General features: G+C 37.4%; 4 protein-coding genes across 5 annotated transcripts; 3 read left to right on the plus strand and 1 right to left on the minus strand.

Annotated features, from left to right (window-relative positions):
• Window positions 1–30,177: 30,177 nt before the first annotated feature.
• Window positions 30,178–95,477, minus strand: raph1a (Ras association (RalGDS/AF-6) and pleckstrin homology domains 1a). Of its 2 annotated transcripts, XM_039683260.2 has the most exons (16): window positions 95,016–95,477; window positions 76,507–76,563; window positions 57,293–57,412; window positions 56,629–56,731; window positions 55,184–55,812; window positions 53,410–53,484; window positions 48,326–48,403; window positions 45,214–45,373; window positions 40,472–40,593; window positions 39,230–39,295; window positions 38,961–39,104; window positions 36,588–36,698; window positions 35,136–35,234; window positions 34,904–35,024; window positions 34,614–34,753; window positions 30,178–33,008 (listed from the first exon to the last, which is right to left on the minus strand). In XM_039683260.2, exons 3-16 carry the CDS (start codon window positions 57,410–57,412, stop codon window positions 30,906–30,908), a joined length of 4,071 nt encoding a protein of 1,356 aa, XP_039539194.2. In that variant the 5' UTR covers window positions 76,507–76,563; window positions 95,016–95,477; the 3' UTR covers window positions 30,178–30,905. The 2 variants fall into 2 exon arrangements, with proteins under 2 accessions (XP_039539194.2, XP_039539195.2); XM_039683261.2 differs by lacking the exon at window positions 53,410–53,484.
• A 6,186-nt stretch (window positions 95,478–101,663) lies between these two features.
• On the plus strand, window positions 101,664–104,163 carry LOC148978366 (uncharacterized). The gene is made up of 4 exons (XM_089133633.1): window positions 101,664–101,817; window positions 102,103–102,408; window positions 103,011–103,135; window positions 103,326–104,163. Exons 1-4 carry the CDS (start codon window positions 101,724–101,726, stop codon window positions 103,398–103,400), a joined length of 600 nt encoding a protein of 199 aa, XP_088989759.1. The 5' UTR covers window positions 101,664–101,723; the 3' UTR covers window positions 103,401–104,163.
• A 613-nt stretch (window positions 104,164–104,776) lies between these two features.
• cd28 (CD28 molecule) lies at window positions 104,777–107,189 on the plus strand. The gene is made up of 4 exons (XM_039683175.2): window positions 104,777–104,885; window positions 105,361–105,705; window positions 106,466–106,614; window positions 106,767–107,189. Exons 1-4 carry the CDS (start codon window positions 104,834–104,836, stop codon window positions 106,842–106,844), a joined length of 624 nt encoding a protein of 207 aa, XP_039539109.1. The 5' UTR covers window positions 104,777–104,833; the 3' UTR covers window positions 106,845–107,189.
• Window positions 107,190–110,069: 2,880 nt separating this feature from the next.
• LOC120487336 (uncharacterized) lies at window positions 110,070–118,905 on the plus strand. Its single transcript, XM_039683648.2, has 5 exons — window positions 110,070–110,179; window positions 114,470–114,790; window positions 114,914–115,098; window positions 118,115–118,162; window positions 118,271–118,905. Exons 1-5 carry the CDS (start codon window positions 110,125–110,127, stop codon window positions 118,385–118,387), a joined length of 726 nt encoding a protein of 241 aa, XP_039539582.2. The 5' UTR covers window positions 110,070–110,124; the 3' UTR covers window positions 118,388–118,905.
• The last annotated feature ends 2,991 nt before the right edge of the window (window positions 118,906–121,896 follow it).

Consider the following 121,896-nt stretch of genomic DNA (forward strand, 5'->3'; position numbering starts at 1 on the left):
TTTTTTGGGTCGAAATTTTAAAATTCAATATCTCAGCTCTGGAAGGGTCTAGAGCCTCCATTTTTGCACTCAGGTCAAAGTCTCACAGCCCTCTATCATAATCCAGAGTTTTGAGAAGATTGGAGAAACTTAATTTTTCGCCCAAAAATGAAAAAAACGAAAGGGGTAACACTGTCGTTTTTTTTTCGGGTCGAAATTTTGAGTTTCGATATCTCAGCTCTGGAAGGGTCTAGAGCCTCCATTTTTGCACTCAGGTCAAAGTCTCACAGCCCTCTATCATAATCCAGAGTTTTGAGAAGATTGGAGAAACTTAATTTTTTGCCCAAAAATGAAAAAAAAAAACGTAAGGGGTAACACTGTCGTTTTTTTTTCGGGCCGAAATTTTGAAATTCGATATCTCAGCTCTGGAAGGGTCTAGAGCCTCCAATTTTGCACTCAGGTCAAAGTCTCGTGGCCCTCTATCAGAATCCAGAGTTTTGAGATGATTGGAGAAACTTAATTTTTCGCCCGAAAACAAAAAAAACGTAAGGGGTAACACTGTCGTTTTTTTTTCGGGTCGAAATTTTAAAATTCAATATCTCAGCTCTGGAAGGGTCTAGAGCCTCCATTTTTGCACTCAGGTCAAAGTCTCACAGCCCTCTATCATAATCCAGAGTTTTGAGAAGATTGGAGAAACTTAATTTTTTGCCCAAAAATGAAAAAAAAAACGTAAGGGGTAACACTGTCGGTTTTTTTTCGGGTCAAAATTTTGAGTTTCGATATTTCAGCTCTGGAAGGGTCTAGAGCCTCCATTTTTGCACTCAGGTCAAAGTCTCGTGGCCCTCTATCAGAATCCAGAGTTTTGAGAAGATTGGAGAAACTTAATTTTTCGCCCAAAAATGAAAAAAAAGTAAGAGGTAACACTGTCGTTTTTTTTTTCGGGTCGAAATTTTGAGTTTCGATATCTCAGCTCTGGAAGGGTCTAGAGCCTCCATTTTTGAACTCAGGTCAAAGTCTCACAGCCCTCTATCATAATCCAGAGTTTTGAGAAGATTGGAGAAACTTAATTTTTCGCCCAAAAATGAAAAAAACGTAAGGGGTAACACTGTCGTTTTTTTTTCGGGTCGAAATTTTAAAATTCAATATCTCAGCTCTGGAAGGGTCTAGAGCCTCCATTTTTGCACTCAGGTCAAAGTCTCACAGCCCTCTATCATAATCCAGAGTTTTGAGAAGATTGGAGAAACTTAATTTTTCGCCCAAAAATGAAAAAAACGAAAGGGGTAACACTGTCGTTTTTTTTTTCGGGTCGAAATTTTGAGTTTCGATATCTCAGCTCTGGAATGGTCTAGAGCCTCCATTTTTGCACTCAGGTCAAAGTCTTACAGCCCTCTATCATAATCCAGAGTTTTGAGAAGATTGGAGAAACTTAATTTTTTGCCCAAAAATGAAAAAAAACGTAAGGGGTAACACTGTCGTTTTTTTTTCGGGTCAAAATTTTGAGTTTCGATATCTCAGCTCTGGAAGGGTCTAGAGCCTCCATTTTTGCACTCAGGTCAAAGTCTCGTGGCCCTCTATCAGAATCCAGAGTTTTGAGAAGATTGGAGAAACTTAATTTTTCGCCCGAAAACAAAAAAAACGTAAGGGGTAACACTGTCGTTTTTTTTTCGGGTCGAAATTTTAAAATTCAATATCTCAGCTCTGGAAGGGTCTAGAGCCTCCATTTTTGCACTCAGGTCAAAGTCTCACAGCCCTCTATCATAATCCAGAGTTTTGAGAAGATTGGAGAAACTTAATTTTTCGCCCAAAAATGAAAAAAACGTAAGGGGTAACACTGTCGTTTTTTTTTCGGGTCAAAATTTTGAGTTTCGATATCTCAGCTCTGGAAGGGTCTAGAGCCTCCATTTTTGCACTCAGGTCAAAGTCTCGTGGCCCTCTATCAGAATCCAGAGTTTTGAGAAGATTGGAGAAACTTAATTTTTTGCCCAAAAATGAAAAAAAACGTAAGGGGTAACACTGTCGTTTTTTTTTTCGGGTCGAATTTTAAAATTCGATATCTCAGCTCTGGAAGGGTCTAGAGCCTCCATTTTTGCACTCAGGTCAAAGTCTCACAGCCCTTTATCACAATCCAGAGTTTTGAGAAGATTGGAGAAACTTAATTTTTTGCCCAAAAATGAAAAAAAAAACGTAAGGGGTAACACTGTCGTTTTTTTTCAGGTCGAAATTTTAAAATTCAATATCTCAGCTCTGGAAGGGTCTAGAGCCTCCATTTTTGCACTCAGGTCAAAGTCTCACAGCCCTCTATCATAATCCAGAGTTTTGAGAAGATTGGAGAAACTTAATTTTTTGCCCAAAAATGAAAAAAACGTAAGGGGTAACACTGTCGGTTTTTTTTTCGGGTCAAAATTTTGAGTTTCGATATCTCAGCTCTGGAAGGGTCTAGAGCCTCCATTTTTGCACTCAGGTCAAAGTCTCGTGGCCCTCTATCAGAATCCAGAGTTTTGAGAAGATTGGAGAAACTTAATTTTTTGCCCAAAAATGAAAAAAAAAACGTAAGGGGTAACACTGTCGTTTTTTTTTCGGGTCGAAATTTTGAAATTCGATATCTCAGCTCTGGAAGGGTCTAGAGCCTCCATTTTTGCACTCAGGTCAAAGTCTCGTGGCCCTCTATCAGAATCCAGAGTTTTGAGAAGATTGGAGAAACTTAATTTTTCGCCCGAAAATGAAAAAAACGTAAGGGGTAACACTGTCGTTTTTTTTTTTTGGGTCGAAATTTTAAAATTCAATATCTCAGCTCTGGAAGGGTCTAGAGCCTCCATTTTTGCACTCAGGTCAAAGTCTCACAGCCCTCTATCATAATCCAGAGTTTTGAGAAGATTGGAGAAACTTAATTTTTCGCCCAAAAATGAAAAAAACGAAAGGGGTAACACTGTCGTTTTTTTTTCGGGTCGAAATTTTGAGTTTCGATATCTCAGCTCTGGAAGGGTCTAGAGCCTCCATTTTTGCACTCAGGTCAAAGTCTCGTGGCGCTCTATCAGAATCCAGAGTTTTGAGAAGATTGGAGAAACTTAATTTTTCGCCCGAAAATGAAAAAAACGTAAGGGGTAACATTGTCGTTTTTTTTTTTTGGGTCGAAATTTTAAAATTCAATATCTCAGCTCTGGAAGGGTCTAGAGCCTCCATTTTTGCACTCAGGTCAAAGTCTCACAGCCCTCTATCATAATCCAGAGTTTTGAGAAGATTGGAGAAACTTAATTTTTCGCCTAAAAATGAAAAAAACGAAAGGGGTAACACTGTCGTTTTTTTTTCGGGTCGAAATTTTGAGTTTCGATATCTCAGCTCTGGAAGGGTCTAGAGCCTCCATTTTTGCACTCAGGTCAAAGTCTCACAGCCCTCTATCATAATCCAGAGTTTTGAGAAGATTGGAGAAACTTAATTTTTTGCCCAAAAATGAAAAAAAAAACGTAAGGGGTAACACTGTCGTTTTTTTTTCGGGCCGAAATTTTGAAATTCGATATCTCAGCTCTGGAAGGGTCTAGAGCCTCCAATTTTGCACTCAGGTCAAAGTCTCGTGGCCCTCTATCAGAATCCAGAGTTTTGAGATGATTGGAGAAACTTAATTTTTCGCCCGAAAACAAAAAAAACGTAAGGGGTAACACTGTCGTTTTTTTTTCGGGTCGAAATTTTAAAATTCAATATCTCAGCTCTGGAAGGGTCTAGAGCCTCCATTTTTGCACTCAGGTCAAAGTCTCACAGCCCTCTATCATAATCCAGAGTTTTGAGAAGATTGGAGAAACTTAATTTTTTGCCCAAAAATGAAAAAAAAACGTAAGGGGTAACACTGTCGGTTTTTTTTCGGGTCAAAATTTTGAGTTTCGATATTTCAGCTCTGGAAGGGTCTAGAGCCTCCATTTTTGCACTCAGGTCAAAGTCTCGTGGCCCTCTATCAGAATCCAGAGTTTTGAGAAGATTGGAGAAACTTAATTTTTCGCCCAAAAATGAAAAAAAAGTAAGAGGTAACACTGTCGTTTTTTTTTCGGGTCGAAATTTTGAGTTTCGATATCTCAGCTCTGGAAGGGTCTAGAGCCTCCATTTTTGCACTCAGGTCAAAGTCTCACAGCCCTCTATCATAATCCAGAGTTTTGAGAAGATTGGAGAAACTTAATTTTTCGCCCAAAAATGAAAAAAACGTAAGGGGTAACACTGTCGTTTTTTTTTCGGGTCGAAATTTTAAAATTCAATATCTCAGCTCTGGAAGGGTCTAGAGCCTCCATTTTTGCACTCAGGTCAAAGTCTCACAGCCCTCTATCATAATCCAGAGTTTTGAGAAGATTGGAGAAACTTAATTTTTCGCCCAAAAATGAAAAAAACGAAAGGGGTAACACTGTCGTTTTTTTTTTCGGGTCGAAATTTTGAGTTTCGATATCTCAGCTCTGGAATGGTCTAGAGCCTCCATTTTTGCACTCAGGTCAAAGTCTTACAGCCCTCTATCATAATCCAGAGTTTTGAGAAGATTGGAGAAACTTAATTTTTTGCCCAAAAATGAAAAAAAACGTAAGGGGTAACACTGTCGTTTTTTTTTCGGGTCAAAATTTTGAGTTTCGATATCTCAGCTCTGGAAGGGTCTAGAGCCTCCATTTTTGCACTCAGGTCAAAGTCTCGTGGCCCTCTATCAGAATCCAGAGTTTTGAGAAGATTGGAGAAACTTAATTTTTCGCCCAAAAATGAAAAAAACGTAAGGGGTAACACTGTCGTTTTTTTTTCGGGTCAAAATTTTGAGTTTCGATATCTCAGCTCTGGAAGGGTCTAGAGCCTCCATTTTTGCACTCAGGTCAAAGTCTCACAGCCCTCTATCATAATCCAGAGTTTTGAGAAGATTGGAGAAACTTAATTTTTTGCCCAAAAATGAAAAAAACGTAAGGGGTAACACTGTCGTTTTTTTTTCGGGTCAAAATTTTGAGTTTCGATATCTCAGCTCTGGAAGGGTCTAGAGCCTCCATTTTTGCACTCAGGTCAAAGTCTCGTGGCCCTCTATCAGAATCCAGAGTTTTGAGAAGATTGGAGAAACTTAATTTTTTGCCCAAAAATGAAAAAAAAACGTAAGGGGTAACACTGTCGTTTTTTTTTTCGGGTCGAAATTTTGAAATTCGATATCTCAGCTCTGGAAGGGTCTAGAGCCTCCATTTTTGCACTCAGGTCAAAGTCTCGTGGCCCTCTATCAGAATCCAGAGTTTTGAGAAGATTGGAGAAACTTAATTTTTCGCCCGAAAACGAAAAAAACGTAAGGGGTAACACTGTCGTTTTTTTTTTTCGGGTCGAAATTTTAAAATTCAATATCTCAGCTCTGGAAGGGTCTAGAGCCTCCATTTTTGCACTCAGGTCAAAGTCTCACAGCCCTCTATCATAATCCAGAGTTTTGAGAAGATTGGAGAAACTTAATTTTTCGCCCAAAAATGAAAAAAACGTAAGGGGTAACACTGTCGTTTTTTTTTCGGGTCGAAATTTTGAGTTTCGATATCTCAGCTCTGGAAGGGTCTAGAGCCTCCATTTTTGCACTCAGGTCAAAGTCTCACAGCCCTCTATCATAATCCAGAGTTTTGAGAAGATTGGAGAAACTTAATTTTTCGCCCAAAAATGAAAAAAACGTAAGGGGTAACACTGTCGTTTTTTTTTCGGGTCGAAATTTTGAAATTCGATATCTCAGCTCTGGAAGGGTCTAGAGCCTCCATTTTTGCACTCAGGTCAAAGTCTCACAGCCCTCTATCATAATCCAGAGTTTTGAGAAGATTGGAGAAACTTAATTTTTTGCCCAAAAATGAAAAAAACGTAAGGGGTAACACTGTCGTTTTTTTTTCGGGTCAAAATTTTGAGTTTCGATATCTCAGCTCTGGAAGGGTCTAGAGCCTCCATTTTTGCACTCAGGTCAAAGTCTCACAGCCCTCTATCATAATCCAGAGTTTTGAGAAGATTGGAGAAACTTAATTTTTTGCCCAAAAATGAAAAAAAACGTAAGGGGTAACACTGTCGTTTTTTTTTCGGGTCGAAATTTTGAAATTCGATATCTCAGCTCTGGAAGGGTCTAGAGCCTCCATTTTTGCACTCAGGTCAAAGTCTCGTGGCCCTCCATCAGAATCCAGAGTTTTGAGAAGATTGGAGAAACTTAATTTTCCAATTCTCCAATCTTCTCAAAACTCTGGATTATGATAGAGGGCTGTGAGACTTTGACCTGAGTGCAAAAATGGAGGCTCTAGACCCTTCCAGAGCTGAGATATTGAATTTTTAAATTTCGACCCGAAAAAAAAAACGACAGTGTTACCCCTTACGTTTTTTCCGTTTTCGGGCGAAAAATTAAGTTTCTCCAATCTTCTCAAAACTCTGGATTCTGATAGAGGGCCACGAGACTTTGACCTGAGTGCAAAAATGGAGGCTCTAGACCCTTCCAGAGCTGAGATATCGAATTTCAAAATTTCGACCCGAAAAAAAAAACGACAGTGTTACCCCTTACGTTTTTTTTCATTTTTGGGCAAAAAATTAAGTTTCTCCAATCTTCTCAAAACTCTGGATTCTGATAGAGGGCCACGAGACTTTGACCTGAGTGCAAAAATGGAGGCTCTAGACCCTTCCAGAGCCGGAGATATCGAAACTCAAAATTTTGACCCGAAAAAAAAACGACAGTGTTACCCCTTACGTTTTTTTCATTTTTGGGCAAAAAATTAAGTTTCTCCAATCTTCTCAAAACTCTGGATTCTGATAGAGGGCTGTGAGACTTTGACCTGAGTGCAAAAATGGAGGCTCTAGACCCTTCCAGAGCTGAGATATCGAATTTCAAAATTTCGACCCGAAAAGAAAACGACATTGTTACTTACCCCTTACGTTTTTTTCATTTTTGGGCGAAAAATTAAGTTTCTCCAATCTTCTCAAAACTCTGGATTCTGATAGAGGGCCACGAGACTTTGACCTGAGTGCAAAAATGGAGGCTCTAGACCCTTCCAGAGCTGAGATATCGAAACTCAAAATTTTGACCCGAAAAAAAAAACGACAGTGTTACCCCTTATGTTTTTTTTCATTTTTGGGCAAAAAATTAAGTTTCTCCAATCTTCTCAAAACTCTGGATTATGATAGAGGGCTGTGAGACTTTGACCTGAGTGCAAAAATGGAGGCTCTAGACCCTTCCAGAGCTGAGATATCGAAACTCAAAATTTCGACCCGAAAAAAAAAACGACAGTGTTACCCCTTACGTTTTTTTTTTCATTTTTGGGCGAAAAATTCAGTTTCTCCAATCTTCTCAAAACTCTGGATTATGATAGAGGGCTGTGAGACTTTGACCTGAGTGCAAAAATGGAGGCTCTAGACCCTTCCAGAGCTGAGATATCGAATTGTAAAATTTCGACCCGAAAAAAAAAACGACAGTGTTACCCCTTACGTTTTTTTCGTTTTCGGGCGAAAAATTAAGTTTCTCCAATCTTCTCAAAACTCTGGATTCTGATAGAGGGCCACGAGACTTTGACCTGATTGCAAAAATGGAGGCTCTAGACCCTTCCAGACCTGAGATATCGAAACTCAAAATTTTGACCCGAAAAAAAAACGACAGTGTTACCCCTTACGTTTTTTTTTTCATTTTTGGGCAAAAAATTAAGTTTCTCCAATCTTCTCAAAACTCTGGATTATGATAGAGGGCTGTGAGACTTTGACCTGAGTGCAAAAATGGAGGCTCTAGACCCTTCCAGAGCTGAGATATCGAAACTCAAAATTTCGACCCGAAAAAAAAAACGACAGTGTTACCCCTTACGTTTTTTTCGTTTTCGGGCGAAAAATTAAGTTTCTCCAATCTTCTCAAAACTCTGGATTCTGATAGAGGGCCACGAGACTTTGACCTGAGTGCAAAAATGGAGGCTCTAGACCCTTCCAGAGCTGAGATATCGAATTTCAAAATTTCGACCCGAAAAAAAAAACGACAGTGTTACCCCTTACGTTTTTTTTCATTTTTGGGCAAAAAATTCAGTTTCTCCAATCTTCTCAAAACTCTGGATTATGATAGAGGGCTGTGAGACTTTGACCTGAGTGCAAAAATGGAGGCTCTAGACCCTTCCAGAGCTGAGATATCGAAACTCAAAATTTTGACCCGAAAAAAAAACGACAGTGTTACCCCTTACGTTTTTTTCATTTTTGGGCGAAAAATTAAGTTTCTCCAATCTTCTCAAAACTCTGGATTCTGATAGAGGGCCACAAGACTTTGACCTGAGTGCAAAAATGGAGGCTCTAGACCCTTCCAGAGCTGAGATTTCGAAACTCAAAATTTTGACCCGAAAAAAAAAACGACAGTGTTACCCCTTACGTTTTTTTTCATTTTTGGGCAAAAAATTAAGTTTCTCCAATCTTCTCAAAACTCTGGATTATGATAGAGGGCTGTGAGACTTTGACCTGAGTGCAAAAATGGAGGCTCTAGACCCTTCCAGAGCTGAGATATCGAAACTCAAAATTTCGACCCGAAAAAAAAAACGACATTGTTACCCCTTACGTTTTTTTCGTTTTCAGGTGAAAAATTAAGTTTCTCCAATCTTCTCAAAACTCTGGATTATGATAGAGGGCTGTGAGACTTTGACCTGAGTGCAAAAATGGAGGCTCTAGACCCTTCCAGAGCTGAGATATCGAAACTCAAAATTTTGACCCGAAAAAAAAACGACAGTGTTACCCCTTACGTTTTTTTCATTTTTGGGCGAAAAATTAAGTTTCTCCAATCTTCTCAAAACTCTGGATTCTGATAGAGGGCCACGAGACTTTGACCTGAGTGCAAAAATGGAGGCTCTAGACCCTTCCAGAGCTGAGATATCGAAACTCAAAATTTCGACCCGAAAAAAAAACGACAGTGTTACCTCTTACGTTTTTTTCATTTTTGGGCGAAAAATTAAGTTTCTCCAATCTTCTCAAAACTCTGGATTATGATAGAGGGCTGTGAGACTTTGACCTGAGTGCAAAAATGGAGGCTCTAGACCCTTCCAGAGCTGAGATATTGAATTTCAAATTTTCGACCCGAAAAAAAACGACAGTGTTACCCCTTACGTTTTTTTCATTTTTGGGCGAAAAATTCAGTTTCTCCAATCTTCTCAAAACTCTGGATTATGATAGAGGGCTGTGAGACTTTGACCTGAGTGCAAAAATGGAGGCTCTAGACCCTTCCAGAGCTGAGATATCGAATTGTAAAATTTCGACCCGAAAAAAAAAAACGACAGTGTTACCCCTTACGTTTTTTTCGTTTTCGGGCGAAAAATTAAGTTTCTCCAATCTTCTCAAAACTCTGGATTCTGATAGAGGGCCACGAGACTTTGACCTGAGTGCAAAAATGGAGGCTCTAGACCCTTCCAGACCTGAGATATCGAAACTCAAAATTTTGACCCGAAAAAAAAACGACAGTGTTACCCCTTACGTTTTTTTTTCATTTTTGGGCAAAAAATTAAGTTTCTCCAATCTTCTCAAAACTCTGGATTATGATAGAGGGCTGTGAGACTTTGACCTGAGTGCAAAAATGGAGGCTCTAGACCCTTCCAGAGCTGAGATATCGAAACTCAAAATTTCGACCCGAAAAAAAAACGACAGTGTTACCCCTTACGTTTTTTTTTTCATTTTTGGGCAAAAAATTAAGTTTCTCCAATCTTCTCAAAACTCTGGATTATGATAGAGGGCTGTGAGACTTTGACCTGAGTGCAAAAATGGAGGCTCTAGACCCTTCCAGAGCTGAGATATTGAATTTCAAATTTTCGACCCGAAAAAAAAACGACAGTGTTACCCCTTACGTTTTTTTCATTTTTGGGCGAAAAATTCAGTTTCTCCAATCTTCTCAAAACTCTGGATTATGATAGAGGGCTGTGAGACTTTGACCTGAGTGCAAAAATGGAGGCTCTAGACCCTTCCAGAGCTGAGATATCGAATTGTAAAATTTCGACCCGAAAAAAAAAAACGACAGTGTTACCCCTTACGTTTTTTTCGTTTTCGGGCGAAAAATTAAGTTTCTCCAATCTTCTCAAAACTCTGGATTCTGATAGAGGGCCACGAGACTTTGACCTGAGTGCAAAAATGGAGGCTCTAGACCCTTCCAGACCTGAGATATCGAAACTCAAAATTTTGACCCGAAAAAAAAACGACAGTATTACCCCTTACGTTTTTTTTTCATTTTTGGGCAAAAAATTAAGTTTCTCCAATCTTCTCAAAACTCTGGATTATGATAGAGGGCTGTGAGACTTTGACCTGAGTGCAAAAATGGAGGCTCTAGACCCTTCCAGAGCTGAGATATCGAAACTCAAAATTTCGACCCGAAAAAAAAACGACAGTGTTACCCCTTACGTTTTTTTCATTTTTGGGCGAAAAATTAAGTTTCTCCAATCTTCTCAAAACTCTGGATTATGATAGAGGGCTGTGAGACTTTGACCTGAGTGCAAAAATGGAGGCTCTAGACCCTTCCAGAGCTGAGATATTGAATTTTAAAATTTCGACCCGAAAAAAAAACGACAGTGTTACCCCTTACGTTTTTTTCGTTTTCGGGCGAAAAATTAAGTTTCTCCAATCTTCTCAAAACTCTGGATTCTGATAGAGGGCCACGAGACTTTGACCTGAGTGCAAAAATGGAGGCTCTAGACCCTTCCAGAGCTGAGATATCGAATTTCAAAATTTCGACCCGAAAAAAAAACGACAGTGTTACCCCTTACGTTTTTTTTCATTTTTGGGCAAAAAATTAAGTTTCTCCAATCTTCTCAAAACTCTGGATTATGATAGAGGGCTGTGAGACTTTGACCTGAGTGCAAAAATGGAGGCTCTAGACCCTTCCAGAGCTGAGATATCGAAACTCAAAATTTTGACCCGAAAAAAAAAACGACAGTGTTACCCCTTACGTTTTTTTCATTTTTGGGCGAAAAATTAAGTTTCTCCAATCTTCTCAAAACTCTGGATTCTGATAGAGGGCCACAAGACTTTGACCTGAGTGCAAAAATGGAGGCTCTAGACCCTTCCAGAGCTGAGATATCGAAACTCAAAATTTTGACCCGAAAAAAAAAACGACAGTGTTACCCCTTACGTTTTTTTTCATTTTTGGGCAAAAAATTAAGTTTCTCCAATCTTCTCAAAACTCTGGATTATGATAGAGGGCTGTGAGACTTTGACCTGAGTGCAAAAATGGAGGCTCTAGACCCTTCCAGAGCTGAGATATCGAAACTCAAAATTTCGACCCGAAAAAAAAAACGACAGTGTTACCCCTTACGTTTTTTTCGTTTTCAGGTGAAAAATTAAGTTTCTCCAATCTTCTCAAAACTCTGGATTATGATAGAGGGCTGTGAGACTTTGACCTGAGTGCAAAAATGGAGGCTCTAGACCCTTCCAGAGCTGAGATATCGAAACTCAAAATTTTGACCCGAAAAAAAAACGACAGTGTTACCCCTTACGTTTTTTTCATTTTTGGGCGAAAAATTAAGTTTCTCCAATCTTCTCAAAACTCTGGATTATGATAGAGGGCTGTGAGACTTTGACCTGAGTGCAAAAATGGAGGCTCTAGACCCTTCCAGAGCTGAGATATCGAATTGTAAAATTTCGACCCGAAAAAAAAAACGACAGTGTTACCCCTTACGTTTTTTTCGTTTTCGGGCGAAAAATTAAGTTTCTCCAATCTTCTCAAAACTCTGGATTCTGATAGAGGGCCACGAGACTTTGACCTGAGTGCAAAAATGGAGGCTCTAGACCCTTCCAGACCTGAGATATCGAAACTCAAAATTTTGACCCGAAAAAAAAACGACAGTGTTACCCCTTACGTTTTTTTTTTCATTTTTGGGCAAAAAATTAAGTTTCTCCAATCTTCTCAAAACTCTGGATTATGATAGAGGGCTGTGAGACTTTGAACTGAGTGCAAAAATGGAGGCTCTAGACCCTTCCAGAGCTGAGATATTGAATTTCAAATTTTCGACCCGAAAAAAAAACGACAGTGTTACCCCTTACGTTTTTTTCATTTTTGGGCGAAAAATTCAGTTTCTCCAATCTTCTCAAAACTCTGGATTATGATAGAGGGCTGTGAGACTTTGACCTGAGTGCAAAAATGGAGGCTCTAGACCCTTCCAGAGCTGAGATATCGAATTGTAAAATTTCGACCCGAAAAAAAAAAACGACAGTGTTACCCCTTACGTTTTTTTCGTTTTCGGGCGAAAAATTAAGTTTCTCCAATCTTCTCAAAACTCTGGATTCTGATAGAGGGCCACGAGACTTTGACCTGAGTGCAAAAATGGAGGCTCTAGACCCTTCCAGACCTGAGATATCGAAACTCAAAATTTTGACCCGAAAAAAAAAACGACAGTGTTACCCCTTACGTTTTTTTTTTCATTTTTGGGCAAAAAATTAAGTTTCTCCAATCTTCTCAAAACTCTGGATTATGATAGAGGGCTGTGAGACTTTGACCTGAGTGCAAAAATGGAGGCTCTAGACCCTTCCAGAGCTGAGATATCGAAACTCAAAATTTCGACCCGAAAAAAAAACGACAGTGTTACCCCTTACGTTTTTTTTTTCATTTTTGGGCAAAAAATTAAGTTTCTCCAATCTTCTCAAAACTCTGGATTATGATAGAGGGCTGTGAGACTTTGACCTGAGTGCAAAAATGGAGGCTCTAGACCCTTCCAGAGCTGAGATATTGAATTTCAAATTTTCGACCCGAAAAAAAAACGACAGTGTTACCCCTTACGTTTTTTTCATTTTTGGGCGAAAAATTCAGTTTCTCCAATCTTCTCAAAACTCTGGATTATGATAGAGGGCTGTGAGACTTTGACCTGAGTGCAAAAATGGAGGCTCTAGACCCTTCCAGAGCTGAGATATCGAATTGTAAAATTTCGACCCGAAAAAAAAAAACGACAGTGTTACCCCTTACGTTTTTTTCGTTTTCGGGCGAAAAATTAAGTTTCTCCAATCTTCTCAAAACTCTGGATTCTGATAGAGGGCCACGAGACTTTGACCTGAGTGCAAAAATGGAGGCTCTAGACCCTTCCAGACCTGAGATATCGAAACTCAAAATTTTGACCCGAAAAAAAAACGACAGTATTACCCCTTACGTTTTTTTTTCATTTTTGGGCAAAAAATTAAGTTTCTCCAATCTTCTCAAAACTCTGGATTATGATAGAGGGCTGTGAGACTTTGACCTGAGTGCAAAAATGGAGGCTCTAGACCCTTCCAGAGCTGAGATATCGAAACTCAAAATTTCGACCCGAAAAAAAAACGACAGTGTTACCCCTTACGTTTTTTTCATTTTTGGGCGAAAAATTAAGTTTCTCCAATCTTCTCAAAACTCTGGATTATGATAGAGGGCTGTGAGACTTTGACCTGAGTGCAAAAATGGAGGCTCTAGACCCTTCCAGAGCTGAGATATTGAATTTTAAAATTTCGACCCGAAAAAAAAACGACAGTGTTACCCCTTACGTTTTTTTCGTTTTCGGGCGAAAAATTAAGTTTCTCCAATCTTCTCAAAACTCTGGATTCTGATAGAGGGCCACGAGACTTTGACCTGAGTGCAAAAATGGAGGCTCTAGACCCTTCCAGAGCTGAGATATCGAATTTCAAAATTTCGACCCGAAAAAAAAACGACAGTGTTACCCCTTACGTTTTTTTTCATTTTTGGGCAAAAAATTAAGTTTCTCCAATCTTCTCAAAACTCTGGATTATGATAGAGGGCTGTGAGACTTTGACCTGAGTGCAAAAATGGAGGCTCTAGACCCTTCCAGAGCTGAGATATCGAAACTCAAAATTTTGACCCGAAAAAAAAAACGACAGTGTTACCCCTTACGTTTTTTTCATTTTTGGGCGAAAAATTAAGTTTCTCCAATCTTCTCAAAACTCTGGATTCTGATAGAGGGCCACAAGACTTTGACCTGAGTGCAAAAATGGAGGCTCTAGACCCTTCCAGAGCTGAGATTTCGAAACTCAAAATTTTGACCCGAAAAAAAAAACGACAGTGTTACCCCTTACGTTTTTTTTCATTTTTGGGCAAAAAATTAAGTTTCTCCAATCTTCTCAAAACTCTGGATTATGATAGAGGGCTGTGAGACTTTGACCTGAGTGCAAAAATGGAGGCTCTAGACCCTTCCAGAGCTGAGATATCGAAACTCAAAATTTCGACCCGAAAAAAAAAACGACAGTGTTACCCCTTACGTTTTTTTCGTTTTCAGGTGAAAAATTAAGTTTCTCCAATCTTCTCAAAACTCTGGATTATGATAGAGGGCTGTGAGACTTTGACCTGAGTGCAAAAATGGAGGCTCTAGACCCTTCCAGAGCTGAGATATCGAAACTCAAAATTTTGACCCGAAAAAAAAACGACAGTGTTACCCCTTACGTTTTTTTCATTTTTGGGCGAAAAATTAAGTTTCTCCAATCTTCTCAAAACTCTGGATTATGATAGAGGGCTGTGAGACTTTGACCTGAGTGCAAAAATGGAGGCTCTAGACCCTTCCAGAGCTGAGATATTGAATTTCAAATTTTCGACCCGAAAAAAAAACGACAGTGTTACCCCTTACATTTTTTTCATTATTGGGCGAAAAATTAAGTTTCTCCAATCTTCTCAAAACTCTGGATTATGATAGAGGGCTGTGAGACTTTGACCTGAGTGCAAAAATGGAGGATCTAGACCCTTCCAGAGCTGAGATATCGAATTGTAAAATTTCGACCCGAAAAAAAAAACGACAGTGTTACCCCTTACGTTTTTTTCGTTTTCGGGCGAAAAATTAAGTTTCTCCAATCTTCTCAAAACTCTGGATTCTGATAGAGGGCCACGAGACTTTGACCTGAGTGCAAAAATGGAGGCTCTAGACCCTTCCAGACCTGAGATATCGAAACTCAAAATTTTGACCCGAAAAAAAAACGACAGTGTTACCCCTTACGTTTTTTTTTCATTTTTGGGCAAAAAATTAAGTTTCTCCAATCTTCTCAAAACTCTGGATTATGATAGAGGGCTGTGAGACTTTGACCTGAGTGCAAAAATGGAGGCTCTAGACCCTTCCAGAGCTGAGATATCGAATTTCAAAATTTCGACCCGAAAAAAAAACGACAGTGTTACCCCTTACGTTTTTTTTTCGTTTTCGGGCAAAAAATTAAGTTTCTCCAATCTTCTCAAAACTCTGGATTATGATAGAGGGCTGTGAGACTTTGACCTGAGTGCAAAAATGGAGGCTCTAGACCCTTCCAGAGCTGAGATATCGAATTTAAAAATTTTGACCCGAAAAAAAAAACGACAGTGTTACCCCTTACGTTTTTTTCATTTTTGGGCGAAAAATTAAGTTTCTCCAATCTTCTCAAAACTCTGGATTATGATAGAGGGCTGTGAGACTTTGACCTGAGTGCAAAATTGGAGGCTCTAGACCCTTCCAGAGCTGAGATATCGAATTGTAAAATTTCGACCCGAAAAAAAAAACGACAGTGTTACCCCTTACGTTTTTTTCGTTTTCAGGTGAAAAATTAAGTTTCTCCAATCTTCTCAAAACTCTGGATTATGATAGAGGGCTGTGAGACTTTGACCTGAGTGCAAAAATGGAGGCTCTAGACCCTTCCAGAGCTGAGATATCGAAACTCAAAATTTTGACCCGAAAAAAAAACGACAGTGTTACCCTTTACGTTTTTTTCATTTTTGGGCGAAAAATTAAGTTTCTCCAATCTTCTCAAAACTCTGGATTCTGATAGAGGGCCACGAGACTTTGACCTGAGTGCAAAAATGGAGGCTCTAGACCCTTCCAGAGCTGAGATATCGAAACTCAAAATTTTGACCCGAAAAAAAAAACGACAGTGTTACCCCTTACGTTTTTTTTTTCATTTTTGGGCAAAAATTTAAGTTTCTCCAATCTTCTCAAAACTCTGGATTATGATAGAGGGCTGTGAGACTTTGACCTGAGTGCAAAAATGGAGGCTCTAGACCCTTCCAGAGCTGAGATATCGAAACTCAAAATTTCGACCCGAAAAAAAAACGACAGTGTTACCCCTTACGTTTTTTTCATTTTTGGGCGAAAAATTAAGTTTCTCCAATCTTCTCAAAACTCTGGATTATGATAGAGGGCGACAGTGTTACCCCTTTCGTTTTTTTTCATTTTTGGGCAAAAAATTAAGTTTCTCCAATCTTCTCAAAACTCTGGATTATGATAGAGGGCCACGAGACTTTGACCTGAGTGCAAAAATGGAGGCTCTAGACCCTTCCAGAGCTGAGATATCGAACCTCAAAATTTTGACCCGGAAAAAAAAAACGACAGTGTTACCCCTTTCGTTTTTTTTTTTGTTTGTTTTCGGGAGAAAAATTAAATTTCTCCAATCTTCTCAAAATTCTGGATTATGATAGAGGGCTGTGAGACTTTGACCTGAGTGCAAAAATGGAGGTTCTAGACCCTTCCAGAGCTGAGATATCAAAATTCAAAATTTTGACCCGAAAAAAAAAACAAAAACGACAGTCTTACCCCTTTCGTTTTTTTTTTTCGTTTTAGGGCGAAAAAGTAAGTTTCTCTAATCTTCTCAAAACTCTGGATTATGATAGAGGGCTGTGAGACTTTGACCTGAGTGCAAAAATGGAGGATCTAGACCCTTCCAGAGCTGAGATATCAAAATTCAAAATTTCAACCCGAAAAAAAAAAAAAAAAAAAAAAAAGGTGTTACCCCTTTCGTTTTTTTTTTTTTTTCATTTTCGGGTGATAAATTAAGTTTCTCCAATCTTCTCAAAACTCTGGATTATGAAAGAGGGCCATGGGACTTAGACCTGAGTGCAAAAATGGAGGCTCTAGACCCTTCCAGAGCTGAGATATTGAGATATTTATGAGATATTGAGCCATTATAAATATCTCAATATCTCAGCTCTGGAAGGGTCTATTGCACTCAGGTCTAAGTCCCATGACTCTCTATCAGAATCCAGAGTTTCAAGAAGATTGAGTTTCTCTGATCTTTTTGAAACTCTGGATTCTGATAGAGGGCCATGTAACTTAGACCTGAGTGCAATAGACCCTTCCAGAGCTGAGATATTGAGATATTTATAATGGCTCAATATCTCATAAATATCTCAATATCTCAGCTCTGGAAGGGTCTAGAGCCTCCATTTTTGCACTCAGGTCTAAGTCCCATGGCCCTCTATCAGAATCCAGAGTTTCAAGAAGATCAGAGAAACTCAAAATTTCGACGCGAAAAAAAAAAAAACGACAGTGGTACCCCTTTCGTTTTTTTTTTTTTTTTGGTGCGAAAAAATAAGTTTTTTCAATCTTCTTGAAACTCTGGATTCTGATAGAGGGCCATGTGACTTAGACCTGAGTGGAGAAATGGAGGCTCTAGACCCTTCCAGAGCTGAGATATTGAGATATTTATAATGGCTCAATATCTCAGTATCTCATAAATATCTCATATCTCAATATCTTTTGAAAAAGTGTGTTGACCATAAGCTTTCTGTTTCTGACTTCTTTCCTTACTGTTATTGACGAATGTGCTAAGGGGAGTTTACAGTGAAATGTCATCTCAGATGGAGTTGAGCTCAGTGTTTGGGATACACGCCCATGTTCTTTTTCAGACTTACATAACTTGGCAGTGAACAGGGGTCCAGATGGCTTGAAACGTACGTAAGAGTGCTGGAGGCTTGCACACTCAGACACCCACAGGCTGTTAGCTGCAGAGACAGAGAAAAAGAGCAGTTATTCTGCTGTGACACTACCACCACTATATCTTTAAAATGAATATCTCCTGTAGATTTACTCTGTTTTTTTATGATGATGTTACTGTAATGATACTGGAGCTATATATATATATATATATATATATATATATATATACACACACACACAAAACACAAAAAAGTGAATGTTTTTTTTTTTTTGTGTGTGTGAGAACTGAGCAAATCAAAGCTCAGTTCTGTGAAAAGTGTCCCTGCTGTGAGAACAAAGAAAATACAGTTTTCTGTGTGAGAAAATATAGTTTATAAAGGGGTATGCTGTTTCTATAGGCCCTGGTTTAATAAAAATACAGTTTATAAAGGGGTATGCTGTTTCGATTGGCCCTGGTTTAATAAAAATACAGTTTATGAAGGGGTATGCTGTTTCGATAGGCCCTTTAATATAAATACTGTTTATAAAGGGGTATGCTGTCTTGATAGGCCCTGGTTTAATAAAAATACAGTTTAGAAAGGGGTATGCTGTTTCTATAGGCCCTGGTTCAATAAAAATACAGTTTATAAATGGGTATGCTGTTTCTATAGGCCCTTGTTCAATAAAAATACAGTTTATAAAGGGGTATGCTGTTTCGATAGGCCTTGGTTTAATAAAAATACAGTTTATAAAGGGGTATGCTGTTTCTATAGGCCCTGTTTAAAAAATATATCTATATATCTATATATATATATATATATATATATAAAGGGGTATGCCGTTTCGATTGGCCCTGGTTTAATAAAATACAGTTTATAAAGGGGTATGCTGTTTCGATAGGCCCCGTTTAAAAATATATATATATAAAGGGGTATGCTGTTTCTATTGGCCCTGGTTTAATAAAAATACAGTTTATAAAGGGGTATGCTGTTTCGATAGGCCCCGTTTAAAAATATATATATATAAAGGGGTATGCTGTTTCTATTGGCCCTGGTTTAATAAAAATACAGTTTATAAAGGGGTATGCTGTTTCGATAGGCCCTGGATCAATAAAAATAAAGTTTATAAAGGGGTATGCTGTTTCTATAGGTTTAAAAAATTTCTACAGTTTATAAAATTTCAATAAAAATACAGTTTATAAAGGGGTATGCTCTTTCTATAGGCCCTGGTTTAATAAAAATACAGTTTATAAAGGGGTATGCTGTTTCTATAGGCCCTGGATCAATAAAAATACAGTTTATAAAAGGGGTATGCTGTTTCGATAGGCCCTGGTTTAATAAAAAATAGTTTATAAAGGGGTATGCTGTTTCGATAGGCCTTGGTTTAATAAAAATACAGTTTATAAAGGGGTATGCTGTTTCTATAGGCCCTGTTTAAAAAATATATCTATATATATATATATATATATATATATAAAGGGGTATGCCGTTTCGATTGGCCCTGGTTTAATAAAATACAGTTTATAAAGGGGTATGCTGTTTCGATAGGCCCCGTTTAAAAATATATATATATAAAGGGGTATGCTGTTTCTATTGGCCCTGGTTTAATAAAAATACAGTTTATAAAGGGGTATGCTGTTTCGATAGGCCCTGGATCAATAAAAATAAAGTTTATAAAGGGGTATGCTGTTTCTATAGGTTTAAAAAATTTCTACAGTTTATAAAATTTCAATAAAAATACAGTTTATAAAGGGGTATGCTCTTTCTATAGGCCCTGGTTCAATAAAAATACAGTTTATAAAGGGGTGTGCTGTTTCGATAGGCCCTGGTTTAATAAAAATACAGTTTATAAAGGGGTATGCTGTTTCTATAGGCCCTGGTTTAATAAAAAAATACAGTTTATAAAGGGGTATGCTGTTTCTATAGACCCTGGTTCAATAAAAATACAGTTTATAAAGGGGTATGCTGTTTCGATAGGCCCTGGTTAAATAAAAATACAGTTTATAAAGGGGTATGCTGTTTCTATAGGCCCTGGTTTAATAAAAATAGAGTTTATAAAGGGGTATGCTGTTTCTATAGGCCCTGGTTTAATAAAAATACAGTTTATAAAGGGGTATGCTGTTTCTATAGGCCCTGGATCAATAAAAATACAGTTTATAAAAGGGGTATGCTGTTTCGATAGGCCCTGGTTTAATAAAAAATAGTTTATAAAGGGGTATGCTGTTTCGATAGGCCTTGGTTTAATAAAAATACAGTTTATAAAGGGGTATGCTGTTTCTATAGGCCCTGTTTAAAAAATATATCTATATATATATATATATATATATATATATATATATATAAAGGGGTATGCCGTTTCGATTGGCCCTGGTTTAATAAAATACAGTTTATAAAGGGGTATGCTGTTTCGATAGGCCCCGTTTAAAAATATATATATATAAAGGGGTATGCTGTTTCTATTGGCCCTGGTTTAATAAAAATACAGTTTATAAAGGGGTATGCTGTTTCGATAGGCCCTGGATCAATAAAAATAAAGTTTATAAAGGGGTGTGCTGTTTCTATAGGTTTAAAAAATTTCTACAGTTTATAAAATTTCAATAAAAATACAGTTTATAAAGGGGTATGCTCTTTCTATAGGCCCTGGTTCAATAAAAATACAGTTTATAAAGGGGTGTGCTGTTTCGATAGGCCCTGGTTTAATAAAAATACAGTTTATAAAGGGGTATGCTGTTTCTATAGGCCCTGGTTTAATAAAAAAATACAGTTTATAAAGGGGTATGCTGTTTCTATAGACCCTGGTTCAATAAAAATACAGTTTATAAAGGGGTATGCTGTTTCGATAGGCCCTGGTTAAATAAAAATAGAGTTTATAAAGGGGTATGCTGTTTCTATAGGCCCTGGTTTAATAAAAATAGAGTTTATAAAGGGGTATGCTGTTTCTATAGGCCCTGGTTTAATAAAAATACAGTTTATAAAGGGGTATGCTGTTTCTATAGACCCTGGTTCAATAAAAATACAGTTTATAAAGGGGTATGCTGTTTCGATAGGCCCTGGTTAAATAAAAATAGAGTTTATAAAGGGGTATGCTGTTTCTATAGGCCCTGGTTTAATAAAAATAGAGTTTATAAAGGGGTATGCTGTTTCTATAGGCCCTGGTTTAATAAAAATACAGTTTATAAAGGGGTATGCTGTTTCTATAGGCCCTGGATCAATAAAAATACAGTTTATAAAAGGGGTATGCTGTTTCGATAGGCCCTGGTTTAATAAAAAATAGTTTATAAAGGGGTATTCTGTTTTGATAGGCCCTGGTTTAATAAAAATACAGTTTATAAAGGGGTATACTGTTTCGATAGGCCCTTTAATAAAAATACTGTTTATAAAGGGGTATGCTGTTTCGATAGGCCCTGGTTTAATAAAAATACAGTTTATAAAAGGGTATGCTGTTTCGATAGGCCCTGTTTAAAAAAAATATAAATATATATATAAAGGGGTATGCTGTTTCGATTGGCCCTGGTTTAATTAAAATACAGTTTATAAAGGGGTATGCTGTTTCGATAGGCCTTGGTTTAATAAAAATACAGTTTATAAAGGGGTATGCTGTTTCGATAGGCCTTGGTTTAATAAAAATACAGTTTATAAAGGGGTATGCTGTTTCGATAGGCCTTGGTTTAATAAAAATACAGTTTATAAAGGGGTATGCTGTTTCTATAGGCCCTGGTTTAATAAAAAAATACAGTTTATAAAGGGGTATGCTGTTTCTATAGACCCTGGTTCAATAAAAATACAGTTTATAAAGGGGTATGCTGTTTCGATAGGCCCTGGTTAAATAAAAATAGAGTTTATAAAGGGGTATGCTGTTTCTATAGGCCCTGGTTTAATAAAAATAGAGTTTATAAAGGGGTATGCTGTTTCTATAGGCCCTGGTTTAATAAAAATACAGTTTATAAAGGGGTATGCTGTTTCTATAGGCCCTGGATCAATAAAAATACAGTTTATAAAAGGGGTATGCTGTTTCGATAGGCCCTGGTTTAATAAAAAATAGTTTATAAAGGGGTATGCTGTTTCGATAGGCCTTGGTTTAATAAAAATACAGTTTATAAAGGGGTATGCTGTTTCTATAGGCCCTGTTTAAAAAATATATCTATATCTATATATATATATATATATATATATATATATATATATATATAAAGGGGTATGCCGTTTCGATTGGCCCTGGTTTAATAAAATACAGTTTATAAAGGGGTATGCTGTTTCGATAGGCCCCGTTTAAAAATATATATATATATAAAGGGGTATGCTGTTTCTATTGGCCCTGGTTTAATAAAAATACAGTTTATAAATGGGTATGCTGTTTCGATAGGCCCTGGATCAATAAAAATAAAGTTTATAAAGGGGTATGCTGTTTCTATAGGTTTAAAAAATTTCTACAGTTTATAAAATTTCAATAAAAATACAGTTTATAAAGGGGTATGCTCTTTCTATAGGCCCTGGTTCAATAAAAATACAGTTTATAAAGGGGTGTGCTGTTTCGATAGGCCCTGGTTTAATAAAAATACAGTTTATAAAGGGGTATGCTGTTTCTATAGGCCCTGGTTTAATAAAAAAATACAGTTTATAAAGGGGTATGCTGTTTCTATAGACCCTGGTTCAATAAAAATACAGTTTATAAAGGGGTATGCTGTTTCGATAGGCCCTGGTTAAATAAAAATAGAGTTTATAAAGGGGTATGCTGTTTCTATAGGCCCTGGTTTAATAAAAATAGAGTTTATAAAGGGGTATGCTGTTTCTATAGGCCCTGGTTTAATAAAAATACAGTTTATAAAGGGGTATGCTGTTTCTATAGACCCTGGTTCAATAAAAATACAGTTTATAAAGGGGTATGCTGTTTCGATAGGCCCTGGTTAAATAAAAATAGAGTTTATAAAGGGGTATGCTGTTTCTATAGGCCCTGGTTTAATAAAAATAGAGTTTATAAAGGGGTATGCTGTTTCTATAGGCCCTGGTTTAATAAAAATACAGTTTATAAAGGGGTATGCTGTTTCTATAGGCCCTGGATCAATAAAAATACAGTTTATAAAAGGGGTATGCTGTTTCGATAGGCCCTGGTTTAATAAAAAATAGTTTATAAAGGGGTATTCTGTTTTGATAGGCCCTGGTTTAATAAAAATACAGTTTATAAAGGGGTATACTGTTTCGATAGGCCCTTTAATAAAAATACTGTTTATAAAGGGGTATGCTGTTTCGATAGGCCCTGGTTTAATAAAAATACAGTTTATAAAAGGGTATGCTGTTTCGATAGGCCCTGTTTAAAAAAAATATAAATATATATATAAAGGGGTATGCTGTTTCGATTGGCCCTGGTTTAATTAAAATACAGTTTATAAAGGGGTATGCTGTTTCGATAGGCCTTGGTTTAATAAAAATACAGTTTATAAAGGGGTATGCTGTTTCGATAGGCCTTGGTTTAATAAAAATACAGTTTATAAAGGGGTATGCTGTTTCGATAGGCCTTGGTTTAATAAAAATACAGTTTATAAAGGGGTATGCTGTTTCGATAGGCCCTTTAATAAAAATACAGTTTATAAAGGGGTATGCTGTTTCGATAGGCCCTGTTTAAAAAATATATATATAAAGGGGTATGCTGTTTCGATTGGCCCTGGTTTAATAAAAATACAGTTTATAAAGGGGTATGCTGTTTCGATAGGCCTTGGTTTAATAAAAATACAGTTTATAAAGGGGTATGCTGTTTCGATAGGCCCTGGTTTAATAAAAACACAGTTTATAAAGAGGTATGCTGTTTCGATAGGCCCTGTTTAAAAAAAATATGCAACCATGACCAGGAACGGGTCAAAGGAGAAACATGCAACTTGATGACCAACCGGTCTAAACCAACGACCAACAGGTCGGAACTAACTTATGAGTTTCTATTGCACCTTGCTCTTGAGCACTACTCCAAACTGGGACCTTAGAGCTGGCTTGAGCTGGTACCTGAGAGCTGGCTGGGACCTGAGAGCTGACTTGAGCTGGGACCTGAAAGCTGGCTTGAGCTGGCACCTGAGAGCTGGTTGGGGCTGGGACCCGAGAGCTGGTTGGGGCTGGGACCCGAGAGCTGGCTGGGGCTGGGACCTGAGAGCTGACTTGAGCTGGAACCTGAGAGCTGGTTGGGGCTGGGACCCGAGAGCTGGCTGGGCCTGGGACCTGAGAGCTGACTTGAGCTGGGACCTGAGAGCTGGCCGGAGCTGGGACCTGAGAGCTGGCCGGAGCTGGGACCTGAGAGCTGGCCGGAGCTGGGACCTGAGAGCTGACTTGAGCTGGGACCTGAGAGCTGGCCGAAGCTGGGACCTGAGAGCTGGCCGGGGCTGGGACCTGAGAGCTGACTTGAGCTGGGACCTGAGAGCTGGCCGGAGCTGGGACCTGAGAGCTGGCCGGAGCTGGGACCTAAGAGCTGGTCGGAGCTGGGACCTGAGAGCTGACTTGAGCTGGGACCTGAGAGCTGGCCGAAGCTGGGACCTGAGAGCTGGCCGGGGCTGGGACCTGAGAGCTGACTTGAGCTGGGACCTGAGAGCTGGCCGGAGCTGGGACCTGAGAGCTGGCCGGAGCTGGGACCTGAGAGCTGACTTGAGCTGGGACCTGAGAGCTGGCCGGAGCTGAGACCTGAGAGCTGGCTGGGGCTGGGACCTGAGAGCTGACTTGAGCTGGGACCTGAGAGCTGGCCGGAGCTGGGACCCGAGAGCTGGCTGGGGCTGGGACCCGAGAGCTGGCCGGAGCTGGGACCTGAGAGCTGACTTGAGCTGGGACCTGAGAGCTGGCCGGGGCTGGGACCTGAGAGCTGGCCGGAGCTGGGACCTGAGAGCTGACTTGAGCTGGGACCTGAGAGCTGGCCGGAGCTGAGACCTGAGAGCTGGCTGGGGCTGGGACCTGAGAGCTGACTTGAGCTGGGACCTGAGAGCTGGCCGGAGCTGGGACCCGAGAGCTGGCTGGGGCTGGGACCCGAGAGCTGGCTGGGGCTGGTAAACGAGAGCTGGCTGGGGCTGGGACACGAGAGCTGGCTGGGGCTGGGACCCGAGAGCTGGCTTGAGCTGGAACTTGACAGCTGACTTGAGCTGGGACCTGAGAGCTGACTTGAGCTGGGACCTGAGAGCTGACTTGAGCTGGGACCTGAAAGCTGGTTGGGGCAGGGACCTGAGAGCTGGCTTGAGCTGGGACCCGGTAGCTGGTTGGGGCTTGGACCTGAAAGCTGGTTGGGGCTGGGACCCGAGAGTTGGCTTGAGCTGGGACCCGAGAGCTGGCACTACTTTTTTTTTTATAAGGTTTCAGGTGACTGATATTATATTTTGTTTTAAGACAGACACCCTGTGGTGTTTGTAAAGTCACTGTCTTTCCTGAAATCTCCTTAATTGTGTAGGTTCCAGTGTAGTCTGCTTCCATTCTCCCGCCTTTCCTGCTTCTCTTTCTCATGTTCAGTAAGAGTACTTCATCTCCCTCTTTAAACTCCACATTTCTGTACTTTTTCTGAACTCTTTTTGCAAATGCCTCGGCCATTTTTTTTTGTGACCGTGCAATATTCTCCTTGACCTTTTCTCTTGTTTATAAAGGGGTATGCTGTTTCGATAGGCCCTGGTTAAATAAAAATAGAGTTTATAAAGGGGTATGCTGTTTCTATAGGCCCTGGTTTAATAAAAATAGAGTTTATAAAGGGGTATGCTGTTTCTATAGGCCCTGGTTTAATAAAAATACAGTTTATAAAGGGGTATGCTGTTTCTATAGGCCCTGGATCAATAAAAATACAGTTTATAAAAGGGGTATGCTGTTTCGATAGGCCCTGGTTTAATAAAAAATAGTTTATAAAGGGGTATTCTGTTTTGATAGGCCCTGGTTTAATAAAAATACAGTTTATAAAGGGGTATACTGTTTCGATAGGCCCTTTAATAAAAATACTGTTTATAAAGGGGTATGCTGTTTCGATAGGCCCTGGTTTAATAAAAATACAGTTTATAAAAGGGTATGCTGTTTCGATAGGCCCTGTTTAAAAAAAATATAAATATATATATAAAGGGGTATGCTGTTTCGATTGGCCCTGGTTTAATTAAAATACAGTTTATAAAGGGGTATGCTGTTTCGATAGGCCTTGGTTTAATAAAAATACAGTTTATAAAGGGGTATGCTGTTTCGATAGGCCTTGGTTTAATAAAAATACAGTTTATAAAGGGGTATGCTGTTTCGATAGGCCTTGGTTTAATAAAAATACAGTTTATAAAGGGGTATGCTGTTTCGATAGGCCCTTTAATAAAAATACAGTTTATAAAGGGGTATGCTGTTTCGATAGGCCCTGTTTAAAAAATATATATATAAAGGGGTATGCTGTTTCGATTGGCCCTGGTTTAATAAAAATACAGTTTATAAAGGGGTATGCTGTTTCGATAGGCCTTGGTTTAATAAAAATACAGTTTATAAAGGGGTATGCTGTTTCGATAGGCCCTGGTTTAATAAAAACACAGTTTATAAAGAGGTATGCTGTTTCGATAGGCCCTGTTTAAAAAAAATATGCAACCATGACCAGGAACGGGTCAAAGGAGAAACATGCAACTTGATGACCAACCGGTCTAAACCAACGACCAACAGGTCGGAACTAACTTATGAGTTTCTATTGCACCTTGCTCTTGAGCACTACTCCAAACTGGGACCTTAGAGCTGGCTTGAGCTGGTACCTGAGAGCTGGCTGGGACCTGAGAGCTGACTTGAGCTGGGACCTGAAAGCTGGCTTGAGCTGGCACCTGAGAGCTGGTTGGGGCTGGGACCCGAGAGCTGGTTGGGGCTGGGACCCGAGAGCTGGCTGGGGCTGGGACCTGAGAGCTGACTTGAGCTGGAACCTGAGAGCTGGTTGGGGCTGGGACCCGAGAGCTGGCTGGGCCTGGGACCTGAGAGCTGACTTGAGCTGGGACCTGAGAGCTGGCCGGAGCTGGGACCTGAGAGCTGGCCGGAGCTGGGACCTGAGAGCTGGCCGGAGCTGGGACCTGAGAGCTGGCCGGAGCTGGGACCTGAGAGCTGACTTGAGCTGGGACCTGAGAGCTGGCCGAAGCTGGGACCTGAGAGCTGGCCGGGGCTGGGACCTGAGAGCTGACTTGAGCTGGGACCTGAGAGCTGGCCGGAGCTGGGACCTGAGAGCTGGCCGGAGCTGGGACCTAAGAGCTGGTCGGAGCTGGGACCTGAGAGCTGACTTGAGCTGGGACCTGAGAGCTGGCCGAAGCTGGGACCTGAGAGCTGGCCGGGGCTGGGACCTGAGAGCTGACTTGAGCTGGGACCTGAGAGCTGGCCGGAGCTGGGACCTGAGAGCTGGCCGGAGCTGGGACCTGAGAGCTGACTTGAGCTGGGACCTGAGAGCTGGCCGGAGCTGAGACCTGAGAGCTGGCTGGGGCTGGGACCTGAGAGCTGACTTGAGCTGGGACCTGAGAGCTGGCCGGAGCTGGGACCCGAGAGCTGGCTGGGGCTGGGACCCGAGAGCTGGCCGGAGCTGGGACCTGAGAGCTGACTTGAGCTGGGACCTGAGAGCTGGCCGGGGCTGGGACCTGAGAGCTGGCCGGAGCTGGGACCTGAGAGCTGGCTGGGGCTGGGACCTGAGAGCTGACTTGAGCTGGGACCTGAGAGCTGGCCGGAGCTGGGACCCGAGAGCTGGCTGGGGCTGGGACCCGAGAGCTGGCTGGGGCTGGTAAACGAGAGCTGGCTGGGGCTGGGACACGAGAGCTGGCTGGGGCTGGGACCCGAGAGCTGGCTTGAGCTGGAACTTGACAGCTGACTTGAGCTGGGACCTGAGAGCTGACTTGAGCTGGGACCTGAGAGCTGACTTGAGCTGGGACCTGAAAGCTGGTTGGGGCAGGGACCTGAGAGCTGGCTTGAGCTGGGACCCGGTAGCTGGTTGGGGCTTGGACCTGAAAGCTGGTTGGGGCTGGGACCCGAGAGTTGGCTTGAGCTGGGACCCGAGAGCTGGCACTACTTTTTTTTTTATAAGGTTTCAGGTGACTGATATTATATTTTGTTTTAAGACAGACACCCTGTGGTGTTTGTAAAGTCACTGTCTTTCCTGAAATCTCCTTAATTGTGTAGGTTCCAGTGTAGTCTGCTTCCATTCTCCCGCCTTTCCTGCTTCTCTTTCTCATGTTCAGTAAGAGTACTTCATCTCCCTCTTTAAACTCCACATTTCTGTACTTTTTCTGAACTCTTTTTGCAAATGCCTCGGCCATTTTTTTTTGTGACCGTGCAATATTCTCCTTGACCTTTTCTCTTGTGCTCTCCTGCATTCTCTGACTGTTCCTGAGAAATTCGGAAACACAAAAAGAAATACTCTAAGGGACCATTTACACCTGGCCACTTCATGCGTTTTCTGTGATCAGATAGCTATCCGATCGTGAAAAGATCAGGTGTAAATGCCCCCCGAAACGCATTTGAGATGGATTTGAATGCGATCGCTCAAACCACATTGGGAGGTGGCTGGATGCTGGATGCTGACATTGGATGCTGCGGCCGGTGGGCCGCCGGCTCAAAGTTGCAAGTGTGTTTTTTTTTTTTTTACCACTCACAGGCAACAGGAGGGTACAGGGCGAATGCCCAACATTCAACCCAAAAATAGTCATATAACCATTGCAATAACTCCGAAGCTATTCAGTTAAGGTAAAAAAAAAAAAAAGAAAAAAACTACATAGTGCTGCTTTAAGAGAAACACTATCGCTACCTTGCTGTCACCGGTAAATGCCGCTTCACTCGATTTGTGTTGTGGCCATTAGGGATTTAATAATAATAAATGTTACTTGAGTAGCAGCAATTCAGCGTTTTATTGATTTCTGAAGGATCATGTGACACTGAAGACTGGAGTAATGTGGAAAATTCAATTTTGCCATCACAAAATAAATTACAATTTAATTTAAATAGAAATAATTATTTTAAATTGTAATAATATTTTGCATGTCAGTAACGTTTTTACTAAATTTTAAGGATTTTTAACGTAATCAACAAACAGATTGCTTTAGTGAATGTTGAAGGTGTGTCATTTTACTTTCATTAAACAGGACAGATTTTGTTAAGATAGACCATTGACGAATTAGCCATCTGATGATCAGAAACCACTGAAGTTTCACATATTAACCTACCGCCCTCTAGTGGTTATATAATTAGTCAACAAAGCCATAGTGTGCTAACCATGGTGCTAACCCGTAAAATCGTCAGTTCACAGAAAAATCTGTCATATTCACTCACATGTCATTCCAAACCTATATGACTTTCATCCTTCTGCGGAACATAAAATATATTTTGAGGAATGTTACTAAATAAATAGTTTGGATTCTCATTGAATTCCATTGTATTTGTTGCCCATGCAATGGAAGTCAATGGGAACTATCCCTTTAACACACATTATTTTGCCATTTACTCGTAAAGTAAAAAAAAATGTAAAGAAGAATATGGTCACACATTTTTCCTTGCACACTCAACAGCTGTAGTGACTATCAAGCTCCAACGTTCATTTGGAACCGATTTGTAATTGGCTAATTATTTATTAATTTATTGTAGATAAATAATATCTGACAAGGCATATCAACTTTGTTAAAAATGTAGCCCTGTTTGAGTTTGTCATTTCTGACAAATGTAATATTTTATTGTATTTTGCGTGCCATGTATTTTATTCATAAATTTAAAGCGCGGATTTATGACTAAATCAATTTAAGTAGTTAGTTGCTGTCAAACAGGAACATTCCTTTAACTCACAAAAACTTGTGTAACACTCTTTTTGTGCATTCACAAAAATGTATATTTGTACATTTTAAAATCGTATGCATGTATTATAAAAAGTTTGACCATAGAGGACTATCATTGTAAAAAATAGGATTTACCATAATAAGCTTTTAATTGTAAGATAAAGAACCATCAAAAGAACAAGAAGTTGGACAACATTCTGTGTGATTTACACATTTATATTGTTCATTTTAAATGTAACAGACATTAACTTCCCCATTTTTTTTAACTAAAGGTTCCTGACTTTAAGAAACAGCATTAGCTCTGTACTCATACCTGTAAAGTGATCTGTTACAACTTCCTTCAGACTTTCAAAACCAAAGGGTTTTTTAGTAGATGCAAAACCAACAGGTACACATTTTTTCAAGTTTGCTAGATGGATGAGAATGAGAGTAGGCACACAGTGATTTTTTTTTTTTTTTGCATTGAAAGTCAAGCAAACTTGACATGCCACCTTTTATTGTAAATAAACATTAACGTAGGCTACGATCCTAAAACCCAACAAAGTGTGCAATCTTACGCAACCATACAAAAGGAAGCATGCATGCAAGATTGATGTCAGTACATTTTAACATTGCCGTGACATGAGAGAAAGATGTTTCAGATATGCGACACATTATTACAGCACTGTGTGTAGACAGAGGTCAAAATAAGGAGAACGACATCATTTCCTACTGTGTGTTTCACACATGCAGAGCTAACGCACATTGATAAAGTCAGGAACTGCAGCTGTATGTACAGATAGATAGCAATGTAACCAATATAAACAGACAGCACATCCGATTCCAGACACAGACCAGTTACTCAAGAGGTAACAGGCTCGTTTTCATCCTCGTCTAACATTTGGACGTCTTCATGAAAAGTAAGGGTCCACAGCGACACAACATAACATATTTATCAATAACAATGATAGTTGTTTTTTTTTTTTCTTTCTTTTGACATCTTAGTGGAAGGTTCAAAACCATTTAAATTAAACATGGAAAGATTGGTAGAATACTTCATTTAGAATGTATGCTACACCAATGCAATTCCCACATCGGGATTCGCACATCTAATGACAAGCAAGGGTGGAATTATGGTACCAGGCCCTCACTATTTTTTTCTGAGAGTGGATCAACCAAATCACTCAGACAAAATGCGCGCACGCACACACACAAGCATCGGTTCAACAACCCTGATTTTCTATTCACGTTTAACGTTTACAGTCAAGGGTTTCAAAACTAAATTTTAAAATAAGAATATATTTCAGGTATTAAATAATTTCATATAAAAAAGTACAAGTTCCCTCCCACCCCAGAGTTCCACATATATACTTTATCATACATATACATTATCCCCTTTCCTCACCGCAGTGTCCATGCAGTACCTATAATAACGTCAGTCTCTTTTTCTCAGAATTTTTGTATATCTGCTACACTTAATAGCAAAGCGACACAAACACGCAGAGAAGCTTATGTTATAGATGGTTTGGCTTTTTCATATTGTGGTTATAATCTGGGGTTTAAATGAGTATTATTTTAATGCAGACGTTTCAGACGTTGAAGATAAACAGAGTGAAAAAGGAGAGTAGCATATCCGTACTCAGCATATGTCCCAACTACCAATCGCTTGTCAGTTTAGTGTTTTGGTCCCGTTTGGGTGGAGCCGGCGGAGGACCCCGCCGTAATGTTGCATAGCCTGAGATGTTGGCGCTCATGTATCCGCCTTTTTTCTGCTGGCCCAGCAGCAGCTCTGGAGGAGGGGGCGGAAGGGCCATATCGTCCATGGTGGCTACTGGCTCCAGCTTGGCTGAGATTCGTGAGGAGGTGAGGGAGCCATGTCGAGTCATGGACTTCCTTTTGAGAGTTCTGTTGAGGTCTTCCAGGAAGTTGGGCTGGATGGACAAATTGGCCTTGGGTGAAGTTGGTGGGATCTGAGAGTTAAAAGAGGACAGAGGCATCTGTTGAGGAGGTGGAGAAAGGAGAAGTGGTTCGGGTGGGCCACTGCTGCGGCGGTGCATAGTCAGAGGCATTGCTTTCTTCAAGGAGCTCTGTTTCCATGAAGATGTGGAGGAGTTTTGGGGTTGAGGGTTCACCACGGCCACTTTGGGAGCCCCAGTGTGCAGTTCTGACGGCAGAGGTGGAGGAGGCAGGAGTTCCGAGTCTGGCGGCGGAGGGGGAAATTCACACTCCGCAGGAGGAGAGGGGAAGTCTAAGCTGGACTGGAGATATTGACCTTGCTTCCCCTGGAGAGCCAGAGGCAGATTAGCCAAGTTGATCTTGCCTGGTTTTTGTGGTGCCCGTGCTATTGCAGAAGAGTCCTTGGAAGGTGATCCTGTCGTAGAGGATGGAGTTGAAAAGGAACTGGGTGGGGCTTGACTAGTTTGAGCAAACAGGCTGACCAGATCCTCCACTTTCTTGGACTCCTGGTACTCAACAGAAGAGGAGGCCTTCACGCTGGAGTTGCGCTGTGGGGTTGGAGGGGGCTTCTTCCCTCCTGACCCAGTAGAAGAATTTGATGATGTTGATGGGGACTTCTTGATTGGTGATCCTGCCTTGCCAGAAGGCTGAGGGGCAGGAGGTGGGCTTGGAGCAGGAGGTGGAGGGAATTCAAGGGTACTCTCTGGTGGAGGTGGAGGAAATTCAGGAGATTGTGGTTGAGCCTGTCCTCCTGGCTGCCATTTTGGTTTGGTTTTTACCACAGGAGGAGATATGGGACATTTGGATCCATCAAGAGTGTCAGGGAATTGGTTTACAATCTGCTTTACAAGCGATTGGGTAGGAGAGATGGGGGCAGATACAGATGAAGCTTTGGAAGAAAGGCTATATTGCTTGGGAAGGGTTGGTGGAGGTTGATTGGGACTGTGACCACTCGACAAGCTCTGCTGTTTCCTAATGGTAGCCGGAGGAGTTGGAGACAGAGAAGGTGGCAAAGGGGAAATGGGGGACATGCCATGGCCAGGTTTTGGAGCCGTTTGGGGTGGAAACACACCAGTGAAGGTTTTAGGTGGGGCAAGTGGACCTGACTGCTGAGGCGGTGGAGAAAAACACACTGGAGGAGGTGGTGGAGGCTCTTCATCTTGCTGGACAGATGAGAAGTCATAGGCCATGTTAGGGAACTTCTGAGCTAAGAACTGCTGGAGCCCATTGGTGGTGAGGGGAGGTGGGTATTTTAACTGTTCTGGGGGTGGTGGTGGAGGCAAGTAGCCATTACTGTGTGAGTGAGATGGTGGTGGCAGCTGATCTTCCTCTGGAGGTGGAGGGGGAACGTAGAGAGGGGCGTGCTTTAACACTGCCATGGCTGACCCTGGCACTGGCATCTCTGGAGGAGGTGGTGGTGGTGGGGGTGGAGGAGGACTGCCGGCAGTTTCTGCCAAATTATTCATACCAGGTTTGAGACACTGTGGGGGTGGCATAGGGGGAATAGGTTGCTGCTGTACTACCAATAAGGGGGTCTGTTTGTAATTATTTTGAGCCTGAGAGATGTTTTGCAGCCTAGCAAGGGTGCTGTATTTAGTAAACTTAATCGGGGTAGAGTGGTATGTGGGGTTGGGGAGCGGGGGAGGTGGTGGAGGCGGCGGTGGTGGAGACGGGGGTGAGGAAGGAGACACTGGGGACACACCGCTGTAGCTGCTACGAGACTGGATAGACTGGTGTAGTTGAGGAAGTTGTAGAGGGTAAGAGGCTCTAGCAGGGTGTGTTGGTGGGCCGTCCATTCTCATCTGTGGATATGACAAAAACCATTAAATTAGAACAGTATGAATGAGGTTTTTTGACATTGATTTGAAATTTTAGAATGATACGTAGCTATTAGTAGTGTGCAATAAGATATTCAACAGACAGTGCAATTAAAAGAATGAAATGACATGAAATGTTACAGGAAATGTTATAAAGTCTTATTGGAGGAACCAACAACTGTTAGTATTGAGATCTGCTCTTTCAAACTCAGACTCTTTTGTCCTTCCAAAATCGGTTCATTGAGATGTAGAGTTTAATCTAAAAACCACCAATTATGACAACAGTAATTCAGTGTGTGCATCACAAAACAGGAGTTTATCCTGTTTCATGTTGTGCTTACCTTCTCAGAGAATATCTCCCATTGATAACACACATCAAACCAAAACACTCCAACCATTAAGTAACAGGTTATTCAAAATACAACACCAGTGCATTGTCCGTTAAGAGTTAACACAAACTATTACAACAGGTGTCTCACACCAGTCCCCAATTACCCAACATTCACAAAAACAACTAAGATGAACCACCCGCCACACACATCATATCAGTAGTTAGTCGCTTTAGAGGGTCACATGTGAGGATTATATAAAATATAAAGGGCTAGAGTGTGAGGTTTTACCACACTCCTAACCTCAATCCCCACCACTGTATAGCCTTTCCAGACTTGACATTCTCATCCTGGGTAGATAAACAGAGAGGGAACCAATTAAGTAATATAAATGGGCACAGTGTGACATGAGTTCGATGTCCCACTATCACACAAAGGGTCTTTATTGTGACTCAGATTGTCCTTGCCCTCTGAGTAATTAAATTTGACACTTGAAAGTAGCTGACAATATGATGTCAGTCAGGTAACACTTTACAATAAGGTTCATTAGTTAACATTAGTTAACTACATTAGTTAACATGTACCAAGAATGAACAACACTTCTTCAGCATTTATTAATCTTAGTAAATATTAATTCCAACATTTACTAATACATTATTAAAATCAAAGGTTGTATTAGTTAGCATTAGTTAATGCACTGTGAACTAACATGAACACACAATGAACAGCTGTATTTATATTAACTAACATTAACAAAGATTAATAAACACTGTAACTAATGCATTGCTCATTGTTATTTCATGTTAGTTAATGCATTTACTAATGTTAACTAATGAACCTTATTGTAAAGTGTTACCTGATGTCATATCCAAATTTAACTAATTCCACTGACATCATTTTAATTAAATCTGAGTAAATTGGGACTCTAATTAAAACACTGACACCATCAAACCTCCTTGTTTTATTTTTGCTTGGTGTATGCGTTTGTTCTTTCAGGTTTTTATTGTTCCCATATATTTATAAAGAACAGACTTCGCATCGTTCCTAACAATGCCATTCAGCCGAATAGCACATCGACTGAATTCACAATCCAGTGATGCACAATGGCCTCTTGTACCTTATAGCTTACATGACGCATAATATTGCAAAGATTTTTTTTTTTCAAATGGATTAGGATAGAACAATGACATCATGATGAAGAAACAGAAGTGGAATGAAGCAGAGCAAGTAAAGATTTAAAATAAAGTTCTTCAATGGTCACCTTGGGTTCATCTGCCTGATTGCCTCTCTTCCAGGCCTCAGAGAAGATGGAGCTGACCACACTCTGAGAGCGCACATGACCAGAGGATGTAGTCTCCGACACGCCACTGTCTGATTGGCTAGAGTGGTTGGACTGAGATTCTGTAGGCATGAAAGAATAAATGAATCAGAAGTTGAGTAAAACAGGTAAACATAGAAACTTGATAATCTGCGTAATATACATTACACAAGCCTGTTAAATATGAAGTACTGCCTCATATCTCACGTTACCTGTATTTCTGCTGAACTCACCTGGTAGACTGGAGGAGCTGGAACCAGACTTCATACTGGAGCTGGACAGGGAGGACCAATCATGAGCAGCCTCTGTGCGTCTCATAGCTTCCTGATAGTTCAGATAAAGCTGCTTCCCATACTGCATTATAAATCACATAGATTCAGCCACACAACTAGCATTAAACACACATTATACATACATATTACATTATACATCAAGCAGGGTAATGTCATTATAACAAGATATTACCTTGGCAATGCGTATTCCGTTGACCCACTGATGCAGTGTTCTGACATCGTCACAGCACAGATACTTGATGTACTGTGATTTCTTCTGAATCTGAGGGTGCTGTGTGAGGAAATCAGAGAAATTCAATTGTATCATTTTTTTGGAAAGCATATAGCAATATTGTCATATTGTCAATATTGTGTCATATATCAGTTATATACACACATTTTCTATTCTGTCAGTGGCTGAATGATGCTGTGCCATATTTTGAATGCAATTTTACACGCTGGTATATTATTGTGGTATCAACCATTTTGGATAAACCTATCTCTAAATATAAGTAAAAACAACAAAAATGGTATATGGTCATTCGGCAAACAAACTCTTCTTGTCTAATAGGCAGGTCTATGGTAAACCCTGCATGCTGTACTCTAAAATCTGGCCACATGAGACTAAGGTCAGACAAGTTATTATAGTGGATAAATGTTTCATTGAAAGAAGTCACTGACCAGAAACTGTTTATGTTTTTATGTATTTATGTTTGTCTCACTTCTGATTTCCCTCTGAGGGTGTCTGCACAAACTGAAAAAATATGTTGTGAATTGTAAATTGCAATGCAGACCGAGATCTGTCTTTTACAGATCCCAGCACTTTAAATGTTTTTATACTTTAACCATATTTTTTTTTTTACCACTTTCACTACTTGTAAATGACTCTTAGTCATTTAAGTAAATGCATTTTCAAGAACACATGGCTTTAAAACATCCTCTTACTTTCCAAGAACAAAACAACATCTGATAATAGACCATTAGGGTATTTACAGCAATGATGTTTTGCCTACCTGGTGACAAAAAAAATGATAGTTCTGCAGTAGCAATCTATAAAAGCCATGGAATAAAAGAATAAAAAAGGTAATCTCACAATTCCGACTTATATTTTTTAGCCACAATTCCGAGTTTATATCTCACAATTCTGAGAATAAAAAAAAAAAAAAATCTTAATTGTGAGATGTAATATTGTGAGATAATATGTATAATATGTTATCCATGTAAAATGTTATAGATTTAAATATTATTTTATGCTGTAACTCTAGGGCTAATGCATTAGTTCCCCAAACAGCAGCATACAGTATGTGAATATTATGTAGACCTACAGTATTGTTAAAATCGTATTCATACTTTAATAGTAGACTAATCATCGTTGATTTCATCATTCCAGTTGGTGGCTAGCAACCATAAACTTCTGTGTTTAGTTTCAAAGAGCATTTTTGATTCTTGGATTCTGATGTCCAAAGGTACAAGACACTTTTTTTCTCTTATTCTTTGGATTTTGCCCCTTTCCTACAATTGTTACCACTGTTTTTTTCTGCCAACACAAGTGAAAGTAACTGTAACATCCACTCCCAAATGGTCTATGAGGAATGAAAACTTTCATGCTTTTTGGCAATATACAAGGATGATTGCTGTAACTCACCTTCAGGACCATGCAGTAGTCAGAGGGGGCTTTATACTTGCTGCGGTAGTCCTGACCCAAGTAAATATTAACATGATCCAGCTGCAGGAAGCAAACCAGGTCTCTTGAGGCCTACAGGTGACACCGGAAAACAGGCAAAAAAAAAACAACAAAAAAAAAATTGCATGTTAGAACAAAGGATTTTTAGGGTAAATTAACTTGTAGTAGGGGATGCAGGTAATAGCCCTACTACAATCTATGTATTGTTCTCATTCAAATGCTTGAATCTTATTCTCTAAAATATTATAAGAATGATTCATTATTTATTTTATAATTATTTTAAAAGCATGCCACAGAGTTAACCTGCTGTCTAATTCACTCCTTTGTTTATACTGTGCCAATTAAAATTTGCTTTTAAAATAGAAAATGACCTTTTAGGACCAATTGACCTTCACTGTTAAATCCACTAGGGGGAGCACTACATTTGCAGAAAGTTACATTGAATTAGTGCATAAAACTAGGAAAAATGGGTTGAATTGCATGAAAAATGCAGTCCTGGACTCCTGAATATTGTTTTTGTGAAGCACTGAGATTCTGTACTTAGTCTTTTGAAGATGTGTTAAGCATCAGAGTTAAGTATGAAACAGGATGCATATGTTAGTGATGCAGATGGGCAGCAGCTGTCAAACCCAGAGTGATGACCTGAGGATGTACAGCAGCTGCTCTTTTATCTCTCTCTCGATCACCCTCTTCCTCCCTGTGGTTTGTGGATAATGAGCAGTCACTGGGCTATGTCTACTCTGAACTTGACCCCATTAGCTGATCTCTAAACCTGGAAGAGACAGTCAATGGGCCCTTTATCCCATTAAAAGCAAAGGAATTATGAAATGTGACTGACAGCAAGCGTGTTCATGCTTTAGCACTACAATCAATCTCATTCACGCATGTGTATATTCATATCTTATACGGTCCATCATTTTGTGCTTGAGTCAGGTTTGACATCAGTGATGTCTGGTATCTAATCACGATTTCCTTAATGTGAATACAGCTAGTAAATATTAAAGTACTATTTTATTATCATGTAAATATTATTCATTAATAGTTTCATTTTATTTGTATATTTTCAGATTTTTTTATTTAAATATTTTTTTTTATTTTTCATTTTTTTGTTTGAATAAGTTTGCTTTAATAATTTTGTTAATATTGTTCTTGTGAATTTTTTTATTTTTTTTAGTATTTCTATATTGCTTTCATTAATTTTTATTTCAGATTTTTTTGTATTTTTAGTACCGATCTTTTGATTTTTGTAGCGATTGTGTTTTATCATTGCTGACAGGCTTTATAGTCTGAGTGTATCAACACAAACATGTGACACATACACACACACAGTGCAAGCATATAGCCAACATATGTGCACGTAATCCTACATCTCTGTCATAAGTGTACATAATCTTAATTCCATTCGCCTACTAGGAGATCTAACAACATAAAGAGATATTCTGGGATTATGGAGCAGATGAGCACTTCGCTCTGGGAGAGAATCCTCAATTTAAACTAAAATCAAGCATATCCTCAGACAACTGATTCGTGCTGCTCAAATTGACTGTATACTAGTCAGTCTATGCATATGTGAGGAACCCCAAAGGGACCTTTGCAAAAAAATAAAAATAATTCATGAACTGCATTTATTCATGAACTGCTTTTAATTTTTTTTTTTATAATGTTTCCTAAGGTATATTAGTATCATGTGTATATCAAAAATGGTCATAACAAATAAATAAAAGGCATTTTTCCAACCCTGACTTGAACAGTCTGTTTGAAGGGGCGTGTCTGCTGTGAGACTTCAGTCTAAACGGCCACTGCTGTGATTGGCTAACATTTTTGCATATGAAATAGCTAAGTATTACATGTGGAACTACCTCAAAAACTTTAACTCAGTTTTTACTATTAGAGCTGTGTTACTATTACAAGTGTTGATTCTAGCATTTTATTAAGGTCTACTCCCATCACATGAAAGTTTGCAGAGAGGAGCTTTGTAGCCAGTCACAGACGTCTGTTGAGTGCATGAATGCAGTGATCTCGTCATTGTGACTCAATCTCTGCATTTTCACAAATGCTTTCATCATAACTAACAGAGCTAACATGATGTAAATAAGAGATCCATTGTGCAGTCTGCAGTGTAGACAGCGTCATTGATTACAACAGGAGTTTTGAGTTCTGAAACTTACAGGATGCTTTAATAGTACAATGACCTCTTGAATGTCCACAATTTTTTTCTCAATTCATGACCCCTTTAATAACAGGTGGAAGTACTGTAGGATCATAGTATAAGAGTGCTTGTGTGTCAGTGAGAAGATAATGAATTTCAGAGCAAAAAAAGAGACAGACTCTGACCTTGGCTTTACCCTTTGGCACGTAATATAACCCAGAGGCTCGTAACAGGAAGTACCGCTTCTTCCAGGATTTCTTGCCGTCATCTTTGAGCCAGAGCACCCCTTCCATCTCAGGAACACTGATGGAGCTTCCACAAAAACACTCCTGCTCAAACACACACACACACACACCTTTATCAGCGAGAAAACATGTCTGACATGACCTAAATAAGTCATGCTGTTTAAACCACAAGAGAGAATGTGTATAAGTAGGTTCACAGTCTGCCTTACCTCCAACAGAGCCTCTTTATTTCTGTCTGCCATTTCACACGTCTCCTTACGCCCCAGCAAATAGTTCTGAGGAAACAGACGATTCAGGGAGATGTTAAAGTGGCAAAGAAAATTATCAGTATATCCCTGATTTACAGGTATTGCATACATAGAGCATTAGCCAAAACAAATCTTTAATATTTGAATGTGTTGTTTTAAAGGGAAATCAACTAAGTGCAACACAAGTAAACAAAACGGGTCAACATGGATTGACATCTTGCATTCAGGGTCGCAGCCAGAGACTGGGCAGAGAACACACTTTAACCAGCCTCTGCTGAGATCAATTATTCATTACAGTTCAGCATTTACATGACATTGACCTACATCAGCACATATGCCGATAAACAGCTGAACCATACAGCACTAATAAACTAACCTCTATATTATTAATGCACTCTTTGGTGACAGAACTGCACAAATCAATTTCAAGAATCATTTAATGATCACACTACTTCATTGCATGGCTTTAAGGGACAATTCACTCAAAAATGAAAATGCTGTAATTCTGAAAATGAAAATGTTGACTTTCACTGAGGCCTTCACGCATCATTAGACACAACACCAGTGAATAAATGAATAACTAACTTACGCTATAATTTAAAAGTTTGAGGTTAGTAAGATTTGTTTCAGCAAGGATGCATTAAATGTATCAAAAGTGACAGTAAGGACATGTATAATGTTACAAAAGACTTCTATTTCGAATAAATGATGTACTTTGACCTTTCTATTAATAAAAAAAAAAGTATAATTGTTTTCCACAAAAATATATTAAGCAGCAATGTTTTGAACATAATCTGGAAAAAATGCACAAAATCAACACATAATTTCTGAAGGAAACAGTCATGTGACACTGAAGACTGGAGTAATGATGCTGAAAATTCAGCTTACCATCACAGGAATAAAATACTTTTTAAAATATATTCTAAATTGTAATATTATTTCATATATATATATATATATATATATATTTCATTATTTTTCATATATAGTTTATACTGTATTACTGATTAAATAAAAGCAGCCTTGATGAGCATAAGAGACTATTTTCAAAAACTTAAAACAATCCTAAAGGCAGCAGACTTTTACACAGTAGTGTATACTACTGTATGCTTTACAAGACTTAAATGTACTGCACAAGGACTCATTTTATGCTGCTTTTTGGAGCTAAACAGATATGGTTAGTATTGACAGGCGGAGTATTACCTGAGGGTTCTTGAAAAGTGCATATTTCTCAATGCGTTCGATGAACATGAGTCTGTTGGTGCTGTCCCTGGTCCAGTTTAGCAAGTTCTCCACCAGGTTCTCATGATCCTCGAAGATTCTCTCTGGAAAAACAAAGTGTGGATATTATAAAGATTAAGAGACTGAAAAAAGAGTGACTTGCTGTTCATAAATCAATAAGATCAACTTCATATTCTTTGACCAGTTATTACAGCGTTAAGTACAGTACTTTCACCTCTCCTTGAAAAATTATTCCGATGTGGAAAAAAAGCGATCGTAAATCAAAGATAGTCTATATCATGCATTAAACAGGTCTAAAAGAGAGGTCAGAAAAGAAAAGTGACAAATCTAAAGTATTGTTAGTCTTGCTGGGACTGTTCTGCTCTCTTTGCTCTCTATATAGAAAGAAAAGTATGTAGCATAGGACAAGAAGTATGTAGCAAATTGCACGCACTTGATAAATTTGAAATAGGTAAAAAAAAAATATGTAAAAACCCACTAAGATGAAATCAAACTTATTATTTAAACAAAACTTCATTAAGATGATGTTTTATAATATATTATATAGGCCATTATGCTGAGTTTGCCATGTACATTGAAAAGTATCCTGTCAGACGTGAGATTCTGAAGTTTAGAAAACTCTGCCAGTATATAAGAGAGATGAACAAATAAAGATGGAAAAAAAGAAAAGAGTGAAATCACTGATCTAACAGATTCAAGAAAACATAAATAAAATACATTTACAGAAAATATACATAAAATACATTTAATGTATGAAAACACATGTATTTATCTATTTCCTCATGAGTATGAGTGTGTACATGCACTCACTCACAAAATAACTCTAGAAAAGACCTTGCTTGCTCTTTCTATTAAAGGGATTTTAGCATTGACCATCTGGTGGATGTTCTACACATGACCACTGTATATCCTTGCCTTCCCCTGTCTGACTTTTCTCCTTCCACTGAAAGAGCAGAGAGTGGAAAAACAGAAGCCCTGGAGATGTAGGCTACGGACACACGCATGATCGCTCAGGACCTACATACATAGAGAGAAGCCCAGCACAAGAGGCCTGTGACTCACACACACATTCAATACAACTCTATTAACAACACAAGGAAATAAATTTGATTCGTCACTCAGAAAAAAACCCAACAAAAAAACCCCATTGGTTTACAGCAATGCCTTTACAATGGAAGTGTATGCGTATTTTTATGTATGTGAAAGAACATAAAAATACGCATGGTTTGAAAGTATAATCTCAAGACTCAAACATTACCTGTGTTAAAATGGAAAGTGACATTGCCATTTAAAAGTTTAGGGTCAGTAAGACTTCTTTTTTAAATAATTAAAATTTTTCACAAAAATACTCTATACTTCTATTCAACAAGGATTCATTCATTAATTTGATCAAAAGTGACAGTAAGCATATTTATAATGTTATAAAAGATTTCTATTTCAAATAAATGATGTTCTTTTGAACTTTCTATTTGTTTCAAGAATTGTGAAAAAAAGTATCACAGTTTCCATAAAATATTAAGCAGCACGGCTGTTTTCAATATTGAAAATGATAAGAACACTTTAGTTTGTGGACCAATACTCACAATTAACTAGTTGCTTTTTAGCATATTACTTAGAATAATGACTGTTTAAGTCAAGTCACCTTTATTCATATAGCGCTTTTTACAATACATATTGATTCAAAGCAGTTTTTCAGTGATAAGTTTGTTTTGGCTGTATACAGCAGCTCTAGAAGAAAATAGCATCATAGTTCAGTGATAGTTAATTTTTATTGTAAAAAACGTATTAATTTAGTAAATTTATATAGCCATTCTGGAGAAACAGTGATGTCATCGTGCTGCTCAGTTCAGTTCTCATCAGGCAGATCAATAATATTGTTGACTATTAAGTGTCTCCATTTATTAATATTTATAAAGCACATATTATTCTCCATGACCATATGAAGAGTTCAGATGCAAAAGCCTCTAAGTGCCATTTGAAATTTTCTTCTTTAATGATGATTTTTATCAAGCTTGTATATTTAAGTTCAGTAATTTCACTTAAATAACAATTAATAGGTAATTATCATTGCCATTTAAGTGAAATTACTGAACTTAAATATACAAGCTTGATAAAAATGATCATTCTAGAAGAAAATTTCAAATGGCATTTAGAGGCTTTTGCATCTGAACTCTTCATATTCTACATCCCTTAATTAACCCTATGCAATACCTACTTAACAACTACCTTAGTAACTATTAATAAGCAGTAATTAGAAGTTTACTAAGGCAAAAGACACAATTATTAGTGAATATGTGTTCCTCAAACTACAGTGTGACAAATGTTTCTTAAGCACCAAATCAGAATATTATAATTATTTCTGAAGGATCAGGGTTAACACTTTATTGTACAGTGTCCTTGTTACACATTATATGTAGTTACTATAGTAATTACTATAAATTGTGCATAATTACACGCAACGAACCCTAAACTCTAGTCAGTACATGTTGTTAATTATATAACTAAGTACTTATATGTTTAATTAAACTGTAACAAGGAAAGTGTAACTGATTTATATTTATTAAATATATTAAAGTGGAAATAGTTATTTTGAATTGTAATAATATTTTACAATATTACAGTCTTTACTGTATATTTGATCAAATAAAAGCAGCCTTGGTAAACATGCTGTAAGAAAGGTTTTTTTCTTTTTTTTTTAAACCAAAAACATTAAAAATCTTTCAGACCCCAAACTTATGAACAGTAGTGCACAGTAACATTTTAATACATGACTTGCCGGGTTGTGGGATTCAGGTTTTCATATGAGATTTAAAACTTTTCATAAAATCAGTAAAACATACATTTCCTCATGCAATTGTGGTGGCAAACAATTTTCTATTACCGAATAAGAGACAAACATGTACCAATTGTCTTTAAAGATTACGTATTCCCTTGCAAGGAAAGGTCAACAGCCATAAAGCCATACAAAGTGCCTGCAGAGTGGGACAAAGAAAGAATGGCATCTTTTCTTCTTTAAAGTCTCTAAATGAAGAGACATATCCCATAACTAACACACTGTGTTGCATCCTCCGTTCTCTAGTTGTTACTTCCTCTATGTGTCAAGAACAACATGTCCAACAATCATCAACTGTCTTTGAGTAAAGGCCCTTTGTCTCAGCCTTACATTAGTCACACATTTATTTTTGTCAAGTCACGTATAGAAGGTATTACACATACATACACCAATAAGGGTTAATAGTTCTTTGTTCCATCAATGTAGCAGAGAATCATGGGACTACCTTAATCTAATTACTATGAAAATGGAGAAATGAAAATGCATATATATAGAACATATTAAATTGATTCCACACATTCCACAACTCTCCTGACCGCCATCAATTCTACTGCCTCAAATAACAACTTCTAGTATTACTATTCAGAAATTAGTGAAACTAGTTATTATAGTACTGTACTGTACCAAGTCTAGTGCTACCCATCCCACAAGCAGCACATGATTGTATGGGATAATCCTATTAGGATTTCAGACATAGATTTTGCTAATCTATACTTGCTGCTAATCTGCACCGATCAAATAAATCAAATAGGACTGTTATGTTTTTGAGGACCAGCGAAAAATGAAAGAGATTTTGTGTTTGCAGCTGAATTATCATCCAGCTGTCGTTGCGCTCAATCTGGGGCAAGCCTGACCACATGAATTTAATCCCTTTTTTCATTTGTCTTTATTGATTCAATCTCTCTTTGGATGACACTTCAGACTAGTCAGTGAAGTCTGCCACGCAACATACCACAGCATGCCCACTACCTGCCACATATTCGATGAAGCACAGGTTATCAGTCTTCCTTCTTTACAAGGGTCTTAAATATATACATAAATGATACAGGGTCTAAAAATGATATGTAACGGTTTTGTTTAGCAATTAGCATCAAGTAATCAAGATATCCGCGCAAAATTGTACATTCTGCTTTGTTTGAAGAGTTGTGTTAGTTAAGCTTTTAAACGGAAACAAAATACGCAACCATTTAAAAGGCTGGGGTCGCGAAAACTTTTTTTTTGCTTAAAAATACAGTAAAAACAGTAATATTATGAAATATTATAACATTTTAAAATAACTGTTTTCTATTTTAATATATTTTAAAGTGTAATTTATTCATGTGATGTCAAATCTGATTTTTCAGCATCATTACTCCAGTTTTCAGTGTCACATGTTCCTTAAAAAATCATTCTAATATGCTGATTTGATGCTCTTCAAACATTTCTTATTATAATCAATGTTGAAATCAGTACTGCTGCTTATTTTTTTTTGCTGAAACTGATGCATAAAAAACAGCCTTACAAATAACACTACAAATGTCCTTATTGTCAATTTAATGCATCTATGCAAAATAAAAATAAAAAACAGTATTAATTTATTTATTATTTTTTTTTAAATCTTACTGACTCCAAACTTTTGAATTGGTAGTGTATAGATTTACACATTTTCCACTAAATTATTTGGTGTAGCATATAAAACTTTTTGCAGAGATTTTTGTGCCACTGTTTTTTTTCATTTGGTCTATTACTGTGGTACCAGTATAAAATTCCAAATATACTGTAAACATGTAAATAAAATAAAAACAATCCTATGGTTGGTCCATTTTCATGTCAATTACTGGGCTGTTCTTGGCTAGAACAAGTCACAATTAGGACCGCACAGGGGTCTTACCCGTCTGGAGTTCAGAGATGATTTCCACCAGAGACCAGTCCAGGCTATACCCGCAGTGAGATTTGTCCAGCAGGTTGTCCAGCACCTGACGTACAGTCTGTCTCTCATCCACCATCATAGTTTTTGAGCTTTCATCTGATAGGTGCACTCGGATTACCAACTGAGGGGAGAGACAGGACATGAAAACAGTTATGCATGTTCAGGAGCGTCACTGGGGTTTCTGAGCCCCCTAGCCAAATTCCTGTGTGCAAGAGTTACAAACGTTTGTTTCTTTTCTATGTGCGTTTCCCAAAAATGCACTTCAAGTACTGAAATGTCAGTCACTCATCACTTTGTTTTTTTTTTTTACCTGACCATAAAATGATTAGAGTTTATTTACCTAAATATTCAAGGTAATTATCTACATAACTAAATTTGGGTCTAAATCCAATCCAACTAAATCCAAGTTTATAAGACTCAAATTTATATAAAATATATTAGACTAATATAAGACTCAACCCAACACTTATGAAAGTTCTGCACCCGAACCCACTCGAGTCTTGGGTTGGACCTTGGGTTTTCGGATCCAAGGACCTGTGAAGACCTTTACCAGGGCTCTATGAATCATCCTATTCGTCCACTACTTTGACATTTTATTGGGGGATTTGGCCTTTTGTAAGCACTTCAGGCAAACATTCTCTCATTCAAACATTCTCTGAGAAAAACAGCAACCACATCAACAGCACACAAACAAGATTAAATGAAATAACCCTTCCACATACATATCCCCATTATAGTACAAAAAAATATATATATATCAGCAACAACAAAAAGCCTGTGAACATACAAACCACATTAGAATCCCCTCTATCTCTCTACGACATTAAACACAATATCGCAAGTAAGCCACATATACAATCATGTGAAAAACAAAGTACACCCTTTTGGATTCAATTGTTTTACATATCAGGACATAATAAAAATCGTCTGGTCATTAGCAGGTCTTAAAATGAGAAAAATACAATCTCAGATGATCAACAACACATGACACATTACACTGTGTCATTCTTTAAAAAACAAAAAAGTAAAGCCAAAATGAAGAAGCAATGGGTGGCAAACTAAGTACACCCTATGATTCAGTTGCTAGTAGAGCCACCTTTAACAGTAATAACTTGAACGAATCACTTTCTAAATGACTTTATCAGTCTCTCACATCATTGTGGGAGGAATTTTGGCTCCCTCTTAAAAAGTTGCATCAGGCATTTGTTTATGCACAGCTCTCTTAAGGCTGATTTATACTTCTGTGTCGGACATACCATGACACTGTGTAATAGGTCATGTGTTGTTGTTCATCTGAGGTTGTATTTACCTAATTTTAAGATCTGCTAAGGACCAGATGATTCGTATCTGATACGTAAAAAAACATAGAATTCACTGTTTATGCTGATATTGTTGATAAATTTGATTTATTTCGAACAACCAGTTATTTCTAACGGTCATGTCAGCAGACCTGACTCAACAATCAATATCAGTCATTGCTCAAAAATATACACACACATATCTTTGAGCAATATCTGAGAGTGACAGCTTCTTCCCTGAGCACCACCGCAAATCCAGCAGCTTGTAAAGTTTCTACAAGCTTTAAATTTGGGATTAACTGTGGATTTTAGGAGCGTATTTATAGCGATTTCACTGTGAGAGAGCAGCATTTAAAAGAGACACAGGCTCAGATTTTGCACTGTGACAGTGACCTGACCCAGAAAACATTCCATCAGGGCTGCTGCTGACCCACACACACATTCAGAGAACAGACACTGAGGGACAGTAAGGCCACGCGGGCGCACGTGCACAGACACTAATCCCCTCAATGTGTTTAAGTTGCCTTGATCATCTGGTCTTGGCTGTTTGCATCAACACAACCCTGTTTCACCTCATCAGATAACAGCACATAACCCTCAGGATGACACAGGACATCAATTTATGACTGCACTTATATCGATTTGTATACATGCCTACACAGAAGAGTCCAATATTAGTATTCAGTCCAATATAATTTTTAAAGGCCATTTCAAATATTGATTATTATTGATTATTTGTCCAGTAAATTATATGCAAAATCTAAATTCTATAATTTAATACTGATTATTATTGATCATACTGTCCAGTAAATTATATGCAAAATCAAAATTCTATCATTTAATACTGATTATTATTGATTATATTGTCCAGTAAATTATATGCAAAATCAAAATTCTATAATTGTATAATTTGCTCTGCATCATGCTTAATGCATAGCTGTTCTAAAACCCACTGTAAACCATGGCTTCTTGAGGCTTATTGCTTTATTTGAAAACAACAATAAATCTGTATTATTATTACTATTGATTGATTGATTGTTTATTTCATTCATGCATATTTTTTTCCATTAACTTAACTCATCATTCTCATTTATGTATGAATGATTACACAACAAGAATAAATCATATTTATATTTAAAATCATAAAAATATCAATATATAATTATTATTATTATTATTATTATGAAAGAACCATTAACCAAAGAAGAAAGTGTGACTTTCGGTGAAAAAATTGGGGACTTCTTTTTGGGGTAATCATTAGAAAACAACAATAACAATCATATAAAACAAATACTCTTATTTTTTCATTATTATTAATAATAATTTCATTTTTATTATTTTATGGTCATCATCAATAATAATAATTGTTATTATTTAATTATTATTATTATTATTATTGAACCATTAACCAAAGTAAACTATCAGTAAAACATATTGGTCATCTAGTAGTGATTGGTTATTCTACTCTACTCTACTAAAGGCAACACAGCCCCTCTAAAGCCAAATAACTTGAATAATTCTGCGAGTATGTGCTATAAAATCATTTCCCAGATCCCACGAGAGCCTGATTTAGCTGTGTAAGTGTGCTGCATTACACTGCGTTGACCCACTTCTACACTACACCACTGCACATGCTGAAGATGATATGAAAACTAATGTAGAGCACAGAAGTATGAGCGGTACAGGTTGTTAAACTGGAAATATTAATGACCGGGCTTGTGTCAGTTCAGTTAAGATCTATTTACATGTAAACAAAAATCCGCTGATCATCTCACCTTTTTAACCTGAGCTTCCTTTATCTTCTCCAAAGCTACTCGGATCTTCTCAGCTTTTTGTTTGGCAGCTTGTTCCTCCTAAAGACATACAAACACAGTCACCAAACAGAAATACATTCTGAATTATTATACTGATGTGTGGGGTTCCTCACGACTTCTGTTATGGTTAAACATTTGGACATTTGATGAGCTATAAGACCCAGAGTGCACAATCCTCACATTTACCTGACTTTTCCAGCAAGACGCCATTGTAAAAAGGGTTATTTTGACCTTGAAGAACAGTTTATACAAAGTAAAAAAAGGAAAATAAAATACAATCTAAGCGCTCTTCTCTTGGCATTTGCATCTAGTAGCCCTTTAGCAATCCCTAATACAGATTCACCTCAATAGATTACAGAAAGCTGATTTTCAACAGTCACATTTAGATTTATAGGTCCAGTCGAACAGAAAAATATCCCATTGTAGCAAGGCTGATGCTGGTCCACATCTATTCCTGACTGTTCTGGCCATTGCTGCGGTGTGCAGATCCATTCTCAGAGCAGTTTAATGTCCATGTAAATCCGTAACGGTCATCGGTGAGATTACTGAAGAGTGGATGAGTGGAATATTTTTTCCAACAGCATTAATGATTCCTAGAAGCTATTCTGCCCAAGATCATAAAATGCATTTAATACAACCAGCGGAGAGGTGGAGGATGGGCAGACCTAGCTACACTCTACTACCTCTCATGTACTGGCTAATCTCTCTCTCTCTCTCTCCGTCTCTCTAAAACAAAGAGATGATCCCTCCCCTTTTACTGTCAGATACACTTCTATCAAGCCCTCCCCTCCTCTGTTTCTGTGTGTGTGTGTTTGTGTGTAGTTGCGTTAGTCTGGGTTTGGGATTGTGCCGAATCACAGTGTATTATCCTCTCACACTGAATAACACAAACACACACGAGAAAACCGCCACGAAGGGCACATAAAACCTGACTGCAGCTACAGAATCATCCTAAAATCTGGACACACATGCCTCCTCATTTTAACTAACAAAATGGCAAATGAGGGAATTACATTCCCTCAAGCCTCTTAACAGTACACATCCTCTCCTGACTAATGCTGAGCACAGCAGCTATGCGAATATTAAACATGCAAATAGCATCATATTCATAATCAGAGCCATCTACATTTACTCTTGCTTATTTTGATCAGATTAAGATCAAGTATTTAGTTAGTATATTTTCTCACCGACTCATAGGCAGCATGTGGAAATAGGACATAGCTGACACAGACACGCACATATTCAAAAGAAGCATTTCCCAACACATCTACAAGAGGGGACTGATCTGATGTTCAGAATCCAGATATTATTATTGCCTTATGGTGATACCACTATTGGATTTCAAGGCCTCAATGCCATAACAGAATTACCCTTTGTTTAAGAAGAAAAAAAAAAAAAACTTGTGCTAAAGCATCAGCAGAAACTGGCCAGCAGCTGTTCTCCTGACCCATAATTCTGCATCACAAACCACCTGGCAGCAGAAACTACAATTATCTGTATTACTCCAATATCAAGGCTTGTACAGGATCCAAGGTTTTTCGGAAATTAGGAGAAAAGTGCAGCTTTTGTAGTACGAGGAGAGAAAAAGACATCTCTGTGAACAGGTGTGTCCCCTGAGGGAAGACTTAAAGTTAATAAAAGTGGAGAGGAGGGATATGACGAGTGACATGAACCCAGAAGCTGTATGTTTTCACATTATGTGACGCAGGCACAGTGCGTATGACAGTGAGTCACAAATAACAGCTGAATCTGAATACTTTTTCACAAGACTGAGAAGTTTGTTTACTTAATGATAGAGTCAAGCAATTAACTTGACAAGAACTGAGTATTAATTTCCACCACCTTGTGCAAAAGAAGTGTGCTTAATGTGGACTTGTAGTGTAGGCCCTACTTCAAAACGTAATATATATATACTGTAGAAAAAAACTTGCAGATAATGATATTAATGATATAAAAGGCCACTTTCATGTCTGTTTCTAAATACACTTAAGTACTTCTTAAAAGTGAACCTTTTAAAAAAAAAGTTCAATAAAAAACTACTTTGAAGTACATTTAAAATTATTATACTATAATCATATTTTATCATGCAGTGAAGTACATTTATTTTTGATGTGTTGACTAACATGTAACATGCACATATAAAGCAATTGATTATAATTTTAACTGTATGTGTGCTTATATTATTTTTCAAGTTAAATCATGAAAACTCTCAAAATAGATTTAACAAGTTATTAAATATGGCAATGTTAACGTATTTGTTGCAAGTGGTTGGTGTATCTGTTACGCTGCTGCAGAGCAAGTATGTACTAACTGTGAGCACGTAAGATCTGCTGCTGCTACATGAATAGACACATACATTCCGAAGCAGATCTAGGCAGGTGGAGCTGGGGGAGGTAGAGGGAAGCTCTAGGACCAGTCTACAGCAAACACTGAACCAGACTATTTAAATGTTGAGCAAGCAATCTCATTGGCTGAAAGATCAGCAGAGGCCAATCAGCTTGTGTCATGTGGTAATATGTTTGCTTGCAGTTTGCATGTGAAGCACCTATCAGCCCATACCCTCTACAGTTTCATCACTGAACTAGATATGTAATATATTTGAAATTGCAGCTCATTACAAATTTGTAATTACAAATATATTTAAATACATGACACTTTATTTTCAATAGAAACTACATCAAACTATTCTTTTTAACATACATATTTGTCAGTTTAAATAGTACACTAACTATCAGAGACAACAGAATTATGAAATTACAGATGTACTGAAATCCTCCACAAATGGATCGAAAAGACTTGCATTTTTAATTGCATTTAATATCAATTAAAACTATAATACATTTACTTAATTGTAGTAAATATGTCATTAACATGACATTCAGTTTGCACTTAAGTATATTTTATCTGTAATAAGTACTCTTTTTAAAAGTCTGCTAAAGTGTACTTCGTTTTTTTCACAAGGGATGAGCAGACAGTGTCAGAATAAGGACTGAAAATCTAGGTAATGAAACCTCCCGAGTGCAAAGAGGATTAAAGGCACGTTCACTCAACTCCTGCAGCCAATCAGAACATCTCAACCGACTCCAAGCCTCGCTAATGCCACCACAACACAGCTGACACACTTTAGATAGTGCCCACAGCAAAATAGCCAAGAACAACACAAGAAATGACAGTGGAACTTCACTTTCAGCAAATTTTGTGAACAAATTTCTCACAGATGATTCGGCAAAATGTAAAATATAGTTACCATGAGTTGGTGTTGTGTTTAACACATTATAAATGTGGTTATCAACAGTGGACGGCATCGGTTTAGCCTTCCATGGGTCGATACGCCACAGTACGGTTTAACAGGATGAGCTGATCTAAGCTAAGAAAGCTTAAATCCTGCAAACTGTCCAAAACATGTTTTGTTGAGCAGGTAAATCCTCAAAAAAGTGTAAACAAACACTGGTTGCTAATGGGAGCACAACACTGCTGTGTGATGGGACTGCTGTTTCTGAAGAAACTCAATCTCTACCTAGAATCCATCTGTTGTGCTGATCATTATGTCACTCGCTACCTTGCGGGTCCGTCTGCCACCTGTCCACAGCTAAACGATCTTAGGGTGTACCTATCTAAAAAAAACAGGTACATTCAAACCCTGAGGGAGCACAGTCATCACTTACAGTCATTATCACAGATGTTGTGTTACATAAGCAGTGACGAAAACAAAGTTTCCTTTCATAATAACAGAAGCAATGGTGCTGATCTAACAGCAATTATAAATGATCCATTTCCAGTTTTCATCCTCATGTCCTAGTATAATACTTTTTCTCAGATGTCCAAATGTTTAACCACTAAATGGAATGAGCTCCCCAAAATCCTTTAAGCGTCCTCATGCATATTTAATAATTTGATTCGGACACTTCGCAGTGCTGAATAGCTGCCGTTAAGACAGCTCAAAACGGATTTCAAAACATGCACGCATGAACATGCTCTCCAGTAAGATAACAGTCATAGTGCAAAACAATTTGTTTTCACAAGGATATCTCAGATGCTACAGTCCCTAAGGAGACATGGTGGTAGAAAAAATGAGACTGAGTAAAAATGATATTGCAATGCTTTTGCATTCCCCCTAGAAAACTTGCACTTTGCTTGCTTTGCTGCTAACATACTCTTGCAAAAGAAAGACAGGTATTAAAGTACCATTTTTCCTCTCATTTCACATATTTTCCAAGCGAACGCAAAAGCATTAGATTTTATCTTTGCAGCTTCTCTCCAAGCACTTTAGGGGCTCAGAACAGATGCATCATTATATGATTTAAACCACATTCACTAATGTGACAAATTATAAAGCGGATTGATTCAGTAAATGTCATGCGCAAATGAACATAATAAAAACTAAAAATCTATTTACACCAAGAAAAACATACACGAAAGTAATTTAAAATGACTCCATGAACCTCTTTACACCAAATTATTTGAGTTCGGAAATATTATACTTTCATTGTGAAAATAAAAAAAAATTAGCATTTATGCATTTGGCATCTTTATCCGGCTGGAATTCAACATGTGACTTTGGCATTTATTCACATGTCCAAACTCTTTTTTTAAAAGAGAATTTTATGCAGAAAAATATTTTCTGAATATTTTTGCATTTCTGTTGTTTACTTGTCAGACTTGTTGTGAATACGCCATAAAAAGTAGTGCACTATGACTATACCAACAATACAAAAATGGAGTTTTTGAGTTAATAGAGGCCTGAACATTCTTGTTTTGTTATAGAACACCACAAACATTGTATGTGATGTGAAGTATCCATGCACATCATTTTGCATCAACCATTTATTCTGATTAATCTAATGAACTTTGATTTACTGAACTGACTAGGTGCAGATGAGGGAATCATCAACGCCTTTGTTTCATTAGAAGAGCTTCCTTATGTCTTAGCATAAAGAAAACTGATGGAGGAAAAATTCAGAAAAAAATCATGCTGGCATGCATAGAGGGGTTAGGAAGCCACTAGGAAAAACTCAATACATCCAGAGGTGGAAAGAAGGCGTCACCTTGGTCAGCAAGTGAGAGGGCTTTCCTGCAATGCTTTTCAGAATGAGAGAGGTCTCCCTGTCCAGATACGAGTGCTTTGTGCAGAGAGAGAGAGAGAGAGAGAGAGAGAGAGAGAGAGAGAGAGAGAGAGAGAGAGAGAGAGAGAGAGAGAGAGAGAGAGAGAGAGAGAGAGAGAGAGAGAGAGAGAGAGAGAGAGAGAGAGAGAGAGAGAGAGAGAGAGAGGAGACAAGAGTCATTAGTGCTTTGATTAATAAAAAAATAATCATTGTTCATAGTGTGAAAGCATAGGGGAAAATTGTGAGCAATAATCACTGCAATGGTCCCATCGAAACAGTTGCATGTCACATAACATATGATTAATTTCTCTATGATCAATCACTTTGGTTTCATATAAGATGCAATAAGCATTTTATTTTTGTAACAGCGTGCGTAATTAAATTATATGCTAAATGAATAAAATGTAGTAGTAATAATATTAATATATTGAAATTGAGGTCAAAAGAATCTGCTAAATGATTAAAATATTCAACAATTATGCATTTAGTACTTTATAGGTATCTGTCATTTCAGTTGATCTTGAAAAGAGACTCTCATTGGCTGGGCCCTTTTATCCAATCAGAAAACTTCAGAGAAGTTAAACCAATAACAAAACACTGTGTTGTACATTTTCAGGTTTGTTGATATGACTTTGGAGGGTTTGGGAAAAATATATGCGGTTGGGGCGGGGTGTCCAGGTTTAGCAAAAGTTTGCAAACGACTGAATCACTTATCTATCATCAATCATCTGTAGGTCAATCATGTTTGTCAGTAAAAATCTGTGGGATAGAAGGATAGATTAGTGAAATCCCTCCACATCAATCTTCTCTGTTCAACCACAGAGTCAAAGGAAGCATGCAACTCATTGACTGCATTCAGACAGCTTTAAATAGTTTCATTTCACAAAAGCTGCCCAGACAAACAGCAACAGGGACAAAAATACTAATCGCCCAAAAAGAATTTGGCAATTGTTGACATGGCAATGTGAACTAGCCTTAATGAAATGGTGCATGATGGCTTTCATTTAATTCGAGAAATAAAATGTAACTGATAACTGATGCATTGGAGAAGTCCACATTTATTTAACCGTACCAACAATGAGTTGAAAGTAAAACCTTTAAATATTTGAGTTAGACTACTATCAGCAAATAAATACAACCCAAACTGCTGCAAAATCACTTTTCTGTGTAATTAAGTCTGCAGTGAGGGCAAAAGCAGCTTTTATTTGGTTTTTAAGCTCATTTTAATGCTTAATCTGCTCTTCTAGAGGCCTGACGAACTCGGTTCCATCCCAAAACCTACATAGGCAGATGTTTAAGCACTCCAGAGACTATTGCAACAGGTAGACAGCATAATCAAATGCCAATAATAATCAATATTCTCAATCCTTTTGTTCTCCCAGGTCCCCCACTGTACTTAAAGAATATTCAAAGTCTTCTTCCAGTTTGTCATCATTTACTAGATAAAGAATAATCCTGAAGGATTTTAAAATATATGTGTATGCAATTTCTACCCCATTAAATATTTTAGAACTTATCATAACTAAAAAGATGTGTCATTATACAACTGTCCACAGAAACTTCATAAAATAAGACTATTAATGTGCATGACTTTTTTACTGAATGTCTAGAAATAACACTTTTAACACTTTTTTAAATTTTAGTTGGTTTATTTTAATACTTCAAAGAGAATACCATGTCTCCATTAGAGATTTGACCAATACGAAGCATCGTTTACCTCTGAACTCGGCTGGTCGTGTCCGTCCTGTAACCCGTCCTGATCAGACTTGGGTTTATCGATGTCCAGCGAGTCCATGCTGGACGCAGAAGCAGAGTTAATACTAGAGCGAGAGGAATGGGCAAAGGACTGCACCTCATGCTCTGTGACCGTACCCACGGACCCTGTCCTGCGATGATGATGGTGATGGGAGGGCGGCCGCCTCACAGTGGAGGAAGAGTACGGTGCTGAGATCGTAGAGCCCAAGGACGTGGAGCTCTGCCTGGCTGCTTCGTCCATGCTTTGGGAGGCTTTTTCCAGCTGGGCTGTGATGTCATCCAGAGAGAAGTTGGATGCCAGCGAGGGTCTGCTGGTGGCGCTGCCCACTCTGACCGTAGATGCGGGCGAAGCACGGGTACTGCTGCTGGTGCTCCCACCACTGCTACTCGCCCCTCCACTGCTGCTGCCCGTGTGCTTAGTGCTGTGACTGCGGCCGGCGGGGGGCTTCTGCCGGACTTTGGGGTCGCCGGCCATTCCGAGACGAGAGGAAGCGCTGCTGGGCTTACCGATGGTGCTGAGCTCCTGCTCGATGGAACAGAGGTCAGCCATCAGAGCATCCAGATCCACTGCGTCACCCTGGTTCAGTGCCTCTGTAAGGAAACACACAAACAAACATGTAAACAAACCAGCTAATTTAAGCATGCCAATATTTATTATGATTAAGGTAATATGTGTGTCTTAAGAGTTCATTGTGTATGCAAATATCCCAGCCAAACAGGCAGAGTCTGTGTTAATGAGGATTCCATTTTTGTGCAAACATGTGTGTGTTTTGGGCAGATCTGTTCTGTGACCATTTGGTATATTCCTATAGGAACTTTACTAAATCATCATGACTTCAAGAGGGGAACATCTATTTTGAAATGATTATTAATTCATTGTGACTTATTGCTGAATACACTACCATTCCAACATTTGATTGGTCAGAAATATTTCATTTTTTGGATAAAATTAACACTTTTATTTAGCAAAAACACATTAAATTGACCAAAAGTGACAGTAAAAAATGTATGATTTTACAAAAGATTTGTATTTCAAAAAAAAAAAAAAAAACTGTTATTTTAAAGTGTAACAATATTAAAATGACACTTTTTTTTCAAAAGCATTTAAAAAAAAAAAAAAACTCGTCAAGTTTTGAACAGTGTATATAGTCCTTCATGAGGTCATAAGGACAAGCCCCCAATGGTCAGTAATTGGAGAATATGTAGGCCCTTCGTCATGAGATCATAATGATTTTTAGGGAGGCAATACATAATGATTCATAAAGATCCTTGTGTAGTCAAAAATAACATCAATAATTTTGGAATCTATAGGCCCTGCCTGAGGTCATACTAATATTAGAATATTAACAATAAAACATTGTCAACAATAATAGAATATTTTGTAATGTAAGTGTATCCTGTGCATACCGTTAATGTTATAAACGGAAAAGCGGTAGGCCATGTTGGCCATGTTTGTCTCTTGTCTGAGAGGTGCTTTCTGCACCTTCTCCGGTCTCCCATCATCTAGACTCTAAAGACGACAAGACAGAGAAAAAAAGAGCGATGAGACTTCACATATGTAGTTTCACCTGTGTTAGTACTGTTAATAAAACTGTAGAGGGATTTCAGGTCTGATTAATTTAGAAAAATACAGATTATCAATGATGCAATTCAGAAAAATACAGATTATCACTTATGTCATTCATTCTTTAATACATTTTGTAAAATCAGATCCAAAGCAAGCACATCCACAGAAAAGGAATATGTTGCTCAACTTGGGTGCTCAAAAAGGAAATTAATTTAAAAAAATAGTCAGACTCCCTGGTGGTGACGTTTCGGGAACGTAAGCTCTTCGCCAGACATTTTGTTGCATAACATTAAAAACTAATAAAAGAGGCTTAAATAGTAAACCAAAATGCATCTATGAGGATACTGCATGAAACAAGTTAATTGTAAGATCGACAGATTCTTCACGCTGCTTAAAGTCATGAGCTGTGACATCACAGATGTAATATATACTGAAAAACATGACATGTGTAAAATTATTAGCATCACTACACCAACAGGATATGAATTTACAGGTTAGCCTCACCTTTGTGAGTTTGTCGAGCTCTCCGAGCCATGCTCCAAACATTTTGTCCAGGTCTTGGTCCTCTTTATCGCTGTCCTCCTCTGCAGCGTGATCTAGCTCATCATCTGAAAACTGCTCCATCTGAAACAGAGCACAGGACTGCTAAGAATTCATGGGAAATTACACTTTCAAAAGGTGTTTTACTCTATTTTACTTGCTTCCGTCGACATCAGTGTTTATCCGAACTAGATGTTCTGTGATAATATTAATATTTGTAATATAGAAATAATCATACTGTGATGTTGAAAAGACAGTTTGTGAAGCTGTTTAAAATGTACACATCAGGGACATTTCCTACGGGGAGGCAAGGGAGGCAATGCCTCGTAAAAAAAATGGATGAGAAATAATCCAAATAAATGAAAATATTACAAAATGTGACAATAAGTAAATTAACACTGTCCAACAGCGACAACAGCAGGTAGAGTTACAGCAGAAGTCTGCGTCTCTTGCCTCCCCTGAGCCCATTGATTTTTAACAAACCCCCTAAAGCATTCGATTGGTTTGGTGGGGGGTGATTGAGAATCAATGGGGGAAAGCCAAGTGGGAGTGCTAATCTAATCTAATCTAATCTAAAAAAAGCCACTTAGATATCACCGCTTAATGTCACATCAGAATCAAACCTGAAATGGCTGAAAACATGATGACTGGGGGTTTTAGTAAGCAACCAGCTAGGTGAAAGCCGCACATGGTTCAGAAAAAAAAAAACACCCTCTATCAATGAAAGTTTGACATTCATAAATTTGACATATGAATCTAAAACAAGCTGCTTTTGCTTGAGATTTCATGATCAGTCACTGGCCTGGCATTTTAAATCACACACTGCCCTCTGCTGGCCATGAGGACACATACAGCCTGATAATGCTTGACAGACTGCACAAATGAATGTTACTCAAGTCCAATGTTGTCACTAATGTAAATTATGAAGTTCTTATGTAACATCACAAGCCCGAGTTTTCATTGCACTCAGCACTCAAAGTATGAAAGATTTATCGATAACAAGAATCTCATCCTGTAGAATGTAACACTAAGCAGGACAGATGGAGACCTGGTGTATGTGATGTACACATCTTAATATATCAGTGCCTTATCATCATGTTTATATCAGATGGTTTGGAAATCATCCTCTCCCGTTGTAAATGGTTTTGGCAAGCTTAGCAACACCACATTTCAATGGCTGTTATTACACAGAGCCATTAAAACTCTCCAGTGTCTAATGTTTCTGTACCACACATCAACCCTCATATGATAACACACACTTTAATAAGTAGTGTCATGTTTATCTGCAAGCCTCAATGAACAAAATAAGCACTGTTACACTGTGCGTAACAGAATGAGAGTAATCCTCTTACGTTATTAAAATTCCTCTCAGGTACTTTGGCCTGAAAATTTCCTGTCAGTGGTGAGGAAACCTCGTGGAACGACTGTACCAGGGCACAGAAATCTCCAACATAACCATGTTACGGGGGGAAAAAATAGACATTTACAATAGTTTTGTTGGAACAGTTACCAAGCCTCTGAAGCCAGCATTCCATAGGTTATGTAGGATATGCAGGGGGGGTCATTTGCAATCTGGCAACCCTGTAATTGTGGGTCAGTCTTTCTCAAACATGCAGAAGGAAACTGGCCAGTGGGATGATGAAGTGCGAGCCAGATGTTCCAGAGTTTAGATCTTCATCAGTACAGCCGGCAAGACCATTAGAGATGGACCAGAGACCACCGCAAATGTCTTAAACACACCAGCACAGCTGAAGAATTATCAACATCACTACAGTACATGTCCAAAGACCACAAAAAATCTACTATATTTTGATGCTATCATTGTACAGTGATGGTATCATAAATCATAATACCATGGTACTTTGATGTACATCACGGTTCAAAAGTTTGGGATCCATAAGATTTTATATTTTTGGAAAAAGTTATCTTATGTTCAGAAGCAAGGCTGCATTAGTTTGATCAAAAGTACAGTAAAACAGTAATATTGTGAAAAAATATTACAATTTAAAAGAACTGTTATCTATTTTAAAATATATTACAATGAAATTTATTCCTGTGATGTCAAAGCTGAATTTTCAGCATCATTACTCCAGTCTTCAGTGTCACATGATCCTTCAGATATCAATCTGCTATACTGGTTTGTAGGTCAAGAAACATTTATTATTGTTATCAATGTTTAAAACACTTGTGCTGCTACATATTGATGTTTCCAATAGAGCAGTATTTATTTGAAATATAATTTTTTTAACATTCTTTTTGGTACATATACTTTTACATTTAATAATTTAGCAGACGCTTTTATCCAAAGCGACTTACAAATGAGGAGAGCAATAGAAGCAGTTAAACTAATAACAATAGAACAACAATATGCAAGTGCTGTGACCCTTCCCAGTTTGGTCTAATGCAGCATATGTATTTATTTATTTATTTTTATAGATATAGAGTAGAAGAGAAGAGCAAAGAAAGTGTTAGTATTAATGGATCAAGTGTTGCTGAAAATGCGTCTTCGAAAATGGCTACGGACTCATTCCACCAGCATGGAACAGTCATAGGTCTGTGAAAGTGATTTTGAGCCTCTTTGAGATTACACCAAGAGGCAACATCTCCATTAAAAAATAATAATAAAAAAATGTAAAAAAAAAAAAAAAAAAAATGTTAAAGTCCAAAAAGTTAAGGAATATCTTCATCTTATACAGTATAAGAACCGTCAGCTCATGAGTATCAGGGTTTTATTCCGGCCTGGGTCAAATCACAATCCTATTCCTCCTCTCGTCCAGTCTCTACGTTTCTGTAAAAATACACTCTAAAAAGCCCCCTAAAGCCTCAAATATAGAGTAACTGGTTCATGCTAAATTCTAAACACATCGGTCTCAAGTTTCTGGAAAGTTTTCAGATTCAGATTCCATTTCTCGCATGTCCTCTTGGCTCGTTTCCGCGGCCCAGATCTTCCGAGCTGTATCAGCAATTGTTTATGTTTAATCTGTGGAGAGAGAGAGTGAGCGAAACCAGGGAGAGAATTAAAGGGAAGCGTTTCGAGGAGCTGTGCTACAATTAGCTCCCTGCGGTAAGCAGCCCTGTGATTTGGGCCTGGACTGGCAGGCCCGGGGTGTGGGCCGCTCTACGTACGGTATAGACACCCAAACTGTGGTCCATGCTGACACACACACTGGAAAAAGAGCGAGTGAGTATGCGTGTGTACATGTGACAACATCATCATCATCATCACCAGAAGGTCTGTGATCGCACGTGCTGCGAAGTCATGCCACGGTAGTCTAGTCTATTAGATGCTGGACCGGATTGCTTGGCTCGCACCTTGTCCGTTTTATGCAGATCCCGTCTGGAGAGACAGCGGCCACGTGTAGCGTTAAGCCTGCAGAGGAGGCATCTGTTTCTCATCACTGCCTTACACATTCCACACACAGCAAGCTATTTGCTCTGATGGAGTAAAGCAGGCGCTCCTGTTGCCTCCTACACAGGAGAGCTAACAGCGGTGATACTTATTAAAAACTGCAACATGTGTCCTACCAACACTGCCACACTCTCGCTGGGTTCACATTCTGTGAGCTTCTTGATTCCCATTTCAGATCCCTTCAACATAATTATCATCAAAAGAGATTTTAAAACAAGCTACTGCAAGTGCACAATTAACTTGATGCGTCAACTAGAAACAATGATGATTTCAGGGTGCTGCCGTATTTTCCGGAAAATAAGCCACACTGGGTCAAAATTTTGAGAGAGAGAGAAAAAAAGAAAAACATGACGTAAAAGTTATATTATATTCAGAAAAATCATAAAATACCTGTAAACTAAACACTATAAACGTGTGTTTTAGTTATCACTACTCATATCCTTTCAATTTAACATGAATTAGAACTGGAATGAAAAACATAAGGATAAAACAAACACAAATTATAATGACATAAATCATAAACAACATTTGTTATAAAGGCCAAACCTAAACTGGAACTACTGGCGTGTGGGAAAATATCTGTAGCTCATTCGGCACGAATCCAAATGTGCACATATTTTATGTGCTTAATTGCATTATATAACTTGCTTTAGAATGCAAGTTGCAGCATGTTTCGGATGACTTTGTTTTGTTTTATTTTTTGTTACTTGTATTCCAGAAAATACTGTACTGGATGGGTTGCTGTCGATGAGTATCTTGTTCAGGGGTGTCTAATCCTGGTCCTGGGGCTGGAGGCCCAAGGTTCTGCAAAGTTTACCTCCAGTTAATGTCCCAACGCACCTGCCTGAAGGTTTCTAGTAATCCAGAAGAGTTGCTGATTAAGGACCAGGATTGGACAGCCTGGTTTGGTTACTGAAGAGGGCTGCAATACCGAGACCACAATGGTGTCAGATGCTGTACTAATGACATGGATCTCTCCATGTCATTTATGTCAATGTCAATTAAACTGATACTAGTGAGTTTTGGAGCTTTAGTTTTATCTATACAAAAACCATAAAAAAGCAACTTGGGCATCACCACTCAAGATTTGATCTATCATCAAATCTTTCTACCTTGTGTATGTCAGACCAATGTTTACACTCATTTTTTTTGTTTTTGTTGATCTTTCTGTCTGGCTTCAAATATTTTCTATTTCTTCAGCCATACAGGTATGGTTTTCCATAGGTAAAGCACTATAATAAGTGTTGTGATTGGCTAATTTTAGCTCTTATAAGCTTTATAAAATATATATATATACGTAATATACTGTATATGAGTACAGTCTTTATCTCATGTGAGTTTCACCTTTTAAATGATGGAAGACAAAAACACAATTTTAATTCTAATTTTGTACTTTTTACATTTGCCCAAAACTACTGAAAAAGTATGAACAATATTATTAGTGTTACCATCTTACCAAACATATTTAGCCAAGTGGAAAAAATAAAATAATAACTTATTCTGAATAGCAGTTTAGAAGTTATACATCATTTAAATTTGAACAGATAACAAATCATAAACAGCCATGGAAACATTGAATCTGAGGGCATGTAGCTGTACATGTGTGTAGGAGGACAGTCTGATGTGAACAGGAAGTGTGCAGGATGTAATGGATTCCTCATCCCCCTCGTGGCTTGTTGTGTAAGCCATCCCTCAAGATGAGAGCCACACCAAACTTCTACCATGTCACAACAAACACACACTCCCTAAAGCAGTTCATCAAAATTTGAGATTCATTGCACTCAATGACATTTTAGATTATGTAACTAACAGCCCATCAAATTCTTAACTGATCCTAGGTCAAAAAAAAAAATTGCATCGCAATCTATAACAAGCACAAATCTCCACCCAAAGCTGCCATTTCATAATAAACCAACCTGCCAGAGTAGTGCCAGAGGAATCCAACATCTATCTGAGATGTGGATTTCCTAAGAACCCTGATAAACGAGTAGCTAAATACTGAAGAATGAATTTAATGGTGATAACTGTTGGGCAGCTCCACAGATGTGCTGTAACGTGCTGGAAATACCAGTGTATTTACTCATTGATACAGTCTAACACCAATGGAAGCAGGAAGTCGGATGACCCTCGAACCAATGAGACCATCACAGTTTGCTTTGTTTACTCAAAGGCCGCCCAGGGTCCAATCCAATATCTGAAGGTCCTCTATAACATAATATTAACAGAACTAGAACTGCTATATTAACTATATTGTTAACAGAAAATGGAAGTTCACTGAGGGAAAACAAAAATTTACTGTATATATATATATATATTTATATATATAAATAACAAGTTATTTAAGTAACAATGGCTGGATCCCAAATGGCACACTCTGGCCTTGTTTCAACGATTCTCAATGTTACAACTGCAAGATACTGTATGCTTGCCTTTTATTATCAGATTATCTGTCTTTCCCATGATCCTAACGTCGTGCTGTTTGCAAATGGACAACAACTGTGTGAATTGTGCTTTCCACTGCCTGACCTTTGATCTTTGATCTCTGGGTCAGAGGTCAGTATGTGTGATAAAAGCGGCCCATGAAACCCTGGTGTCTGGCATAACTTTAATACTGGGAATGCTGGGTAAGCATCAATTTACAGCATTATCAAGCCAGTGAAAGCATAATAATGTAATTTATTAATAAAAGTGCATTGCTGGGGAGTTTGGGCCTATCACAGGCTTTAAGCTCAGAGTTAGTCTGCTATAAGGCAGCCTGTTAAAAATTGATGCAAGGAGGCTTTGAAGTGGGGTTGTGACCCCTGTACATTCTTTCACACAACAAATGGTGGGTCTCAGTGCCATGAAAAGCACAGATACACTGACAAAAACCACAGACCTGCAGCTCATCAATGCATCACCACATTCATTGGTCCACAAACAGGTTATATTAAATAGGCATAAATCAACAGGCAGAGGATACCATTCAAAAGTTTGGGGGTCAGTAAGATTTTTTTTTCTTTTTGTCCATGAATGCATCATTGTTTCCACAAAAAAAAGCAACAAATCTTTTCAACAAGATTTGTTGTGATTCCCTGATTTCTGTGCTCTTGCTCATGTGCGTGTGGCATAGGGATCCTCACTTTGAAGTGGAATTCTCCCCAAAATTGTGGGTTTATCTGATTAAAAGCATTCCTCTAAAATCGTCAACATTACCTTATGTGACATTTTAAGGCAACAAACAGTTTTAACAGCAAGTGCGAATGAAAGCTTCCAATTATACGTCAACTCAACATCCAGTGAATTTCCTGAAACATGATCAATGTATGAAAATTCACAGTCTTGGAAGGAACTGCAGTGCAGACACGTGGCTCAATCCAAACAATCCTTGCCCTTTTGCATCCATGCAAACCTTATCCAACCCCAACTACTGAAGCAATGTAAAAATCAGAGGTGTAATTTACATGAGAACCCAAACGGAAAAAAGAAGAAAACATTAAAGCAGATAACTAAAAGACGGTGCAGGACCTGCCAAAAGCTAATAGGATTGTGCTTTTGAAAATAATAATATTTCATTGACTGAGTGGACACTCATATGATGTAGAAAAACACAGTTTATCATGGAGACTGTATGTATAGCAAGTTTGAACTGTGATGGTAAAATCTTTAAAGCTACACTGTGTGATTTTTACCCCCATCTAGTGGTGAAAATGTATATTGGCATCCAGTGAATATAGTTTCTGTTCCTCTCAATTCCGACTTCGTTTTAACTCCTACGGTTGTCAATGTAGTCAAACATTAACATGGATTCCAGTTCGACCTCGTCCATGAGTGTTAACTCAAACGTAAACGCGAAAGGCGAAGCTTGAATTAACGGGTATGTCCCTCTTTGGCTAATGTACTTTCAAGATGGAGGGGCAACATGGCGAACGACATTAGAACCCCTTACCCGTATGTATTTTCAAATGGCATATTATACACTCACAAGAATACTTTATTACTTGAACGAAGTAAATATACATTAATGAGCACATATATTTTTGAAAGAACTAAGTGTTTTTAGCTAAGAATAAACTAAAAGAGTTACACAGTGTAGCTTTAAAGATTAAATTCTTTAGAAACCATTAGGGCAGCATAATGCTACATTGGTTAGTTCCCACTTATCTGGCTTTCAGCAGATCAGTTAGAACTTTCAGGCTAACTTTACATCAACTAATTAATATTTATGAGCCTAACTGATGGTTTATATTAACTCCCTTTACATTTTCTGTTCTTAAAAAAAAAAAAAAACGTCAAAAACGTTATGAAAGTAGAAAAACCTATAATCAGGGCATTTAGAGAGTATTTTCCATTCACAGGTCCAGCATTCATCTGATACAGACGTGGTTTATTCCAAAAGCTCGGAGCTCTGTGTCCTTGGGGGTTGCTTTAGTTTGCAGATCTCTGGTTTATTCACTCCAACTTCAGGAGCTTTAAAGAGACAAAGATGGATTTGGATTGGATTGCCGTTGGGCTAAAATACAGTAACCCTATGATGCCTGGGCATAATTACAAAGAAGCATCCACCTTCCATGTGGAGCACAAGTGGAAATGTTCCTCCAACCACACCACCAACTCAACTTCAGTGACTCTCAGTAAAACACAGAGCAGTATTGAGGAGCGTTTTCCCACGACTAAGACTACGGCACAGCTGTCATCCTCAGGGATGGGTGACTTGGGACACGACCGCAGTAAGCTCCTCGCACGAGGCAGATTCCAGCTGAGCTGTGGTGAGGATACAAGCAGAACGTCAAGGCAGAAAGAAACTTCTTCAAATAAGATCCAGATTTTCCTTCATTCCCTCTGCCTTCTTCAAGAAGAGAAAAACAAATGTACTCGTGGTGAGGACGAGCTGGCCTCAGTCATGGTAGGAAAAAATGAAAATGAATCAACAAGAGTGTCCAACTCTCAACTTAGTATTCCAGATGTGAACGAGGGAGCATGGAAACACACAAACACAACACATTCTCTCGCTTACGTACAAAACCACACTAAAAAAAGACTAAAAAAACATCAAACTGGGGGGCAAAATGGTTGACGAGCGAGGTTATTGGGTACACATTCAAAGTTTGAAAATATTAAGTTTTTCCTCTCTGCATTCCTCTCATTTCCTGCCTGTTTATCTCCGTTCTTTCTTGTGATTTGTGATTACTCCCGAGAGAAAGCGAGGAGTGTCAAAGGCAGTGAGCCCAAGACAGTCTTCTGCGTAGTCAACATAAACATTACCAGGGCGATGTTTAGACTGAAGTTAAGGGCACAGTGGATGTGCGATTAAACTGTCTGCGGGAAGGCTCTTTAAAAATGTTCAAAACAAAAACAGAAAGAAAGACACGGAGGAGAGAGAATACGAGGAAAAGAAAGGAGTTTTATCTCTTTTCAGTATCAAAGGTAGGTCCACTGGCAAACCACTGTGTGTGGACACCACACACACACAAAAAACACACACCCGCATCTAGACGGGGACCGAAATAGAAAAGCAAATCTTTAGAGAGGTTTGTGGTTCTCACGGGCAAATAAAACCAAGTGACAGCACTATAAAGGTCATCACCAGAGATCAAGGACAAGTTGACTAAATAAACATTGGAGAACATTCACAAACCAAAAATGACAATGTGTGCATTGTAAAATAATAAAATAAAACAATAAAAATCTTAGAAAACTTAAACGAAAATTAGAAATGTTTCCTTGCCAACTAAAATAAATAGGTTTAAGTTACATCCTGTTTTAGGTTTTTGCATGTTGGTCGGACCACATGACTTTGGGGGACAAAAGTTCTTCAAAATACAAATAATCTGTGAAGCATTGTTTCTAAAATTCATTATTTCCTCTAAGAAAAATAATAATAAAAGATTATGCAATCTTTACACCAGGCTTCCATGAAAAGGTTTTATTTTTCAGAATTTCATTCTTTGGCAAACCTTCTTTCCTTCATTAAAATTGATCACCCTGACATTTTTTTATTTTATGCCTTCCAAAAATATCAGAATTACCTTCCCATCACGGAAGAGCAGTTTTCAAGTTATTCTATGTATGAAATGAACTTAATGGTATTTATTTTTGAATAAATTAATAGATTTAGAAAACAACAACACACATCAATTAAGACGAGACAGCTTTCAAATGGTAAGTTGGATAAAGTGCATGACACATGGTGTGCTGGTAGTGTGAAAATCAGTCTCCTGCTCAACATATGGTCCAGCGTAACATAAATCATCTAAATCAAGTCAGTGCAGGTTGTCAGAAACCACATACAACAGATACACTGAGGTGCAGGGATGTTGGTACTCAGCCAATGTCACCGTTTCAGGCACAATCCCTACATATGGGAGCGATCATAGGCCGTATTCCCACTGATCCCACAGCACTGCTATGGCACTGAGATCCTTAAGCATCATTAAAGCAGCCATTTCTTTACAAGACAGACTGAAAAACAAAAGTATTCGTGTGACTGAGTGCCACGTTGTGTTCGGGGAAAACAGATTGAAATGTGAAAGAAGAGACTGAAAAAAAAAGAGCAAGAATCCAGTTGAGGATGTGTGGTGGAAATGTTTAAGACCCTTCCAGCGGGAGCATTTTTTCCAAGACTGATGGAATATGTCCTACTGAACAGGTCTGACGAACAAAGTCAAGATTGCCCTTCAATTTACTGAATGGTTATTTCCACTAAAAAATGTTCACTCTCAGCAAAAGTTTACATTCGATGCCTCCTTCTCATGAGCTCTACATTCCAGTCTATGAGATCAGCTGCTCCAAGTTCCAGAAACACGCTAGATAGATACCTAACTTTAGTGTGTCTTTAGTAACATTTGATGTTCTTTCAAACAGGCCTATAGATCTTTGTCAAAAGTATTCATTCCAATGCATACAAGAGCATATCATTGCACTGTCAATTTGTCATCAATGTACTGTAATAACTTGCATTTTAAGACTAAGAAAAAAAAGCAATGAATCTGACTTTAAGCCTCCATGGAAAGACATTTGGAGGTCTCTGGCTCTATTCTAGTATGGAACATCCACATCCACTGATCCAATCATCCACTAATCCAATCAATTCCTGATGAGTAAACAAGTTCTGCACTACATTTTATTTTTATATATTTCATTTCATTCTATATTGGATTATTATGGATGCAAAACAAATGCCTAAGAAAGTTACCACTAAAGTTCAATCAACCCTGAATGGTTACTTAAAGTATTGAAGTAGAAAATGTTTTTTCAGAAAAGATTTGAAAAAGTTGGGACAGAGTGATTTTAAAGACTCTTATCAAGGGTGCAAGGCTCAAATCTGGATAAGGACCAAGTGTACAACCCCTTTTCAATGGGTTCAATTGTGGCTATTCAAATTTCATGAACAAACTGTTTAACTCATTCGCTATCTACTACTGCTAGTCAGAGGCAGCTGGTGTTAGCAGACAGGACTTTCTATTTGGGCAAACATTTCAGAAATTGAAAAGTTTTGTTTATAAAATCAATAAAATAACAATAGAAATCCACTGTAGGAAGACAGTTTAGGTAACATAAAACTGGCCATTGCTCTGGGCGGCTCTAAAGTCACACTCATGTCGTTGCGTAACCATGTGCTGTAATTGCTGTGTTCAATTGCTGTGTAATGTACCAGCCCTGTGTAAAAATAGTAGCCAGTCTACTGTCTACATGACCTTTCTGAGCTAAAGAAAGAACATGAAAACTGTCTCGCTAGTACCACCCGAGCTACACCCATCACATATCCGTCACTGGACCACACTTTTCCATTAAATAGAAGTACACCGAGGACTCAAAAAGCAAAATTCTGGAAAACACTTCAAAGGGTTGTGTGATTATTCATGGCTAGTTACTATACAGTATGTGGAGGATGTTTTTAAATACTCCATGAAATCAATATTTTGTGGCTTTTAGTTCTTGTGTGCTAGCTTTGAAGTCATCTGTTTACTTGTGTACTCCTTAAAGTTGATCAAATGAATGTTTGTCTATTTTAATTACGCAATACTTTATATTTAAGGAAAACCTAAAAGAACAAATCCATCATTGATTTACAATATAACTGATCACAGGCTATAATCAACCAATCAATCAACTAACCAACTAATCAATCAACCTACCAACCAACAAACGAATCAATCAACCTACCAACCAACCAATCGCCAAGGCATTTAATTAATATGCCCTGCTAAAACCTTTTGTTTCAATTGGAAATATTTCAATACAGGAAGAAAAACATGTTTTTTTTTTTTTTTATAAATGTCCTTTTTTAAAATAAATGCACACACAAGCTCAATGTCTGTAAACAAAATTAAGTGCCAAATCAACCAAACTCTTTGATCATCATACATTAATTCAATATGTTACTCAGGATTCAGTAAAAGAAAAACATATCCACTTTGAAGATGAAGTTTATTTTCCTATGGAATGCATTGGATTAGATGTTTATAAAATTAAAGTCAGAGTCAAATAATATCTCAGCGGCACCACAAAGTCTCCATTGTTTATTACATCCAGAACCAAGTCATCCAATCACAAAGCAACATCTAGAGCTCAACACAAAAGCCTTGTAGTGACCAGACAGATAGTGGAGCTGACCAGGAAGAATGTGAACAAATCAATCAATTTGTCACACAATACATGTTAAAATGTTTTAACGCTAAATGCAAAGCTTGCAGGGCAAAGCAGAAATCTGTGATGTCGCCGCTTTCACAATAAAGGCATAAAGAAACCCATGTGTCAATTAATTCGGTCCAGGGCTTTGACTCTTAACTAGTTGCATGTTTAAATTTGTTGCAGACTTGCACTGATGGCACTATTTTCTACATAAAAGCAAGAATTTTAGTGCTTCTTTCCTGGAACGAGGAACACTAAATCCTCTGTGCAGTTCCCTTTTCACTGCTCTCATTATTGTGAAACTATCGTCAATGTTTCCCAACTTGATGCCACTGCAGCGTTCCAAAGTCTGTACTAAAATAACCCTGTGAGTTAATAGTAGGAGATGTGTATTTTCTTAGTCAGATCTGCCATGCTTCTGTCATTTCCACATCCCAGACCAGGATAAACAAAGAGCCATCCAATACTCTCCCTGGTCAAACGCCTCCGTGAGGCTCATGGGAGACCATGGTCCAACCTCATCAAGTCATAAACACACACACAAATCATTTTACAGCATCTTCACACACGAATGAACAGAAACATTCCTTGACATGAGGCTATAATTTGGTTTAAAAGACAATAGATCCATGATATTTTACAGATGATAAATGTCCATTAATTTGGTTTATTTGGTTAGGAGCATGTACAAGTGGGTTCATTTGCCAACAAAAGATGAAAACAATGAAAAGAGGATGATCCTTTCAAACAGAAGCTAAGGAGAGATGAAAAGAGGTTGTTTCCCGTCTCTCCACTAGCAGGATGCAGATCATTAATCAATGGTGTTTGTGTGTGTGTATGGGAGGGTAATACTGTTGATTTGTAGATAGTCTCAATAGCCTATTTTTGCCTGTACCAAGAACAATTTTACTTAACCAGAAAATCAAAACAGTGGTAGCTATACAGGGATTTTTGAAGAAATGTCCAGAAATGTATTCCTAATGCTTCAAATTATGGCTACATGACACTGAATAAAAATGATGATGTGTGATAACGTGTTAAATGTGATAATCAATATGCAGTACTATGTTGCTTTAAGTGTGTAAAATCAATTTAAATTAGATTTTAAAACTAAAAATGATACAACAAATATATTTTTTTCACATTATTTCTGGGAAAAGAAATCATCACTACAGTTTCTGAAAGTGAACAGCAGTGTTTTAGCATTACATAATAAGTAATGTCACAAATCTGAAATATCAACAACTATATAACTTGGTAATATATAGTTATATATAAAGTTATGATAAACAAACACCTCAAACCAGATAATAATTGTTTCTTGAGCATCAAATCAGCATTTTAGAATGATTTCTGAAGGATCATGTGACACGGACGACTGGAGTAATAATGATGCTAAGATTCAGCTTTGTCAACAGGAATAAAATGCATAAATAGTTTATTTGTTAATTTTAGTTTGTATATGAATGCAAAAGCCAAATGTATATTTAGTTTGTTCAGATGCAAAAGCCTCTAAGTGCCATTTGAAATTTTGTTCTAGAATGACCATTTTTATCAAGCTTGTGTTTTAAGTTCAATATTTTCACTTAAATGACAATTAATAGGTAATCTTCATTGCCATTTAAGTGAAATTACTGAACTTAAATATACAAGCTTGATAAAAATGGTAATTTTAGAAGAAAATTTCAAATGGCACTTAGAGGCTTTTGCTTCTGAACTCTTCATATATACATTTTGCTGTGTTGCCAAATTGCACATCATATTCATGATCCTATACATTTTTAATCATAGTTCTGCCCCTCACCTAGGGACCCACAAACCCATGGGCAGAACCTATTCTAATCAATATTCACAGCAACAACCACCCGTATAACAGAAATATGAATCCCACCTTGTTGAAATAAACAAAAAATCCAGCAAAGCAAATGGTGTAGATACTAAATATGGGAATCCACTGTAATGGGGATGGTTTGTAGTGTCTGGCTGTAGAACAGCTGCCTGCCCATGACCAAATTAAACACTGGAACCAAAGCTAGGCTAAGTATTCCAACCATTTGTCTCGTCAATCACGTGGTCAGTTCACATTAGTAAGAGAGCTCCGGGTTAAGAAGAGGAGGAAAAGAAAAAAGGTCCTAACATCCTCCAACAGAGTGACAAAGCATCACTAATGTCATCATTCACGCACAACTGAGTGCTGCAAACGGGAGACATGCATAGAGACTCCCTACGCGGGCTTGGCAACACTCACAATGGGACAGTATTCACAAACAGCTCTGCCAATTAGAAGCAGGTGGGGAAAGAGCAGAGGATCCTAAACAAACTCCAAATGAACAAATTAGTTTGCAGATTAGATTAGCCTTCCTAAAATTGCGATATAGAGGTTAGATGCACCTCCAAGCTCAGATCAGTTCAACTCATTGCTAAAATCACAGCCAAAAGCACCAAGCAATATCTTTAGAAAGGATGCAAATTGAAATATTAAGTGGAACTCTCTTATGCAAGACATGCAGCCTCATAGGCCTACACTCATGTCTAGAAGCCCCTTTATACTTTTCAAGACCCAAAAGGGTGTGGCGTCTACCAACGACACATGCTGGTGATTCCCCAGACGTCACAACCAGCACAGATGCTCCAGTTTTCCAATCCCAGCTGCACAGTAACAGGGTCACACCTGATAATGCACTCGAAATACAAACAAGTGCTTTAAAATCTTACCAAACTGAAACACAGGAAGTCACTCTTTAGGTTCACTAGCTTTAAAGTCACAAATTGTCCAACACAAAGTGAAGCAGGTGCCATACCAAAAAACCATAGCTAAGCCTCATTGATGTCAATGCCATATATTTAACCTCTGGGATACGGCTAAGGCATAAACTCTAGCTGAGATAAAAGGGGGCAACACTGTCTGCCTCAGGGCATTTAGAGATACGAGGGGCCCTAATTCAGTGACGGTACAGAGACAGTCTAGCTGATGCTACCATTAAATTTAATGAGTAAGAAGAGGGGTTTCCGCAGTGGACAGTGAATAAAATGACAATTCTGGTGCAGGACAGTCCAGCTGAGACTCCATTTACACACAGCAGGGGGGTTTGTGCTCATCCACAGAGACATAATGCGCCACACTATGAATCAATACTGTTGCCCATTCTCTTTTCAAGTAAACCCACAGGCATTGAACATGGGCCAAGCTGGCAGAAGTGCCCATGTACACATCACAATGACCAGTTCATCGACAGCAACGCTGAGCCTAATTTTAAGTTCATGCAAAAAAATGGCCCAGAGCTGGTCAGAACTATTATAATATAATATAATATAATATAATATAATATAATATAATATAATATAATATAATATAATGCACAGGAAGGCGAGAGACATTGAGTTGGAAGATAAAAGCACACCACAATCCTCCATTACGTGCTTTCCTGTGGGTGTACTGACATCATTCCATCACATCCTGTACCCACTTGCTCTTTTCTTATCTCCAAGAATCCAGTACAATCATAGCAGTCAGTTTGTGTGGTGCTGAAAGGTCAAGGTGGAACAGAATTCAGTAGAATAAGTCAGCTAAGGTCAACAGCACTTCAGGATCTACATTTGAAAGAGCTCCTGAGTCAGCCAAAGGCCATTCTTCCTAATAAAAACAAAGATCATGGTTTTTACATGTTATGAATAGATCAAAAATATCACACCCTCTCCAGAGAGATGCATAATAGGCAGACACACTGACTGGCCCTTGAAAATGAGACATTTGGATAGACTGACCATTTAGCCTAGAGATCCTGGAGATCCTCCATTGTTTCAGGTCTTAGTGCCCCATAAATGGTCCTATCCATGACTAGAGTACTAAAAAAAAATATTTTTTCAACAATGAGTTTGTGAAAAGAGGTAATTCAATTTTAGAAAATGTTCATCCATTTCAGGAAGTCAAACTAAATAGCTTTTTATCTATTTTATATGGTAATGATATAGGGTAAAAAAAGTTTCAGATTTAGCCTAAATTAAGTGGTCACTCAGTAGAGAGAAGCTAATTTGGGAACATGTGTTGGTTTATTACGGTTGAATTTATGAACACACAAATTTAATTTAATTTAATTTAATTTAAAATCAAAAAGGTTCAATTATGTACCAATACTGGATAAAATATATTTTCTACAATGAACTGAATCTCAATTCAACAAATTGACAATGTTCATTTTAAAGGGATAGTTTACTTTTGAAATAAATTGTTGGTATGTTTTAGCTTACCTCAAGGGAATCCAAGATTTAGGTGTCTTTGTTTCCACAGTAGTTTCAATTTTTATATTTTCAGGTCAAACCGTTCTTGTCTGTCAGTCATTTAATGGAGGTCTATGGTCACCACCTCAAAGAGCATGCACAGAGAAGTCCAAATTAAACATGATTTAATGACTGGTAAATGCAAGTACACATTGATGGCCTAAGACACGAAACGATTGGTTTGTGTGAGAAAACGAACAGTTTTTATATAGTTTTTACCTCGTGTAACCACAGCCACGTCCAAGTGAACAGAGGGAGCGGGCGCTTTGTGGCTGTGTAACAAGAGGTAAAAACAATATAAATACTGCCCTTGAGGTAAGTGAAAACATACCAAAAATTTATTTTTGTATTTATCCATGAAAACTTTTTTTAAAATTAAAAGTTTTCATGGATGTGTTGCATAAAAAAAATCAGATAACACTTTACACTTTTCATTTGTTAACATTAGTCAATGCATTAACTATACAATATACAACTATACATTTGTACAGGATTTATCAAGCTTTGTTAATGCTACTTAAAAAATATATATCTTTTTCATGTTAGCATGTCAAAAAGCATTAACTCATGTTAACAAATACAATTTGGATATTTAAAATGTGTTTTAAATATGATGAGATCAACATTAACTAATTTTAATAAATGCTGTATAATATTGTTCTTTTTAGTTCGTGTTGACTAATGTAGTTATAATGGTAATAAATGAAACCCTGTAAAGTTAACAAAATTTAGTGCCAGAGATAGAGCAATCCACGCGACTGGGTCGGGTCGAAGTTACGTAGCAGCTGAACTCAAGGGCTGCTATAACAGACGCCAAAAAAAGCACACAGTAGGACAAGTACGGCTGCCCGGGAGCAGCACATACTTTCAGATTCCATTTCCATCTAAACCTAAACAATTAGAAATGCAACACCTTTGCACAAGCTGTGTGGGAAGCTGCTTCTTCGGCATCTGAGGAACTAAAAACATCTCAGCTTTTCTTTCAAGGCTACTGACATTGATTTCGTACTCCTCTAAAAGCCTTTACCAGTGAGTCATGTAATTCCACAAAAAAAAAATAATAACAATAATAATAATAATAATATCAAATTATCTTTCCACATTATGAAAAAGTGCAGTTTAAGTCTGATCATTTTACATAATTTCCACTAGGCACGATACATCAACTGGTCCAGACACCTAACACAGAGCCAAACTCCAACACTCTTTCCCTCCACCTCACTGATGCAGAAAACGACACTTTGTGTAATTATTGTTCTAGGAAACATGAAACTGTAAAGTCTTTGCTCGTGCAGTGGTGGGGTCCTCTCCCACTGTCCCCTCTCATTAGGCTTGAGCTAAAGCAGGCGCTCTGAGGAGATGACCACACTTCTGTGACTCCCTCTGAGATCAGACATAAAGAGGAACCAAGTGAGAGGGTGGATGGAGGAAAGAAGCACTGAGGTTTCCTCCAGGCGGGGTCCGAGGGGTTAATGATAGTGTGTGGAATGTACGGCAGGCGGCAGGTCTCAGACCTGATAACAGGGCAGACGACACACAGGGATGTAATTCAGGACCATCAGAGTCCCAGAGGAAGGGACTGAGTCTACTGTTTTCATACATCCGCACATGCTTTCACTTTTCAAATGGAATTACCAACGTAGACAGACTCTGTGGCAAGCACACAGGAGGATCCAAAGCTTAAAGCAGAGTTATTTGAGATTTCGCTAACTTCTGGGAGGTTTTAAGGTTTGCGTCTGTCCACAGACGTTATGTTCCTTTCAAAACACGCATCGCATGTCTATGGAAATATTCAGAGTGTTATTGAAAAGTACAAAGAATGTTTAAAGAAAAAGCCAGTCACACACGTGGGATGAGAAAGATCATAACTTGGTCGAGTTCGTTGATACAACCCTTTTTCCAGAAAAGTTGGGACATTTTGTAAAATGCAATAAAATAAAAAATCTGTGATTTGGATTGTCTATTTCAGGGGTGTTATTCAGTCATCAAAATCGAAATTTTTTGTATAAAACACAAATTAAGTTGGTCAGTGAATATATTGGACATCTTTTCTTTGTAATTTTGTCATTTAAATAAAGGTTCAAGAGAATTAACCAACCACAGATTCTTGATTTTACAACATGACACAACTTTTCTCGGAATGGAAGATAATAATTGTACTTCTGATTCAAAAAGAAAATTGAAGTTAAAGATCAAGTGTGTGATTTCTAAACAACTACTGTCATCAAATTAAATTGTAATAGTTTAGGATTTTCCAGGAAATCAAACTATGCTATTATTATGCATAGTTAGGCATGCACCAATATTAAAGTTATGATGAGATGATAGCCGATATTTAATATATATATATATATATATATATATATATATATTTTTATTTTATTTTTTTTTGTCTAAAAAAAATATGACACTAAAACTAAAACAGTTTAAAATGCATTGAATTTAGGCAGTATAAAAAAAGGATGAAACATGGAAAAAAATAATGAAAAATGGAAATTCATTTGAGACTTGGCAGCCAAAAACAATGTTATGCATGATATAACCCCCATTGCAAATCAGGTTTATTGGCAAAAAGAAACCACTTTTTCAATTACTTTTGTTTGATTTGTTTATAGCAAACAGCTGAAAGTCTGTAAATGTTTTCAATAAACCTGATTTGTATTGGGGGTTGAATAATATACACAGTATAAGATTGGAAATAAATCTCTAATATATGCTGATAACCACATGATAATCATGCATCCTTACATACAGCAGTCCATCACTCGAGATAGATTATAACAGCAAAACATTACACACATTTATAAAATATATAGGAATTTTGGCAAACAAACAAAATCATTCAATCATCCAGCTGCTTTTAGTGCTATAAGCTTACCTTTGGTTCTGTGGCAGTGCCAAGCTGTTTTCTGAAGGGAAAAGGTCCTTAATCAATCTGCGAAACAGAAAAGATTAATTAATTAGTATTCTTAATTAATTATAAAGTTGCCCTGGCCCATTATTCACTACAAACCAGTCCACATTAACCATCAGATCTGCAGATTAAGAACACATTATGCAGCTGCTGTACCTGAAGTGACAATGAAGTCCTGGCATTGAAAAGTCAAAGGGAAGGATAAATGCAGCCAAGCAATCTAATATGACCACAACAGACTGGCAAAAAGGTTGTTTATTACAACATGGCGCTTGTGGTCATGACAGAACCTGAGCTGCTCAAAATGCTACAATATTCCAACCCCAAGATTCAATTAATGCATAATGCACATATAATGCAAGCACAGTATTTGTAGTACCATAAGATAAAAGCTCTAATAGAATAGCATTTCAAGCAAATTGAAATCAACTGATTGATCCCTTTAAAGTCTATGAGATCACAAGATGATGTTGACGTGGAGATGGTTTCTAATTTAAAGCAGAAAAACACATAACACGTCATTAACTCTTTTCATCGTCAGGATTTAAGTTAAAACCTATGTATTTTGCTGTATGTATAAGGGAAAGATTATATTTAAGATGACAAATGGTTTCTAAAAGTAATGGTTTTAATAGAACAAATAGTTACTGTAGTCTCCCAAAAAAAGGGATAGTTAACCCAAAAATGTAAATTCTCTCATTGTTTAATCCCCCTCATGCCATCCATGATATATACGACTTTTAGGAAGATTTTTAGGAAAATATTTAACTCTGTGAGTTCATATGTTATGAATGGGTGCCGCTCTGTTGACGCTGTGAAGTTAATCCATACGACCCGGTGGATGAACCAATGTCTGAAGCAAATTGATATGCGTTTAAGAAAAAAATCCAATGTTTTTAACTTTAAATATAAATCAATGCTTACTACTGTCATGTGTGTGATCATGAGAGGGACATTGTATCACTTAACGTAATAGTATTGTGAAGCTTCAGAAGACATTGATTCATCCATTGGGGTCATGTGGATCACCATCACTATCGCTGTGTGTGGTTTTTTAAGAGTCAACAGAGTGGCACGCATTCAATGATATTATACTGACTGTCGTCATTCGACACTTAAAATATGGAGGAACATGTAAGTTATATAGGAAGTATAGCATGTCACACTGCCAGACACTGCTGTCATTGCTTGGCATTTCATGCCAACAACCCAATTACTGTAAGTAGGGCTGTTTACAACATCTCAGATATGTTAAAAATCCTGTATAACTCATATAAGGTATACCAATGGCTAAATATTATTAAAAAATAATAACATATTAAATGGTGCAAGAGACCATGGTGACCATAAAAGGTCATTGTTACCATTAGATTAAGCTTTAGTGCCTTACATACTCTAGAAATGAAGTTGAGTCAAATCAACACCACTCCACTATAAATAAACAGTCAACTGTAGTAGTGTGTGTGGGTCAATGGGTTAGCCTATTTATACATAGAGAATGGGGATGAAATGCTTTGATGGACTCACACACACCCTTTTTCATGTCTACACAGCTGTTCACTAGACAACTGTTCTGGTTGAACTAAAAAAAAAAAAAAAATGACTAGCTGCCTCTGTTAACTTCCCCGAGTATTTATACATTCATCTTCCATCCAAAACATAATGAATTATGCCATATAAACAAACCAAATCTTCAGTTAAGCCAATCTAAACCACTCACCAATTCACAAACACACGTTGTGCGCACCCAGTGAAGAAAAACACATCCATTTGCAATTCAAATTCAAGGATCCGCTCTCAGCAGCAGGAAGCCACATAAAGCCTAATGTTATGAGCTTGTTACATCTCGTTCATACTGATGGCAAGGGAAACAAAAGAGTGATTATTATCACTGTGACCTCCTCCACCAGTGGCCTGCATCCTTCTGTCCATGCAGATGAAAACTGATACACTTCCCTTTTCTAATGATTAACAGCTGAGCAAGAGGGAGATATGATGCTAGGAGGACACGAGCTGCAGAGCACGGTTGCAGGTTGCTGGTCTGACTGGCACAGGGATGCAGGGTTGTGCCGCAGGACATCAGAGAAGAGCAATAGAGCTGTCATACAGCATCAACACAAGCAGTGAATACACACTGACCTAATCCTGCCTCGCCAGCATTTACACGCGACTGCACTAGTGAAAGGATGCCGTGCCATAGGCTGGTTTCATTCTGAAAAAGAGAAAGACAAGCGATATATCGGACACGATATCGGCCTATACTAATGTTCATTTTTTAATGTTCTCGATATGTTGGCCTGATAAGAAAATTTGGCAGATAGATTAAAGCCGATAAATTATGGATTATTTCCTTCAGCTGAGATGCTTCAGATGAGCACTGTTCACCATGATGGTTTAGAATTGCTTGAAATATGATTGGAATCACTTCAAAAAGAGAAAAACACAGTTAAGTACAACATGCGCAGTGCAAGTCTGTTAAATAGGTTACATAAAATTATAATGAGAACATTATAATAGTGTGCTTGGGACATGGCTTTTAATGGTGATACTTTTGCTAATTTTTTCATTAAAAAAATTTATACAATTTTGGATTTAGATTTATCGGCCAATATATCGGTTACCGGCTTTCAAATATAAAGAATTATTGGTTATCGGTATCGACCGAAATGTTCATATCGGTGCATCCCTAAAACTCATGCTTTTCATATAAAACATAAATAAATGTAAAAATATTAAATAAATAGCTATTTTTTTCCAGCGCTTCTGGATAAATTGAGAATTATGTTTTTTTTTTAAACAGAGATCACAATTCTCCCACGCTTCTTAACAACTAACAAAATAACGCAATGACAATAAAATAATTGCTGCATTCCATTCAAAATGTATAATGAATCTAAATAAACGATTTAAAATCGGCTTGAATGAATGGTGGTGGCAACAAGTGTATCGCTATTTGACAAATCGCTATTTGAAGTGCTGTTACATCAAAAGTTGATTTACTATTTTGATCACTACCGTAGACATCAGCATTTAGCCTATATACGAACAATAAACTTAAGTTCTTCAGTGATGAATATTTGTAACACAGAAATAACAATACTGTGTGGTTGAAAATACTGTTTCATAAAAGGCTGTTTCATACATGACAACTGCTCTCTCTGGATCAGTGACAGCGCAAATGGACATCTGAACGTTTGCTGTGAATGATCGTATGAATCGTTGTTATTTAGGAATGAGTCCGCGTGGTTGTTTAAATCGAGATTGCACTCTTTTAACAATTAATCGTGCAGCTCTATTTTATTGTAAAATACATATTGCGCAAAATGCTACAAATAAAATGATTAAACAACTAAAAGTAGTGATGTTATTTTGATAGGCACAGTTTGAACAAAAGTCACTTTCAAACCAAGAAGCTTTTTTTTTCTGTTGGTCAACATAGCAAATTGGTGAGTGGAAATATTTCCCTCTCATACAAAATTTCTAATTGCGCAGATTCCGATTACTCGATTTTAACCATGAAAACCATCTTCAACTTTCTGGCTTAAGTATGCTGCCATGATGTGATCTATCCATGTAAAATAAATAACACAGCTTGAATTAGGCTACTGCTATGACAGAGTCTTCATCTCATCCAAATGTGTATCATTTTTAAAATAAAGGTAGTATTCGTTTAATACCCAACACACCTCACGGCAATTCAAAATAATTTTAGGTTTTGGCAAATTCTTATGAATTTGTACACAAATGAAAAATTCTCACTAAATCCAGGTTGCTGATTATTCATGAGTAAAAAAAAACACGACGACAACAATCTACAGACTGATGTTTCATAAACAGTTACAGCAGCTTATACCAGGTCATGTTTCCCTGTTTTCTTTCAGCAGACAGGCAGCTGTGTGTATTTGTTGTATTAATGTTTGTGTGTATCTGCATGCACGTGTCTAGCCCTACAGCTTTCATTTCAAAGTCAGAGCTGTAAAGAGGAAGCCCCGCTCCCCCCTCCGGACAGACACAGATTAAAAGAGGAGCGGAGAGAGCTACTGACAGCCTCTGACTGCAGTGCCAGGAGCTTTAGTGTGTCACCTGTCTCTTCATCCTCCAGGCCTACGCTTGGAATTGAAATAATTAACCTGGTAGAGCCTGTGAGCTGCTGGTGGCGTGGAGGGATGTAGCAGAGACCCGAGAGTCATAATTAGGTCAATAGGACTCGTAGAAGGAATGGACCAGAGGCCATACTATGGCTTTGATGGGTGTTTAAACGATGAAAGCCACTGCACTCTCTCTCTCTCTCTCTCTCTCTCTCTCTCTCTCTCTCTGAAGCCTCAGAGAAGAATTACCATCACCCATTCAAGAAAACACTCTTAAGCATCATAGCTAGAGGTGGTAATTAGAACTCAAGCAGTTCACAAGAGAGTAGTAGGCAATCCACTGCTTTTCAAAGTTAAATCTATGGCATTTCAGCAAACAATGTTTTAAAACAGAGGATTGTATGCAATCCCAAAAACTTTCCATGAGACAAAATGTAAACTGTATTTTAAGTGCTTCAAGCGATCCACTTTTAGGGAATTCTGTCATAAAATATATATATATATATATATTTAAATTTAAGCACATTCTTAGATAGGTCACTATGACAAGACAGAGGGCAGAATAACTCATTAGCGCTATTTGCAAAGGCAATTACTCATACTTATTTTTGGAAACCCCAAACTCAACTTAAAATTGTACTGACCGCAAACTAGGTCAGACAATTTGTGTTTATATTTTTTATTGAAAGAAATTAATACTTTAATTCAGCAAATATGGCTTCCAAAAAAATGTTAAGCAGCAGTATTTCAGTATCGATAATATTAAGAAATGTTTCAGCATATCAGAATGATTTCTGAAGGATCATACGACACTGAAGAATAGAGTAATGACGCTGAAAATTCAGCTTTGCCATCACAGGAATAAATTACAATTTTAAATATATTCAAAAAGAAAATAGTTATTTGAAATTGTAATAATATTTCACAATATTGCTGACTCTTATAAAAGGTGTGAAAAGGCTTTATGCTTATATGAGACGCACACAAAGTAAAAAGGAAATAACGTGTTTCTAGATCTAGACTCTGCAATTTCTCTGGCCAGTGACATTGATGAACATACACACAAAAATATGACTCAACCACCACCCACGACCTCGAACAAATCTCACACAAAAGCCTCTCTGTGTGCTCGTCTTTTATGGGAGAATTATGCTTTGAGTGGCCCAACTCCCATGACCACATGTCAGACTTTTCTACCCAGAGTGTCCTAAACTGGGCCACATGGACAGAAAAACAGTCACACCTTCCCTCAGAGTTAGCAAAACCGGGGCGTGGTTTGCGTTAGTGTGGCCAATGATGAAAATAGCAGCAGTCAATAAGGATACACAGGAGACAATACGCTTAAACATTAGATCATAGCAGGAAAACACAGCAACAGGAATGACCAGTGTTAAAATGGATCTGGTGGAGAAACAACACAAAGCAGGAACAATATTGGTTGCAGCCATTTCCTCCAATACAAAAATAGAACCGTATCCGGAGTTTTGATGTGATGTTACAGACTAGAAGAAAGTAGCCAGAATGTACAGACGGGAAGAGTTTCTAATGTGCATCAGCAGAATGCTTCAGTTTAAATTTCAATTTAAATGCCATAAATGTAAAGACTCATAAACAATAGCGATCACATCCTATTTTTCCCTCTGGGTGGGAGAGAAATCACGAGAAGATACCTCATCCATATCGATCTCTCTGCAGGCCGTTGGCCTTTCCCAGAAATGCACTGTGATCTCAGTGCCCAGGGATCTGCTGGAAGACATGGGATGGCTGTGTGTGTGTGTGAGGCATTATTCCGCATCTCTCAGATTTAGTCAGCTACAGTATAGGTACCTTTTAAATATCTCCACATTTAAACTATGCACAGAGAGATCTGCAGATAATGTACATTTGTCATTGACATAAAGAACGTCCATTAAGGCCGGGACACAAAATGCAGACGGTCGGCCGTCGGGCAAAGTCGGGACATATTTGAGCATCAGTTGGCATAGGTTTTTCAATGTGTTGTTCACTACCGCTGGCTCCAGACGGACAACGCCTGGGTTTTTTGGGCCGATTCAGCATGTTGAATTGGCATAGGACCATCGGTGAGAGAGAGAACTCTGATTGGCTGTTAAGCTTAGCGAACGAGTCAGTGAACTAGAATAAAATCAAAAGTGATCAAAGCGAGCAAAGAGAGCAAGATGATACAGACATCATCATACCTGAGCATTCGAATGCATGAATATTTTCATAATAACATGAGCCGACTGGATTGTGGAATAAAGAAAGTGATCAGCATGATTTATATTAAAAATGTTAAGCAAGCGTTGCTTTGTTTATGGTTGGTAGCTTTATCTGCAGTCCTAGTTTCGGTCTCCCTTTTTTATTGACAAAAATAATCCTGCTGATTTAGAGAAATGTTTACTTGCTCGCAGGCGCAGAACGCATGTGCTAGTTGACAGTCGCCTATAGCCCTTTTGGTGTGTTCAGCATAGCTTTTTGGCCGAAACGCAGTCGAAAACAGTCAACTTTCATTGCCACTAGTTCTTTGGCATTGGCTTTTTTTTATTTAGCTGTATCAGTCATTATTAAATAATTAATGGTGCATGCATGCTCATTTTTAGATTACCTTTGTCATCAAACCAGTGTTGTTTTTGTAAACTAAAACTATTAAATATAATTTTCAGAAATTGAAATAAAGCTGAAATAAAACAATATATAAATATCAGAAGAAAAACTAACTGCAACTAACTAACTGAAATGAAATAAGTTGAAGCACTAAAATTATTGAAATAAAAACCGATCAAAAGTTAAGCAAAATGTTAGAAAGAAATTTAAAAAAATGTAAAAAGTACATAAAATAACAAATTAAATAACAAAATAAAACTTAAAATATAAAAAAGATAACAGTAATAATTTAATAATACTAGTAATTTGACTAATAATTTTCAGTGTTTTCTTTAACTTATATAGACAAAATAAAAATAATGATCAGCTTATTGGTATCGGAGTCGGACAGAATTAAAAGCACCCTTATGCACAAAAAAAAGATGAATATAGCAATGAAAATAAAAAGCAAAACACAAGCTATTCCATAAGAGGGAATGCCTTAGGCAGGAGTGCTGAAGACCCATCATAACTCCATCAGACCTGCTTTGAAATTCTATCCCACAAATCCATGAGCCATCTCTACTTTCACACCGCAGTAGCAGTCTTATGACATTTATGCACACAATGGTGTGTGTATGTCTGCGTTTAATCGCAGAGGAGCTGATTAGTTTCTGCACACCACGGTTGGCGCCACTGGAGGGTCAGAGCGATCTGATTCAGAACAAACAAACGCCGAGTATCAAGAAGCACGCAATAGTGGAAATGTTTCAATGCTGACATGGTATCCTTGAGCCACATATGACAACAGTGCACTATCCCTTTAAGGCTTTGTTGTTGTTGCCATGCATTCTAGGATTGATGCATCTACAAAAGGCATGCTTTAAAATGTACTCAACATTTCCATTGGGAAGTTGGGAATATACCAATTGTACCCTAAAATGCTGCCTACACAGGTAACTCACTTGGTGTGATTGAGGATTAAAGAACCTTTTCATTGTGCAGCCATCACACTCGCTGTAGGTGATTCTCTGCAGAAACATTTTTTGTTACACTGGTTGAAAGTCTCCTAATTGCATCTAATTCCATTTTTAAGAATTTGTTTATGTTTGGTATTGTAGTACTCTTACTAACTGTACTAGTTTTCTCTAAAAATCGTAAATCTATTTATGGCAGCGAGGGTGGGATGTATGCTTTTAGTGCGATCAGGCTAAAGTTAGCATTTTCCCAGATGTCCTACTGCGCCTTTAAGTTTAAGAGTAAATTAGGTTTGTTTACCTATTGTTTGACTGAAAGTTGAACTCTCATCATTACATTTAGGCATCTACAACAGGATAACCAATGCTACACATGCTGCTAGTGCTACATGACTTGGACAACCCCTAGAGGAATTTTATCTAAAAGGACCAGTCGAGTGGATCAGATCCATTACACAGATTCAATATCACATTCACACGATTTACTCAGCATTTGTACTTTGTCTCATGAAATTTGAAAACGTTTTTTTTTTTTTTTTTTTTTTTTTTTTACAGTTTGCATTTGAGCACAAATTAGCACAATATTGCAATTCAACTTGCCAGTACGTACACACTTCACCTCCAAAGCCGAGAAAACTCTTAATGTAAATTACATGGAAATGGCTTGGGTTTCTTAAAAGCGATGAAGTGCAGATTAGGGGCCGGTTCACACAGAACGCATATTTGCGAGTAAAAGCACAAGATGATCATCTGAATAATAAAATAAAAATCTGGTAGCATTATCAACATATTCTGTATACAGAATATCTATATTGATCAATATGGAAAAAAAAAAAAATATTGTGTTCATATTTGATGCCATCCCCAATTGCACCCTTTCATACTCTGAGGACATAATGTCTATGATGATCCTCTTCAGCCACCCAAAGAGAGTCTGGCTCTGGGATGGAGGGTCCAGACCATCACAAAAGAGGTGAATCATCAAAACACACACACACACACACACACACACACACACACACACACACAGAGAGAGAGAGAGAGAAAACAGGGGCTTTAAGAGATAGTGTAAGTTGTAATGACAAACAAATGTTGTTTTTAAACAGAATAATATATTTCAATATTTAATATTAACAAATAATAACAGGCAACAATATGCTTAATCCTGTCTATGTTCCCTTTCCTTCCTAAACATACAAAGACTTTCTGCCCCAACATCTAATTTCTCCATTACAACTTTCAGACAGTTGGAACATTTCTTCTGAACTTCAGCCTAAATCTTACACTTTTCTGACAGTTTCCAGAAAGCTTCCACAGAATGACACTTCTGACTGAAAAGCACAGGCAAAACCTACTTTTTCTGTCAATAAACACACGTTAAACAAAATAAAGGTGTCACTCTGAACAAACTTCAACAATTTCCTATAAAAATCCAGGAACATTTGCCTCTCCTTTACCTCAGAGTTGGACATGTTAGAGGGAAAAACAGCTGGGATGTAATTATGTCTCTCCTTGCATTACCACAGCTGTTCCAGACATGTCATAACACGATCAAATGATTTTCTGTGTAAGGAGTTCACTCTTAGTTCTGGATATATAGAGGATACTCTTACTCCCAGTGCTGAAACTAACTTTGAATTACGAGAGTAGCTTGGGAAGCTAAAGTTTCAAACTAGTCAAGCTACCCTTTTGTAACAGTAGTTGCAATAAAAGTTCATACAAAAAAGTAGCTAACATAGCATCTGTTTAGAGGTTAAAGGGGCAAAAATTGTTCAAATATAACAGATTTCACATATTGATTTCATTATTAATGAAACAAGAAAACAATTTAAATAGCAGTGAAAACAGCAGTAAAATTTCTCAACTCGTAACTCAAATGAATCATTTTGAACGTGTTGATTAACATGTACTGTCCGAACAAATCCACTAAAATGAATCATACTGAACTCGTTTCTCTCTCTTCATCTTGATCATTCTCAGACAAATTAAAACGACACAGCCAAAATCTCTAAATTTCTCATTCACCTTGAACAAGAGCTTGACCTTAACCAGCTGACACTCCTCACAGTCAGAACAGAACTAATAAAATAAACGTCGCAATGAATCAATAAACAGAGAGGGAAGACGACCATAAACCTGCATCCTGATCTCCATCCTCTCATTCTTCCCCCGGCCCACCACACAGGGAAGAGAGCAGAAAGCTTGGCACGACGGCGAACAACAACATTAGACGAGTGAACCAAAAGCAAATGAGGTTAGATTTTCCAAGCACGGATTTCAACATTAAAACAACTCGCCAGAAAGTTTTCTCTATTCATACTCTTTCTTTTTACGATCTGGCTTTCTTACAATTTTGCTGCTGAGAGATTACCACTTTTTGTGAATCATCTAACAAATTGGGTTGCGTGGTTACATCAAGGTAAGATCTCAGAGATTCAACCGCTTACAGGTCAAGACAGAACAACGTGTGGCGCTCGGATTGCACCGACAAGGCCAAGCAGAAAGAGATTTGGGAACACAGATAACTCTGTAGTTATCATGCAGTCAGAGACACGTCTGCCACTATTTGAGCTGACAGAGAGACAGCACAAGCAGTGATGGTTGATACTCTATCATGCGAACTCTACCCCCATTGTCACGCTCTCACACTCTCTTCCCTGAACACACTTGGCTGCCTTACAAGAGTAGGTCAGGACTAAAACAGTGGGTCGCTACTAGCCGATCGCTAGCAGGTCGCTTCTTTGGTCATGCTGAACAAAAATAACACAGTACCACTTGTTAATATCTACAATATCCTTAAAAAAACAACCCACTCTCCAACAACCCCCTAGACTACTTACTTACACTCGCTTTCTAATATTAGAAATAAACCTTTTCTTTTTCACTCTCTATCTCTTTGGTTGTAGTCTGTGCTGCTATATTTGGTTGAAGTCAAATATATTCCAGAATGAGAGACTTTACTAAATGTTAAATGTATTATTTTGAATTTATTATTAAACTTAATGAAGCAAACAAATGGACAGGCAGTGTCTTACTGACGCGATCTGACTAGAAATTTGTTAAAGGGTTAGTTCACCCAAAAATGAAAATTCTGTCAGTATTTACTCACCCTCATGTTGTGCCAAACCTCTATGTGTTTATTTGTTCTGCTGAACACAAAGGAAGATATTTAGAATAATGTTTTAATAAAACAGATCATATTCCCTATTGACTACCATACCTACTATGGTAGTCAATGGGGAATGAGATCTGTTTGATTAAAACATTCTTTCAAATATCTTCCTTTGTGTATAGCAGAACAAATAAACACATAGAGGTTTGGAACAACATGAGGGTGAGTAAATACTGACAGAATTTTCATTTTTGGGTGAACTAACCCTTTAAAATTAAAGTTCATCCGCTCTTTCTTAATGTTAGAATCACAAGGACGGCACTGAAATGACTGTTTCCCACAACTTGGCACTTCAAAACAACTTGTAATCCTCAGAAGCATCTCTATTTTGTTGCTAAAGTAATGACACGTGCAAATCTGTGGGCGGGGTTAAAGAGGCGATGATGTAAAAAGTAAGTGTTCATCTTCTTCGGCAGTATTTCGTCACACGATGGCGTAATAATGTGACAAAATCCGAAAAGAGCCATTTTCTGAGCATGGTCTCAATCAAAGCCGTTTAGACTGACGATAAAGTTTTGGGTTCTGAGTTCTGAAACCCAGCCTTGGTGAACATAAGAGACTTATGTTCAAATGAAAATTTAGTCCCATTCCAAACTCATATCATTGGTGCCAAATGTTGCCAAGTTGGGCCTCTCAAACAAGCAGATTAGACCATGTGATGTCACAACCAGACAGTATAGAAATTACACACTACATCTTACTAAACTGTTCTTCACCTTTTACTGAAACCATATCTGCACACTGCCGGAGGAGGAGGAGAGCTGATTGGCTGGAACATGTTGAAATACATATGGCTGAAATACACCCATGTGTATTTACATTGGGTGAGGCATTGTTCCACCTATCTACCGAAACAAAAGCTGCTCAGGTGGCAACAGTATGAATCATCAAAATATCATGGCATACAAACAAACTACTTACCACATTTCATCAACATATGCAACTGCAGACAACTTCAACACAATTTGATGATTTACAGCACTGACAGACATAAAGAAACATCTCCTCGAACTTACAACCATTTCAGAAAGCGCTAAAGGCAAATCTGCCTCACCACAAACACATTTAAAGCTCTCTATCAGCACTGAACATCAATAATGTGGAACAACAATTACAAAAAACCAACAAAAATCATTCTGCTGTCAAACTAGTAATTTGGTATAATACCTAACCACTAAACTGCATAACACACCGTAAAGTCAAGGCCATTTGTTAGTTTGTTTTTATTTTTGTGTGCTAATAAAATGGGGGTTTTACACTATTAAGGTGACATGTTTGTGAAGGCCAAGTATGGTAACCCATACTCAAAAACGAGTTCAAGTTACACACGTTCGGAGCAGTGAGTAGTAAACACACACACACAGCAAACCATAGATACACATAACCAGACCAGTGGGCAGCCATTTTTGCAGCATGGCCCAGGGCGCGATTGGGTGCCTTTCTTAGTCACTTCCAGTAAGTGTTGAGAATCGGATTACCAGTCTAACTCTCTAACTATTAGGCCATGACTGCCCCTACAAATATTATCAATATATGTCTAATGAAAAGTAATATTACGTCTACCCTACCATAAGGGCCACTGACTGATATCCTAGCTGTGGTTTCAGCTCTTGTACAGTCTCTCTCTTTTCACATAATGAAACAAAATAACTCAAATCAATATGTAATTTAAATATTTATTTCATAAGTGGCCATGCAATAAGAAGGATAATATACAATCATCAGGGCGTTACCACTCCACCCTATTCCGGGTGTTACAACAAGACACCTTTCCTTCGCATTGGGGTCCTGATTACTCCATCTGGTTTATTTTGTAATGAGCAGTTCAGTTGACTGTGCATTATCCTTTAATACGGTGCCTTATAACAAGAATCACATGTATTGCATTTCTGAAGCACTCCTGAGGAATGCAAGGCCAGAGAAACTTCAGTCAGTTATGCACAAAAGGAGGACAAACAGCACACATTGAGAGTGTCACTTCACACTCGGCTGATGGTAGTCCTTGAGCAGAACTGATAGAACTCTGGTTATTCATTCCTTCTCTCCCTTTAGCTCGTGTCCAGTGGGAAACAGCCACTCCTCTCAGAGGGACGTGGGGATGAAGGCTGCCAAGGTCAACTGTGTCCATAAAATCTTGGCAGCAGTATAATGTGACACTTAATCTCATTGACTGTCAGTGGCTAAAGGAGCTCAAATGAAGGCTGCAGCCTGTTAAATAGAACCACTTTGCGATCTTAAAGAATTAGTCAACCCAAAAATCCAAATCTGTCATTGTTTACTCACCTTTATTTTATACAAATTACTTTCTTGCCAAGTCATACAGGTTTGCAACAGCATGAGGGTGAGCGTGGTGAAATTCTTCGCCCTCGTGTGAAATTTTCAATTGCGCGGATTCCTATTTAAATGAGCCGTTTTCGTCTGTCAAAATCTGAATGGTAAATGTGAACACACCTTTTGTCAAAGAGGATATATAAGGTGAAATAAATAAGTGAGACGTAGAACACTCAAGTAAAGCTCTGAGGTGTGGATCATATTTAATCAGCTGTTTATAATGCTTTTCATAACAGATCACTGGGCACAGCCGCAATTAAAATAGCTTAACTCAAAAACCAAGGTACGTCCATATCCAATTATGTGTATCCGACTGGAATCTGATCTAACTGACATCCACATTGTGCATCGCAACTGTTCAGATCTGATTTGTGTGTCCATGCCGCTCTTTCGGTTTTTGGGAATAACCGTATTGGATTGTATGGCAATGACCTAGCGTTGGCGCAGGTATATGCCAAAAACAACAACATCAACATGGAGTGGTATTGGAAAACAGATGTTGTCTTTAATTATAACATGACAATGTGTATTGCTCCGCTGGACTACTGCGTCTTCTCAGACAGCGGCAGAACTGTAGGAGGCTAGTCCACGTGGCTTACTGGCTTTATTAAGTGCTGTTGTGCTGACATGTTTTCCATGGCAGCAAAACATGTCTCTGTTATATTGTTATTTTTGCTCGTCCGGCAATTAATACTTTAACCTTGTTGTTCCATAACAACATCTGACGTTTACCTTTTACGTGCCATTAGAAAGCCACATAAACCACGCGAAATCCAATCAGAGCAGTCAGACTTAAATAGATTGAAATAAATGAGATTTGAATAAGATTTCAAACCACATATAAATAGCTCCAAACAGATTTGTAAAAATTGCATTTCATATGATTTTTTTGCCATTCACACTTGCTTAATCTGATCGGATTCCAATCGGATATGCAGTGACTTAGATTGACAGCCTAAATTATCAGGGCATTATTTTAAAAATGTATTTTCCAACAATATGTCATAGCCCTCAAACCGTATTAACTTTACAGCCCTTATAGTTGTGGATAAATATGGGCACAGGGGATTTTTATTTATTATGAATGTTATATCACTGTCTTCGATAAAGTTTTGTCTATCCATTTATGGTGGTTTTTTTATTTTATTTTGGGGGTATTTTTGAATTTATTTACTTCAAAAAGTACCATATTTTCTATGTAAATTATGATTATTTTTATGTTTTCTTTTTAAATTTTTTTAACTACATTAAAATATCATTCCAATAAGTTCTTAGAGCTAAAACCTAAAGATGAAGTGACTTTGCTGTCACCCGGTGTCTTGTTTTGGCTTATTTTAGAATGCTCTAAATTACAGTTTTTCCCATACATTTCTATGGGTGCCCATTTTTTAACCAAATACAGGATTAAGGAGGGGTTTTTTTTCACCCCCTTAACATTGTAGAAATGAGTCAAAAAAAAAACACTGTGTGTGTTCAGGAGGCAAACTTAGGAAAAGTAGCCAAGTCTTGTACCGCTCAGATCAAGAGACGTATTTAAAGTATAAATCAAAACTATTTTGCCCACATTTGTCCAGAATACGGTTTTAGGGTTAAGTAAATTATGTTTTCAGCAACAGCATTTCATCATGTGGTAGAAAGCATGACAAAGAAGCTTTTGGGAGTATGTCATTTCTGTGCCATTAATGTCTCCAAATGGAATTGCAAAAATTATGTTTGTTTTCAAACAAGCTTTTTCCAACCCCATTTACCATTGGTCAATCAGATAGTCCTGCCCCCAAACTCACACCATTGGCTGGGCTCATGTTTCTGTGCTGGTCGAGATGTTTTAATGTTTTGATGTTTGTTATGATTTAAAGAACCACAGAACCACAATACTTCCTCTTTTCGGGGGAAACAAACAAACAATCTACAAATGGCTTATTTTAGTCCACTGCAAATTACAGTAAAACTGGTCAAATTACTGTAACACTGAAAACATACACTTCATATTGAAGGCAGCATGACATAAAAATTCATCTATTTTCTAAATACATGTTATAGATCTTATTGCGATCAATTCTTCCACGCATTGGTTTGACCTCGTAAATTAAAAATTTCATTAACAGATCTTGCTTTACAAATGACTGACTTCTCTCTGGTGCAGTTTGCCTTCTCCGATCATTGCTTAAACTCTTTCTTGCAATCGACTGAAAGCTCACATTCAGATCTGCCTCAACCTAATCAACAACCGATGCACAGAACCAAGTCCTTGACTGGCATTTGCTCTTTTTCAATAATCATTTCACTACACATCACAATAGGGAAGAAAAGATCTGTTGCTGCTTCAGTTTTGGTCATTGTAAATAATTCAAGCATTTTGATAGCAAATTGAGTGCATGAACGCAATGAATCTCCCTCTCCAACAGTTTACCTCTCTCACACACACACACACACACACACACACACACACACACACACACACACACACACACAGATGAAGCCGTATCACTGCCTGTGGCAGCTGCCAATGTTTCTAAAACAACACTGGTTGAGAGGCTGTAAACACTTTTAATCTTTTACCCAATATAGGCAGGTTACAATGTAAGCAGTGCTGTTAGAAGGGAAGCCAATGCAAAGGGGGCAAAATCTGCCATTGTTGTAAGATGCGAACATAATACAGAACCAAACACGCCTAAATAAAACATTGGGTCACAATGCAAAGCTCAACAGGCCATGTGTACAAACACTCTGACATGAGTCACCTCGTACCACCTTGTCAGGTTTACAGTGTTATGGAAATGGGGGGTTATATTACAAATCATTCTGATGACAAATCAGGCTCTGGTCTAATGTCTGTATTAATATCCAAGGGAGCGAACATCTGCATAGAGTCAGACAAGTGCCATTCATGAGCGAAACTAAGCCGATGACAGATCACACACACCTGACAATACATTCGGCTGCTATAGAGCAGATGTCACCTAAATGAGCTGATTCAAATTGGCACGAAGTCCTCCCTCACTCACGAAACATTAGCAATATTGCACTTGTGCTGCACTGAAGATTGATGCGCCAGGTTGACCTGCTCCTGCCCCAACAAAGGACGTCCTTTCGTCCGGGACTCGTGGGACGCTATTAATTTAAATCACTTCACTCCCTTTCATCCTAGCTGGCCGTTTCCTCTTCGTCTGCTCTTCTCCTACGTCCTGAAGAGCCCCCTAGTCGTCTCCAGTTTCAGCACTGAGAGTGGGTGCAGTGCGAGCCGTCAGATATCGGCTCATGCTGCAAAGGTCAGCAACACAGAAAACCTGGATCTTTATCGGGACTCATTTACGATCACTTAGAACAAAGAGTCTGTCAAGCAGAAAAAGATCCAGGCCGCTAGACTCTCTGCATTTGAACCCCAGGGTCCACACTGCCAGCATCCACCCTAGTTTCACAATCACTTGACGTCATTCTGGTATAGTAGGCCAGCTCTAGAAAGAGGGATCCGGTGGGAATGGACACTGGCTTGCTGCTGCACACATATGGTGAGAGGTAATGAGAATTATTTCGGAACATACCACTAACAATGCATTTTAGGGGCCTCATTTAATTAACAATGCATTTTGGGAACCGTATAGCAACATTGAACAAAAATGTCCCATTCCTATATAAAAAGCAAAACAATTTCATTGTTTTGAATCCCTCTCAGCACATATTCTACTGCCCCCACTGGATTTCACTGAAGCAACAGCAGTCTGTGCAGGAGAAATAAATCTCAAGTTTAATGCATTACCAGCAGCAAGAGCAGTGAAGCTTCCAAAATCTAAAGCAAAGAGATTGCTATTAGAATATTTCCTCTATATACAGTATGAATGCAGTGATACACATTTCAGATCTGAGCTCTTCCAGTCTGCTAGCCTCTACTCAATTCATCAAAGATGCATATGAAACATGATAGTACATTCTTATATGACAGTCATCTGCAATCTACTGTTAAAGTAGCATTAAAAGGCCACTACACACTACTCCTCTTTGGGGGTCTGTATGTTTTGTTTTAGGTCTCTTTTGCTCACTAATGCTGCATTTATTTAAACAAAAATACAGAAAACTATAATATTGTGAAATAGAACTACAATTTAAAATCACTGTTTTCTATTTTAATATATTTTTAAAAGTAATTTATTCCTATTATAGGAAATCTAGGCATTTTCAGCTTCATTAATCCAGTCTTCAGCTTCACGTGATCCTTCAGAAATCATTCTAATCTGCTGATTTTGCTGCTCAAGCAAATTGTATTTTATTAATATAAATGTTGAAAATTATGAATATTTTTGTGGAAACCATAATACAATTAATCAGGAGGCAAGACAAATAAAAACAATTTAATAAATCCTTGCTGAATTAAAGTATTAGCCTAAAGTATTTTTTGTTGTCGATGATGTAAATTTGTTTACGTTTGACATACATTGTTGGCCAAAAACAGTTTGATCATGCATGCTATGCATTTTTGTTATGTAAACTGTTTTATTGTTTACATGCTGAAAAACTATTTAATGGCAGGATTCATTGTTACAGCGTACCTCATTTAATGTTAAATGACCATTAATTTTAAGGAAAATTTCCAAAATAAATATTCGCTAAAGTAAAAGTATACACAATCTCAGACAAGATGGACAAATGTGTGTGAAATTAGGCCTCCACTGCACAGGCACCAAGACTAGCATTAAACCCACAGCTGTCACGGCAAAGGGTGGAGCCTGAAGTGTGTGTGTGTGTGTATATGTGTGTGTGTGTGTGTAGGGGAGGTCCAAATTGGCAACAGCTCATCTGTGTGCAGTATGTGTTACTGCAGAACACACTCCACCAGGTACAATGAGGGGTGAAAAACACCAATAACAGCAGAAACGAGACCAGACAGGCTAACATCTCAACCAGCCTCAAGATCCGTAACAACAGCAGATGTAGGCTATTCAGATAGATGGAGATGCACCATCCTCTATTTGACAGACTGATTAACCTCGCCTCATAATTTCAGATTCTTTATTTTATAGTGCAAACACTTGACAAATCAGCAAAATGTAGACTACCATTAATCGTTTCAGTATTTTAATATCGAATACAAGGGGGGGTTTTTTACACAGAGAGCAGCCCTGATATTCAGACATGAAGGCACAGCACAGCTGTCTGAATTTCAGGGCTGTTCCCTGGATTTTCCTCTGTGTATCAGATCCTAATGAGCTAATAATACACAGCCAGTGTAAAATGCACAAGCCAATGCTCGTGTGCTCGGTTCATTAATGTCTTTGTTTCAAAAAGAGGTCGCATGCAGCAGCGAGTAAATAAAGAGTAAGCACTTACTGTCGCAAAGCAGCCGACGGTTCTGCGGCTTCTGTCTTGTCCGAAGGAAACGGTAACAATGGAAAAAAGCCGCTGATGTGTTGCGCAAATCCACCGACAGAATCCCAGGTCCTGCAATTAAATTGGGGTTTCGCTGGGGGGGGCAGCTTATATTTGAGGATGAGGATGGTGGTGGTGATGATGATGATGATGAGACGAGCGAGCCTCCCGTTTCTCTCCCGCTTCCATTCCCGTTCTGAGCTGCGGACCGATGCGCGTTCCTGGCGTCTCCGTTTCCTGTCCAGCCCCGAAATCCATGTGATTGCGCCCTACCCGTTGTGACGTCATGCAAGGCATGGAAATACGACTCACTGGCGCTCTGACACAATGGCTTTCCCATTAAAAAAATGCAGCATATATGTAGGCTAATGTGCTTTGACAGCTACATTAAGGCCGCATTTTCTATGGGCTATAGGAAATTTTCGGAGCACAATAGGCTAACGTTATTTATCTCGTATTTGGCTATAGCCTGTGGCGTCCCTTACCCTGACGATTAACATATTACAAGCAGAACACTAAAGTTGGAAACACTTTATAATAAGGTTTCATTAGTTAATTAGTTAAATGGGCTGACATTACATGAACTAATAATGAACTGCACTTCTACAAGACAAGGCAAGTTTATAGCACATTTCGTACACTAGCTTACGGCTATTCAAAGTGCTTTACAGAAAGGAATTAAAATAATCACAAAATAAAAGCAAGGAAAATTAAAACAGTTATTAAAGAAATTTAAAAAGATGATACAAAGTTACAAAGTCAATTAAAAGAGTAGGCTAAAAAGTACAACATAAATGTTAATAAATATAGCTATTAATCGTTAATATTAATATTTAGGCTACTAAAATCAAGTTCAAAGCTCAAATTTGTTAACAGTTAATGCCCTGTATTTGTATTACTAACGTTAACAAAGATTAACAAATACAGAAACGAATGTTTTGCTGTTTTGCTAATGGTTAGTTTATGTTAGTAAATACAATAACTAATGTAAACAAATGAAACCTTAAAGTGTAACCATAAAGATTTTATTATATGTTTATAATATTTAAATTTATAGTTGAGTGGTAAATAATAAAACTAGGCATATTTGAAATTAAATAACTTAATAACAGTACTATTGTTGATTAAAAATTAATATACTGTGGCCTATCGTTAAAAAAAATTCTATCAGCATTTTTTTTTTTTTTTTTTTTAGTAACACTTTAGTTTAGGGTCCAGTTCTCACTATTATCTAGTTGCTTATTAGCATGCATATTACTGGGATATTGGCTGTTTATTAGAACTCATAAAAACACATATTAATGCCTTATTCTGGATGACCATATTCTACATCCCATACCAATACCTAAACTTAACAATAACTTAACAATCAGTCTTTAATAATCAGAGTTTATTGAGGCAAAGGTCATATAGTTAGTTAACAATGAGAATTGGACCCTAATCTAAAGTGTGACCAATTAAAAAAAAAAAAAAAAAAAAACTTCTATTCAACAAGGATAGTTAAATGCAATAGTAAAGATAGTAAAGATAGATAGTAAAGATAGTAAAGATGCATTATTAAATGCAATAGTAAAGACATTTAGAATGTTACAAAAGATTTCTATATCAAATCCTTTTATAGACAATGATTCTTGAGCACCAAATCATCATATTAATGATTTCTGAACGAAAAATCAGCTTTGCTATATATCCGAAATAAATGGCATTTTAAAATATAGACCTGTTAAAAAAAATGATATTACATTTTAACAGTATATGGCAAAACATTAGTTTTATTTTTGATCAAATAAATGCAGCCTTTGTGAGAATAGGAAAACTACTTTCAAAAACATTTAAAAGTCTATACTGACCTCAAACTTTTGAATGCATAACTTTGTGACATGCCTCTGCACAAGTTTGTAGGTGATGCCACAAGTGGGACGTATAGATACGATGGGGGATCAAAGGGGTAAGAAATAAGATGAGTATGAAGAAAAGACGGCCTGCAGGCTAACCACATCACACAAGTGTGACTCATCAACCTTATGTGAAACTGAGACCACTACAATCTCAGCATGACCATATTCCTGTGGTCTACATTATTGTCTCGATTCTTAGTGAAGATGTATGTGCTCTGCATTCACTAAAGGAACAGAGCAAAGCCATTTTAAAACTGAAAATGCTCAAAATAGTAATATATATATATATATATATATATTTTTTTTTTTTTTTTATATATATATATATATATAAAACGTGCTAGAAAGTGAATTTCAATAGCCTCTTAAATTTTAACCAAGCAAGACAGGAAGGTGCTGGAGACACGATGTGTATTCTGCCAGTTAGTGGTTACATCTGTTACTGCAAGTGATTTTCAAATCTGGTTTTAAGAGTTAATTCTCCCAAAAATTAAAATTATCCCATAATTTACTTACTCTCAAGCCATCCTAGGTTTTATGACTTTCCTCTTTCAGCCAAACACCATCAGAATGATATTTAAAAATATCCTCATTCTTCCAAACTTTATAAGTAACTGAGATTTTGAAGTGCATCCATCCATCATAAAAGTAATCAATTTTCTTAATTTTAATGAACTATAATCTCCGGCTTTGCAGTAATGGCCGCACACAAGTCTAGTTCCAGCGGCAGAGTGACCTTTGACCCGACACATGGCTTATTGACGAATGCGGAAGAGCAGAGGATAGAGCAAAACAACGCCGGTCATGAATGAGAAGCCAAAAATGAGAATTTTTAAAGAGAAATGTTTGTTGCTCAGCCCTATTTGTTTAAGCCAGAAGAGCTTATTCTTATCTAAGCTTATACTCCATGCCTTCATGCTTATACTTCATCCACATCCTAAGTCATGCGTCAGGTCAGAGTAACTCCGTTACCGGAAGCAGTGATTATAGTTTATAAATGAATAAATATGGATCATTTTCATACACAAATGCACTGCTTTGCATTTAGGACTTTGCAGAAGGACTTTATTAACCACCTGAGCTGTATGGATTACTTTTATGATGGATAGAAACACTTTTTGGACTATTTTACTTACTATTTTATCCCTTTATAAAGCTTGGAAGAGCCAGATATTATATATATATATATATATATATATATATATATATATATATATATATATATATATATATATATATATATATATATATATCTGTGCTTGGCTAAACAAAGAAAGTCCAACCCAATCTCAAGACAATTCATACGAATTTTTACGAGGTGCCTAATTCGTACAAATGACGAACCCCTGACCCTACCCCTAAACCTACCCATCATTGGGGTTTAGACAAATCGTACAAGTTCCTACGAGTAAGGTCGTTCGAATTAGCCACCTTTTACTCACTTGTATGAATTGGTCGTGACATAGCGATGTCATACACCTAGGATGGCTTGAGGGTGACTAAATTATGGGATAATTTTTTGTATTGTTGATAATCAAAGTATGATTTTCCTTAGAAATACTGATTTGGTTAAACAGTTAGTAATTATTTACTACTTTGATATTTTATTTGGATATTGCAAACATTACCGATCAGATCTTTATTTAAACAGTAAGTACATTATTTTAATCAGCTTATAGAGAATCAAAACTGGATCAGAGGTATAGAGAAACGTTTGCTTGCTCGTAAATGCAGTCAACAGTAGCAGAATGTTACAAAATGCTGATGATAAAATGTACTTGTAACCACAAATGTAAAATGTTACCACAACACTGCAGGCGGCACCTCTTCTTTCCTTTTGTTATCGTTCACTTCCTCTGAAATGCTGCACTGCAGACATTGGATTTGTATGTGAAAGGTGTCACTTGCAGAAGAGTGCCGAGAAGTGTCAATGCAAAAAAAAAAAAAAAGTGAAGAAAAAAACTAATCAACCTCATTATGTAAAAATCCACAATCGTTTAAATGACTCACTTCATGAATTATCATTTCATCATTTAAAGACCTTACACATGAAGTTTGGAAAATATCTATTCTGAGTTTATTGTGTCAGTTAGTTTTCTTCATCTAGCCTACAGCAAGTCTATGGCAGCTCATGGAATCATTTGAGGGGAAAAGATTCAATTTGGCACACAGATAGAGGACAGTCGAAACATTAACCACTCCAATTTTGGAGTCTAAATTCAATCCCTCTAACTCAATCACCAATAATCCAAATTACCACTCATGTTTATAATAAACTTTTCTTTGATATTTGGCTTAAGAAGATTCGAATGCATTTTCAATCATTTTCGAAGATGTTCCTGCCATTTTGAATTGTTTGAAAAAAAGCTATTTTTTGGCGGTTTGCATTAAGACCGCGCTGGCAAAACGTTATTAAATGATTTTTGATAGACAAAAACTTCCTTTTATGGCACATAAACAAATTTGTGGAGGGGTACACCAAAATAGACATGAGGCTGTATCTCCCCACACTTTAGTGTATTCAGACTAAACTAAGTACATGTCATCAGAAGCATGACCTAAAGCTACATGTAGCGTTTTAGCACAGTGCCACCTAGTGGTCAGGAGATCTGAAACGTGGTCATTTTTGCTTATAACTTTTGAACAGCTTGGAGTGTCTTTTGATTCAGTGTGCAACGTACCAGCCGAATGGTACCCAATTTTTCCATGTCAGCCATTTTATTGTTAAATGCGATATTTTATTAAAGCACAAGCATATCGTTATGAAACTTGGTATGTGACCATGACTTGAAGGTAGCAACTCAAAATGTTTAGAGACAGCAGTCAATGTATAATGAAATGTAAAAAAACAATAATAGCTTTATAATAACTTCACCTATTTTAATGAAACTGGTCTTGATAGATTCCCCGAGTCATACCGAGAACAACGATACGAATTATGACATACATTGCTGTCCGCTATTTTGAATTTTCTTTAAAATCCTACTTTTTCAAACTCCTCCTAGTCCTATACTGTTGATCTGATTTTCACCAAATTCCACTCAGATCATCTTCAGACCATGCCAGCAAAAAAGTTATTAAAAGCTTTTTGATTGACCAAACTGGACTCGAATAACACATTATTGTTGAAATGATGCCGAACTCATCCTGTAAATATTTTTGGCATATTGATACAAAACTTAGTGTGTTACTGTCACCTCACACTGACCACACCAAATCCATTTGATGAGAGCGCCACCCATTGGTCAAAATTTATGAGCAATCAAATCACATTACAAAAAATTGTCTCTATGATTTTTCAACTATTTTGACTAAAATCAAATATTTCAAATAGCATTTGGTCTGATGCTCCCAGCCATGCTTGCAGAACTATGTCCCACAGCTATGTTTTTTCTTTGTTTCTTCTTTTATGCAGAAATATAAAGTGAAACATGATTCAAGAAGCATTGTCAATATTCACCTTATACTCACTGTTTTAATGACCCCATTTAATGTTTAACGTCTGAAAAAACATTTTTTTTTTTTTTTTGCTTTAGATTTAATGACTTTTCCTAATTTTCTGTAAACATAAACTGTAAACATAAAATCACCCTGGTAATATTTTTTCAAAAGTCCCGTACACATTTTGTAGCTTCGTGTGTTCCTTGCACTCTAAACAATGCTGGGTTGTTTGAACCCAAATTTGGGTAAAATATGGACAAACCCAAATGTTGGGTTAAAAATGTAATTTCAAATTTTAATTTTTAAATTACATTTTTAACCCAACAATTGGGTTTGTCCATATTTTACCCAAATTTGGGTTCAAACAACCCAGCATTTTTTAGAGTGTGGGGTCAATTTGACACCAGGCTCTTTTAAATGTGTAATAAAACAGAAAAAAAAATATCAAAATTTCCCACACATTTGTTTTGGTTATTTTATTGAGGTCACTATAACGTTATAATTTTCATTTATAATGTTCATTGTAAATTTTACATATTCAATATCATATTCAAAAAACATCCCTCTGTTTTAGGGCTCTAACCAAACAGAACCGTATTGCGAGAACTACAATTAGTTCACATGACGTGACATAATTTTCAAAATAACTAATAATTCTTTCCTGTGCATTTGGGAGGAGAAAACATCATTTTTGTGAGATTGACCCCAAACATAACTCATGTTACAATCCTTGATAAAATAAATAGTTTTTTTCTCCAAATGTTATAGATTACAAAAATCTATAGGCTACTTAGAAATATTACAAAACACCCAATATATTTATACTTTTCCAATTTTAGGTCAAATCAGTAAGATTTTATGTTGATTTGTAAATTTGTCCATTGTCGTTGTCAGTGTATAAGGGGTTAGGGAGGGGGTGATGGGTGGATGTCAACTTAAAAGGTTACTTAAGTAGTCAACTAAGACATAAACCTTTGTAACAAAAAAAATCATATTGTGGAGGTTTAAATTACTGGGGAGGTTTAAATTACTGGGGTCAAATTGATAAAAAGTGGTAAAAAAGTGTTTTCAGATTTGAGGGTAACAGGAGGGTTAAGAACGAAAGGTGAACTTAATTTTTCAGAAAAAAAAAAAAAAGATTGTACAAAATTCATGCAGCCATTTAAGAAGCCTGTCAAATGTTTGGCTGCTTTCCTCAGTAGGCTACCCTATAGTGTTAAATTGTGATGCAGGTAGGACAGCCCCCACCCCCTTTGACTCGTGAATCTGTCTGTAAAGGTTCTGAAGTCATATTTCCCTGTTCTCACGTGCTCGGAGCAGCAGTGCAGAAATGCTTGAGCAGCGGATCATTGCAATGGCTATTCTCCTTACCCTCTTCCATCCTGAACTTACTGAATCCTCCTCAGACTGCTATCTCGACAAAGGTTTGAGAATTCCTGTTGCTTCTTAATTCAGTTGTGCAAGTTGATTTACGTGGTGTGCAGAATGTGTCCTCGTGATATTCTTAACAGAGTGAACTGAGCATCTCCAAAATATGAATCAAAACGAGAGGTTTTATAATATTTAGTGCAATTGATATTACAAAATAAAACTTTGCATTAAATCAACAGTGGTGGAACCCGCCGACTCCGCTCCCTGCACACTGCACCACATCCTCAATCTTCGTCTTTTAAAAAAATAAAATGTGCATGTATGCTTTTACCTTTCAGGCAGTAAAATACAAATAAAAAGAGTGGATGAAAATGCAACAGCACTTGTGTCCTGCCCTGATCTTGCAGAGGATGAAAAACACATATCCATCAGTCTACACAAGGGACATATAGAACTGCACTCAACAGATATGAGAAAAAACACTCATCAATCAGAGCAGCGATTTCAGGTGTCCAAACAAAACTCCTCTGTCTCATATATGATTCTAAGGACTGAAGCCAATGACACAGGACTCTACAGCTGCAAAATCCACAATGACACCATACGCATGTCTGTAACGTCCCAGACTATTCTGCTCATTAAAGGTAAAACAAGATGCAATGAAATCATTTTAATTGACATTTATGCTTTGATTAGTGACAAAACTCACCTGTCATTGGTCACGTCCCCTGCTTAAACCAACCTGACCTGCTGGTTTCCCAAGTCCTAAGACCAGCATTGCAGTCAAGCTGTTTTTCGCTTGATTACTTAAAGGGATACTCCACTTTTTTTTGGAAATAGGCTCATTTTACAATCCCTCAGAGTTAAACAGTTGAGAGTTTTACTATTTTCGAATCCATTCAGCGTGATTTTCTGATATTTAGAAGAATATCAGTTTCTGATTTCATTGACATCCATGGTATATATTTTTTTCTACTATGGAAGTTAATGGGACCAGAAACTGTCTGGTTACTGATAGTCTTTTAAATATCAGAAAATCGGCTGAATGGATACGAAAATGGTAAAACTCAACTGTTTAACTCTGAAGGAGTTGTAAAATGAGCCTATTTCCCAAAAAAACTGAAATATCCCCTTAATGCATTGCAGATTATGGCATACTGAAATATTATACTGAAACAACACTTTTACAGAAAGTGTAAAGTAAGGCCTACATTTGGTTAATTCAGTATTATTTATATGATTTCAGATGTTCAGCATCCCACAGAACTACCTTGTCCCACTGAGCAGCATATGCCACTGCCACTTTCTATTTGCTATGGGATCATCATTTTTTACAACCTGTTCATCACAGTCGTCATCTGTTACTTCGCCGTGAGTATCTATGTCATTCTGCAACCACACGCTTACCTGCATTTGCAGTTCTTTGCAGCAAGTACATGTCCTACATAAATCCAGAACCAATGCTAAAGAGTTCATATTTGGAATCTCACAAAATCAAGATTTAAATATTTGCTCGATGCGCTAGCTCTATGAAATTGCTGAAATGCTGTTTTTATTTCAGCGTAAACTGAATCACACCAAGCCACCTGAGAACCCCTACATGAACACAAGACCAGGAGGATTCAGGCGACGCTGATGAGCATCCAGCATGCAGCAAACATCACCAATGTAGCACATCTTCCATCGACTATTACATTTGTACCTCCAGTCAGCTGAGCAGAACTGCCAGTCAAACAAGACAGAGTGTATTTAACAGATCTTGTATCTATTGCTGTATGTTCATATATGTATATATATTTACTCTGGAACACTATGATGCCCTGACTTTAATGGAAACCTGTGTTTCATTGTATTGTTGCAAACAGCTTTCATTCTGCCATTAAGAATTTGAATTCATTCAAAGAAACAATACAATCAAGATCTTTTGCACAAGACAATAAAATAATTTTGTTTGTTTTTTGGAACTGCATTATATATATATTTAGTGTCTTTATCTGTAATTACACTATTGCACTTATTAGAAATATGCAAACCTGCACTAGTGTCAATAGCGGCATGTAATATTATATAAGTATAATTTGTTAGTGACGGCAGAGACAGGAAATGACATGAAAAAAGAGTAGGGTGGTGGGTGGCGGTAACCATTGTTCTGCAAAATGTCTTGTGAGATTCACTGCAGGATCTGTACATTGTGTTTATGTTAACGATAACAATAACCTTAGTAGCAAAGGCAATCTTAGTTTCACAGAACAGCATGCACGGTATATGTGCACAATGAATGCATTATATCAAATGCTTTCAATTTTAATATAAGAACAAAGTCGGTAAAACCCCTTAAAAGTGTGAAACTTTGATACAGTAATAAAATCCAGATTAAACGAAATGATATTTCATCATCCTTTCATTTTGTGTCTTTAATGAACAACACTCCCCCAAGAGACATAAGTTGAATTACATCAATGCACATAGTAGATAAAACACCCCAAAATTTTGACCCAACGGAATAAAATGAAACTTTGATACCATTATAAAATATTGATTAAACTGAATAATATTTCATCTTTCCATTTTATGTCTTTAATGAAAAGCTCTCACAAAAGACATACGTTTTCAAGACTCTTTATAATCTGAAATGATGCAATTTGCAAGTGATCAGCAAATTCAGTATTCTGACCAGTTTAATGAACTAATTTCGAAAGTGCCGATTCTGCATTCAAGTGTACCGATTTTAATATTTTCCATAAATTCAGAGTCAAATAATCTCTTGACCACCTGGCTTTATGATAGGCTGAGAGTCAAACCACAAACCACCTTAACCAAATTTTCCATTTCCACTGCTATTGTACTGTTTTTGCTCAAGTCTCATTCTGCTCGTTGAATTTTTTTTCCCCTTGATTACACATATTGTGCAAATTGGCTACATTACTTGCAAAATTTTGAGCACTTTACGGGCATTTGCAGTCAGCTTGAGGTTTCCTGCCACGTTACTGATGTCACAAAGCTTTCCAGAACTCACTCAAGTATAAAGAGACAGGGGGGATACCTCCACAGTTATTATAACATGCCACAATGATTATCACACTTATTATAGCCGTTATAACATATATCCCACTGGGATTCGGTAAGTACCTGCTAGGCTTCAAATGTTTGTTGTTGTGTCTTTGCTTTTCAGGCACAGATAGTGTAGATAGTAACAGCTTTACCCCTGTGGGCAGTGTGGCAAAACAGCTTGAATAGTAATAGTACATTTTAGGAATACTTTTTAATAACAATTTATTAGGATCTTATCTACTATCTTTTGTTATTTGACAGTTAAAATGTTGCTATTAGCAAAATTGAAGTGAAGTGGGTCAAACTTTGGCCTATATTTACAACTTCCAACATGATCCGGATGTTCAGCAAGAATTCCTGTTGGAATATAATTCAGTTATTCAGATTAAAACTCTGGACTGTTTTGTACTTAAAAAAAATATGTTATTAAGTTCAATAATCACCTAAATGAAACAAACAAACAAACAAAAAATAGTAGCCAAAATTTATCTAGTGAGAATTCAGGCATCATCTGAGGTTTCATTCATCTTTTGTTTTGTTTCCAGCTCTACGCGTGTCTCAGCCTTATCGCATGGAAGGAAAAGAGGGAGAAGTCCCACTCCACTGTTCCTTTAGTATAAAGTTATGGCCAGAGGAAATGCAGATATCTGTGTATAAAGGTTTACACGGCCAAGAGAGGATCTGCAGCAGTTTTGTCAACCTCTCTGCGCCCTACTTTACAACAGACGGCACAGTTAACTGCAGAGGGAATATTAGCTCTGGAAGAGTGGATATGATCATCACTGGACTCCGAGGGGAAGACACAGACCTCTATCGCTGTGAGATCGAGATTCTATTTCCACCTCCATATCTCAGAGGGGTTGGGAACGGCACTGTTGTTTACATACAAGGTTGGTGATAGTCTTGTTTTCAGTCTCTTGCATGTGGTTTTCCCAAGGTTTCACCTTTTTTGTACACAGTTGTTGATGTAGAGGTCTGTGTCTGTAACGATAAATAATTGTGAATTTTTCTATTAATATTACTAATAGCAATTATTGATGTTGCATTGACAAACAATACTTTTTAGAAGCCATTTAAGTGTTATAATTGTTTTTTTTTTTATCCCAATATGCTTTCCAACATGCATTTTAATAGTAAAATGTATTCATGTTCACAGACCCTTAGCCATTGTTCATTGTTAAAACTCTAGAGGGAGCCAGAGAGTAGGCTATAAAAGCGTGAAGCAGGATATGTTGCGGTTACCTGAAGACGGATAGGTGGAAATGGGGCCTCCCCGCACATTCAAATTTACAGCGCTTTGTGCTCCACATTTTGATATCACCCATGGAAACTTTGAGTTTACGTGTGAATGATGTTTTTCTTTGAAAATGTAGATTTCTTTATGACGAGTGCTAACGTAGGCTCATAAAGGGAGTGAAAAAAAAAAACAATCACCAAAGAAGAGAAGGTAGCAGTTATATGCCACTGGCTTCCTGTTTTTAAAAAGTACAAGGCCTCATAAAAATTCCAATCGTTGTATAAAATATTTAAATGAGAAAAATGATTCACATAGGTCTGCATACAGAGTTTTCAAGGCAATGAAAGGGGTATTGGGTTGGGTAGGGTGCCATCCTGAGGGCAACTTCAGTAATCACTGATCTTCTTTTTTAGAAACCCCAAACTGTCCCACTGCATCCACAGTGAGCCAGAGTCAAAGCCAGAGGAAATCATCCGAGTGGGAAGCTGTCAAAAACGACGTGGGACCACTTCCACTCCTATATGCCATTCTAATTATCACTTCCTGCAGCTTTATTCTACAGGTGAGAAATATGTCTATTCTAATGATTTTCTTTAAAAGACTTGGCAGATCACCAGCAACCAATATGCTGAGTTTTGGGTAGATTTACTCAAATTTAGATTTTGAAAACAATGTGAATATATGTCACTAAGATGTCACTAATTTCTAACACAGATGATCGTCTGCAAATGGAGGGCTTCTTCATCAATGGCACCTATGCTTTCCCAAAAAGAGAGCTATATGAAATTTTAGAGAATCTACCCATTTGCATGTGCTCACATGTATTATTCTCACTTGCATGTACCTGCATGTCATTTTCTCCTGCATGTATTTACATGTAATATTCTTATTTTCCTGCATGTATTGACATGTACTTACTGAGTTTTACAATTGCATGTACTCACATGTATTCTCACCTGCATGTATTCACATGTACATAACATTTTGATCATTGTTCTTTTTTTGCTCTGTTTTCTTACAATATTATTAATTAAATAATAAATATATGGTTTAAAACTTGGTTTAAAATTATGTTTTATCATCTGTTTTTTTTTTCAATGTTAAATAATAGGAATGAATAAAGAATCATTTTTTATGTATATCTAGATGGTGTCATAATTTGTTTTCTAGAATAATTTGTGGTTATGAAATGTGGTTAATTATAAAAAAAGTCCACACATGACTTTTAAAATTTATATTTTTCCACCTTTAGTGTGATTTTTAAACAAACAAATACTACTTTTAAGGAAAAAATAAGAAGAAACGAATAATATGAGCTGGTTGTATAAGTGTGCACACATTTTTAATAAGGCATGTAACTCAGTTTGGAATTAACCAAACGCATTCAAACCCGTACTGAAAAAGCAATTATAATCCTCAAGTCGCAATATGACATGGCATGACATGACTCTTATTCAAAAAGACTGGCTGCTACATTAAAAGCAAAAGGTGCTTCAACCGAGTTTCAGTAGGGTGAGGTGCACATTTGTGCAACCAGGTTATTGTAAGTCTTTTTGTTTTTTTCTTATCTTGATTTTTTTGGGGGGTTTCAATATCACATCAGAGGTCAGGAAACCTTATTTGGTAAGCGTAATAAGTAATGCAACAAATAGTAATGGCTTTTTTATAAGTAAAAACAAGTTGAACATATGTCCGCCGTCAGTATCAATCTTCTTTATTTTGTAAGTCGCCAAGGCATGAAGAAGAAAAATGTGACAAAGTCATCACACATGTGTCACAGTTCTGTGAACCTCCACTATCAATCACATAAACAGGACATGAGTACTTAATAACATGCTGTGCTTTCAGATTTAAAAGTGCTTCAACAGGATGTGGAAATGACAATAGGTCGATTTACAAAAAATCTAAATAGCGAACACCAATCACCACAACTAGGACATTAACATCCTTCATTTATTTGACTTATTAGTAGTGAAGAAAATAAAACCTGTTGACATTATCTAGAATAGTTTGTGGCTTGCATGGCAGTTCCTGATAAGGTCATATGATCATGCAGTCAAATGTCATAAAACATTAAAAACAAGCAGGGCTATAACGTAACCCATTAAAAAAACTCATCTGCTCTATAACAAATAATTTATAAATACTCAAAACAGTGGCATTACAAGATGAAAATATAGATATATCACTATAAGATATTTAAACTTGATATGCCCTTACGTCCATAACGTCCTCACTGTGGAATTGCCAGTTTTGGTGGTCTTTCCAGCACTTAATCCTGAATGTGCTCTTGGATGGTTAGATACATGATGGGCTAATGTCTAAAAATAACTTAAATCTACAATATGTCACTTTTTCGGTGCTAGGGGTCACTAACCTCTGAAAATAACAAAGGTGTAGGTTGATGACATAAAATTCCAGCGGAATTATGGAACTTGTCATTAAGCTGATAGATCTAATAATGTATACGGATTGGTGAATACATTGATGTTTTTAACATGACTGTGGTAACATGAGTCCCGGTGGATATAAAGGATATTGTACCGAACTGCCCGCAAGTGCTGAATTAATATTCACACAGTTTATTAGACAAATTAATCTTGTGAGGTAATCCAGCGCTGTTTCACTTGGTCTATCATGCTAAACTGCATTTGAGTGTGGTGAAAGTTTTAATGCTGTTCTATGTGTACGTTTGTTGGCTGTGTGAGACTAGCAGTAAGCTAGATCAACATTAAATGCTCTCGGCATCTCGAAAACGCCACGCTGAAATTGATCCATTAGTTCTCCTTCAGTGCCAAAGTCTGCTTCCCATGGTCCATAATGTTTGAATGAAACAACAACAGCATGAGTATGCCGCTAGACGTAATGTTGTTGTCCACATCTGTCGCCATGGTAACTATGGCAGTATGAGTAGAAACCAAGGATAACGCAGGCCATTATTTAAAATTTGAATTTGTCTGAAATTAAAAATCTTTGGGAACTTTTGGGATATTGTAAGTACACAACTGCAGGAAATATATCACTGTGCAAGTGTTTTGGGGATATTTTATTACAAAATTGTACCTTTAAGGTCATTCAAATATATAGTATGCATACCCCCTGTATCCATCATTACATGCTTGTGAATATGGAATATATTTGGGCATTTACAAAAAAAAAAATTTTATGGTAAATTGGAGCAATGCAAACACATTATAAAAAATGCTAGTTATTTCCAGCATTTCATGCTAGTTAGCTTGTGTTGTTTACAGACTAAAAATGGATCGATTTCTTGTTAGACAAAGTCGCATACACTTGTGAGTCAACATTCTCAACCATGAATACTTAAGAGGAAAAAGAGAAACCACCTCTCCAATGAACATCTTGCATCCCCAAGGATTGCAACAACAAGCTACAAATACAACATGAATAAGGTCAAGGAAATGTATGCATGCTTCCGTTCATCAAAGCATTAAGCTAATCCTGCTTTTTTTGCTAAGGGAAATCACTGTGTCGCAGTTACAAATTTGACTGGTAAATAATTAAGAATAAAGAATAGCCTTCACAAACAATTAGCTCTTGACATGTGAACAATATAGAGTATATACAGATCTATATAGCCCATTTCATATTCATCTAAAATGTCTAAGCATTGTTTAAAGTGGATTGAGATTACTTTATTGCTCATTTAGTGGGATATGGGTTTTTCCTAACATGGTTGCGCATCAAACATTTTCCTTTCAACAACTTCACATTACAAGAAAGCTGCCCACTCATTTCCTTACTCACATAGCCTACGTGCTTCTTGGCTGGGACACCTTAAACAAGAAGTAAAAACTCAATCACATTTTTTAAATAATATCCCACAATATGATTCATTTCACAATAATTAATCTCTAGTGTGTTAAATGTTGCCATCTTCCCTCATTAATTAATCAACTTATTGCACTACCACAAGAGACAAATACAGTATGATGTTTGTGGGTGATGTTGATCACCTACCCACATACTTCCTGTGTTTTCTCACTCCAGTAAAAACAAACTGAAGAGACTCGGCCACCAACACATTGTCAAACTGAAGTGGAACGTTAACATGCCTGACAGGTTTACTTTGCTCACTCTCAGCTTTTCTCTGATCCTTCACAATGGTAAGAGGCTAACCTTTCTCATTACTGTTCGGTTTACATTCATATCAAACTTGCTGAAAGAAATACCAATATTTTGGACTTAAATTCCAAAATGCTTGGTTATGGAACATGTATTACTTGGGCAATGCTGGTTTCTTTTTGGCACAGTGCCAATTATTGTGGGTAAAGCACCACTAAAACCATCATGAAAGTAGACAATATACTGGTATCCAGCAATAAGTTCGTTTTAACTGGCCTTTTTTTTGGGTAATTTAAGCTTGTCATATTAGTTTAATTCAACAGGTGTAATGTATGTTCAGTTTGTTTCTATTTGCCTATGTTTTCTGCTAAGCGTTCACTTGTTTGTTCCAATAGTTGCTGATTTCACCTGTTGTTTAATTGGTATTCTCATTAATTAATCCCCATGTATTTAAAGGGATAGTTCACAAAAAAAAAAAAAAGTGAGTCAATTTACTCACCCTCAAGTTTTTTCAAACCTGTATGAATTTCATCCTTCTGCTGAACACAAAAGATGGCATTTTGAAGAAGCAGTTGATGGACCCCATTGACTTCCATAGTATGGAAAAAAGTACTATGAAAGTCAATGGGCTCCATCAACCTATTTTGTTTTTTAAAATATATTATTTGTGTTCAGCAGAAGAATGAAATTCACTCAGGTTTGGAGCAACTTGAGGGTGAGTAAATGATGACAAAATGTTGATTTTTTGGGACTATTCCTTTAAGCCCTTAGTTCTCCTTAGTTCTTTGTCATGTATCGTTTATGGAAGTGTTGTTATACTCCATGAATTTTTGTGTTCTCACTCTTGTTTTCTTTTATAATAAAGTGTTTCTTTTGGATTATACGTCATTGTGCGATTCGTACAGCCACATCCCACATAGCAAACAGACTTGGCCCAAATGTGGCCTCATCATGGCACTGCTGGCGTGTTGCCGGCAATGGCATGCATCATGTCAGCCAACTGTGGGCCAAGTGTGGCAATGATGGCACTGCGTGCATGACGGCAGACAACTTCTGGGCCGATTGTGGATGGGAGGTGTGTGGCCCACATCTTGTCAGCCAACTGTGGGCCAAGTGTGGCAAAGATGGCAGTGCATGACGGCAGACAACTTTTGGGCCGATTGTGGATGGGAGGTATGTGGCCCAGATCAGTGTAGCGATTGTGGGCCATATTCTGTGTAGCTACTGGACAATAAGCCTGCTACTATATTTTCAAGGCAAGATTATACCCCACCCCGACCCCTCTGAAAAAGGTGTTAAGATTTTAATAATAAATAATTATAATATAAATTGACTTAAATGAGTCAGTGAAAAAATATATGTCCAATTGTTTAAAAAATGATTAATAATGAATAAATATAGTATTTATAGTTTTCAGCAATGTTTATGCTGTATCATTAAAAAATATACATTTACTAACATGATAAGTATTAGACCTATGATTTTTTTAAGTAGGCCTATTAAACCTATTATTTATTTGAATTTGTTTTTTTATAAATGTGTAATAAAATAAAAAATAAAAATCCACATCCAAGTCTAAGTTTTCCATACTTTTTATTTTAAGCACCACAAAATCATGTTAAAAATGTAATATCTGGATTTTTTTTCGAAATAACAGTTTATTTAAAACAGCAGTCAACTATTGTTTTATTTCGGCGCGATCTCCATGGTAACAGCAGCTTTTCTGGTTGGTTCACGTGATGCGTCTTTTGAAATTTCTCCCGCTGAAGATTGAAGAAGAAGACGACATCTCAGACAACCGCTGTACGGGTAAGTGAAGTTCACTCTCTTTTTGGCGCTTTTTTAATACCTGATTTCAAACTCGGATGCCACTTTTTTCTTTATTGAAGTGAACTTTTGCCTGGTAGCTGATTCAGTTGCCCCTGAACATGAGAATGCCTATACAGACGCGAACGGGGTGCGATCATGTGCGATAGACCGGCCCTGCGAAATGTCCTCGGCGAGGCGTGGTGCTTCATGTGTGCGAAACAATGTAATGTTTATGCTTTTAAAATTATAGGAAGATCACAGCAAATCCAGCAACCGCAATTGACTTATAAAGCTGAAAGTGATTCAGTGGTTGTATAATTGTATGATATCTAAATCTAATCGTGGCTTGTTTCACATGAAAAGTACATGTTTTTTTATTTGTGATCACAGACTGCTTATTTATTTTTGCTTGTCATGTATTGCTAGTCATTTCAGTATGCTATATTCGTAGGCGATTGAGAGAAAATAATAATACTGTACTATTAAAATATCTACATTGAATGAATGAAATTGATCACATAATTTTTATTTTTTGTCTAAAACAATAGTTCTCAACCTGGGTAATGTTTAGAGGTTAATTTAAATGCAATAAACAATTGGCAACTTTTCAATTTGCTAACCATTGACGCATGGCAATGTTTTTCTTCCAACATATTGGGCATTATAAGGAATGAACGACTCTATAAAGTTGTCTTTTTCCCCTCCTTTCATATTGTTTAATTATTGATGATATGTACTGTAAGTTGCTCCCCCATTCCTGTCTGTTTGTTTGAGTGGATGTTATTTTATTTCAAAAGACTGTAAGGAGTTGAAACTCTGGCCTAAGGCACTCACTTTCCATGATCTAACAAGATGATTAATACAAATGAGTTTTAGAGCTACATTAGTATCCTATATTGGTAAATCTGGAATAGTTGATGCATTTTCAATGTTATTATTATTTTTTTTTTTTACAGGACTGGTTGGGCCAGAAAACTTGACAGACTGTTGGTATGGCTGGTAATTGGAGTTACAATGAGAGGAGCAATGTGAGAAGAAGGGCTTTTACAGGTTGTAATAAGATGTTACACTTGGAATGTACAAAATAAAATAGCCTTCACACTGTTACACAATTCTAGGTGTAATATTTATTTGTGGTATTATTGTTAAATAAAATTTAAATTGAATAAAATATAGAATTTTTCTGTGACTTATTTGTTCACATGGTTTGGGTAAGGTTAGGCTGGGATATGGTTCAGTTTGGGGGTTTGAAAAGGTGGTATTAAAACGGTTAGCTTAGAATTGGTACCAATAATAAAACCAGTTTTGGCCCAGTTCAGGGCTAGTTATGGGTGATTTACTGGCTGAGATTCGGGCCAGTTATGGCCCATGTGTGACCCTTGTATTTAATCCAGTTCTGGGCCACTTCAGCGCCGTCATTCTTTGCGGTACTTGGGCCGAGGATTGAGTTCACATGGTTTGGGTAAGATTAGGCTGGGTTATGGCTCAGTTTTGGGGTTTCTGGTTAAAGGGTGGTGTCGATATGGTTAACGTATGGCTGAGAATTGGTACCAATAATAAAACCTGTTTTGGCCCAGTTCAGGGCCAGTTAAGGGTGATTAACTGGCTGAGATTCGGGCCAGTTATGGCCCATGTGTGACCCTTGTCTATAATCCAGTTCTGGGCCACCTCAGCGCCGTCATTCTTTGCGGTACTTGGGCCGAGGATTGGGTTCATATGGTTTGGGTAAGATTAGGCTGGGTTATGGCTCAGTTTTGGGGTTTCTGGTTAAAGAGTGGTGTCGATATGGTTAACTTATGGCTGAGAATTGGTACAAATAATAAAACCTGTTTTGGCCCAGTTCAGGGCCAGTTAAGGGAGATTAACTGGCTGAGATTCGGGCCAGTTATGGCCCATGTGTGACCCTTGTCTATAATCCAGTTCTGGGCCACTTCAGTACCGTCATTCTTTGCGGTATTTGGGCCGAGGGAAAAGTGATTGTGTGGGCCGGAGCTGGGCCAGAAAAATTTTGCTATGTGGGATTGTGTGATAACAGGAAAATATAGGTGTATTGAAATAAAATTTCCATTACACTTGCTTGGCAGTCAGGACTTTTACATAACCAAATTTGGCCAATGTTCTGGTTTCATGAGATCTGAAAAGAACAGCTGTCGTTTGCCTGTTTTCATTTCGAATCATGTAAAGACCTTATTCTAAATATCCACCATAGCTGAATATTAATTTATACCAGCACAATGAAGCAAATTTTGGGTTATATTATATTTGAAATGTGTGCAGGTTGTCACATTGTTGTATCCAATTGAAATGACATGAATGAGAAATGAGTATTTTTTTAATAAGAGAATAGCGGCAAAATAATGTGCATGTAAATTGGTTATGCTTGAATATTCCCAAAATGTAAATTGATTTTAATTGAAAAATTGTGTGCAAAAGCGGTCAACATCAAATAGTTTTCTCAAAGTAAAAAACATTTGAATTATGAATGAATGAATGAATTAAATATCTTATTTTTTTTATTTTAGTTTCTTCTAGTTGTAAAGTGAGTCAACCTCTCAACCAAACGCTCAATGACGATGGCTCAGTCAGTGTCACGTGCATGTTTTATGGAGATGACAAGTTTGGACTGGAGGCCAAGCTGATAATGAACGATAAAATCGTTTGTGAGATTGTTGCCAAGGACCAAGAACAAGGCAACTGTAAATGGCAGCACAATAAAAACACATTCACGTTCACCTTGAAGAATCCTGGGGACCTACACAAAAATGAATTTTCCTGTAAGATAACCAAAATATTTCCATTACCAATCCAAAGTTTCGAAGGGCCGAAAACAAGGCTTTTCCGAGGTAAATTCACCCTATTTGAACACAGTACAGTTATGTATTTATACTCAGAAATTGTATATTTAACTGGATATACAAATGTAATTTTTCACAAACAACCATTAAATAAATGATTTTTATTTTAAGGTCACAATGACCCTCCATCAAACTGCTGCTGTTCATGCTATAACAACACAGAGAACCAGAAACACACAGTTGGAGACAAGCCCTCACCCTCAAACAATAACCTTCTAATCGGTGGTCTGGTCATAGTGGTGGCGATTCTCTGTCTCTACAGCCTTATTCTCACCGCATTCTTCATGAGATTGAGGGTAAACTTACACACTTTTTATTTTATGTTTGTACTTGTGTTGTTTTATTAGTGTCTTTACTAATGAATATCTTGTTTCAGTGTCTGTTTACATACCTTGTTACATTAATTTATTTAAACTAGAAGGAGAGGCTGTGCTATATTATGAATATAGTACATAATGCGTTCACACTATTTTTTAATTACCGAAATTTCGAGATGACAACACGACATTCTACTCTGAGCACGTCCTCAAGTCAAGTCAAGTCAAATTTTATTTCTATAGCACATTTAAAAACAACAGAGTTGCGCCAAAGTGCTGTACAATATCACAATATGCAATTTTAAAAGCATTGAAATAGACCAGGCAAAAGACAGTTTTGCAGCGAAAGCGTGGGACAGTTAAAAGAAGCTGATTACACAATCTAAGATTTCTTTGGGCAGTGTACATAGTCAGTAAACTACATATACTGTATATGTTGGTGCAGCACCGGGTAGCGCTTTGTACACCAAAACTGCAATTTTAAAATCAATTCTGAACTTAACTGGGAGCCAGTGTAAAATTTCTAGGACAGGAGAGATGTGATCTCTCTTTTTTGTACCAGTCAGAAGTCTCGCTGCAGCATTTTGAACAACTTGCAGGCGATTGATTGTAGATTGAGGCAGACCACGGTACAGGGAATTACAGTAGTCCAGTCGTGATGTAATGAAGGCATGGATTACAGTCTCTAAATCTCTTTGGCACAAGAACTGTTTTACTTTTGCGATATATCTCAATTGAAAGAAACTGCTTTTTACCACTGAGGAGCTAGGTGGGCCTAAAATCAGAATTTTGCTCTTACTTTTATTTAATTGTAAGAAATTGTTTGCCATCCAGCATTTGATCTCATCAAAACAGTCACACAGGGTTTCCAGGGGATAAGACATGTCGTTTTTTTTCCTGGTAGATAAAACTGTTTATCGTCAGCGTAACAGTGGTAGGATATTCTATATTTCTCAAATATGGCCCCCAGTGGCAGCATATATAGTGAAAAAAGAAGCGGGCTTAAAATGGACCCTTGGGGCACACCACAGACTAGGGGAACAGATGCAGAAGTAAATTTACCCATATTTACTTTGAAGGTTCTGTCTTTGAGATACGAGGCCAACCACTGTAAGGCCGCACCATGAATCCCCACCACTTTTTCCAACCGATGCAACAGTATACTATGGTCGATAGTATCAAAAACGGCACTTAAATCTAGTAGGACAAGCACTGCATGCGATCCGGTGTCAAGGATTTGCAAAAGGTCATTACTGACCTTCAACAAGGCAGTTTCTGTACTGTGCATAGATCTAAAACCAGACTGAAAAGTATCTGAAATGTTAAATGTGCCGAGATAAGTATTCAACTTGTCATGCACGACTCTCTCTAGAAGTTTAGAAATAAAAGGCAACTTTGATATAGGTCTAAAATTATTGAGGAGAGATGGATCTAAATGAGGGGGATGTTTCACTAGCATCGCCTAAATGAATCTGCAGTGGTCAGGTGGTATGGCCATGTGGTACAAGTATGAGCTCTGAGAAAATTCCCACATTACAAGTTGTAATTACAATTACAATTCTTGTAATTATGGTTATATTGACATGCCGTGAAGGACTACATTCACAATACAGCAAACCCACAAGAGCCGGTAATACTTTTCAATAAGGTTTTATTTGTTAACATCAGGTAATGTATTAACTAACATCAACTAACCGTGGCAATACATTTGGGTTACACTTTATTTTAAGGTTTATTTTTTACATGGTGATTGTAAATTAATATCAATAAACTACATGCACTAACTGTAGGTTTAGGATTAGGGTTTGGTGGGTTGGTTGCATGCATGCAATTATGCATAACTTATAGTTATTACTATAGTAACTACATATGTAACTACACATGTAATGCATAGCAACATATGTAACAATGACACCCTAGCCCTATAGTAAGTACATGTAGTTGCTTAATATTACTACTTGTTCCTCAGTACAGTACAGTGTAATTACACTGTAACAATGACACCTTAAAATAAAGTTTAACCATAAAGTACCTACTTTTGTTACTGTATTTTGTTAAACATAAGTCAATAAAAATCCAGCTGTTTATTGTTGTTCATGTTGCTTCACAGTGCATTGGCTATTAAAATTGTATGTTTATGTTAAGTAATGAGATCTTATTGTAAAGTGTTACCGAAGACTCTAAGAGCCTTACACTTTTAAAAATAAAGGTTCCTTATTGGCATCGATGGTTCCATAAAGAACCTTCAACATCCATGAACGATTTCAAAAGGTTCTTAATTCACCTTATTTTTTACATAAGAGGGGGCACGGCCATTTGTAAATATAATGTTTCTGGCTTATCATCCGGTTGAGTTATTTTTAGCTGTACAAAACAGCTTGTTATACTGATTGATAGCACAAATGTATTTATTACCATATTATTGTAATGTATTATCACATAGCACAATTACTTTGACCATTTACTGCACTTTGTTATTCTTCATTCAAATAATGGCTAATGAATCAGAAGTCTCAAAAATTCAAAGAAAACCCTCATTGCAAAATTAGGCAGACCATGGAAAAAGGTTCATTAGCCTAGATTTTTAAAACATTCTTCACACTAAGAATTTTTTTTTTTTTTCAAAATGTTTTTTGTTTTATGGCAATACTGCAAAACCCCCTTTAGAAATATTTATTAAGAAAATGAACAAATTTAAGCTATATTATACTTTTTTATTAAAGAAATGGTATCCTTTCACTAGTACTTTGTCCTGTTTCGCATCTTCTGCCTTCTGTTGTTATACCTGTGTTTTTGTTTTGTCCTTCGTGTGCAGGCACCACTTAAGATTTAATAAAGCTGTCAAATGAGTACATTTTTAAAATCAATTTCAATTCTTTGAGATAAAAACGAATTAAATCGTAATGCAATTGCACAATTGCAATGCAATACAGGTATAAAATACTTGTTATTCTAACCTTAATACATTTGTGCTGTTTTTTGTCTTCCTCTCCAGGTTGCAAAGCCTGAGTCTTCTGACATTCTGACCTATGTGCCAATGCAGGTAAGGGCTTCTTCTGCCATGCCAACACTATACAGTATGTGACGGTGTGCCAGTAATGCACAGCAGTTTGGCGCAACTTCAACTACAAATGATTTTACTATGTTTCAGAGGAATATAAAACGCCGTGATCCAGGTGACACAGAATATGTGGACATGCGTGAAGTGCAGAAACGGGGAGGATCCCACAGAGATATGAACCACAACTCTCATATGATGACTGCCTGAACCCATAGTGGAATCAGTGCTGCTGAGCTCACGCTTTAACTGCTCTCGGACTCACCGCTGGATTGAACACAATTAAGCTACACTAAAGAAAATCGTAGGACAAAACGATTGCCTTTTTATACTCAACAAAACAGACTTTCCTAAATGCCTGAATCTGCATATTGCTGCAGCGCCCCATTCAACCGCTCCCATTACACTGTCTTGTTCTCTGTTGCAGACGGTTTCATCTGCTGGCTAGTAAAACCTCATGCTGAATTGTAGCTATGCCAAGCAAAAGGTATATGAAGTACTGTATAAAGTTTCTAGCTTAGGCATTTTTATTATTATTTTGATCCCATGGACCAATAATCAATGATATTATCAGTTTGCAAGAAAATGCTGATTTTTTCTTTTTTTTCAAAATGATTTAAGGAGACCATTACTTTTAAATATGTACAGAGATTATATTGAAAGATGAATTAAATTTGATGAATATTTGGTGATGTAAATTAAGAAAATTAAAGGAAGATGAGTGCTTATACAGTTTCTAGATGTGCATTGATTAGCTCTATTTAGGAAGGAAATGACTGCTGTGCCAATATTAACACAATGTCATTCAAATTCTGTCAGGACCACTATCGTCAAATATGATACGGTTCTGTTTTGGGCAAGAACTCCCGGCGCATCCGTGCAGCCTAGCATGGATAAGAGGAGAGCAGCAATAACCCCTCTTAGGTTAAACAGAACAGAACCAACATGAATGTATTGCAGATATCATTCATTCAAGATTTTAAAATACAACATCATTCGAGAATTTATTTTGATTCAAAGGGGAATCAAATGCCAAATGCTGACTGGGCGAGAGGAGGAGCTGGGGTTTGGCTACTGAGAAACATGATAACTGCTGATAATAGTGAAGGAGCTTATATGATTGCTGTGGCGTTGTATTCCTAGGTAGACGTGAGAGTCAGCTGATGAGAGTTTGACAAACGTGACCTCCCAGAACTGATGCTATGTTTAATTTGTACTGTACTTTAAAAAAATTGTGTTTACTCTTCAAATGACAACAATTTGTTTCAAACTATAAAGGGATATTCACCCAAAAATCTACATTTTGTCATCATTTACTCACCCTCAAGTTGTTCAAAACCTGTATGAGTTTTGTTCTTCTGTAGAAAACACAATATATATAGAAGAATGTCGGTAATCAAACAGTTGACAGCATCCATTGAAGTCAATGAGCATATTAATGTCAATGGCTAACGTCAACTGTCTGGTTACCAACAATATCTTATTTTGTGTTCAACTCATTCAGGTTTGGAACAACATGAGGATGAGTAAATGATGACAACATTTTCCTTTTTGGGTGAACAGTACCTTTAAAAGACAGAAACTAACAACTACCCACAAATAGACACATCCAAAGTCACAATATGAGCATGTCTAGTCATAACTCCTAAACGTGAGAGAAAAACAGATAGCATGCCTCTGAACCAACATACAGTCTTTAATGTAAAAATAGACAAAGACTGTATTGACAATACTAACTAAATTTGGCAGTACCATGAAACATTTGACACTCTGTGGAACAAACTCAGTATTACCCGTAAAAAAGACAATAACATTTTTGCCTACGCCACTTTCGCATCTGACTCTGCATAATTTCCGCATCACGCAGAAGCTATGGACCAAGCAAGTTTGTTGACACAAATTAACAACATCATTCAACCTCAAACCACATCCACTCTTTTCATGTAAACACACATATCTTTCGATCTGCTCTTTCTATTCATTTTTGAGGACTGAGGATGCATTTAAATAATAACAATAAATAATAACAATAAAATTTCAAAAAAAATCACCCACACATTTGTTAATTGACTTAATTGTAAAAATTCATTTTCTATTATTTTAGCAAACAATAATTATCTTTCTAGTGTAACAGTGTCACAGGAAATCACAACTATTTGCAATAGAAGTAAAGTAAATGGTTTATACTTAAGTGATCTAACTTCAAAGTAAATTAACTAATCCTCATTTGAAATGGCTACGTCACACATGTTCCCACCCCAAGGTCAATTAAAAAAATAGATGAATATCTCAGGAGACAGAAAGTAAAGCAATAACATTGGATTCGGACGTACCTTCTTGCCTTCTTACCTTTCGAATGCATCCACGCAGCCACCATTTCAGAGTGGTATTCAAGGCGTATCCCATCATGCATCATGTTCAGAAACTCATGCAGGTTTCCTGAAATTATGAGATGTCAAGGAAAACATTCCACTGTAAGTTAAATTAGATTTGTATAAATTAATTTAGATTTACAACTGCTTTTTAGAATTAGAAGCACCACAATTAATTGTGTCGTCTGTTACATATAGGGACTAATGAACTAACATTAGGAAGTTTATTTTAAGATGCACTAAATAAAGCTCTGTAAACAATTGCATTTTTGCAACATAAGTGTGAATTATTGGGTTCCAAAAGTTCTGTTCACACTTCCGAATACAGGAAATACTTAATGTAAGTAAGTGGGCAAGTGCAAGAACGCTAGTGTGGGTATTTACTAGGGCTGTGAATCTTTGGGTAGACAGCGAATTGACTCGATTCACGAATCATGGGTTTTTCAATTTGATTCAAGAGTGATTTTTGCAAAATCAGAATCATTCCATTTGAGACGATTCACATTAAAATTCTATGTGATTAATTCAGTTTGATTCTGCATTTCTTTAAACGCATTCATAGGATTATTTAATTTTAAATGCTTCCCCAAATGTATCTTTACACAGCGGCCTTCAGGGGGAGTGGGGGCAAAACAACTACTTGTGTCCTAAATGTTAGTTGGGCCATTCCACCGAATGGGTGACATTTGCTTGTTGTAACTCTTCAAAAATAAACTTTATTTTTGATCTGTTTATTTTAAAGAAATTGTTGGTTTTATGTTAAAAAAAAAAAGGATATTTGTGCGAATAGATTGACCTTCTCATTCATAGTTAAAGTCACACAACAATGCAAGAAAAATCAGACTTCTGAACGATTTTAATCATAATATTTCATGGTAAAGTTTAGAGATAGAGAGTTGAGACATGCAGAGAATGCTATTTTTTAGTGTTCTGTCGTTTTTATTAATGTAATTGTAGTCAGCTTAATGTGCCTGACATTTTGCTTAATAATAAAATGTATTTTAGAGTTAATTTTCATGCAATTTTATAATGTCCTGGGGACAGAAATGTCACCATTTCAGTGGAATGGCTCAGTTCATGATAGTTCTTAATGTTGCTATTATTATTACATTTATTTTAATAGCCAATAATTATTATTTATTTACATAAAGGCTTATTAAAAGTATTATATGTTCATGATAAATATTGTGTAGGATGTATAATGGGGAAGGCCTACATTTAACACACAATGCTTTCTTGGAGAAACTATATATAAACTTTTCCTTAATCCTAAACTAACTTTTCTTCACTAAATTACATTTCATGTATTATTCATCAGAACGTGCGTATGCATTTTAAACACTTACG

This window comes from Pimephales promelas, chromosome 7 (assembly GCF_988280905.1).
Source record: "Pimephales promelas chromosome 7, fPimPro1.hap1.1, whole genome shotgun sequence".
NCBI classification, from domain to species: Eukaryota; Metazoa; Chordata; class Actinopteri; order Cypriniformes; family Leuciscidae; genus Pimephales; species Pimephales promelas.

Coding starts and splice junctions, on each gene's coding strand:
- raph1a (XM_039683260.2), bottom strand. CDS start 57,412: ATGGAGCAGTTTTCAGATGATGAGCTAGATCACGCTGCAGAGGAGGAC. Junction 40,594..45,213: donor CATCTCTGAACTCCAGACGG/GTAAGACCCCTG, acceptor TTGTTTTTCCAG/AGAGAATCTTCGAGGATCAT. Junction 39,296..40,471: donor CACTTTTCAAGAACCCTCAG/GTAATACTCCGC, acceptor CTGTTTCCTCAG/AACTATTTGCTGGGGCGTAA.
- LOC148978366 (XM_089133633.1), top strand. CDS start 101,724: ATGCTTGAGCAGCGGATCATTGCAATGGCTATTCTCCTTACCCTCTTC. Junction 101,818..102,102: donor AGACTGCTATCTCGACAAAG/GTTTGAGAATTC, acceptor TTTACCTTTCAG/GCAGTAAAATACAAATAAAA. Junction 102,409..103,010: donor GACTATTCTGCTCATTAAAG/GTAAAACAAGAT, acceptor ATATGATTTCAG/ATGTTCAGCATCCCACAGAA.
- cd28 (XM_039683175.2), top strand. CDS start 104,834: ATGATTATCACACTTATTATAGCCGTTATAACATATATCCCACTGGGA. Junction 105,706..106,465: donor CACTGTTGTTTACATACAAG/GTTGGTGATAGT, acceptor CTTCTTTTTTAG/AAACCCCAAACTGTCCCACT. Junction 106,615..106,766: donor CCTGCAGCTTTATTCTACAG/GTGAGAAATATG, acceptor TTTCTAACACAG/ATGATCGTCTGCAAATGGAG.
- LOC120487336 (XM_039683648.2), top strand. CDS start 110,125: ATGCCTGACAGGTTTACTTTGCTCACTCTCAGCTTTTCTCTGATCCTT. Junction 110,180..114,469: donor TTCTCTGATCCTTCACAATG/GTAAGAGGCTAA, acceptor TTTTTATTTTAG/TTTCTTCTAGTTGTAAAGTG. Junction 114,791..114,913: donor GAAAACAAGGCTTTTCCGAG/GTAAATTCACCC, acceptor TTTTATTTTAAG/GTCACAATGACCCTCCATCA.